At 33.6% G+C, this 144,179-nt stretch overlaps 8 protein-coding genes and 2 long non-coding RNA genes across 17 annotated transcripts; 5 read left to right on the forward strand and 5 right to left on the reverse strand.

Moving 5' to 3' along the window:
* The first annotated feature begins 23,571 nt into the window (after positions 1-23,571).
* Positions 23,572-31,636, forward strand: LOC144565562 (nucleobase-ascorbate transporter 1-like). Of its 5 annotated transcripts, none has more exons than XR_013514910.1 (14): positions 23,572-23,775; positions 26,378-26,475; positions 26,748-26,924; positions 27,146-27,246; positions 27,476-27,551; positions 28,008-28,067; positions 28,375-28,562; positions 28,775-28,871; positions 29,059-29,145; positions 29,216-29,274; positions 29,414-29,505; positions 29,677-29,754; positions 30,287-30,467; positions 31,205-31,636. XR_013514910.1 is itself a non-coding variant. In XM_078315352.1 (14 exons), exons 1-14 carry the CDS (start codon positions 23,694-23,696, stop codon positions 31,351-31,353), a joined length of 1,500 nt encoding a protein of 499 aa, XP_078171478.1. In that variant the 5' UTR covers positions 23,573-23,693; the 3' UTR covers positions 31,354-31,636. The 5 variants fall into 5 exon arrangements, 3 of the variants coding, with proteins under 3 accessions (XP_078171478.1, XP_078171476.1, XP_078171479.1); XR_013514911.1 differs by having other exon boundaries at positions 30,287-30,446; positions 31,189-31,293; XM_078315352.1 differs by having other exon boundaries at positions 23,573-23,775; positions 30,307-30,446; positions 31,189-31,636.
* Positions 31,637-32,677: 1,041 nt separating this feature from the next.
* Positions 32,678-35,619, reverse strand: PHOX2 (Octicosapeptide/Phox/Bem1p (PB1) domain-containing protein / tetratricopeptide repeat (TPR)-containing protein). The gene is made up of 2 exons (XM_078314687.1): positions 35,212-35,619; positions 32,678-35,168 (listed from the first exon to the last, which is right to left on the reverse strand). Exons 1-2 carry the CDS (start codon positions 35,321-35,323, stop codon positions 32,956-32,958), a joined length of 2,325 nt encoding a protein of 774 aa, XP_078170813.1. The 5' UTR covers positions 35,324-35,619; the 3' UTR covers positions 32,678-32,955.
* Positions 35,620-43,605: 7,986 nt separating this feature from the next.
* LOC144565770 (Calmodulin binding protein-like protein) lies at positions 43,606-49,352 on the forward strand. Its single transcript, XM_078315593.1, has 7 exons — positions 43,606-43,900; positions 44,297-44,372; positions 44,622-44,674; positions 45,540-46,051; positions 46,564-46,724; positions 47,017-47,229; positions 48,597-49,352. Exons 1-7 carry the CDS (start codon positions 43,809-43,811, stop codon positions 49,074-49,076), a joined length of 1,587 nt encoding a protein of 528 aa, XP_078171719.1. The 5' UTR covers positions 43,606-43,808; the 3' UTR covers positions 49,077-49,352.
* A 2,752-nt stretch (positions 49,353-52,104) lies between these two features.
* Positions 52,105-57,932, reverse strand: PTAC2 (plastid transcriptionally active 2). 2 transcript variants are annotated; one of them, XM_078315595.1, is made up of 6 exons: positions 57,439-57,932; positions 55,850-56,933; positions 55,085-55,497; positions 53,798-54,112; positions 53,267-53,374; positions 52,105-52,787 (listed from the first exon to the last, which is right to left on the reverse strand). In XM_078315595.1, the coding sequence occupies exons 1-6, from the start codon at positions 57,789-57,791 to the stop codon at positions 52,436-52,438; spliced, it is 2,625 nt and encodes an 874-aa protein (XP_078171721.1). In that variant the 5' UTR covers positions 57,792-57,932; the 3' UTR covers positions 52,105-52,435. The 2 variants fall into 2 exon arrangements, with proteins under 2 accessions (XP_078171721.1, XP_078171722.1); XM_078315596.1 differs by having other exon boundaries at positions 55,850-56,971; positions 57,439-57,554.
* A 3,613-nt stretch (positions 57,933-61,545) lies between these two features.
* LOC144565363 (chromosome transmission fidelity-like protein) lies at positions 61,546-63,045 on the forward strand. The gene is made up of 3 exons (XM_078315094.1): positions 61,546-61,826; positions 62,324-62,522; positions 62,730-63,045. The coding sequence occupies exons 1-3, from the start codon at positions 61,668-61,670 to the stop codon at positions 62,765-62,767; spliced, it is 396 nt and encodes a 131-aa protein (XP_078171220.1). The 5' UTR covers positions 61,546-61,667; the 3' UTR covers positions 62,768-63,045.
* A 2,201-nt stretch (positions 63,046-65,246) lies between these two features.
* LOC144565772 (Ribosomal protein S5 family protein) lies at positions 65,247-72,221 on the reverse strand. The gene is made up of 11 exons (XM_078315597.1): positions 71,668-72,221; positions 71,268-71,359; positions 70,557-70,795; positions 69,369-69,582; positions 68,644-68,738; positions 68,336-68,386; positions 67,585-67,692; positions 67,164-67,259; positions 66,851-66,949; positions 65,887-65,946; positions 65,247-65,680 (listed from the first exon to the last, which is right to left on the reverse strand). The coding sequence occupies exons 1-11, from the start codon at positions 72,204-72,206 to the stop codon at positions 65,612-65,614; spliced, it is 1,662 nt and encodes a 553-aa protein (XP_078171723.1). The 5' UTR covers positions 72,207-72,221; the 3' UTR covers positions 65,247-65,611.
* Positions 72,222-74,706: 2,485 nt separating this feature from the next.
* LOC144565857 (uncharacterized) lies at positions 74,707-76,077 on the forward strand. Its single transcript, XR_013515049.1, has 2 exons — positions 74,707-74,918; positions 75,692-76,077. It is a non-coding gene; the product is annotated as an uncharacterized LOC144565857 (long non-coding RNA).
* Positions 76,078-76,389: 312 nt separating this feature from the next.
* On the reverse strand, positions 76,390-78,308 carry LOC144565664 (uncharacterized). 2 transcript variants are annotated; one of them, XR_013514933.1, is made up of 2 exons: positions 77,267-78,308; positions 76,390-76,771 (listed from the first exon to the last, which is right to left on the reverse strand). It is a non-coding gene; the product is annotated as an uncharacterized LOC144565664 (long non-coding RNA). The 2 variants fall into 2 exon arrangements; XR_013514934.1 differs by having other exon boundaries at positions 77,106-78,308.
* A 1,122-nt stretch (positions 78,309-79,430) lies between these two features.
* PRA1.H (prenylated RAB acceptor 1.H) lies at positions 79,431-81,822 on the reverse strand. Of its 2 annotated transcripts, XM_078315642.1 has the most exons (5): positions 81,475-81,822; positions 81,133-81,247; positions 80,824-80,960; positions 80,280-80,351; positions 79,431-79,787 (listed from the first exon to the last, which is right to left on the reverse strand). In XM_078315642.1, the coding sequence occupies exons 1-5, from the start codon at positions 81,785-81,787 to the stop codon at positions 79,696-79,698; spliced, it is 729 nt and encodes a 242-aa protein (XP_078171768.1). In that variant the 5' UTR covers positions 81,788-81,822; the 3' UTR covers positions 79,431-79,695. The 2 variants fall into 2 exon arrangements, with proteins under 2 accessions (XP_078171768.1, XP_078171769.1); XM_078315643.1 differs by lacking the exon at positions 80,280-80,351 and having other exon boundaries at positions 79,556-79,787.
* A 30,454-nt stretch (positions 81,823-112,276) lies between these two features.
* On the forward strand, positions 112,277-116,205 carry EBS (PHD finger family protein / bromo-adjacent homology (BAH) domain-containing protein). The gene is made up of 5 exons (XM_078315445.1): positions 112,277-112,521; positions 113,632-113,974; positions 114,454-114,522; positions 114,842-114,971; positions 115,894-116,205. The coding sequence occupies exons 1-5, from the start codon at positions 112,449-112,451 to the stop codon at positions 115,918-115,920; spliced, it is 642 nt and encodes a 213-aa protein (XP_078171571.1). The 5' UTR covers positions 112,277-112,448; the 3' UTR covers positions 115,921-116,205.
* The last annotated feature ends 27,974 nt before the right edge of the window (positions 116,206-144,179 follow it).

Raw genomic sequence — 144,179 nt, forward strand, 5'->3', positions numbered from 1 at the left:
ATGGATTTGAATTATGGGTTTAAAGCCCAAAAATAATCAAAGCCTTAATTAAAATTAAAAGCCCAAAGTCAAAGCCCAATTTATAAAGTCTTTTACTAATCATGACACACCACCTTCCACACTCTTCTCCATGTTTCTACACCCTAAGGTGTCATGCAAGGTGGCATGGAATGAAAGGTGGCATGAAAGGTGGCATGGCATTTTGGTAAATAGGCCGAACTTGAGGGGTATTTTGGTCATTGACGAACCTCCTCAAATGCCTATAAATAGAGGGGTGAGGTGAAAGAGAAAAACTTACTAATTGACATTCATATCTGATTGTCTGATTGTCTGATCGATTCGAGTTTCTATCTTTTCTCTCTTTTACGATTTCGGTTGTTACGAGATTCGGAAATAATATATTTTTTTGAATTTCACCGTATTTCTATTTTTGCTTTTTAGCGAAACAATATAACTTTGAGTCATAAATATATTTATTTCGGTGAATAGTGTTTTTGCAGAAAACCGAGGTTTACAGTATTTCTGGCAAAATAAATAAACCACTCTCCGGTTAGTCCTGGTAGATAACCGATAGAGGTATCATTCGTTTGATACTCCGAGTCAACCATTCCTGATCGATCTTCTCGCTCAGCTACATTCCAACTGAGATTTGGAAACGAGGTATAAATATGTTATATTAATCTATTTAATTGGTAAATAGATTTAATATTTTAGAAATCAATTATGGAGTAGATATGTAAAAGAATTAAATGAGGTTTTGATGCCGAAGGAATACTGAATGTGGACCGCCTTGGAAAGTTTCCTGACATACCCCGTTTAATTCTTAGCTTAACTTAAACGTAAAATTTTTGTTTTACACACTTCCGCAGTTAAGCTAAATCAATGGGTTGAACCGTCAAAAACCCAACAGTAAATGCCCAATTATCTCGTCGTAATGAGACACTATTAGAGTGCTCCCAACACCTTTAATTGGGGTGTTGTATTAGGGTTGTAAATGCCCTATTAACAAGTCATCTCGAGAAACTACTAGAGTGCTCCAAACACCTTCAATTGGACTGTTGTATTAGGGTTGTAAATGCCCTATTATCTTGCTATATAGAGACACTTCTAGAGTGCTTGTTGTTTCACCCTTAACAAGTTGAAGATTTTTAGTAAAGTAGAAAGACTTCTATCTTCGATCAATTTATGGGAGTTGACATACAAGTTCAAGCATACACCAACGTATGAGAGATTGACTTTGGAATTCCTTTCAACACTTCGAGAAGAGGATGGAAAAGTACATTTTAATCTCAATAATTATACTTATACTCTTACTTCGGAGCAAGTCAATGATGCCTTAGGTTCGCCCTATGGGGAGCATGAGTCTCAAGGCACCAATGTCGAGAGAGAGGAATTTTGGGAAGCAAACTCTCTCTGAGATGGAAGTGGACAGAGGCGTAAACTCTCATCGTATATTTATGATATATCCTTGAGGTTCGCACACATTATCCTTACGAATTCTATATTTCCCACCAACAAGTTCAACAAGGTGGTAAGCGATTGAGATATCTTCTTCCTCACCAAAATGAGAGGGCTTCACCCCTAATGGAAACCAAATTTAGGGTTCTTCATAATGGAACACCTAAAAGAGGTGGCGTTGGAGGTAAATAGGGAACTTGATCTAACCATAGGCGCGTACATTACCCTCTTTGCCAAGTACTTGAAGGTGAACATTTATGAAGAGAAGGTAGAAGGGAACCCCAACATTGGACTCACGTACCTAATACAGCAACGCCAACTTCTCACCGCATGGTACGAGAAGAGGACGAAAGTCCATGATAGGGGTCAAATTTGTCATGATTTTCCCTATCACTTAGCCTATATTATTGTCATTTATCGAGTTACAATTGATTATTTTTTAGAGAATCAGATTTCTTTTTGTTATTTCACTTGATTTTAGAGAATTGCAGATTTTCAATGATTTTGGAGCAAAAACAGGCTTAAAATACGCAATTTTGACACCTCAGCCTCAGGTGCACGGATGCCGTCATCCGCATGCTATCCAGAAGCGCTACCACACAGATCTTAGCCAAACCGCATGCTATTCCGGAGATGCTATCGCATACGGTTATGCCACCCGTACGGATCTCAACCAAACCGCATGCTATTCCGGCATCCGCAAGCAGAAACTGCCAGAACAGCAGTTACAGATCTAACTTCTCAATCAAGACCTATTTAAACAAATGGACGCATAGGAAAGAGAGGACTCTCACTCTGGACATATCACAGAACACAATACACATCTGAGAGAACTTAGAACTAGGGTTTCACTCTAGTGGAGGCTATGCAAAATGGAAATCACTAAGGAATAGCAAAGTCTCAACTAGAAGGGAAGGAAGAAATAAGGTGTGAAGACGGCGTGCATGAGATAAGGGGCAGCATAGATGTTCTCCCTCCATCTCTCTCTATTGCTCTCCCTCTTTATTTACTTTGTTTCTTTTGTTGTTGAACCCGCTATGAGCGGCTAAGCAACCCTATTCTAGGGTGAAGACATGTAATCTTGAATTCTTATGAGTTTAATCTAGTTGTTCATTTATATTATCTTTGCACTGTGATCTGAATTCTTAGTGAGATTTTATGCCTTATGATCTTGTTTATTGTGTGCTTAAGGTGACCTCGTATGTGTGGAGTGCGCAATCCACTCATACCTAATTAGGGTAACCAATATCCGAAGAACATAAGTTATCCTAGTTACAAGTAGAATAGACTGACCCGTTGACCGCTTGTATCCGAACCACAGTCAAGGAACCTATTGGGAAGTGGTTTATCAGACGAATGTCTCATTCCATCACCGATAGTAGGGTAATCTTGATTATTGTTATTACCAAAGGTTAGAGGAAGGACCAACCAAGTGAACTTGACCCTTTTGTAATGTTAATAATTGGGACTTATCATTGATCTTAATGCTACTGAGCCTTACAAAGTACTCGACGGGTACTTGCTCAGTTAGGGTGCTGAGAGTCCGACCCAGAGATCAGCACTAGAATAGGATTAGCAACTCTCAGATCACATAGATACTAGTATAGGGCATGTGCGGTCCTAATCAAACCGTGTGTGATTCTGACTGGAGTTGAAATCAGACCTTGTACGGTTTACCCAAACGTGTGCGGATGGTGACAGAGCCGCATGCTATTGAGTAACTTTGCAACTGACAGGTATTAGCAATAGCATGCGGATTGTGACAGAACCGTGAGCCATTGTTATGACAACCAGAACCTAGATTAAACAAGTTTGAATGATAAAATGTGTGATTCCCTAGAAGCCCATCTTCTAAACACTTAAACTAAAACCACTTCTTTGTTGTAATCCAATATTACAACTAAGAAACCAACAATCAACCAACTAAACACAATCAATCAACCTAAAGGAACTAATAACCTAGACCTTAGTTTACACCTTAGATCTCTTAATACACCATCCCTGCGAATCGACACCCCAATCTATACTACACGATAGATTCATGCGCTTGTGAATCGATAGTAAGTAGAAATTAGGGTTATAAATATTATTAGCATTGATTTCCACCCTATCAGTCCACATCTACATATGAATGGCGGATGCATTGCTAGGTTTCGTGTGTTCAGAGACCATTGTGCCGACTCCAAGTGAAGCCGCCAACCCCACGGAAAGGACCCCGACAAAGGAACAAGAAGAAGCTCGCCCTCCAATCATAGAAGATGAGCCGATCAAAGAGACGGAGGAGGAGCCTCAAGCCGACCAAGTTACCACAAGAAGCACCTCTCGGGCCAATGAAGAAGACAAGGAAAGACAGTGCGACATATCCGTTTCAAATGTTAGAAGCACACCCTACGAAACACCAACCTCGGTACCAGCCATACCAAAAACAGTGTACACGGTGACCGCCCGAGACGGAGGAGAGCCTGAGGAACCAGTCCAGCCGCCACCCTATACGACCTTACTGAGGCCGCATGCGACATCCTCTACGGCGCCAGTAAAGCAGCAACCGAATAAGACCGCACGGCAGTGCCGTATATGACCCCTGGCAATGCCGCAGGACCTCCAACCATAGTCAATTAGACCATTCTTTACCAAAGGGAGCTAATCGAACATGCCACAAGCATAGGACCAGGCGCATTCCCCAGTCAAGATCACCACCACCGATGCCCGGCCGTGGAGGAACTCATCGAGATCAAGCAAAGGCTTGATAACCTTAAGTATTATAAAGCCCTAATGGATAACATGAGTGAGTTCTTTCGAATTTACTACCAAGCAGTGATTTGTGTGATTTGTTCAAATTTAATTTACTTGAATAAAATGACATTTATTTTTCTAAGATATCACCCCCAAGCTTGGAAGTTCCAAGCTTGGGCTATAGCCTCATCGGCTACATGTGTTAGTGCGATACAACTTTTTATGCAAAAATAAAATTTTGGGAGGACTTGTGAGCCCATTAACTTCCATTATTCCGTAGGAGCTTGTACTCTTTTTGCGTCCCCCTTATTCACTATTTTTTTGTTTTTTTTTTCTTTATATTGCATTCACCATGATTACACATATCTAAAAGTATTCAATCATACCTAAAGATACTGTGATACTTCTATTTTAGATCCCTTTTGTGGATAAATTTCAAATATACCCTAATTTGACCAAAAAGCATTTGTTCACCCAAAAAGTCCGTAAATTCAAATTTTTCATTTTTTTTCAATTCTCAAGCATTCCCTCTTTGAAACCCTTCATCAATTGTGCAACTATTTCTGATTTGCAAAATTCTCAAAATAAATCCAAAATTTCTGCCACGTCCTTGAAATTAAAAAATTTCACAAAATTTCACCAAAAATGCAATGCAAAAATCAAACACGACCTGAATGCAGATACAATTTTTCTTATATCCTCCCCCAAGTTTAAACAAAGCATTGTCCTCAATGCAATCAGTCTCACAAGAAATAAAAATAGAAGAAAACATGAAAACTTACAAGACATGGAAGTGGTGGTGGTGGCGAGAGAGCCTTGTATTGGGGTTGCAACCACTCTCTTCTCTTGCCATATGAAGACACTATTATTGTTCTACAAAGACCTTCAATTTATTTGCGTGTGCTAGTTGTAAAATCTTTCAAATATACAACATGTCAAGTATTTAATTAGGCAATCCCCTTAAGTAGCTAGTGGTCCCACAAATAGTTAATATCTGAAGAACATTTGAGAGATTTAATTTGGGGGATAACTAGGCGTTCCCTTTAAATTATTTTGGATCAAAATTCAAAAGTCATAAGTGGGCTTATGTGGCTCTTTTTTATATTGTCTTTAAAACGTGCATAAAATAAAGGGGGAATTTCATGTATATCCCTCAAAAGTTTCAATATTACATATTTATTCCTCCAAAATCAATAATTACATATTTATCCTTGAAAATTATAGAAACTCACATATTTGTCCAATCTAACTCTGTAACATATCAAATACCTTCAAAATAATTAAATAATATTTTTTTAAATTTTAGAATTAATTTTATAATATTAATTAATAATATGTTGACCATTATGCTTCTTCGTTTTCGTCTTTTTAGTCCGCCTGAATTTTCTTCTCTCTAAGACGTCAAACCTCCCGCCTCTCTCTCCAAACGAAGATGAAAAATTAAAGCAGCGAGGGGAGACATAAATTTATGAGAGGAGAGGCGACGAGGGAAAATAGGGAGAAATCTATGATTTGGCACGTTTTGAGAGAGGCGGGAGGTTTGACGCCTTGAAAAGGAGATTTCAGGCAAACTAAAGAGACAGAAACTAAGGGCATAATGGTCAACATATTCTTAATTAATATTGTAAAATAAATTTTAAAGTTTTAAAAATATTATTTAATTATTTTTGGAGATATTTGATATGTTATAGAGTTAGATTTGACACATATATGAGTTTATGCAATTTTCAAAGATAAATATGTAATTATTGATTTTAGAGGGGTAAATATGTAATATTAAAACTTTTGAGGGATATACATGAAATCCCCCTGAAATAAACTACTTTGATGGCATTTTTCCTAAGCGAATAAGAAAATAAGCTACTTTGTCAAAAAAAAAAAAAAAGAGAGAGAGAGAGAGATATTATGGTCATATAGACAATTTTTTATGTTAAGTAGAAATGTACAATTTACAATTTGCATGGATATTCATTGATATTGTGAGGTTCTGCAGTGGCATGAGTGGAAATTATTTTAGAATCATGGGTAAAAACTTAAAGCCAATATGGGGGTTGACATAAGGTGGCCTGAGATGCCGCCTCCTCGCTACCTCATTAATTATCCTCTGTGCTAAAAGATTTGTTCCTTTCTTGACAAATAGGAAACCTCACACCATGCCATCAAGTACACACTTGCTACGCTGCTTCAAGCCTTCAACCATCATTAGACTATAAGAATGTATTTAACATTTTATGAGACATAATAATGTAAATAAAAAAGTTAATAACATTAAATTTCAATAAAACATGATTAAAATTTTATAAATTATAAAAGTGACTAAGCACCCTTGATATGGTTATAGATCCATCACTAAGAAAATGCCTAAAACCAAATTAATTTAGCGACTCTTTATTTCTCAATATTTAAACATATTTTTCCGCTCAATTTCTTTAACAAGAATAAATAAAGGGAGCCTGATAATTGTACCTCAAACAAAATCTCCGAGCGTGTCCCCTAAGTAGTTTAACAGAAAAAAAAAATTCTAATGTTATCTAACTTTCATTTCCAGCGCTAATATTCAAACATTTAAAGCTCTGTTTATAATATTTTACAATGCTACTCGCAAGCATTTAAACCTCTATCTGCAAGCATTAAAATTCTAAATCTGTATAGTTTTAACTCCTAACTACTTTTATTTTCAAGCCAAAAACAGAAAGATTCATTTCACCCATTTTTTTTTATTTTTTCTCTGATCATTCTCATCCATTTTTTCGACGATCCGTGATGAATTTTGCGAATCTAAAAATATGAACTTTTTTTATCCAATTTTCTCTTTCAAATGAGATCCATGAAGAATAACTTTCGAATTATATTTGTGTCGTAATTTTTTTTACCACTTTAAATCTTTGTGACTTTCAGTTTTTTTTTATTTTGCTTCAAAATAATTTAGCCTCTGTTCACAAGCATATAAACCTCATTAATAACACTTTAAATCTCTAGAATAAAACATATAAATCTCATGTACAAAGAATTAAAACCTCAACAATAACATTTCAAAGCATATAAACCTCAACAATAACACTGCATTTACAAAGCATATAAACCTCATGTACAAAGCCTTGAAAATTTTAATTGTTGTAGACTGAGATTTAAAAACTTAAAAATTTAAAGTGATCATGAGTTTTACTTTAAAAAAAAACAAATGACTTTAAAATTACTCAAAAGTATTTCTTCATGGATCTTATTTGAAAGATAAAATCGAATAGAAAACGATCATATTTTTAGATTCGTAAAATTCATCACGGATAATCAAAAAAATAAATTAAAATGATCAGAGAAAAAATAAAAAAGAGTGGGTGGAAGGAATCTTTCCGTATTTGGCTTGAAGACAAAAGTAGTTAGAAGTTAAAACTATACAGATTTAGATTTTTAATGCTTTCAGACAGAGATTTACATGCTTACGAGTAGCATTGTAAAATGTTATAGACATAGTTTTAAATGTTTTGATATTAACACTAGAAATGGAAGTTAGACAACATTGGAAGTTTTTATGTTAAACAACTTGGGGGACGCGCTCGGGTATAATGGCTCGGGGTACCATAACATTTCTCTAAATAAAGGTTCGTTCTCATAATTCATTAAAAAAAGAATCAGTATGTATGTATCACAACCTAAGACTAAAAATAAGGAGCCTGATAATTGTACCCCAAACTAAATCCCCGAGCGATCCCCCACAAGTAGTTTAATAGAAAAAACTTCAAATGTTATCTAACTTCTATTTTCAACGTTAATATCCAAACATTTAAAGTTCTGTTTATAACATTTTACAATGTTACTCGCAAGTATTTAAATCTCTATCTGCAAGCATTAAAATTCTAAATCTGTATAGTTTTAACTCCTAATTATTTTTGTTTTCAAGCCAAAAACGGAAAGATTCTTTTTACATACTTTTTTTATTTGTTCTCTGATCATTCTCATCCATTTTCTCGACGATCTGTGATGAATTTTGCAAATCTAAAAATATGAACGTTTTTTAACTCGATTTTCTTTTTCAAATGAGATCTATAAATAATAACTTTCGAGTTATATTTGTGTCGTAATTTTTTTAACCACTTTAAATCTATGACTTTTAGTTTTTTTAATTTTGCTTCAAAATAATTTAAACCTTTGTTTACAAGCATATAAACCTCATTAATAACACTTTAGATCTCTAGAATACAACATATAAACTTCATGTACAAAGAATTTAAATCTCAACAATAACACTTCAAAGCATATAAACCTCAACAATAACACTGCATTTACAAAGCTCATGTACAAAACATATAAACCTCATGTACAAATCATTGTATATTGAGATTTAAAAACTTGAAAATTTAAAGTGCTCATGAGTTTTACTTTAAAAAAACAAATGATTTTAAAATTACTCAAAATTATTTATTCATTGATCTTATTTGAAAGATAAAATTGAATATAAAACATTCATATTTTTAGATTTGTAAAATTCATCACAGATCGTCGGAAAAATAAATTATAATGATCAAAGAAAAAATAAAAAAGAGTGGATGAAAAGAATCTTTTTTTTTTTACTTGAAGACAAAAGTAGTTGAGAGTTAAAACTATCTATAAATGTTTTCAGACAGAGGTTTATATACTTGCGAGTAACATTTTAAAATGTTATAAATATAGCTTTAAATGTTTGAATATTAGCGCTGGAAATGAAAGTTAGACAATATGAAAGTTTTTTCTGTTAAACTACTTGGGGGATGCGCTCGGGTATGATAGCTTGGAGATCAGAACATTTCTCTAAAAATAATAATAAAGACTGAAAATATTATTTCTATATCTTACTTTTGGATTCTTACCTAAATATTGCTGTTTGTATGCATTCAGGAATGTGAAAGGAGCAGATAATGTTAAATTAAAATTGTATTTATTTTCAATGAGATAATACTAATACAGATGGTAAATGGTTAAATGGATGTTAAAATTTAAAGTCAAATAATCTACAATTATGAATTCAAATACGGATACAAAAGGAATAATTGTCAAATAACCGAGTCATGAACTTTAAGATACTGAATAATAATTAAGAAAATTAAGCAAATTAAAAAAATCGTAAAAGAAAGAGAGAGTTTAAAATGCGTGAAAATTGAGGAAAAAAAATTAAGATACAAACTGGAGATATTATTTAAACACGGGTTTAATTGCCGGGTCCATTTGAAATTCCCTCGACCGTGAGAACTGAGAATTGTTAAAAAAAAAAAAAAACTATTTAAATTACCACGATAAGGTGGGCCCGACATCTGCCTTGTCAGAATCTCCGCTGGACCTGTGTTTTGTTCTTTCGTTATTTATTTAAATAAATGCAGCAGTTCACAGTTAAGAAGGGTCATGATCATCTCCATTTCTAACAGAGAACTGCCTGTTAGATTTTTCTTGTTTCGGAATTATGGAGATAGCCAGGGATTTCAAATCGTATGCTTCAGGAGAACGAATCCGGAGCGTCCAATCTATACTGACACAAATATTTATGTGCATTACAAGCGGAGTTGGATTGGTCCAGATTCAAATCAAATGGGTCGAAATTGATCCGGATTCGGATTAGTAGATATTTCAAATCTAAGATCTGAAGTAATACAAAGGACACATATTTGATGGCAAGAGCATCTCAACAGAAAAAGTTGTGAGAGACTGAGCATATCAGGATTATCTGTCTAAAGAGTTCAAATCGATTGAAATTTCAGTCCATATTTTAGGATCCTGAAATTCTACTTTTCTCGGTGAGATTTCAGTATCCTGCAATTCATAAATGGAATTTCAGCGGATTTCAATTTATGTCCGAAACTCCGAATAGACAGATACAAGTTATCAATAAAGGAATAGTTTTTACTTTTTACACACATTTGAATTTTATCAGGGAAGCAGCTAATAGTCCTCCAACTCTAGTCCCTCAAAAATTCCCAGACTAATTCTGTAAACATCAATACTAAATCCTGTAAACATCATTACTAAATTCTGTAAACTAATTCAATAAATCCTGTCAACATAAAACTTTTAATTATGTGTGGTCCCCAATAACTTCCACTTTAACTACCACTTTAACCACCACTTTAACCACTTTAACTACTTTGACTGGGACCAAATTTAAACCTTTGACCAAGACCACATCTAGAAGATATCTAACAGCTTTTCAAAACTAAAAACTAATCGACTACATTAAAACTTTGTAAACAAAAATATGTTAAAAAATATTTGAGTTATTTTTTCAAAACTTTATTTTTGAAATTTTTATTCGGAATTTTTATTTTCCAAAAAAAAATTTCGAAATTTTTTTCAAATTTTTTTGAAATTTTTTTTTCAAAATTTTTTTTTTTCAAAATTTTTTTTTCAAAATTTTTTTTCAAAATTTTTTTTTTCAAATTTTTCTTCAAAATTTTTGTCTCTTTCTAGATACTACTTTTAATTATTTTGAATTCTGTAAACCTTACTACATAACTCTGTAAATAGTTTCGTTTAATCCTATAAACCGGTAAAAAACAAAATTCAAATTTTATTTTTTTAAAATGTAAAAAAGAATTCGAATTTTTTTTCAAATTTTTTTTTTCCAAATCTCCTTCTAAATACACATAGTATCCTGTAAACATACACATATTATCCTGTGAACATACACATATTATCCTGTGAACATACACATAGTATCCTGTAAACGTACACATATTATCCTGTGAACATACACATAGTAACCTGTAAACATACACATATTATCCTGTAAACATACACATATTATCCTGTAAATATACACATATTATTCTGTGAACATACATATTATACTTGAAATTATGACAATTGAAAGCGCGTCAGAATTGAGCTAAAAAGGGAAGGCTTTTATACATGGAGATTTTCAGAGGAATGTAGCCCGGGGGACGTTACCTTTCAAAGATCCCCCAACTCCAGTCCTCCAAAAATCCCCCAGTTATTTTCAAAGATCCTGTAAACTAATGGAGCAAATTCAGTAAACTTTAATACTAAATCCTGTAAACTAATTCAACGAATCCTGCAAACAAAATTTTTTTCCAAATTTTTTTTTCAAAATTTTTTTTCAATTTTTTTTTAAAAAACTTTTCTTCTAAATTTTTTTTGTCAAATCTCCTTCTAGATACTACTTTTAATTATTTTAAATTCTGTAAACCTTACTACATAACTTTGTAAATAGTTTCGTTTAATCCTATAAACCGGTAAAAAAAAATTTAATTTTTAAATTTTTTCAATAATTTATTTTATTTTTAAAATGTAAAAGAGAATTCAAATTTTTTCACCAAACATAACATTTCGTACAAATCAAAGCAATAATAAAGAAGTATAACATAACACTACTTATAAAACATAAATGTTTTCAAATTTTCTCCCTCTTTAATTCTAAGATGGAGTGACCGATGAAGGTGACACAATTCCGCCCCTCTGGCATCAACACCATCACCTCCAAATAGCCATCAAGAAATTATGTAAACATAATACATGAATTATATTAAGTACATAAATATTTTTCACCAAACATAACATTTCATACAAATCAAAGCAATAATGAAGAAGTATAACATAACACTACTTATAACACAAATGTTTTCAAATTTTCTCTCTCTTTGATTCTAAGATGGAGTGACCGGTGAAGGTGACACAATTCCGCCCCTCTGGCATCAACACCATCACCTCCAAATAGCCATCAAGAAATTATGTAAACATAATACATGAATTATATTAAGTACAAGGATCTTATAAACCTAAAATGATCTCAAGTGTTCAAGTCCAAAAAGGTCCATTTTGATACAAGGTAAAAGCTCTTAGCATCTTAGCTGTTGTGTGTTTCTTTATTACTAGAAAAATTACCTTATATGTACCAGGTGTAAATCATTTCGATGATACCAGTCTAAGAAGTTTGACCCTAGAAATATTCAAAGAAAAAAGAAAAAAAACACAAAACCCCTTGCAAAGGACTGATGACGCCCCAGGAAAAAAAACCAAAAGAACCCTTGTAAATAATTGGTAATGCCATCTGTCAGTACATCCATACAATGAAAATCTACAGTGTGGATGCCTCTAAGATCTCGTTACCAGTAGCTGGAGCAAGAATCAATCTACCATTGCAACAGCTTCGATGACAGTGCCTTGTACCATAATATGTAATCCCCTTGTACCTTAATATGTACCGGTTCGGTAGCAAAATTATTCCAATAATCTTGGAAACCCGAAATGTACCTTCATATAGACCTCGCTTATGCTGATGCCCCTGATTAAACGAATTATGTAGACATAAGTCAGAATCTTGTAAATCTAATTAAAGAATTATATAGACATAATTTACCTTTTTCAATTTATTTTTTTAAATCAACATCTAGATGCTATTTCTAATGGTCCATAAACCTTATCACATTGCTCTATAAATAATTTTTTCAAAGAAAAGGAATTTGAAGAGAAGAATATTAAGTTTCCACAGCTACGTGATGATTCACGTATAATGCTATGATAATTCTAGATTTATATTGTGCTAGGTGCACCATATATAACTTGCAAGTCATCTGACATTTCTGGTATGATCTTATTTGAAAGTAATGAGCAGCATATATTTGGTTATTTCTAACATCAAACTGTCGAAAGTCAAAACAATGTTTCAAATTGGTCAGTGCCCTGACTTATTCATAATGAAGCAACTGAAATCTAGTTCACATGAACAAACCATCTCAACATCAGTTCGGCTTAATCTGAGCTTTTAGTTCCATATGTTCTTACAGAAAGACACATTAGGGTCAGATTTGCTGATATTTCTTGGAACATGCCTTTGGATTACAGAGCTTTTAGTTTCATATGTTCCATACATTGGTTATGGTTTTTACTTTTTACACTATTACAGCAAAATAAGAGAAACTTTGTACCAGCAAAGAAACTAACTTTGGATTATAGGAAATATTAAACACACTTTTGGTATACAGAGCATGTGACACGGTAGCCAATGTACCATGATTTGAACTTTGGTTGTGAAGTACTGGAAATGAAGTTGTATATTTAAGTTGACCAGCTCTACGTATCCCTAATCGTAGCTCACCATCCTCATCTCTAAAGAATGGATGAAGTACAGGATTGCGTCGATTAGATAACCCTTGAAAGTGTTCCCCAATGCGCGGCATGACAACCACAGCACGAGGCAACAATGAATGAGGGATCTGCTTCTGCACAATGCGGGGTCGGGATCCTGTTACATAATAGATATCCTCTTCAATCTCGTCAATCGTGAGCGGCACAGAGAATCGAGGCCACTGCTACTCCTTTCTTGAGGTGGGCCATGTACTGAGCCACGGCACGACCTGAGGTTCCACGGCCGTTCCTCGAGCACCTCTACCACATTAGTGACCGTCGAAGCCTTATCCGACGGAGGTGGGAACTTAGCTGGCCGGCGCTTGGAGCGAGGTTTTAGGATGGGGAAGGAGGGGAGATCGTGGCCGTTGGATGGTGGAGGGATGGGATCTGGCGGTAGAGAAGCGGTAGTTGTCTTTGTGGTGGCCACCATTGCGGGTTGTGGTTCCCGACCAAACCCGACCCGGTAAGAGGAAGGAGGTGAGGAGGTGAGGAGGGGAGGAAGGACGCGATTTGGTCGGGACGGAGGCGATCGCCGGAGAAATTGGAAACCGAGCTCGAAGAGAGTCACGAGAAAATTTTCTGAAAATGAGGAGAGATGAGAATGAGAGATTGAGGAGAATTGCGAACCGTTAAAAGCTTAACCAAACCTTATCCACAATGTGTTAAGTTCGTTACGGGGATTATCGGGGGATTGATGCTCGGGGTACAATACCTTTTCTCTTTTATAAGTACATTTATTTAATCTTTTTAAAAATATTGTTCAAAAGTTAAAATTATAGATGTGTTTTAATTTTCTTAAATAACGGGTGTATCAAATTTTGAACAGATTTTAAATCATTTAGCATTTTGTCAAGTAATTTAATATATTTTAATGATAAAATTGTTAATTTATAACTAAACTTAAATTCGATAGACATCTTGACTCAAATAATTGAGAATTTTTATACATCTGTGATTTTATTTTGAGTACAAACAATATTTTTCTAGACATTGAATGCTTATACCGTAAAAAAGTTAACATTTACGCTAGAATTATTCAATGCTGAAAAATTATGAATCTAATATTATCAAATTCAAAACAAACAAGCTAGGTTCTCTTATAGCACCACAATTTCATATTTATCACCTAAAGTATTGCTACGAAAATAATAGAACTCAATAGTTCAATCATTTTCAGCTTTTTGCATCTTGTTAGTCTATCATAATAAAACAGAGTGTTAGAAATTAAAATTGTATTTTATTTGCTGAACTAAAATTAACTGATGCAATCTTAAACTTGTTAGATTGCTTATTAGAGGTTCTTTAAGAAATATTAATCCAAGCTGCTTAGATTGCTTAATTTTTTTAAACACAGTTTAAACTATTAAATCGATTTAATACAAACTTAAACTTGTTCAAAATTTTCCACTGTTTTAGTGCAACTAGAGGTAGGTCAACAACACCTACTCAGATTTAACAGACAGATATTTTAATCATCAAATAAGCAAGAAAAATGTATATAATAAGCACAATAGTCCTAAATTTTAATATGTTGTTTGCTTCTTCTTTTTTTCAAACTTATTGAATAGTTCACTATATCACAACTTATTAAATTAGACCGTGGTAACATGTTACCGAAGAAAATATGGATATTTATTTTAATGTTATTCAAGTTTGGTTGACCTTTATAGGGGTGGCAACGAACCGAACCGAACCGAACTTACCTTAGGTTTAAGTTTGGTTTGAATTAATTTCGAACCGAACCTGGTTTGATTCGTTTCGAACCGAACCCATTTCGAACTACACATTTTTCGAATCGAACCCGAATCGAATCACGAACTAAATTATTTTTTAGCAGTCCTAGTTATACCGGTAGTTTATACATTAATTTTTTCTCGCAGGACAATTCACATGGCTTCCTTTTACCGGTATGAACTATGAAATGAGTGTTTTTAAGTTGAAAAATTGTTCATAAAAAAATACATCAGAGACGGCTTTCCTGGTATGAACTATGAGAGACGACCGAAGAGAGATAAGAGGCAGTCATCTAGGCCAGAGAGAGGAGTGACAACCGGAGAGACAGCCAGTCGCCGAGAGCGTCAGCTAGATTTTAGAGCTAGAGGGAGAGTGAGTTAGGGAGAGGTGGAGAGAGAACTAGGTTATTGAGATTTAAGAGCGAGGGAGTGTCGGCTAAGTTAAATTATGACTCTCTATCTTGGATTTTAATTTCATCAAGTAAATGGACGGCCGATGTTATTATGAGATTCGAACCATAAAAATGATCGAACCCATTTCGATCGAACCAGGCTAGGTTTGGGTTTGGTTTGAATTAATTTCGAACCGAACCTGGTTGGGTTCATTTCAATTCGAACACATTTTGAATCGAATTAAACTCGAATCAAACCCGAATCAAACCCGAATCGAATCACGAACCTCGAATTTTTTTGCCAGCCCTAGACCTTTACAGTTGAATGTGCCATTTAGTAAGGAGAAATTTCATGATATCTTTCAAAAATATTAAAATTATGTATTCTCTTAGAAAGTACATAATATCATATTTATTGTTCAAAATTTTGATAAATTTAAATTTTTACTCAATTGTCTTTTTCTATTAGAACATATCTTAAATTTATAAAAATTTCAATTTATCTTTTAAAAGACTGAATATTTTTTTCACACGAGACATACTTTTTATATCTTTTAAGAAAAAATAAAATAAGAACTTAATACATTTAAATTAGTTCTAATAGAAAAAGATAACAAATTGTGTGTAAACCTGTGCTTTTTTTTTAATTTAGAAGAATAAATACAATCGTTATGAATTTTAGAAAGACAAATACTAAATTTCGAAATTTTTATAAAGAATATAATGGAGGTGAGGAATCGTCTCCAGGAAGATAGAAACGGATGGCATCTGAACAATTTGGGATCTGATTTCTGCCATGTCAGAAACGGCTGAGTGCTCAACTGTTACCTTTTTGTACTTTGCATGAATTAATGGCGTTAAATCTGGTTGGTGTAAACTTCGTGTGCAACAGTGCAAGTGTGAATGAAGCGGCGCAGTTGCACACATTTCTTAATAATATCATATTTAGGGCGTGTTCGGATGTCACGGGATTACGGAATGGGAATAGGAATGGGAATGAGAATTCACTTTTGAAAAAGTGGGAACCCACGGGTACGAAATGCACGGGATTAATTATGAGAATACGAGAAAATGAGTGTTCATTTGTATCATGGGATTAATTGTGGGAAATCTTTATTTGTTTTAAATATGTATATTTATTTAATTGTTTTAATTTAGTTATAAATATTTTTTTATTTAATTATTGTTTTTGAATAGTATATAATTCAATAATATATTGTAAATTTAATATTTTAATGGGTTGTAAATTGTAACATTTGGTAAACATAATTTGTTTTAAAATTATATTAATAAAATTAAATAAAATTGATTAAATAATAGTATAAAAAAGATGAACCATTTCTAATAAAAATTTCTACTAGAATGGTAGAAATAAAATAAGAAAATATTTATAAATACATTAAAAAAATAAGAAAACAACAATTAAAAATATTTACAAAAAATAAACATTTAAAAACATTTACAAAAAATAAACATTTATAAACAAACAAACAAGCATTTAAAATATATAATTACAAAAATTAGAAAACAAACAAACACTAATTAAAAACTGTTTCTACTTATCTTTTATAAAAAAAATTAAAAAATGTTTTTGAAAGTAAGAAATTATGCCTAATAATCGTACAGGTAATTTGAACTCATATGTTTTAAATAGTTCATTTCAAATACAATGGTTCTGAACGCATATGAGCTTGTTATCCTCATATATATGTTTAAATGTTTGATATTATACAATTTTCTTGATCAATAAAATTATCAATAATAAAATTAAATAAATAGATTAAATAATTACAAAACATTACTTATTAATTATTATTTTATAAATACAAATATTTTATTATTAAATGAGAAGTATTTAATAATAAGAAGATGCACTCCCTTTGTATTTTTCATTATGAATAAACTCAAAGCATGATATATATATATTCAGTTACAACTAAATAACAATTAAAGAGAGATTAAAGTAGCAGCTCAAGTGTTTGGGAAAAAAAAAATGAAGTTGGACTAGATAAATTTATTCCCACCATTTTAGCTTAGATATTCCCAACAAATGAAAAACAGATGGGAATATTTTGGAAAAATTCCAGCCATCCGAACGGTGTTATAGGATTATAATTCAACTCAGCCCCAAACCCACTTGTTCCCATAAAAAAAACTGACGTCCGAACACGCCCTTAGTGGGTAATGTAAGGCTTCAGAGGCGAAATTCGGGGGAAATTCCGGTGAAAATCAAAAGATCCATGTCACATTATTATATTTTTAACTGTCTGGTTAAGTATCTTATCACTTTTAAATTAGATGTGTCTAATTGTATCATGCTTCTCAGTACTCATTTATGAGGTGTGTGTTTGATGTACCCACTGTGCAGCATAACTTTTCAAAAAATACTATCATTTTGTTTCTCGGTTGAATTACTACACGGTTGTTGTTTATCATTGTATACGTTTTCAATATATCAAAAAATATATATTTTTGTCTAGAATTTTCTCAATATATTAACTGTGTTGTTTATTATTATATATATCTTCAATATATCGAAAAAATATCAATTTTTGTCTATAATTTTTTTTTGTATCATTGATTTAATATTTCATATAAATTATTTTAATTTAAATTAGGAAGTTGATAACAATACCTGTGCTAAAGTATTTGCACTGTACCCGCAGGGGACCACCGAAAATTAAATGTGAAAAAATAACTTTTTGTGGAGATCGCAAAAACTCCACAATTCGAATTATTTTCCTAAAGTATTCATATCTATGCACGGAAGTATTTATATCTATGTACGGAAGTATTTATAGCTATGAGGTGAACAATTATTTATTGTGTGGGTACTGTAGTGCGAAGATAATAGTACTCGCATTGTACCTGCGGGGGGCCACCGAAAATTAAATGCAAAAAGATAACTTCCTGCAGGGACTGCAAAATCTCCACAACTTTAATTTTTTTCATATTATTAATATCTACGTAATTTTTTTATTTCAAATTAGATCCATGATAACGTACTTTCAGACTCGTCGTCGCACAAGTATTTATACCTCGTCGTACAAGTATTTATATCTATACTTGCAAGTATTTTTTACATATGACACTAAAAATATTAATATCTAAGTATTGAAAGTATTTATACTTATGTCCTTCAAAAAAAGAAAATATTTATACTTATACACTGAAGTATTTATACGTATGAGGTCAACTATTTTTGTTAGAGGAAGGCTGACGCGGGAATGATTGGAGAACTCGAAAAAGGATAATTATAACAAGTCACACATCAAAGTATTGATATTTTTTTAAGTGTTAATATCTTATTTTCTAAGTATTTATAACTACAAAGGTATACATATCTAAGTATTTTTTACACATGACACTAAAAGTATTAATATCTAAGTACTAAAAGTATTTATATCTATGCATTGAAGTATTTATTCCTGTGAAGTCAACTATTTTTGTTAGAGAAAAGGTTGACACGAGAACGAGTGCGGGGATTGTAAAAGGAAAACTATATAATTAGTGGGGACCATAGAGAAATGATGTTGTTGGGATTTTAGAATAATAACTAGTTGAGACTATATAATTAGTGGGAAATCATAATACATTATTCCTCTAAGTGCGGGTACTGTAGCGCGGGTACTAAAATAATTATTCTTTAAATTAAACATTTTTAATATATATATATATTTTTTCGAAGTGAACTTAAAAAATTAGCCTTAATTTTAAAGAATCTCGTACTAATAACATATGAGTACAAGTTAATTTTAAAAAAATAACCTTATTTTTTTCGAAGTGAGTACAAGTTAATTTTCTTCCACTAATAACATATGTTTGTTAGTTTCTAATAATCTAGAAGTCAATAATACGATAAGTTAATCATAAAGCTTTGTTCATGAATTGAATGTTTATTTATATATCATTTTGTTGCCTTGAGTATTATTGCATTTGTGGATCATTTCGAGTTCATGACTGAAATTGTGAAACTCCATAATATAGATAATATATACTCTTAAAAGGTCACTGACCAAGGTAATTAGCAGGAACACTAATTACCGCGATAAGGTTAGCATGTGGATTAAAAGATGGTTAAGTTTTACAAACCACCTGACACGAGATGTCATTTTAATCACATGGATACATGTTCTAGGAACATGGTATTTGACAGACCCCGAATGAAACATTAAATAGAATTGTGTTCGTGTCATTTATGTTTTCATTCAGTGTCAAAGTTCTACAGTATGAGGTATTTATCGTTCCCACTAAGAAATATATATGAGTAAGTGTTATCTAACGCTGTCCGTAAAAAGCATCCATAACGGTAGCATTTCCATATATATAACTTAGCTGAGGAAGTGATAGTCTGCCAAGAATACTACTTGTCCCTCGTATCTCTATACGAGCTATAGCATCACTGGGCCCCTTGATAGAGTTAGATTATCTGCATGCGGTATAATTACAAGAGTAATTATATTTGATAATCTACTCAAGATCAAGAAAAGATACAGTTAACAAGGATGACACATATCTACCTTAAAACTGATCTGATAGCTATGAGACAGAAGAACTGACACAAGTAAATTGTTTACTGGATCGTGATATTGTACAGTACAGCATCATCTGTGTAATTGGATGGTCATGATGTGTTGCCAGATGCCACCCATGACTAACAGAAGTTAAAACAGTTTTAACTCTGTTTACCAACATAACACAGATCCTATTGGGTCACACCATATAGGAGCTACTCGGAGAATCTTACTGATTAATTATAAATTGATTATAATTAATATTAAGATGGTTATAATTAATTATACGTGATATAATTAAATTATAAATGTCATTTAGAATGACAAGCAGAAACAACGGTTAATTTATAAACGTACACGTTACGTTGTATAAAAGTTACCGAACAATAACCGAAAAGAAATATAATTGTACATGACAATTATATATATATGATTTGGAATTTTAATTGTTAATTATGGATTTGAATTATGGGTTTAAAAGTCCAAAATAATCAAAGCCTTAATTAAAATTAAAGGCCCAAAGTCAAAGCCCAAAATCAAAGCCTTTTACTATTCATGCCTTAATGGGCCAAGGGCAAAATGGTCATTTCACACCTATGCCACCTTGCATGACACCTTAGGGGTGTAGAAGCATGGAGAAGAGTGTGGAAGGGTGTGGAAGGGGTATTTTGGTCTTTTCACATATTAAAGGATGAGGTGTCAAGGGTTTTTGGTAAATAGATTTGTTTTGAGGGGTATTTTGGTCTTTTGCGAACCTCCTCAAAACACTATAAATAGAGGGGTGAGGGTAGAGAGAAAATTTGCCAATTCACGTGTTAATCTGATTACTTTGTTAATCGGTTTTTCTCTCTTCCTTGATTTCGGTTATTTCGAGATTAGGAAATAATATATTTTGTGTAATCCTGCGGTTTAGCTTTTAAGCAAAACCGAGTTACTTCGGGACACAAATATATTTATTTCATTATTTTCTCGATGAATAGTGTTTCTGCAGAATTCCGCGGTTTACGGTATTTCTGGCAGAAGAAGTAAATCGCTCTCCGGTTAGTCCTGGTGGATAACCAATAGAGGTATCACACGTGTGATACTGCGAGTCGATTCCATCCCTGGTGAGGCTCTACTCGCTCAGTCTGCATTCCAACTGAGATTTGGAATCAAGGTATAAATTGTTATATTAATCTATTTAATTTGTAAATAGATTTAATGCTTTAGGAAATCAATTATGGAGTAGATCTGTAAATAGGATTAAACGAATCTTCTTGATTCATTTAATCCGTAGCTTAAGTTAGATGTAAAAATTTTTGTTTTACTCTTTCCGCAGCTTAAGCTAATTAAATGGTTTTGAACCGTTCCACAAAACCCAACAATGTTAAGGTCGAAAAGAATCCCATACTCAATTATAAAAGTATGAAAGCATGTAAGATATTGTTGTCTCTTGTTATTAGACAGTTCGGAATATATAAATTTAATTATTCGAGTACGCATTCAAATTATTATATACATTTCGTCTTAACATATATATCATATGACTATAATTTATATTATATAAAGGAATTGGATACTTTCCTTTTGAATTAAAAAATATTAATGTATTCGTCAACTCACCGTATTAAGAGATGAAAAATATAGTTTATATATAATCCCGAATCTAAACTTAATTTGATCTATTGTTGGCAAATATTTATCTGTCATTTAAAAATAAGTAAATCTAAATTTAAGCTAAGATTTAATGTACATAAAATTTTAATTGCAGAATAGACCATCCACATAAATTATGACTCGTCCTTATTATCTTGATATATAATATAGCAACGTACTTAGCAGAAGAGAAATTAATATTAAGCAACTTTCCTCAAGAAGAAAATATAAGAACAATGACAATTAATCCGTCCTTATTATCTTTGATTAGTGGCAAAGACACTTAGACACATGTCATATCTAATGTGAAAAGTTATAGAAATATAGATTGAGAAAATTCTTTGTTGTAATAACAAAAGTTAAAAAAAAGTGTTGGATGGCTTGATGATTCCAACCTTCTCATTCAAAAAAAAATATTATATGTTGGTTGCTTGAAATGACTTAGAGGGTAGTGTTCGAGTAAATGGCATGGTTGCTAATACATTTATTGATGAATGGCAAAATAATTAAATTTAATAACATATCTTCTGCTTTACATTAAAAAATAATCCATTTCAGGAGAATGCAAAATTAATATATACTAGAGTTTGATGATTTACTGTTATATCTACTATTGAGTTTGCTAACTAATATTGGCTATTTCTCTAGAATATATTTAGATGAGAGTTAGAATAGCGAAATTTAAAATTAGTAGATGAGAATAGAGAAAAAAAATAGTGATTTTCATATTATAACGAGAATGATGCTATTTAGATTAATAAAAAAATTGTTTGGAATGTACATTTGGAATAGTAAATAACTATAATTAATAAACAATAGTGTTAACAAGATGCTAATTAAGAGAAAAGATAGATAAGTGAGACCTCAAATAAATTGTCACAACGTGGAGATAGCAGAAGTAGCGTCAACTTTGTCATTTTGGGATTATATTGGTGGAAATCTGAGTAGGAAATATTTTTTTCTTTATTCACACTTCTGAAAAGTAGTTATTCCAATATTTACGAGGAATAGAGAATAACAGTTATTCTAGCTATTCTAAATAGTAAAAATATTATTTATGTAAAAATATTTATTGTTTGGATGAAGACTTAGGTTAGTGAGAATAGTGAGCTAATCCAACTTTTAGAGTTAGTAGCATGCTAACCCACAAAAGACAAACAAAAAATAGTCTATTTTTGCTAACCCAACACATCCAAACGTAAAATAGTAGTTCAGAATAGTAGCTAACCAGAATTAGTACTATTCTTTGCCTCATCCAAACGCACCCGAATAGTCTCTATTCTTATTAGTACAATATGCAATCATCCATTAGATTTTGTCTTTGACCAAACAAAAAAGAATTATTTTTACCATTCCCCGATCAAGTTTTTAGTTTAAAAAAAAAAAAATAGCTTAAAATCCACAATGGAACTTTTCATAAGATTTCAAAGGACGTTACATGGCATCCGTATCCTCCCAGGTACCTGACTCAAGCAAATTAAAACAAATGGTCCAGATTTACTCTCAGCCAAAGCAAATTGAAATGAACGGTCTAGATTTACTCTCAGCCAATGCCTATTCGGAGATAGCGCATGGATAGTATTATTGTGCTTTGAGATTCATACCAAGTTAAAAAAAAAAAAAACAATTATGGACCGTCCGTTTCAATAGTCAGATAACCTGAGGGGATGTTAATTTCGCTACAAGCACGTCTACTATATTTAGGAATTTATATTTTGAAACAATCGGGGGAAAAGTACAAAAAGTACTAATTAAAAATGAAAAGAGGGCTTGAAAGAAAAAACGCCCTATGGGCTGGAAACCGTCAGAGTCTCAGAGACGAAGTGAGAGCGTGGATGGTAGTTTCGATATTGTTCTCCATGCCCAAAACCGTCAGCGACTCAGCATCAGACAAAAGAACCCGTTTTTATTTTGAAGTTGATGGTTCCGATTTCCAATACAGAAAAGAAAATTTCAAACAGAACCAAAAAAAAGGTCTAAAAAGCGGGTTCCCCCACTTCTCTGATTCTCTCTATCTCACTTCACACTCCAACTAGAGATAAAGAGTCTTCAGACTGACACTATATACAGTTACTACTCTTTCTCTTTCTCTTTCTCTGCATCTCTCCTTTTCTCTCATGGCGGATATTAGCATCATTAACCCTCCCATGGAGCAGCTCCAGGATTTGGAGTACTGTATAGATTCCAACCCACCATGGCGTAAGCTCTCTCTCTCTCTTCCTCCCCCTTCCCACCAACACCGACACCCCAAACCCTCCTCATTTGATCTTCGTCGTGTATTTTGAGGGGAACCTTTATGGGTTTTTTGTGTCCTTCCCTAAAACTGGAGTCTTCACACTGAAAAGAAAAAAAAGTTATAAGCCTACTAAGAAATATGAGAAAAAAAAGGGTTGAACGGTGAAATTTATAGCAATTGCTTGTATAGGCCATTCAACTTGTCGTTGTTATTCCCCCAAAAAAGAACTTCTCGTCGTTATGCTAGCTTGGTTTAACATAGTGGTTTGCTAACGGGTTACCCGTGACCCGTTCCGGGTAACCCGTTAGGGGTAACGGGTAGGGCGGGTAGACGGGTAGGACGGGTACGGGTACAACCCGCAACGGGTAGACGGGTAGTTTTCCCAAAACCTCTACCCTACCCGTTTATTACCCGTACCCGTTGCGGGTTGACGGGTACGGGTACCCCGGGTACGGGCGGGTTTTTTTTTTTTTTTTTTTTCTTTTCTGTTTTTTTCTGAATTTTTATGCTTTGAGATTCGTGCCAAGTTAAAGGACATGGATGGATGGAGTTTAGATATAGGGGTCCGTTTTGAGATTCATGCCAAATTAAAATTGATGCCTCAGATCTCATTCTACTAAGTCAGGTATTGCACTGGATCTGAATTCTATAGGGGTGCCGCCAAAAAAATTTTGAAATTCAAATTTTGTAACGGGTACGGGTAGACGGGTACGGGTAGGCGGGTATAGGGGTACGGGTAGGCGGGTACGGGTTGGCGGGTAGACGGGTACGGGTACAATGGGTTTTTTTCAAAATAGGGGTGTCCGGTCCGTTTATTACCCGTACCCGTCTACCCGTCTGTACCCGGGCAACGGGTACGGGTACCACGGGTAACGGGTACGGGTCGGGCAAAACGGGCTCAACCCGTTAGGGGTTTAGCAAACCTCTACTTTAACATATATTGGACATATATGCTCTCTCATCCACATGCCTCTTTGTACTTGCGTATTCTGAGAAAAAGAAATATATTGTTTCTCCTTTGGTCTTTATATCCTCGAAATTGATGTTCAATTCAAGCTCCGAAAAGACAAAGTTTTCATTTTAATATATACATTTCCAGTATTAGCCGGAAAAAAAAAATTCCTTTTGATTTGAATATAAAAAAAAATATAATATGTATCTATAGTAGATATTGGTCCTCATTTTCATGTCGAGCCGATCCACGATGGATTAGATTGGACCAACTGAACAAGAGAGGCCCTTTTTTCATAGTAAGAGTAAAGACCCGGTATCGGCAGAAAAGGTCCTCCTTTCATAGTATGTGTAAGGACCCGGTATCTGCCTGCTACATAAAACATGCCTTCGAAAAGAGAAAACTATCAATTTGTTAGTTCTAATTAACAATGTGGCCATTGAAGTTTCATGACCATCTTGTAACTACATACTGGATTTTATGCTTTTGGTTGGTCTTAGGACCTCCTTTCAGGGCCTAAAAGAAAATCAATAAGTTTATATGTAATGTGAGTTCTTTATTCTGAAAAATTCTACAATGCTCAAGAGCACACATAATATGGAACGTGAAGAGTAGAATCTTATTAAGACTATAAACATGCCTATAATGCTTCTTGTGCTTTTCAATTTTACTGAAAGTTTGTCAAACAATAAAGAAAAAGGAAGAAACCCAGAGTTGATGTCAGGTCAAAAGTTGGGCAAAGAAATAGCGGTTGTATTATTTTTGTTCTTGAACTCATCCGTAATTGTGAAATTATGGAAGAAAAGTTATTACAAGAATAGAGAAAAGAAACATTGTGATTTAAGTACCTGCATGTGGTACTTTGAATTCATTAACGTTTGGTGTCAATAAGAAGGCAGTGAGGAGACACCTCACTATGTTAAAAAAAAACAAGAATAGAGAAACGGCTTTGTGTTGATCCCTTTATAATTTCTTTTCATGTGAAGACGAGCCATTTATTATTGTCATTGAACAACAGGAATCTTTAATTTGAGTACAGTAGATGAATGAGCTGGTGGTAATTTTTTATCTTGTTGAATAGATGTGGTTTCATACCTTTTATGGGTAGGCATGACCAACAAAACAATTAATTTACTATTCTAATATACTTTGATTCGAGAGGAAATTTTTTTGACTCATGGTCTCTTTCTTAAATGCAAATTGACAGTATAAATGGTACCAGATATGCTTGATCTTTTTTATACATCAGAATCACTGAAAATAAAAGGTACTTGATGTAATAATTGTGGTGTGATCTTTTATTAGTAAAAAAGTATTTAAGTATAAGACAATTAAAATTTTGTTGTGCAGCCAATGGCAACAGTAGGTTGTAAATATAAATAATATACATCTAAAAGATTTTTGTCAAATTCCCTAAATTTCTTGAGAAAAAAAATATAGAGGAAGTCTCTATAATATATTTTAAAAAATTATGTCAGAGACGCCTAGAGAATGTACTTGCCTAATTTACCATAATATCTGAACAGATTATAATATAGGTTTAACATCTCATAATTCCCAATTATTTCTCAACAGTACGGTATTTCTCATTGTGAACTTCTAACTTTTTTCAGCTGAAACTATTTTGTTGGGATTTCAGAATTACCTTCTTATGCTCGGTACCACTGTCATGATTCCTACCTTGCTCGTGCCTTTAATGGGAGGGACTGATGTAAGACTTCTGCTTACCACACATGTTACCTATTAAACCAATTAGTTTGTAACTTTCAAGTACATGTTCCATCAAGCAGATGCCAGTACCAGTACTATGCTTTCTATTCCTATTTATAAAACCAAAATATGAGCACACGTGAAACAAAGAAAAGGATCAACCAATATTTCATTGTACAGATTGGTATGGCTGGCAGCAACTGGTATGCACTGTATGGACCTTGCACAATCTTTCTTTGCCTATTTTGTCTCAATTAATATACTCTAGTACAGGGAGAAAAGATACGCGTTATTCAAACACTACAATTTGTATCGGGCTTAAATACCCTCCTACAAGCATTATTCGGTACCAGACTACCAACTGTTATTGGAGGCTCTTTTGCTTATGTCATACCAATCCTTTACATCATTGATGATTCATCCCTTCAAAAGATTGCCAACCCACATGATGTAAGTTTTCATCTGTTTTGCTTTGTATTATAGCAAACCCAGAATCCAGTCAGCTCTCAACTTTAAATTAAAGGACCCCAAGTGATGTAAGTTTTTCATCTGTTTTGCATGATAGCAAACCCAGGTTACAGTCATCTGTCAAATTTAAAGGTACTGTACCTGTTATGTGTTGTACTGCTCTGGTGATATATGACAGTAATAAATTGTCTTTTCTCTTATAGAGATTTATACATACAATGCAAGCAATTCAAGGAGCAGTAATCATAGCCGCAAGCATACAAATAGTACTTGGTTTCAGCCAGCTTTGGGGTGTCTTTTCTAGGTATCTATAATTCTATTATCAATGATATTTTCATGAAGAAACCTTCTAAATTAAGAAAAATAAAGCAACCATGTAAAAAGAGAAGGGTTATGACAGAATTACCCGTTACCCTCGGTTAATCCCTGCATGGACAGGAAGAAAAGAAAACAGCATGTGAAATTATAAAGAAATTAGGGAAGGAGTGCATTATTGTAGCATTAAAGAGTAAAGTATGTGTGGTTAATTTCAGGTTTTTCAGCCCGCTAGGATTGGCTCCTGTTATTGGCCTAGTTGGTCTGGGTCTCTTTCAGCGTGGATTTCCATCGGTATAAAACTATTTGATATTTTGCTTCTTTGGTTTGAGTAATTCTGTAACAAATCTGGAACTCTCTAGAGCCTGTTTAATTCCATAAGCTGGAAGGCTTAAGTTATAGTTCAGGGGACCCCTTTGGTTATTTAATTCTGGAACAAATATGGAATTACAGTACACAGAACCTCTTTGGTTGGGAATCAGGAAAATCTAGATGCAGCGAAATCTTCAGGAACAAATGGGAAATTTGGCTGGGGTCATTATTTACATAATCGTTGTATGTGTCTGTGCGTCTGTAACCAAGTACTATTTGAAACAAAATGATCTGAGATTGCGTGGAGATAGGAATTCCAATGCTTATAATAGAATTGCGTGGAGAAGAAATGTTTAACATAGAAGTTCTTGTTTACTATTTGAAACGAAATGCTATACAAAAGAAGAAAAGAAAAATAATACTGCTCTACTTTGTCAGGTTGGAGATTGCGTGGAGATAGGAATTCCAATGCTTATACTTCTTATTGGACTGTCCCAGGTACTATGCCTACTCAAAATTTCTTATACAAACAAATTCTACAAAATTCAACAAACACTGGTGTGGCCACTCTTTTTTATGTCCAATCTCAAATGAAAACCTCCACCCCTTGTTAATCAATTTAGCTAGTTGATTTTTCATTATTTTCATAGATATGGTATTATGAACTTTCAGTAGAGTTGATAATTTTTCCCCTGTGTTTTCTAGTAGCACAAGGATATCCACACCAATGTCATGCTGCATTGAATACTTGTTCAAGACAGCTCTTTTCCTGAATAATGGGCTCCACTACCTTGTACTTGTGCAGTATGCGAAGAATTACCGGCCATTTAAGGATATACCAATTTTCGAGCGGTTCCCAGTTGTGATATCGGTGCTAGCGATTTGGGTTTTTGCGACTATTCTAACAGGTGCAGGTGCTTACAACCACCGACCAGCTAGAACCCAAAGCAACTGCCGTACTGACCGAGCCAACCTCATTTCTTCTGCCCCTTGGTAATTACTTTCTCCATGGATTTTAAAAACTGTGAATGAAAACAGTACACTTTCAATGAATCTAGTAAAAAGTACTAGTACCAGGTATGGCTGACATGGACTAATTCTTGTACCCGTCACTCAATAATTGATTTACATTTAGCTCAACTCTTTTCATAGAAACCGAGATCTTAAACATACAAGAATATAAAAGGACTGGTTATTTATATTAGGATCAAGTTCCCATATCCTTTGCAATGGGGCGCACCGACTTTTAATGCTGGACATGCAGTTGCTATGATGGCAGGAGTGCTTGTTTCTCTTGCAGAGGTAGCCATTAATTATGTATTCCCTCTACTTTTACATCAGTTTGTTAATCTGATATGTTCCCCTTGAAAGTGTTGAGTATTAGCAATATCTCTAATAGGCATAAGATTTCTGGATTTAAAGCATACAAGAACTCAATAAATTTCTCAACTCCGCGAGGATATATTCAGTTTACATTTTTCTATTTCAGTCAACTGGTGGCTACGTGGCAGCCTCACGACTAGCTATTGCCACGCCACCTCCAGCTAATGTTCTGAGCCGAGGCATCGGTTGGCAAGTAAGACATATTAAATGTTTGTTTGTTTATCCTTTTGTATGTTTAGTTAGTAACAAAACTACATGTGTAGGGAGTAGGAATTCTTTTGGACGGCCTTTATGGAACATTGACCGGCTCAACTGTCTCCGTGTAAGAATTTTTATTGGTCAATCTTTTTTCCTATCTTCACATGAAGAGAACAAAATCCCTACCAACTACCAAATAGATTTTGCTATGTTTGGAAGTCGCATGAGTTAGTCTAACTGAAAGATATATGAACAAATTGAAGGGAGAATGTGGGGCTTCTTGGATTTACCCGAGTAGGCAGCCGAAGAGTTGTGCAAATATCTGCTGCTTTCATGATATTCTTCTCAATCTTAGGTATTCTTCTACACTAAACTTCTTTAACTTTGGAAAATGTTTGAAGTCTTCTGCACGTCCTATGTTCACATCTGAGAGGACAAAAATAGAATTACACAATGGAGATTTGATGAGAACCAAAACATTTCTTAGCTTTCAAAAGTGCAATGGTTGATTATTATGTCATTTCAGGAAAATTCGGGGCTGTATTTGCATCAATACCATTCCCGATTTTTGCAGCATTGTACTGTGTTCTTTTCGGCCTAGTCGGTAAGTTTTTTATATTCCTAGATTATTTAAGCAATGTCTTATACCATAGGCATAAACAACAAATTGCACCACAGGCCTCAAAAACTTCTCTACATTTTACTTCACTGACTTTCAAGATTCTATACATTAAAACTTGATTCTTTCTTATTAAAAATATAAACCTACCCATGCCATGTAAACTTTTATTTTATATAAAAAACATAAAATAAATAAATTAGTCTGTCAATTGCAAAAATCAGTTAAGTTTTTCTGGCTCTAGTGTAACTGTTCTATTTGTGTTCTAATCAGAGGAATTGGCCACCAAAATAAGCATAAAAAAAGCTGCTTACAATATATATGTTTACAAAACCTTTTGACATACCTATATCCCTTGACAGCCACTGTCAAGTTTCTCAAAAACAAAAACAAAAATGACTGGTGACATACCATATGCCTTTTCTGATCACTTATACTACAAATATACCTTCTTCAACACGTGTGGATTTTAGGTTATGCTTCGGTGAGTTGCTTAAATCCATAATTAACATAGAAGTTCTTGTTTGCATTGTGCAGCATCTGTGGGGATATCATTCTTACAATTTACCAATATGAATTCGATACGAAATTTGATGATCGTTGGCCTTTCATTATTTCTTGGCATATCAGTCCCACAATACTTTGACAACACTTTGGCGACTTCTGGCAGAGGACCTGTTCGTTCAAATGCTGGATGGGTTAGATTCTTTATTTTTAGTTGTTAAACAGCCTCACATTTTAGAATTTAAAGTGTATTCCTAATATACCCTGCTAGCAGAATACGAAATATCCAAGTATTTGTACGCCCCACCTTTAGTTGGGCTACCCTGGATTTGTATAGCATTGGACGTATTTTTCTTTTCCTTTCTTTGCTTGTTGTACAACGGTTCAGAGTAAGGTTATAGAAATATTTCAGCAAAGTTATTTTGGTTGAAGAGTTTTGTAATCCTAAATAGATTCCCAAAACAGGAATCTATTGATTTTCAAAATTTTGTACTACAAAATTATCAGGTTTAAACCACAGTGATTAACAATCCTAGAGATGAGAGATCACATACAGGGAAGACCATTTGGACCTGTCTTCCAAAAATTTCCCCATGCTACTACATATGGTTAACTTTTTTAACTATTGACTTTCACGATTAAAGTAACACTTACCTTATAGTCCACAAAATTGCAATCTATTTTCATCATAAACAGTCTCTTTTGTGGAGGAGCTTCAAAACTAGTGTCCAACAAAAATTTGCAACTGTCCTACTCATGTTTGCTATTTTTCAAATTTTAAATTTGGAGGAAGTAGAACTAGGTTGTTAAGGAGTTGCTTGTCCAACCCCTCCACAAACAATCATTATGATTGATTAGGATCAGTCTTTGGTATAACATAACTTTTTTGTTCATCTAGCATACTGATTTTCTGAGTTTCTTTGTTGTGCAGTTCAATGCATTTCTCAATACAATATTCATGTCGCCACCATTGGTTGGAATGATTGTGAGTGTAATTCTGGACAACACCGTAGATGTGGTGAAGGCCAAAAAGGACCGAGGCATGCCTTGGTGGGTCAAATTTCGCACCTTTCGAGGTGACAGCCGAAATGAGGAGTTTTATACCCTTCCCTTTAATCTCAACCGGTTCTTCCCACCGACATAACAGGCTAAATTAATGAAAGAAAATTCAACTCTAACAGCTTACTTTAGTGTGGTCTTGAATTTAAGAGGCCAAAGTTTTTGGTGTGTTAGAGGTTAGCTGTGAGATGACATTGTTATCTATAGATTATCTGATGTTAAACCATGTTTTGAAAATCTTTTCATTGGCAAATGGGAAGTTATAGATTTTTCTATTAATATAATAGAATGCCTAATGGCATGAGATATTGAGATAATATATTATGTAACATTGATATAACATAATGATGACTTCCTCAAAAGAAAAATATATATATATATATAATGATGATGACACAATATGATGGCTGATGACCAATTTATTAGGCAATAGTAACAACCTACTCAATATTTATCTAAATAAAAAAAAATAAGATTGCATATTCTCCAAATTTGAATATTATACCAAGTCTGGTGCCGTTTCATTTCTAAATTTCACCAAATTTCATGGTCTATCTAAATGATAAAGAAATGAGTAACCGATATATATATTTTTTTAGATTTTGACGTATTCTGATGTTTGTCATTATTGATTGCCAATTTATCAATTCCTATTAACGAGAATTAAAATCATAATAATGAATAGGGAAAAAAATAATACTAACAATCATCATAATCATAGTTATAATTATAATAATCATAATATGTATAAATTTATGAGTATGAAACACCCCTTCATTTGTAATACGGTTTACATAATATGTAGCTGAATATCATGTTACAAAAAATTATGTTTACAGCAATAATGTCATGAGAGCACCTACATCTCTGAAACTCTCTTAGAGTTTCTAAATAACTATTAACTAATTTTTAAAAAATTTACATATGAAAATTTTTAAACTCTCACATCCCTAACTAAAATCTAAAATTAGAGTTTCTTATTTGCCATGTCACCCCCTCCCTGCGATATTTTTTTCTGACGCGATTTTTTTATTTTTGTTTCCTTCCGCGCCTCCCTCCCTTTTTTTTAAACGAAATCATTGAGATGGTCAACTCTTGAAAGAATTCATTTTGATGGCCAACAGTTAAATCACTAAACAGAATTAACTTGATTCCAGTAAAATGATTTTAATAATTAAGAAAACGTGAAACAAAGCTGATGAATTCCAAAATTAATTTCAAAATTAAGCAAAATGATTTTAGTAATTAAGAAAACCTGAAACCATACATTAATTACGTTGGATTGAGAATATGTCAAAAGATAATGTCATAACTCTTTATAATGAAATACTATGCCACCATAATTACGTTGAACAATCATAATTAATCTCTTATTTATCAAGGAAAGAAAGATACAACTAATTTCCACTAAAAACATAATAAATCAAGTTTTTGAGGCAAAATTTGCGTGCATTCTAACACTAAAAGGAGTTGATTACCAACACTTTTCAAGTCTTCAAGAATACCAAAACCATACATCTCTGTTGTTTCATGTCCAGAACCAGAGCCCTGATTCAAACCACCACACATCTTGCAGTACTTCCAACCCCAATTTGCACCCAGAATCCTCACAAGGACTAAACCCTAGCTCTCCACCACATGCTTGTCTTCATCATTCGCACCAGCCTCATTCGAACCCGGTATCCCCAGAGTCTTTTCCTCTGACTCCACAGCATCCACATCAGCATTTGAACCATGATTCTTCAAAACCACATTAATATCCTCTTCTGATGCTCCAGCCATCTTAAACCTCTCCACTGCTGAGTCAAGATTCCTCTTCCACCCATCAAACCCTAATTTATACTCCACCTGAGATCTCTCAAACAACAAATTTCCCCAAAACAAATGAATCTGTTGCTGCATCACAGCCGCTTGTTCGGCTGCCTCTTCTGCTGTCACCTCCATCCCTTCTCTCTTTTTCTTCAATACCTCCTCCTTTTTACTTATAAGTGGGTCTTTAATCTCTTGCATCCTCTTCTCTTCGGCTTTCTCCCACATTTCAGTTGCCTCACGCATCTTCTTTTCAGCGCTATCAAACAAATCAATAGTTTCTGAACTATCCCAACTTGCTAAATCAACCTTGTCAGCAACAGCAAATGACCAATGGAGCTTTGCCATTTCAAAATTCTGTTGCCCCAGGGCAAGCAACCCTTCATAAAAATCAGGCTTAATGTTCAATGCTGCCTCATACTTTGACCCAGCAAGTGCAAACCGCTCCCGTACCCAGTCATACGCAGTACGAAGTTGGGTTGACATGGCCTCCTTTGGGGCATTTTCATCAAGTGGGATTCTTTTCCTCGCAGCACACATGTGCACATTGCCCCAGTTGAAAAGTGCTAGCGCTGCAACCTCTTGGAACTTGGCTGCAGCCATTTCAAACAAGGCTTGTGCCTCTTCGCTAGTTACCGTGTTTTCAAGAGCCTCAGAGCATAGCTCCATGCCGAGCTCATGCAAGTCCACATGAGCATCCGGGTCAATGCCAACTTGCGTGCGAAATAGCTCAGCAAATTGGAGGAGCCAGTCATCCATCTCGACTTCTTTGCACTCGGCATGGCCGCATCCCTTCTTTCCATCCTTAACCAAAGCCTTTTCTTTTTCATTGGTCGTTAGCTCTTCTAAACTCCCAATTTTCTGGAATGGCTCTCCTTTCTCCTCCGGTTCTTCCTCTTTCTCCACTTCCTCTTCTTCCTCTTCTTCTTCTTCGGCGTGATCTTCCTCTATGATTGTAGGCTCTTGCTCAGGATTGACTTCTACAATATGTAGTCTCATCAAGGAAAGTCCCATTTCTGTTTTCTCAGCCTCCATCTGTACAGGCTGGTCGAGATATGATTCTGCCAGCCGCAGCTCCTGTGTATCAGTAACGGTAACCAGATCCCCATCAGAATCCTTGTACTTGATCAGCACAGATTTTGATGAAGGAAACCTCTTCGCCACAATATCTCTCAACACCTTGAAGCTACATTTTTCTGGCATCTGAGCCAGCCGTATATCATGGTCGTACACCAGCTTCAGCGGCCTCTGACGAACTGGCCCTACATTATCCACCTTCATCTTCTTCTTCTTTCCACTTGGTTCCACTGGCTTCAAAGTCTCCCGAGTAGGTAAAATCTCCTTTGTTGGTGCTGCAACATTAGAAGCAATCGGTTTGGGCTGAGAATTAGTGATCAAAGGAGAAACTGAGCCAACAGCAGCAGCAGCAGCACCGCCGCCACCACCAACACTGATGCTAGATTTATTAGCATTTGCAGCAGCTTGTTTCTTTGGTATTGGTCTAGAGGGAAGTGAAGGACCGAGTCCAGCCACAACAGCTGAGGCCCCAAGAGCAGCAGGAGAAGGCCGGCTGGTGCCATGGTCAACAACACCACCGGTTGCAGGCGCAACAGCTGTACGCAATCTGCGTGCCAGCTCTAGCGCATCCTTATTCTCCGAATCAATAGTTAGAAGCATTTGCACATCCTTCAGTGCAAGGTCATACCTTTTGAGAGACTCAAGGGCTCGGGCCCGACGGAGGAGGGCCCGCGGGAAGTGGGGCTGAGCTTCGAGGGCAAGGGAGCACTCGGTGGCGACAAGTTCATGGTCTACAGGGCGGATCTGCATGAGGCAGGCGGCTCGGTTGGAGTGGAATACGGCGCGGTCGGGGTGGTGGCGTGGAGTGAGTTTCAAAGCGAGGTCGTAGTGGTGGAGAGCAGCAGTGTAATCCTTGGATTGGAAGAGACGGTTACCTTGTTCTTTGAGCTCGTGAGCGCGGCGGAGGAGAAGAGAGGAGTCGAGGGAGCCGTTAGCGTGGGGAGGGGAGGCGGAGGTGGTTTGGCTCGGGGCGGGGGAGGGGGCGGAGGTGGGGCGGGGGGGAGGGGGAGGGAGTGGAGGTGGGGAGGGGGGAAGAGGAGGGAGTGGACGCTACGGCGGCGGGGGCGGAGTGGTTTTTCTTCTTTCGGCCGCCGGATTTTCCCATTGTTGAAGGAGGTAGCGTGGGGATCGAATGGGAATTAACAGGAGGTTTAAGGCGATCGATGCAATGCGCGAAGAGAAAGCGTGGAGGCGGATGAGGAACCCTAATACACGTCAGATTGTGCTATGCCCGTTAGATGATGAGATGGAAGAGTCTAGAACGTCCGATCAACGGCTCCAGGTATCGGTGGACATATCGGGTTCGGGTCGGTCTGAACTCTGGAGCTATGTAACATTCGTTGTTCCTGCTGCTCTGAGGCGTTGTACTTGTACCTGAATGTCTGGTGACTGGTGGCCAATTTGTCATCGTTCCAGCAATTTGATGTCATGGTATATCACGGGTTCGGTGCGTCCATAATCAGGGATTATTATTGTTATTATATTATCAATGTTGCGGATAACCATCACCAAGTTGCTTGCAAAAAGTAACGCACCAGGACTTAGTTTGTCTGGGAAGTTAAAAAGTTTAATTTGTTATTGAATTTAGAAGTCTATATTGTGGTATTTTGTCCATAATTAGAGATCGTTTGTTTATTTTGTTTACAGTTTTCTTCTAGGCATCTCTTTGGCAACAATAGGTCAATAGCTAACACATTTTTTTATCCTTCACTGTTTAAATAAATGCAATTTGAAATTGCAGCAGTCTGAAACCATTCCAATCCAACCTTTTCAGTTAGTAGCCTTGGAGTGTTGTCTTAATTACAAATCGTTCTTAGCATAACCATTTGCTCCAATAATCAGTGGTTTGGTGAAGTTAATCGGTTAATGAGGAAAAAATTTGGTAAGCTACCAAATATATATGCAACTGGCCAGTACCAACCACAAAAACAACTGTACAGAAGCTGTATCCAACATTAACAGAAACTGCAACCAAAATTGTATAAGAAAAAATTTCTACAAAGCATCATAGCAAATGGAAGAAAGATGGGATAATATCGCTATAATGGTTCTGATCAAATTATTTCATAGCTAGGCAAATTCAACAGGTAATCGAATAGCTTCCTAGCTTCTCATTCTTCTGGATTTTCTTTCTCCAACTTCTGGCATTAAATAAGGAAAATCAGAACACATTAGTTACAAACTTGCAATATGGAGATATTTCAGAAAGTACACAAACATATAACATCCACATGTAATTTCATGTTACAAAGAGAGCATTATGATTATGTAGCTAAAGCACCAATAACATTTTATACCAGTACCACCAGACAATAAAAAAAAAAAACTCACAACAGCACCTACTGTGCCACCAATCAAGTCTTAGTTGAAATTTATTTTAAAACATAGTTGAAACACATGAGATGGACACCCACACGCTAATGTGAAGCTGAAGATAGATAAAATTGTTGCGAACAGAAAGATTAGCCGAATTAAAAGAACTTATCACTAAAATGATTGGAAAATAAAAAAGAAAATGATCAGATTTACTATTTTAACCGCAATCCTGAAAGACTGAACTCATATATCGAGTCACTTGGTGGTGGCGAAATCTGACCCAATTAACAACCACCCCCCCCCCCCCCCCCCCCCCCCCCCGCCCCCCCCAACCCCAACAACAATATCAGATTTTTATAAAATCTGACCTGTGCTGACTGGATACAACGACCAGTACTAAACAAAATCCGACTGGACCCAAGTTGGAGTTAGCAGACCGAGCTGACCAGTCAGCCCACCTAACCCACCGATTACCCCTAAACACACTCAACCCAACGTAGGTCCTGATGTGACCCATGAAAAGTTTAAGCAGAATGCAATGATATATTTTGTTAAGAGTCAGATCATAAAACCCAAATTGACATAAATCCCTGACCCAAATGACCCAAGACACGTACCTTCCCAACCCAAAACCCCCTCAATGAAAAGGAGCAACAGGAATTTGACTGAACCTACCCACTGGTGTCTCTGGAGTCACATACTGATATCCTGTCTACCTAGGTTAACTTTTAGTCTCTTTTTCCTTTTGTTTTCTTTGAAATAATTAGTTTTCACGGTTTTTTTATTAAAGAACAAAACCACTACATTTTTCAACTCCTTTTAAAGATCCCAAACATCCTTACATCACATAAATCCTAACAAACACCTTTAATACAGATTTTTTTTTTTTTCAATAAACTAAAAAAATAAGAAAAATGAACAATGATAAAGCCTGGTGAAAGTATTAAATGATACATAAAACCCCACTTAACAGAAAAATGAACAATGATAAATTATATTGAAATATGTAATACTGGTTAAAAGTCCAAATCTAATATTAAAAAAAGAGAGATGAGTTTGAGAAATTACGGATTGAGCTGAGTGCCAGGTGAATCCACGATAGACATTAACGGAGAAGGTAACTGTTAGATAGATCGTCGCAACCCCCAGCCCCGCCGTCAATGCCTTGAATGCCACGTCAAGTACTCTCCCCGCCATGTTTTCCCCGCCGTCTAAACCTCTCTTTTCTCTGTGCGAAGTAAATGTCGCTGATCGTGAGAAACCGGGCCTGTTACAACTTCTTTTAATCATCTCTCTGTTTCTAGTTTAAGCCCGTGGGCCGATAACGGATAGGAAGAGGATCCATACTCGCTGCCGACGGTATCTTTTAAAAATATACTTATCTACATGAAGAGGGAGGCAATAAAATATAGGGAAAATTTCTGATGTACCCATCTAAATTTTTGAAATAGTCAATATCCCCATGAAAAGATCATAATAGCCAATATCTCCATAAAAATTTAACATCCTTACTTCTATTCCCATTTAATTATTTTAAAAACTGCACTGACCAAAATGCCCTTAATTTTTAACTGGAGCGTCCATTACTTCACTAGATTCTTCTTTCCCGTGAAAACAAGTAAATTTGATATCTCGGAGACACCTTAGTCATGCCAAATTGCAACCGTTTCAGACCCATTAATCAAGTGCGGCATGACATTTTTATCACTTTGCGGTGCTTCTCTAAACATAATGGTCATCTTTCTCCACCTCTTTGTAGAGCCAGCTTCCTTTACTGATTCAGTCATTTGTACAGACGAATCAAACTCGATTTTGGTTTAATTTAATCTTTCACCACTTCTAAACCTTCAGTTTCACAGATATTTGGCTCTCTAGCCTTTTTCTTCCTTGGAGAAGTGCCTGTACGGACTTCTTTTGGAGAAGTGCCTGCATGAACTCCTTGGAGAAATACCCAACTGGGGCTCTATTTCCTCTATATCAAAAATGATTGTTATATCTGTTGCTAGCATGACTCCAGAAAATATTAACGCACTCGATAAGATAACTAAAAAGTTAGATGATCAGGAAGAGTAGAGAATATCGAGCATGACGTACTTTCTAAAATCATCTACTCAGCACATCTTTAGAGACTATTATCTCGATGATGTTTCACAAGTTCTCTTTCAAAAGAAAATTAACAAAACAAATAAGAATTGTGCAAGAACCGCTTTGCTAAAAAGATACTGGTAATTTAAAAAAAAAAATAGAAAATTTCAACTTCCTATATATTGATAAAAATAATTACCTTTAGCCATTGACCAATTTTCAACTCAAGGAGTCAAGGTCTGATAATTTCTTGGGCATTGGTCCGCATTCTTAATAGTGCATCCATGCCGTCATACAGTTAGTGCTAATCAGAAATTGTGGATAAATTGAGCTAATAAAGACTAGATGTTTCGAAATAAATCTATAATTTCAAAATTATGGTTACAGCATTGCGATCACAGTTGTTTTTCCTTTAAAATTTTATTGAACATCCTTTACATGGAAGATAAAGAGAGAGACAAGTAGAGGAAATGGAGATGCCGCTCGAGACAGAAAGAGAGAGAGACTAAGCAGTAGAGGGAGGAATGAGAAGTAGGAAATATTTGGTTTGCAAATTCTTATAAAAGGATTGATCGATAGTGTTTCTGGCAAGATGCCAAGATATCAACTTGACTTGTTTGAGTTGTTTCCACGAGAAAGAAGAGTCTAGTGAAGTAATGGACGCTCCAGTTAAAAATTAAGGACATTTTGGTCAGTGCAGTTTTTAAAATAATTAAATGGGGATAAGAGTAAGGATGTTAAATTTTTATGGGGATATTAGCTATTATGATCTTTTCATGGGGATATTGGCTATTTCAGAATTTTAGATGGGTATACCAGAAATTTTCCCTAAAATATACTTACCTTCCTGTAGAGTGTAGAGAGACAATATCATTTTTGCTATGCTTATTATAATGTTACGTTACATGATTAAAATAATAAAAGATAGTCACAAAACATCACATGTGGTTACAATATAATGAATCACACTTAGACCTGCTTCACGTTTAATATTTTTTTATATATATTATAAATCAGTCCATCGAAAAAATAAGAGAAAATGCCACAAAATGTATAAAAAAGTGCGAAGAGTTATAACCAAACAATGTTGAAAAATCTGAACCTTCTAAACATACAATATAGCATAGTTGTTGTGCTGTGATATTTCTTTGTCAAGACAAATCTATGTGTTTATACGTGATGTAACGTGATCAGATCAGTTTGTGTAATTTGACGCAATGTGTCATTTTCAAGAAAAATATGTCGTGTTAATAGACACGTCATTTGACACGCAGGTCACTTCTCATGACCAACATACGTAATGTAAAGATGTTGCTGCTCTTGAGATGGCCGGTGGTACCAGGGATCCATTGGTACCGCTGTTGCTTGCCAATTAGCACTATGGATGCTTGGTTCCATTGTTTTGGTTTTTTTTTTTTTTTTCCTAGTTACTGCTTGCTTTTGTTTGTCTGTAATAAGCATGGCGTGTGCTTTCCTGCAAAGTTTATTATCTCTGGTACAAATTGTTAGTACTGCTCTCTTCTTTTGATGTTCTGATTCATGGTTGTAGTGCCTTGTTGCTTTTCTGTGTAAGACATTTTATATAATGGAATGGCTTTTTAGCCTATTTTTCAAAAAAAAAAACGTAATGTAAAGTGTCATGACAAATCCGATAACGACATGATTATTTTTTTCACCATGACCATAATTCTTTCTTTCTTAAATAATGGGGTCGAAACTATCCGCTGCTTTGGTATATATGTTTAATTCATTTATAGATATATTTTTTATTGTTGCGAAATTAAGATAATGTGTAATAGAGTTTTGTAACGAACGACGTCCTCGTTGAGTAGAAGCAATTTGTCGAAGAAAGTTCTAATTCATCCCAAGTTCTCAACTTATAATCTTGATTAATATATAATCTAACTATTTTCCCTATAAACAAACTAAGTTGACTTTCCCTAAAAACTAAAGCAATACAACCATACAAATCATTTTATGGAAAACTTAATTATCAATTACTCAAATGGAAAATGAAATCAGTTAGTTGGTGGTTGTTCCATTAAAAATTAAAATATTTGTATGGCTTGTCCGAAAAGACAAGATTTTGACTAAGACTAACTTAGTAAATAAAGGTTGGCAAGGCGATACAAAATGTGTATTATGTGACCAAATAGAAAGTACAAAACATCTTTTTGTTCAATGTTCTTACATTAGCTTAATATGAAACTGGATAGCCGAGCATAATAACTTTAGTTATAATTGTTATACTTTAGAAGATTTATGGTTGATAGATGCTTCTATTCCTTTTAAGAATAGATTATTAGTTGAATTATTAAGAGGGACTGTCCTATGGATAATTTGGTTAGAACGAAATAGATTATGTTTTAATGATAGTACCCCTTGTTCTATTAAGGTTATAGGTAATAAGATTATTTCTTTAACTCAATTTTGGTGTAAATCTAGAGGTGATGATTTTTTTCTTAAATTAAATTTTATAATGCCTTTTGATATTAAGGATCTCCTAGATCTCTTTCTGTTGGAAGTGGACAGAAGTCCAGAACCGACCCAAGCTTTGGACCTTCTAGTGCAGGGTTCTGGGGATGGCAACCCCCCATCTCCAATGTATGGCGACAAAGATGATGAAGACTTATTAGATCTGCAGTACTTAGTTTTATGCATATTATGATGTTTTTGTGTTTTCCTATGATTGTTGTCTTTTTGTGTTGTGGACATGGAAGTTTTTTTTTTTTTTTTTCTATTATTTTTTCTTATGTTTTGAACAGATGTACAGACTTTGTCGTATTTGATTTGGTACCAATTTTAAGTACTAGGTCAAATATGCTATGGTTCTTGATTTCAATGAAATCAGTGGTAAAATACCACTATTTTTCAAAAAAAAAAAGTTTGTTTGGTTGTTTATGTACTTAGAGGTTCTAAAAACGATTGAAAATTATTACAAAAAAAAAATATATGTTGTGAGAAAATATAAACACAAAGTTGTACTATGAACAATAGCTACTGTGGAGGAGGACATTTACCTTTGAAGGAAATAGTTGTTAGTGATTTCTACTCTATTATGTTCACATTCCCTTTTTTATAATTTTATTCTGTTTAGTTGTTTCGAATTCTAATAAAAAATTAACGACATTGATTGTAAATAATATTATTTGCAGGAATACTTATTTTCAAATCAAAATGTTATCTGTAAATAATTTGTGAATGATATTCTTGAGTCAAATTTTAATCGCAATTGATATAGTTTAGACATGTTTTGTTATACTATGAATTATTATTTCATAAAACATTTTTTTGTACTAATTAAGTTTGATTTAATCTAAATGGAAGTGATCTCTTGATAATAAATTATCTCGATATTTCTGACATACAGGAAAATAAGATAAACGTTAAATTTAACATTATAAATATAATATATATAATAAATTTATCATCATACCTATAAAAATCATAAGACATTGTTCATATCTTGTACTAAGCAACTAAATATTTTCATAATTACTATTGTATCACCAATTATACTCAATAGTCTTCAATTATTAGAGAATTTAATCAGTGACAAAACAAATTAGGCAAATAATTAAACATCTAATTTGAAAAATTATCTGTTTTAAAAGTATATATATTTTTTTATTTCTACCCTCTGAACTAAAAGCATGTTTATAATAAAAAAAAAAATTTGAGCCGTCTGCGGTGAAAATGACATCTTTGCGTTCCTTAAATTTTCCGGAATTTTTAATTTTTTTGTTTCTCTAAAGCTACAAATAAAAAAATCTGCTGACGATAAACGGACGGATGCTAATAGCATCATTCTATTGTACGGTCGGGATTTGGAATATGCGATACGCGGCTTGGACGCGCTTCCCTGGGCCCCACACTAGTTCGTCAGACAGCACGTCAGAATCATGTCCGTTGAATCTGAGGAGAAGAAATCACAGATGAACAAATTTTTTTAATTTATATGCTGAACTAGGTCTAACTTTTTCGGTACACCGGAAACCCTCCGTATAAACAGGTCAATGTTCCAGATGGATCCAAAATCCAGATTGACCTAAATTAACAAATCAGCCCTTAAAGAGGTTCTTCGTCTCGGGAGATGACAACAAGACGGACAATATTCAATCCGTATTCAAAATTAATTTTATGGACATTCAAAAATTAATTATCATGGACATTCGAATATATGTGCATAAATATGAATATGGTTTTAAGTTTTAAGTTTTAATTATTTATATGCGAATAATAGATATATATAATATAATTTAATATATATTTATGAAAAAAATATGTTATTCATCATTATAATGAGATTGATTAAGAACTTAAGATCAAAATGATATGATCAAAATCTTAATACTTTCAAATTGGTTTTTGTAATTTTTAAAATTCAAATAGTCGATCTGAAGCGCTCAACATGTTATCCATAATAAAATGTATTTGAAGACCAAATTTTACATTTTCTTTTAAATTTTTTATGAATTTTTAAAAATCAGTATTTTCATAATAGTAAAATTGTTTTTCAAAGTTATTTTTATTTTGTTATTATAAAAATAGTGATTTTTAGAAATTCATAAAAATAGTAAAGAAAAATTCAGAAAAATATAAAAATTGGTCTCCATGTATATTTTAATACAGAGAATACGTTAAGCACTTCAAACTATTTGACTTTAAAATCACAAAAACAAATTGATAACACTTTAATCTTAACTAACCTTTTATTATAATTAGATAAATATAATAAAATTTTTAATATTTTTTTAGTAAATATTTGATCCGCGTAATATATGATTCATATTTGTGCGCGAAAAATAAAAACGGATGCGGATATAGTTCTAATATCCGATCCGTTTTCAGCCCTTTAATCTTCGTGCAAATCGGCGTAGAACAAACGTGCCTAGACAAAAAGATGAACCAATTCGGTCCCACATGGAAGTTGGTCGGTCTGTACTTGTGCAGTGTGACGGCTGTACCGACTAGTTTCTCTTGATCTCGAAATTCTCGATTGAAGTATGCCAAAAGGAAAGAAGAGCAGAATTTTACTTCGATGTCTGCAGAGAACGAGCCGTTGTTACCGTATAGCAGCTCGATCCAATACTAACTTGTCCTGTTATGCTCACATCTAGTTTCTCCTTTCAATAGCTTTATTTAGTTCTTAAATTCTCAGTCTACATCCCTTTCCGGGAGGAAGAGAGATGTCACAGAAGAGACTGCCAGACGAGGGGAAGGAGAGATCAGATGAGGTCTTTCAAGAGGAGAAGCGCCAAAAGCCTCCAGCTTTTAAGCGGTTGGTGATATCTTCGGTTTTCTACCTTCTTTTTTAGTCGATGATGTTACTTTTATTCAGAAACTTAGAGAATAATCTACACAATAACGTTATTGTGAATGAATTGGATCACCGTACCAGATTTTTATTACCGTGCTGATTTGGGTCATTCTCCGCATTTTACCAACTTGTGCCCAACTGTAACGGAATCTTACTGTCTCTTCTGTTAAACCCTAGTTTTGTCATAGAAACCAAATTGAGCTGAATGGAAAAAACAGCCCAACTATGCAATTCCAATACTTAAGGCTGCATAGGACTTACTGGCATGACTGCTGAATAGAACAACTGCTGGTGTAGTAATTTAATTGTTGTTATTTATGTTGCTAATATCATCCTAAAATTATGCGTGATCTTCAGGGTTGTACGTGATGTTATTAGAGCTGAAAATATCAATAAGTTTCAGCTTGCTTTGGAACCACTACTTCGAAGAGTAGTAAGTCTCATTACATCCTATGTGTATTTACCATTATAGCATATGTTATTAGTTTGTTACAGTTTCAAGAGTACCTCCAAAGGCTACACACATTCAGAAATGGTAAAATCAGTTCAAAAAGTCAAAATTTATTACTAAAAAACCAACAAACTGAGTCAGCTTTTTTTTCTTTTGTCTTTCTAATTGATCAATGCTTGCAACTTTGATGTCTGTTAGGCAGAATTTATTTCATTTGAATTTTCCTGTTAGGTGAAGGAAGAGGTTGAACAGGCCCTTGCAAATCACTTCACTGCAGTTGCCAGGTAGGATTCTATCCTTGTTATGTAGAATGTAAAATATCCTAGCCTTTTTAAGGGACCTTCTAATTGCATGAAAATGCTAGGATGAAAATAGAGTTGCACGCAGAGATCCTTACAATCTTGTAGATTTACCATCCTTTCGGTTATAGATACAAGCAAATTGGAATTTATCATTCCTTTGGTTATAGATACATGCAAATCAGTTTTAGATCCTTACAATACTTTTGGTAGCTGATGCGTGCAAAGTGAAATTTTTATGTGAGTATGAATATAATAAATATTTAATACACATATAAAATGAAGGTGTAACTGTAGTTATGTTATCTTATCCGAAGGTCACACATAGCAGTGGGGAGTGTTGCTTCCTCTTCTGTAAGAAACCTAGATTGATTGCCATGGACACATATTTCTTTCTCTAGTCCTTTCCTTGAAAGCAATAATGGGACATAGTAGAGTTGATGGTCAAGGCTTTTGAGGAATAATTTGGATTTCCGGGATTAAATGTCAGCTGTATTTTGCATCCTCATTCATGAACATGTATCTCACATCTATGTCATTGTGGATACTCAAATTTATACCTGTATGGTTGTATGTGGATTTTAAAGTAAGTTGCATGCACAAGGATAAAGGTTGCATCAGATATATATGATTCTTAAGCAACCCTACTGATACAGAATCACACAGAACTGTGCCAATATAGGTTTATTAATCCTGTTTGTTGATAGTATCTTATATGTTGGTTGACTATGGTTCCTTATGGCCTGGTTGTTTTTTAAAAAAGGGAAAAATGACCCGTACTGGTAGCATCTGCTGGTGCTCTTCTTATTGGATACATTTTACAATACGTTTATTTTATTTTATTTCCCAGACAAAGTGAAAGAGATATATGTCCATCACCATCCCCTTGTCCATCTCCATCCCAATTTCTTCAGCTCCGATTCACAACCAAGCTTTCCCTCCCTATTTTTACTGGTGCAAAAATCGAGGCTGAGAAATCCTCCCCTCTCACTATCAGCCTAGTCGACAGCTCTACCGGCATAAGGTCATGTAACCTTGAATCATCCTTGAAGGTCGAGATTGTGGTTTTGGAAGGAGATTTCGACCTTAATGATAAGGACTCGAACTGGACACTAGAAGAATTTAGGAGTTATGTAGTGAGAGAAAGGGAAGGGAGACGGCCGTTGCTGAGTGGAGATGTTTTTGTCGAACTGATGCAGGGGTTGGGATCTGTAGGCGAGTTGTCTTTTACTGATAACTCGAGCTGGACACGGAGTAGGAGATTTAGGCTAGGTGCACTGGCTGAAGATGGATACTTAAGTGGGCTTCGTATTAAGGAGGCAGTAACGGAGCCTTTTGTGGTCAAGGACCACCGCGGTGAATGTGAGTGTTTGGTACTTTTAACAATTAAAATGTTGTTTGTTAATAATTTTTAAAAAAAATTGTCTACATTTGGAAACAGGATTATTAACATAACAGATTTGGTACCATTGTGAGGCCCTGGCCAATATGCTGTCATGCACTGACCATTATGCTGTCAGTGTTGGCTTGGGCCTTTTGATTCTTTTTTGCATGATTCCATATTCTTGGGTTTAAGATAAGGCAAAAAAGAATTAAATTGAGATTTACTTGAGGCAAAACTTGGATTTATGCTTGCTTATGTATCTTAGGTGGGTTTGTATAGTTTTTATTTTTTATTTTAAAAAAAAGATAGTTATTGCAGTTCAAGCTTTAACTGGTAACATATGAGTATGGCATTAGGTCGTTACATGCAAGTCTCACTTTAATCTTCGTTTTTAAGTAACTGATCAATCAGAAAAAGAGCTATAGTTACAGAGGTCATTTAGATTAATACATACCATAATCGTGAGAAATAAACATAATGTCTTGTGCAGTGTACAAAAAGCATCATCCCCCAGTACTTGATGATGAGGTTTGGCGGCTGGAGAAGATAGGGAAGGAGGGCGCATTCCACAAGCGCTTGAACAAACAAAACATAAAAACTGTAAAAGATTTTCTTATTTTATTGAATCGTGACCCTGCAAGGCTCAGAAAGGTGTCTCTCCTTTAACTTTTGCTCTCATTTTTTTTTTAATATATATCAACATTGTAGTAGTGTTTCAGAGTGCATGAAAATAAAATAGAAACTATCAACGAATCATACTATGGATGAAAGAAGAATGTTAAAGAACACTAGGTAATACCTTGTGAATGTGTTTTCATTTGGAAAAAACATCCAAGAAGATACCAAAACCTCTAGAACTGGTAATCCGCAGGAAGTAACATGGATTATGTTATACTCCCTGGGAAGCATTAATCCAGTAAATTTAATTGTGTAAGTTACTCAGATACTCGGCAATGGCATGTCAACAAAGATGTGGGAGGCCGTGCTAGAGCACGCACACACGTGTGTCCTGGCAAACCAGATGTGCGTGTACCGCCACCCTGATGGGTCCCAGAAACAACAAGCTGTTGTGTTTAATGTGGTAGGAGAGTTGAAAGGAGTTATCTCTGAGCAAGGGCAGTTTGTCTCTATTGATGATCTCTCAGAAAAGGAAACTGTATGCTTTTTTCCCTTCCTTCGGTTGTTACACAAATATTATGTACATGTTTATGCAATATACCAGGTTATTTCAAACGGATCTGTGCCAATTTCAAGTGTCTATTGTAGATAATCATATATGCAAAAGCTATCATTATCGCCTTCTTGAACTCCCCTGCATTTGCAAATGGTACCTAGTATTTCAGCATTTGCGAATTACTTTGATCACATTTGGGGTACATGTTGCATGAACTAATTAAATGAATGTTCAGTCAAGTAACAAATGACAAGTTAACTCATTTGTTCTTTTCTATTTTGCCCATCAATGGAGCCCTATGTTGCATGGTATGGATACGAGCATCGTATTGTTTGTGATACAGATACAACAATATGGTATTTTTTTCAAAATCTAAGGATACAATATTTTTTTATATATACTTTTTATTTTTTATTTTTTTGATACGTACTATAATATAAGAGTAGGGTTAATATGCACCGTTGGTTTTGTGCTCCAATCATGCTCCACATCCTCATCTCCGTTTCCAAAGTCCGAATAGTCGATCCGAACTGCTCAACATGATCTTCATATTAAATGTGCTTAGAGACCAAATTTTATATATATATTTTTTAGATAGGTACAAAATCACTGTTTTGGATCTATCTGAAAAAATAGTAAAAATATTCCAAAAAATATGAAATTTGGTCTCCAAGCACATTTTAATATGAAGATCATGTTCAGCGGTTCGGATTGACTGTTCGGACTTTGAAAATAGAGAAGGATGTGGAGCATTATTACAAAACTAATGGTGCATTTTAACCCTACTCATAATATAAATATGTTATTTAAAATTATGAACATAAAGAGTTTTAGTTTTCAGTGAATAAGAATATACTAATGTAATATACAAACTGAAAATACATAACACATATTACGTATTGAAAAAACAATGACAAAATGTTGGAGGGAAAATAGAATTTATAAAGCCAAAAAAAAAAAAGAATACAACAGCAAAACAAAATAATTACAGAATTGTACAACTGTTAAAAATTCAGGGGAAAAAAAATATTTACAGAACTGGGCACTTGGATGACTTATCTGGGTACAAAGACTACTGGGAGAGCAGTGTCTATAACTTGTGAGAGTAGGGGCCAAAATTGACACCTAATGATGCTATATCTTTTTTGAAGAACTTTCAATTATGAACTACAAGATGTAATTGCGTCACTTATGGAAGTGCTAAAAATTTGGGTGCAAGTTGGATTTTGTTTGGAGTGCAGTATATAGTAAAATAAAGCTGCAGTTTGCAAAACCGTATATGTGATATATGGTCTTTTATGAACACCCTTGAATTGAATTGTTTACTACTATACTTTGTGGTTTTGCAGGCTGAAGCACATACCACTGCAGAAGTGGCCTATAAAAATTGGGAAAATCTTGCAATATGCGACATGTCCACACTTTTAGGCAACAAATCCTTGGTAAGCAATCCCTACAACCCCATGTCACCGCCGTACAATAATTCCACTATGCTATTAAACTCTGACCGATTTGACCCAATCCACTCGAACATTCCGTCACCTGACATGTTTGCCCTTGGAGTCACTAAAGAACCGTGTGTTATAGATACTCCATTGTATGACGAATGTAACAGTAATGCATATTATCATGAGAGCTGTCTGCCTTACATGGATGACACGTCTGATTTGGGGGTTGCGCTGAGGGGCTTTTGGGGGTCACCGGTAGAAATAAGCCACACGACGGCATACAAAGGCAGGTGGCGCAGATTATCCTCTGTGTTGGGGTGGATATTTTATATCAAGAGGGTTATTGCCAGGAGGAAAAAGGGAAAAGAGAGATTGTGTTGAATTATAGAAGAAAAATGGTGTTTTTTGTCTGCTGTTATATCTCCACTCCCAAAGGAGTTTTGCCTTTACTCTTAGTGGTCATTCTGTAAATTTTCCAAGCTGGATTGTACCCTTGTGGACTAGTATCCTTGCAGATGGTGCTATAGGAGTTTGCAAGTGTTTTCTTTTCTTTTTCGATGTATATAATGTCGCTATTATGCAGCGTTTTCAGTTTGTTTTGGATGTAGGCAAATTTGTTAAAGGGTAAATATAAAATAGAATAGAGTGTTGGTGTCATTTTTTGTTGTCAAAGGACCAATCGGAATATTTTCCTAAGATGGTCCTGACTCCAATTTATCTCCAAATTAGTTCTGAAAATATGAAAATTTTATTTGACTTGAAATAAAGTGTGTTAAAAAAATTACCAATATAAATTTTGTAGTATAATTACAAACTTCTGTATTTCTAAAAGTAGAATTAATCTATTTGTAGTTTTATAAATACATATAAATAATTAAGTAATATTCTATTAATTAAGAAAGCTAGTTAATTATAAAATCACATGAGTAATTATACATGTTTCCTTCCATTTTAGTATATTTTATATTTCTTAAAAGTTTGTAATTATAAAAAAAATATATTAAGATGCCATGTTTTATATCTAAAGCGAAATAATTTAGTGCAAACTAGCTAATTATTAATTAGGTAAGAAGAGAAATAGGTGAATATCTTTTATATAAAATAATTTGCATAAAGGTACACGTGTCCAACCATTTTGTTCTCCCATCTAACTTCACTAAAAATGATACTCATTGGCACTTAATTATTTCTGTAAGCTTTAGTTTAAAAAAATATATTAATTCCTTCCTATTCGGTGCATTATTTGATTTCCGGGAGGAGACACAAAAAAAGAACAGAATTGAGATATCGAAAGAAACAAAAACAGAGATGGAGATCACCGGTAAATAATCGGGGAGAAATTAAAGGGAAGAAGAACAACAAAACTGAAAAGAAGGAAATAGTGAGAAAGAAGAGATGTCGGTAGTTCAAAGGTGGCCGAGACATGAGTAAGGCAGAGAAGGAAACTTGCTTGGTTGATTTTTTTCCTGGGGCTGTCCTCAAGTGAATCGATCGTCCTGATTTTGAACGGTGGACCAGCTTCGAGTTCTATCGTTCCCAACGTTAAAGAAGGTACAAAACGCAAGATAAGAAAATATGATGTCGAACATGAAGACTGCGGGACTTGCCACAAATAAAAGTAAGTTATGCTATTGGTAATGTATATGTATATATATGATTTAGTAAGATGATAAGTTAGAAATTGTCTTGCACTGACAAGTGCAGCGGGTTGTCAACTCTATTGTCAGGGTGTGACAGAATGGAATGTACCTAAATAGTTGGCTTCAGATTGGAGCACATGGAAGTTAGTGATCCACGTATCAGAACACGACTTAGGAGATATTATTTAGAGGTAGTGTCATAGACCTTAGGTCATAGGGTTGGTGATTCGGGATCAAGAACATAGAACTTAGGACTTCGGCCCCTACAATCTACACTAGCGTAATATGGTTAGCATTATTAGTAGTATTATTGTTATTAGAGTAGGGTTTCAATACCTCATCATATTTCATATTTTATATCTTCGTTTTCAAAGTCTATACCATCGATTCGAACTGCTCAACATGATATCCATACTAAAATATACTAAAACATACCGTTCAAAATAATAATTTTGTACCTATCTTAAAAAATAGTAAATAAATTCCAAAAATTATAAAATTTCATCTCTAGGTATATTTTAATATGGATATCATGCTGAGAGGTTCGAATTAATAGTTTGAACATTGCAAATAAAATTATAAAATATGAGGTATGATGAGATATGAAAGGAATGAGACACTGAAATCTCCTCATTAAAGCAAAGGTTTTAATTCTCATATTACAATAGTCCAACTCTAGAAACTTTTAGGTTTAGATAACCCATAAAAAATTCAAATTAAATATTTACCAAATTGGCATATTATTTCTTAAATATTTAATTAAAAAAATATGAAAGACAAGTTTGTCCTTCCAATCAAAATTAATGATGTTTTTTCCTCTGTCAACTCAAAACTAAACAAGGGTCTTAAGACCATTTCCACTTTGTTGCAAAGAAGTTGTACATTTTCAATAGTAGAGATATCGAGTAATTTTTAATCAAGTAATTTTATCCAATTAGCAATAATTTAAAGTGTTACATCATCATTTGTAATTGCCTGCAAGTGTTAGTTTCTTAAAAAAAAAACCCCCGTAAAGATATAAACAAAATATTAAAAAAAAAAAATTTAACATGTCTTGCAAATTGAAATTAAAATGTAATTGTGGAGACACAGATGGTTTGAAAATGATCAAGGAATACTTTTTAAAATTACTGATTTGGCAGAAATAAAATTTATTTTTGTACAATTGTAAGAGCTACCGTCTTCGCTTTCCTTTTCTATTACATTGAAGGGGTAACGGTAAGAGAGAATATTTTTAGATTTTGTTGCACGCTACTTGAGAATTTAATTAGTTGATGGGTTTAAAAAAAAATAATCGAGTCAAATATAATACTAACAAAATACTTGGGAATTAGAAACTTTAATGAAAATTAAAGAGCTCGTTGAAACTTCATTCTATTCTTAAATAAAATTTATTTTTAGGGCAAAATTAATTAATGGTTGACATGGTTTGCTTGGTAAAGAGGCGATCAATGCTTACTTGGTAAAAATTTAGAATTGTAGGGGAAGTTAAATTTTAAATTTAGTGAATTCTTCCGACGAATCAATTGTAAAATCACACTGTCACACAACAGATGAGACTTGTAAAGACAATATTCGAAATCTGAATAGAATCCCTTTGACAGTTGAGTGGCTTAACTTTCAGCTTTTATTTAATAAAAAAAAAAAAATGAGAGAGAGAGAACAGATGGGACTCTTTTAGTTAATTTCCTCTGCCGTGTACGAGATGAGATAAATTTGGTGGTTTTCTTTTATTACTATACAGTCTAAGAGAGTTACCCGAATAGGCCGAATTCAAGCTGGCAAATATTATAATGCTAAGAGAAGAGCAACAGCAAAATTTAAAAAAACTTGCATATTCCTTTATCACGACCGGACAAAATTTTTTAAAAGTATTCTTCCAATGACAAAAGGTCACACAATGCATGCTTTGCGATTTACATTCTTCCTTACATTGCATAATATTTTTTGAAGTGCCACCGTAACCAGGAGTTGAATCAGGCATGAAACAGCAGGTTTCCCCCATGCCTGTTTTTTTTCTCTTGAGAGAGAGAGAGGTGGACCTAACGTTTCAGATTTTTCATTTCCTCATGATTGATCTTGATCACCTCTTCAACCAAGTCACGAAGGAAGAAGCTCAGCCTCCTTTTTAATGCTTGGGTTGTCGCCACTTCCATCATCAGTCCAAATCTTTTTCCTGTGGGTACTGAAAGGTATAGGGATGTCCGTCAAGGAAATTAGGCTATCCGTGGTACTAGCTGTCGCATCTGACAACTTGTCAGATGATGATTCAGGGTCAGCGACCAGCATGGCAGGTCGGATCTTCTTTAACTGGGAACGCTGGCACACAATGCGTCCCTTATTCCATACTGGAAATTCAAAGGATGAGGAAATACTTTCTTTGAGATATGTGTACGCTGCTTTTGGGAGGGATAGCACTTTTGTGGCATTGCTCTCCTCCATCACCCCTCGCCTGAATTAAAAAATAATTATTGGTGAAAAAGATCCAAGTGAAATATTATAGAACAAAGAGTGAAAATTCAAGTATCATCCATCAGCATGATGTCCAAGTTCCTACATAAATTATTCTTCTAACTTTTGTAGTTGCCTTTATACAGTCCTAACTCCTAACCAACTAATCCTTTTGATATGTATTTCCAATTCGAATTTTACTCGCAAATCCTTCTCTTAGTTGATTATGAGCATGAATATAACCTTTTCTGCTATCCTTGTGCATTACCTCTCTCTTGCATATGTCTGTTACAATTCACTTGCTTGTTCCATCCTTCATCTAAACTACCTACGTGTCTGTTTTACTCAATTTCCCATACAAAGACAAAATAACCTGTAGTTTGGGGGAAGGACTACCAAAATCTTTTAACCCAAACTCCTTATTCCAAAGATAACTGCAAAAGAAGGGGAAAAAGAATGAAAAAGAAAAGGGGATCTTACGCAACCACAACAGAAGCAAGTTGAGGAGGATGCTTCTCTGTTTTCAATCTGTCATGGATGTCATTCAGCCACGCTGATACTGCCGTGAGGGCTGCACCTATTGACATCCTGACAATTTCAATGAGAGTTCAGGTCAAGAACATACCAAAATGATACACATAAAAAATAACTTCTGGTTATGTAGGAGAATTGCAAGGTTATACTTATACATGCAACAACCAAAAAAGGCATTTGCTTTGCCTGTTTGCATCAACTGATAGACTGGACAATTATATCAAATTTGAGGGCATTAATGTCAAAAAAGGACTACAGTAGTACATTTAGAGGACCTTAACAAAGAAATCAGACACTCGCAAAAGGGATTTAGAAAAAAAAAAAAGCCAAAATTGAAAAAAAAAAAAAAATCAGGGAAATACATCTGGATGACATTTAGTACAAACAGTATACCTTACACATAATATGTGGTATAAACAAACAATGTGTACATATAGTTGAGAACTCTATAGCTGCATATATGCAAAAGTTTCTTACCTATGTACATCAACAGACCAGACAAGCTTACTCTGGCGAAACAGCTCAGGGTAAAGCCCCCTTTTCCGGGCCTCGGTCAAAACTCTGGCAGCTCTCGCTCTCTGGTTCAGCCACCAAAGTGCATCCAAGAGTGCATTGTAGAACCTCAGCCCATAATCGCACCCACCTAAGCCACACTTGTCAAACACATATTCAACCATCTGCCAATTGGACCCGCTATCGTACTCTCCATTTATCATGCATGCAATGATGTTATGGGTACTTGATGTTCGGTTTTCCTTCATCTCCTCCAAGATCTCATTTGCATCTTGCCACCTAACATTATGGACAAGAATAGCACATGGTAAATCCATTTTACTAGACAACAAAAACAAACATGCCAAAAAGTACAACCTGTCTGTGAAGAAATATTAAAAAATAACAATGACAAGCCTTCTAGAGGAGAAAGGGGAGGTAGCACAGTTGGCTAGGAAGAAAGTCCTAGGATTGTTGGTTACCCAAGGTCGAGAGTTTGATTCCCCCTCACGACTTCGCAGTTTATGTGAAGGTTTTCAAAAAAAGACGAGCCTTCTAGAGCCAATCTTCTTGTTCCATGAGTTGCCACCACCTTTCTTTTGCATTGACATTTCAATATCTAAAATTCAAACGGCAGATCCAAATTGTCGATCTTGTTTGTCTTTGCAAATGGTGTGCCCCATAAAATTTAATAACTTTCGAATTTGCTTCCCATAAGATCAAGACACATAAACAGAATGGATCAAGTTAACTGCATTGGTTAATTTTAATGCATTCATCTTTTGGTGTCTCAATCTTGTACAAAACAAACTCAAAAATTACAACAAAACTTAATGTGAAAGCATTGCCATGAAGAAAAAAAAAATCAATAGCTTGGTTTCATCATTTGAATTTTGGATTTTGAAACATCAATGCAAAAGTGAGGTTGTAGCAACTTGTGAAATCCAAAAGCTATGGCACTAGAATCCTCCTCAATGTTTATAGCTCATACTAGCTTTACTCAAACACACATCACTGTTTCTTCCAATAAGTGGAAACAACATAAGAGGAACAAAATCAACATTCTACTTCAGTAACTTCAGGTGTGCACATGCACACACATGCATGCATGCTTGTTAACTCGGATAGGTTGTGTGCTTATTTTGTTTGTTATTTTCTCTGTGCATCAGGATGTGCACTTGAGTAGGTTCTTTCGTGTTCATGTATGAAAGGGTGGACCAGCACACACACTCCATATATCATACAATAGAGAGATAAAACAAAAAATGATACCTATCTAGCTTTGCATAAAGAGAGAGCATCATGCAATAGGCCGTAATACTTGGCGCACCTCTAGCTGACCTAATCTCCTCGAACTGTTCTCTGCTCTCATCCACCAACTCAGCCATGCAATAAGCACGCAAAATTGCCTCAAGCGTTCTCTCACTGGGGCTGCACCTTGACTTCTGCATCTCAACATACGCCTTGACCGCATCGTCATATTTACCTCCCTGGCAGTACGCCTCAACCAGGCCTGTGAATGAGTGTGTATCTCTCTCCATCCATGCAGCATTCATGCGTAGCACTACTGCTTCAGCTTCTTTGATGAGGCCACCTCGGCCGTATCCATATATCAAAGAATTGTAGGTTTCTATGTTTGGGGTGCTCTCTATCTCATGCATGGTGTTGAATGCCACAAATGCCTCCTGTACATGAGAAGATTTTTTTCAACTATAGGAAAAGAAACTGTTGCACTCCTTAATATTGGTAAAAACTACCAGTTAAGAATGATAGGTCCAGAGGACACCAGAATTTTTCCTCATTCAATATACTTTCTTTAGTACCTAATTTGTTATTAGTTGACATGCTATGGTGGTCTAAGGGTCTTATTGATGTTAGTGACTGTAATGTCCAGTTCAAACCATATTCTGCTAATGTTTTCTTTTCCACACGTGCTTAAATAGAAATCTAGCACCAGTATGTACGAGATTGCATGTTCAAGCAGTAGCACGTTGGGCGGCCCTCAAAAGTACATTTTGCAAAATAGAAGTTACTTACCTCGTAGAACGCGACCAGACCACATGCCTCCACAAACCCAGTGTAAGCCCTGGTGCTCGGTACCAACCCCTCGCTCTTCATCCTCATCACAGCATACTTCGCATCATCATAAAGTCCCCCTTTCCCACAGGCAAATAGCAAAACCTCATAAGTCTCCATGTTAGGCACCACATTCTCATCCAACATGTCACGAAATAACGTGACAACCTCCCTAAAATAACCCCCTTCACCAAAGGTCCTCAGCAAAATGTTATAAGTTTCCACATCAGGTGCTGTGTTCCCCACCTTCATTTCTAAAAACAAGTCCCTGACATCATCATACCGCCCTTTCTGCCCATACACATCCAATACAATACTATATGTTGCTGATGTGGGTACACACCCAGCTGATTGCATCTGGCGCAGAACTGACATGGCCTCACAGGCCCGGCCCTCCTTGGCAAATGCTTCAATTAATATATTATAGGCACTCGCATCAGGCAAATGCCCTCCTTTGGCCATCTCATCAAGTAGCTCTGGGACACGTTCAAGTCGCCCCAACTTCACAAACATGTCAACTAAATACTTATGTGTTGTTAAGTCAGGCAAAACCCCTGATTCAAGCATAGTCTTCAAAACAATCTCTGCTTCCTCAGCCAATCCCCTGGCTCCAGCGGCAGCCAACAAGGTGTTGTAAGTAACTATATCTGGGTGGATCCCGTCGTGACGCATCTCCGCAAAGAGTCCCAGTAATACGTCCCAGGGAATGTCAGCACGTGCAAAAGAATTGATGATGGTGTTGTAGGTTAGCACAGTAGGAGGGATGCGCTCAGATTTCATCTGGTTGAGGAGGGAACGAGCAGTGTCATGGTCGCCATTGCGGGCATAGGAATTGATGAGAGAGGTATAGGAGAGAGCAGTGCGCGGGATGGAATAAGTAGGCATGTCGAGGAACACATCCTGGGCCTTAGCGAGGAGGCCATGGCGGCCCAGAACTCCAATCAAAATAGCATAAATGTGCTCATCAGGACGACACCAGGTGTGCCGCTGCATGTACTTGAAGAGACGCAGTGACCGCTGCCAGTCCCCTCGTCGCGCAAACTCCCTGCCACAAAGAATCCCCAGTTTTGGTAATCCCAATGACTGTAAATGCACATGTTGTTGTATTTCTGCTGTTCGGTATGGTACTGTTAGGTAAACTAAGCAATAGCTGCAGCAGTGGTGTCAGCTTAACTTGTGTTTTTACTCTATTATTTGTTTAGTAGTTGTAGTTCTTTTTCTTACTATCTTGTTTTGGTAGTTGCAGATTTGAGGACATTGATAAAAAAAATACATATTAATTGAAGCCAACTCTCTAGTTAGGGGCTATTCCAATAATAGGAGCCGATAGGCCTGATACCGTGCTGGTCCAATGCCATTGGCCCGTACCAGATTGAGTTTCTTTTAATTGTTTAACCAAGCAATTGTCCCTTTTAAGTTGAAAAATCAGATGGAACTAGATTTGATTAGGTCCAATTGGTAGATACTGGCAAAAATTTCAGGCTATACACAGGTATCCCTGAACCTGGGGACAAAAATAAGGGATAAAGATGTCCCGCGAGATCATCTACCTGTACACAAGGGCAAAGTCGGAAATTGAAAGCTTATTTTTGCATGTCTCGAGACACTTGGCAATGCTGCCACGTGGTGGGAGCTGGCTGATTCGGTCTATTAAAGATTTCACCTGATAGCTATACTTCCCTTTCTCCAAGGATTCCGGCTGAACCCGCAGTGGTGGCAGCCTGTCTTGCTGAGTTTGCGGCTTCGAATTAGTGGTTAGTGTGGCGAGTGGTCTCGGACCTCGGTGACGGACCCGGATGGTTCTAGAAGGCTCGCTGGTGAACAAAAATAATAAATTGGTAGTGTGGAATGAGGTGGAGGGTAAAGAGCAACAGACTGAGGAGGAAGAAGAGAGGAGAGCCATCCCAAAGCACGCAGAGAGAAGAGAGAGAGAGACGGAGATAATGAGGGGTTCTTTTACGCCATGCTCTTGTAGCTGGTAGGGGGGTGAAGAAGAAGAACAAGGAGCCGCTGTGTGAAAGACAGAGGGAAGAGGGTTTTAGGATTGACAGAGGTAGAAGAAAGAGGAGAATGGAGTGTGAGAAAGGTTAGATTGGGTTAGACTGTTCGGTTCATCTTATCTCCAATTCTTATAATTTGAGAGATATCTTCTGATGATTAAATCCAGTCCCTAGTATCTTTGACTAACAGTCGAGATTGATTCCCCAATTTTCTTCAAATGGAATAGGTTTAATTTATAGAATAGCCTCGCGGCTGGAGATGTACTCAAGTCTCATGTGAATGTAGAATTTTTTTTTTTTATAAACCATAATTCAAAAATAAAAAATTATGAAACCAACATAATTTTTTTTTTTTAACAAAAACCATAAAAATCATTTTGGTCTGAACTTTTTTTTCTTTTTCCGAATCAAAATAGCAATTCAGTTCGAAGTGGTTTTACAGGTTTTCATACTAGCAACTATAAAAAATTTGAAAATCTCTCCGGACCAAAATGTCATTTCAGTCCCACTATTTTTTTTTTTTTAATCCGAAACAACCTCTTCTTTCTCATTTCTAAGCAAAATTGTTTTATGACCTTTCTAAACAATTCATAAGCAAGCTTTTCTAAACAATTCATAAGCAAATCCTAAAAAAAAAAAAAAAATTGTTTGGACTGAAACATTCCAGTCCGGGCTATAAAAACATTGGACCAGAATGACATTTCGGCCCATGGGTGTTACACCGAAGACTATACATGTTTTTTCTGAAAAGCTATGAAACCACCTCGGGCTAAGTTGCCATTTTAGTCTCCAAAAAAAAAAAATCCAGACCGAAATGGCATTTCAATTCTTATGATTTTTTTAAAAAAATAATCACGTTGGTTTCATAAAATTCTTATTTTTAATTATGGTTTATAAAAAAAGTTCGTACATGCAGGGGTCTCAATGGCACCTTTTTATCTGTTTATCCAATCTGTATTGTATTTGAAAATACAAGTAAAGGTAAGATTTTTTTTTTCGTTAGCTTATCGGGTACATGTAAGAATAACAAAAAATTTCATTATCTTACCTATTATCATAATTTTAAAAATAAAATTATATATATATATATATATAATTTGTATGAAGATGATACATGATACAATAAAGTTTGAGATGGGCTACGGTGAGTTGCGAAGTAAAACGCGTTTCTACTTCACACCGTATTTTTATTTTGAAAGTCCAAATGACCGATCCAAATCGTTAGATGTTTAATCCATATTGAAATGTGCTTGGAGACCAAATTTTACATTTTTTGGAATTTTTTTACTATTTATTAAGCATTTTTGAAAATTGCTGTTTTGCTGTGAACAGTAAAAAACAGTAAAATTTTCTGGACCATCAGATCAGTGACCTTCAAAATTGCTTAATAAATAGTAAACAAATTCCAAAAAATGTAAAATTTGGTCTCCAAGCACATTTCAATATGGAGAACAAGATGAATGGTTCGGATCGACGTTTTGAACTTTAAAATCGCAAAATATTAGCGTGAAGTAAAATAATCGCTTTACTTCGCAACTCACCGTAGCCCATCTCATAAAGTTTTGCATTTTATTAAATTTTCATAATACAAATTAGTTGTATTCATTATTATTATTTTCTTTTTTTCTCATTTTGAAAAATATTATGTCAAAAACACAAATCAAAATATCAATGTCATTTTTTTTTATCTATTTATCCAATCCGTACCATATTTGAAAAAATAGATAAAAGTAAAGATTTATTTTTGTTATCATAACGGATACGGATATGAAAATACCTCCCAACCCGTATCATACCCGTTGACACCCCAAGTTGTACATGGATGTGGTTACTATCCGTGTTTTTCGGATGGACTTATAACTGTAAAATAGGTATTTTTGCAAATCAAGCCGCTATTAGGACATGTACTTATTTGGGACAAGTTCTTTGGTCATCAAAATTTTGTCCAGAAATTTATCAATGAATTTTGATTTGCTCCTTAAAATACGATATGGAGATCCTTTGCCAATATAATTTTTTTTTTATTAATATTGATTTATTGACATTTATTTTTTTGAATGTCACACGTTGAAATTCGTACTATTCAAATCATGAATAATAGTATCTAAATGTACTTTTCAACAGTTCCCAACCTTTTCTTAACTTAAAAAAAAAGGAACAATTTTAGGTATATCCCCTAAAACTAGAAAAATATGCATTTTTTCTTCTTACATCTACAAACTACAATAACATAATTATCTTTCTAAATTACAATAACACACATATTAACCAGTACATTTTTAAATATATATCTAATATATACCAAAAACTCAGGTTAATCATTTTTAGTATTCCAACAATTATAATTAATCACTTAGTTAATAAAAAAAAATTAACTCCAAACTGTGCATAGAGCTGGAAATTTACTTAACATGCCATGGAATGTAGCATAATTAATTCAAAACTATACAGAAGGCTGAAAATTTCCAAACATACCCTGAATTTAAAAGAATGATGGATTGAGAGTTAATTGAAAATACCACATATAATTTATCTTTGCTTGAAAATCTAATCCAGTTACAATTGTTAAGAATATGCTACAAACTAAAAAGATAGATAATTAAGTTCTTTACTCTCAGTAATCTAAGTTGAGTTATATCATATACTAGCTAATTTGAAATTTCAAATACAATAAGTGTAAGTATAATTTTACAAATAATAAGACATTAAGGAGTTGTTACGACATTTTCTGATAAATAGGAATTGGTTTATCATTTCTAATAACATCTATTATTCTGTCGCAAATTAGGGACATTTATGTAATTTTTCATTGTTTCTTACAATTTTTTGTTAATTTAGCTACATCCTAGTTCCCGTTCAATAAATTTCCACCTTTTTTCACAACTACAGTGTTTTATTGAAAATTTTGGAAGATAAAATACTTACTTTTATAATTATTGAAGGATATACATGAATTTCCCAGTAAAAAAAAGTCGAATAGTAAGTATTATTGTGTAATAACCAAATGTGGATTAATCAATAGTTAAGTGTGTATTTTAGGAAACTCGAAAAAGTATAGAAGTTCAATACGGTTGTCAAGAAACAATTGAATCTTAACTTTAATAAACAAACATACATGAACACAACCAATAAGTATGATCGATGATTCTAAATTGAGGGGAAAAAATATAAAAATATATATGTAGGGGGTAAGTGTATTATTACATCTGCAATTTATGAATCTATACGATTGTCAAGTGTTTTACAGGTCAACATTAATTGTAGTTAACTATGCATAATATTACTTTTAAAAAGTGAAGTTTACAACAACAACAAAAAAGTCTAATTAAAAACATAAACTAACATATAGAAGTTTACAGGGACCGGTTCGTAAATTTTGGACATACAAGTCAAAATTCTTCTTCTTCTTTTTTTGGTGAGAATTCACTCAGGAGTCGGACTGGTTCCTAAATTTTCTATAAAAAAAAATAGATTCACTTGGAGGTCTCAACACAATTGAAACGGACGGCTCAGATTTACTCTCAGCCGGTGCCTATTCGGGATGGCGCGGGGCAGTATTATTTTTGCTTTGAGATTCGTGCCAAGTTAAAAGAACAATCCTGGACCTTCCATTTTCAATTGTACTCGGTCAGGTAACCTGAGAGGATGTGAATTCCATTCGCGCCTACTCACCCTTGCGAGCGCGGGATCCTACCTCTTTTTCTCCCCGCTCTCCCTCTGTCCCCCTCAGTGCGAAAAGGAAAGGTACTAGAGATCCGAAACTTATTTTCGTAGTAGCAATGGAGATCAAGGTGAAGTGTAACTGCGGTGTGGAGCAATGCCCTGAATGGGCAATTCTTGAGCTCCAGGGCGTGGTCGAATCTCAGCCGTCCATCGCCAATCAGATCCAAGGCTTAGAGATCGGGAGACTTTGCTGCTCCTCTTCCGCTTCTTCACTGGTATTGATTTTGTTATCGATTTATTTTTTAATTGGTGAGTTCTATAAAATATTTTAAACAAAATATCACTCCTTCAAATTTATTAACAAAATGGACTTTATAAAATTTCTCGTTTTTAATTTAAAGACATGCCATGTCTTTTCGTAAAAATATTAAAGTTTTGCACTGCAAATTAGAACTACATGATGTAATTGTTCCCGATTTTTGCCTTTTGCATGCTAGTTTAAAGTTTGAAATTATCTGGAAAAAGCAAGATTGTTCTATTTTTTTTTCATTCTTTCATTTTTCTAGTTCACTTTGCTAATTTAGGTTTTTTATGCTCTGTCCAGCTTAACTGTATTAGCCTATTAGGGTTCTGATAAAAATTTAGTCCTTCAATAGGGTGGATTCTGTACAATATTCAATACTTCTATGGGTTGTAGCTAAGAATACTACTGTTGATGCTATCTAAGTTTCACTGATATTCAATACATTCTTTGTTGCTTTCCTTCATTTAGGTTAACTACACATTCACCGTGGGGTATCACGAGCTCTCTGGTACAAAATTGTCTCTGAAAAAGCCCCTCCTTGTTTTGAAGAAAAAAAAAGTAGTCCAACAAGAGGGCTCTGATTCTAATGATGTTCTAGAATTTGAGGTTATTGGAGTAATTCGACATAAAATATTGTTCAAGAGCAGGCCAAAAGCCCTTATTTCGAGTAAGTTTGCCCCTTTAATCCACTGTTGATACAATGTTCTTCATTCTTCTTATCATTCCTTTGTAGCAAGATTAATTAAGGCTCTTTTTTAAATCAACTCAAATGATCACTTGCAAATCCATGTGAAGTGGCCGTACCAAAACCCTTTTAACGGAATGTATTCCCTTTATATGTAGTAAAACTAACAGCACTGTATTGTTTTGTCAGAACCACAAGTGAAGGACAAGAAAGCATCAGATAAGTAAAAATGCAGAAAGAGGTAAATAAAAGCCAGTGATTTATTGCTAAACAAGGGGACAAAACTTCGGCACACCTCAAGTCTTTAAGTCTTAGAAGTTTTTGTCAAGTGGAAATTGGACTTCTCTTTCTAACCATGTTTTCAAAACTGAATCTATTTTCTTAATAATAAATTTGACCTGCTTTTCAGAGATTTTATTGCGGTGTCAAGTAGAAGAAATAGTCGTATCAACATGGTATTTGTATTCTCAGACCCTCAAGCTAAATCCAGTTTTTATATGCGCTAGATTGGTAGTCTAAATTTCCTTTTTTTGGTGGAAGCCTTGCTTCTTTTTAACTATGTTTAGGAACTTAAAAGAAAATATTAAGTGTTACAATTGTTAATATTATAACTAATGATGTGTTTGATGTTAATGGATGCAATCTGTATAGGAGCAGTTCAATAGGGGTGGTACCAGCTATTTATTACCAAGTCCCTGGATATATTATTATAACGGTTTAAGTTTAATGAAATTGGTGAAAATTACCCACTTTTAAAAAAGGGCTTAATTTTCTGTGTGCCCTCCAACTCTTACTAATTTTCTTATTTACCCCTTAAAGTCTTCAATATATTTTATTTACCTTTCAACTCTTCCAATTCTTTCTTATTTACCCTTATAGTTAATTCACACATTTTAATTTTTATATTTCCAATTATACCCTCTTGTGTTATCTTTCTTCTTCACTTCGTCCATATATCAACCCTTTTATATTATTGCTTAGAAACCCGCCATTGAACAAATCAGAAGTACAAAAAAATTGTGCGTACCGGTATTCTTCATAGTCTAAACTACCCATTTAATTGTTACCCCCTTAAAACGAAATTTTATACCTTCTGTATTCTGAACATGGGACAAGTGTTTCCTGTATAACTCCACCCATTTGATAGACCATTATTTGCCAAGTAATCATAAAAACATTTTAACTTTTTACCAGGAAGAGTTCATTGATGCATATGTACTATACATTCAATGCTCTTGCTTGGGCAATTGCCTGTTCCATCCTCCCCATCTTCTTTGCTATGGAAGAAGGTAGGTCGCCATCTACAATAGACTCACCGAGAAGCTTTTCATTCTCTTGAATGCACTGCTTCAATCCCGAGCAAGTGCCTCCTTCCTTTGAAGTTTAGCAGTGTTCGAGTAATAAGATCTAGACACAGAGTTGGTCTTTCAGCCTTTTCACAATCGCGTCATTCATGAATTTTCTTCATTCAATCGCCCATAGACAGAGACAGTAGTTGTCAAATTCGATCTGGCATGCCCTATCAAGCTCTTCACTGAATCTGAAATGTTTTCCCCTGTCATCCGTGTGATTCACTAATAACTGGCCTTTGCTCCTCACATAATTCTAATTATTACTTCCTCTTCTTTTCAAAGTCACAACTATAAGGTCGGGTCTTCTGTTTGTTTCTTCACTGGGACAGCCCGGTTGAGCTCCTAGGGAAATTTCTGTATAGATTTAACTAATACGAAACTCAGTTATAATAAAAGAGTCGAGAAAGGAAAAGGGTAAAATAGGAAAAAATAGATTTCTGATAATAATATTTATGAATAAATAGAAAAGAGATAAAAAAAAAAATATAATAGATATAATAAAGAATGTAAGGGTAAATAGAAAACTAAAAGGGTTTTGGAGGGCAAATAGAAAATTAACCCTTAAAAATAATATATAGATATATTATAATTAATGATCAAACATTAGAGATAAATATTTAAAAGGATGTTTCAGACATAATAACGAAACATTAATTAAATTCAGCATGTTTTAGTTGAGTAATTCCTTCGCTGGGTGCTGGCTTGCATGTAAAGGTGCCTTTAATTGCTACCATTTCCTTGCGATTTTTTTTTGTACTGACTGCGAATTCTTTTTCCAACTCAATATCATGGTTCCTTCAGAAATCTTGTTCTTTTTTATTTCTATCTGTTTTCACCATCTAGTACACTGGAAATATGAAAACAAAAAGAACCGTGACAATACGACAACAGTTCCCTTGGAAAGAGAGAGCGGGGGAGAGTTAAATGGATCCTAAAAAACCGTACCATAATATTTTTTAGTTTTATCGAATCTTCAATAGGCAAGGTGGGGAACTAAATGAAAACTAAAAAACGCAGCAATTCTGCAGTGCCTAATAGTGCATAAGAAAATATTACAATTGTACCCTTTATCAAAAAATGATTGTTTTGAATTTACCAAAAACACAAAAGCTGATTTCATTGACAGCAGATCTTAGAAAATAGAAAAAAAAAAAAAAAAAACTTTTATTAAATGCATATAGGTTCAACAAATATTGGCTAAAAAACCGAGACATTTAAGGATTCAGGGTTATTCTAGACTGCAAGTACTGCAAAATAGCCATTTTTCTGCAAATCATTTCTTTCATCTCAATTTTCTCAACTTCTTTCCTAGGAAATTATAAAATATAATGAATCCATACGCTTTACCTAAAGCTTTTTAAACTCATGTAGTACATTAGCATAAAGTATCTAACAAAAAAATTATTTCTTTATTTTATGGTTCCAACCTAGACATTTTTTTAAAAAGAGAAAAAAAAACATACAACACTTAAATAAAAAGAATGATAAACCAAAGGAATGTAACACATTTTGGCTTAGGGTTAATACAAGCTAAGAGAAAGTTTTGCTCCTTTTCATCCCTCTTGCACAGGTTTGCAGCCTAGAAAGAAATGAAGAGGGGGGGGGGGGGGGGGGGGGGGGGTCCTAAAGATCCCCTCAAAAAAAAAAAAAAAACAAGGAAAAGAAGAATTAAGGAGAAAAAATAGGAAACAAGAAAATGTAGTTCAAATAAAGTCAGAACTAATGCAGCAAATATGATTCCACAACAGTTCTTCCAAATTTCTCTTGCACGTCTTTTGGAGTTTCGATCTGTACAAACATATTGTATACATCAGTGAAGAACAATAACAATGCTGTCAATAGTAAAATCGAAAGGCTAACTACCTGTTTCTATTAGAAAAGAAAACAATGTCTGAAGGAATCAAGATACCACATTACAGGTCCAAGACCAAACCCGTACATCCCAGCAGGTATGGTAATCAATAACCGAAGTCAGATCATTAAAATAAACTTACAGCATTTAAGGCCTTGAAGAGAGCTTTGATTACATTGAGATGATTTCTGGAGCCAACAATCTGCACAGAGATCAAATAATAAACTATAAGAATATAAAAGCCAAGTAGATTAATAAACACATAAACTAATCCATTTGCATATATCCCCTATAGTAATTCACATTTTTCATTTTCTGAGGTAGCTATAGAATTCACATTTTCAAAATCAAAACCCAATTAAAAAAACTTTTCTAATATACAGTAATAGATTGTGATTGGGTTTCATTTCTAGCCTATCCCAACTTGTTTGGGACTAAAGGCTTGGTTGTTGTTGTAATCTACAGTAATAGAAGATCGAACTCATGGGTTAGAAGGCTCTGATCTGTCTGACTACCTAAGAGATAGAGCTGAAATGGATGCTATTAATGCTCTACTAATGGGTGATACTGGTGTTATTGTTCCTGTTTCTTCTACCCTACTGAGGCTAGTTCTTCCTTTGATAGTTCTGCTGCTGCTGTTTGAATCCTCTTGTTTAGATGCTTTTGTGTTGCTCTATTTTGTTGGCTGTAATACTCTGTCTAACCTTGCAAGCTTGACTATGGCTGTTTAGATATCCCCTAAAGGCTTTCCCTTAAGTGTGATTTTTATGATTTAGCTTTTCAGTAATATTTTGTGATGTGAGAACTATGTTGTTTCGTAATGAAACAGGTGGGCACTCCCCACTCTATTAATACACACACACACACACAGTAATAGAAGCATAAAATATATTTGGTTAAGATCTGGCTTGATTCAATTGCAGTTGCATACCATTTCGTGATTTTCATTCAGCATATACTTTTACTAAAATATTCACGTCTTCTCTTAAGGGATCAATTAGAGTTAATGGTAACCCTTGGTATCTACATTGCATTCACTTTGTAAAATTTAAGGATAAAGTAAAAGCAGAAATGTATAAAATAGAGGAAAGAGAATAAAAAAATACCTTTGATTTGACATTGCTGAAACCGGCTAGATAAAGCACAGTCTCAACTGTTCGGCCAGCTGCCATCCCACTTCTCAATGGTCCCGGCCACAGGTAAATCTAGGATTTCAGAGTTAAAAAGGCTGACATCAATAATAGCAGAATTTAGGAGGGGGGGGGGAGGGGGTGTGGTGGTGCCATAGTTAGCACATTTGGGATTTCCATTTTGTCAGTGATTTCATTAATATACAAACAGTAAATTACCACTGCACACACACACAAAAAAAAGGCCAGAAGAAATAAAACAAATAAATAAAATAACTGGGAGATATACCTTAGTCTTTTCATATTGGGCCTGGATTGCATGTGCAATTGTGTGTTCCTCATATCTCTCCATGTAGTGAAGGTTCTGGAAACATTTCTCATAAGCCTGTGTACATAAGAAGGGACATAAAAAGAAAAATGTGAAACTTAGTTTAAAATTATGATCTTCCTATTTACTGATAGTTTCTTCCATGTCATTCTTTTACAAATGATTCTCAACACTAGATTCAAGTTACCATTTGGGAAGTGTCATGTCAAGCATGCACTTTTTCTTTTTTTTTCTGGATAAATTTGCATCATGCTGGAGTTCAACTTCTATAAATTGAATAATTCTATCTACAGTTCATAGAAGCTGAATTCAACAATCTGGGTACAAGTATGTCAACATGAACTTTCATAACAATGATTTTTTAAAATAAAAATGCACTTACACGTTGAATTGCAATTTTAGCTGTTGGGCCCTTAGCTCTAGCAAATCCCACTACACCATGGTAATTTCCAGTAGCCAATATAGCCGAATATTTTGCTATTTGACCACCCTTAGAAAAGTAAAAGATAAGAGGGTTATACAAAAGAGTTCCTAAAATGCAATATAGCAAAAAGACCCTAGTTTCTAATAAATCCCAATTGTATCACTCACAGCCCCACAGACAATTGAGCAAATTAAATATGATATTCAGGTTGGGTCCTTAAACTTTTATCAAAAAAGAAAAAACAAATTGGTCTGTACTTTTGTTTGCACCAAATTGGTCCTAGATTTACACCTTGTGCCTAATCGGTCCTTGAACTTCCCCAGAAAAAACTACTTGGTCCATGAACTCTCTTAAAATAACCCAAGTTACCCATATTAACCTTTTGAGGACAAATCTGGTTATGCTGAGAGAAATTTACGTACTAAGTTCTTCTTCAAAAGTCCAATAGCAATTTGGTGCAAATAAAAGTTCAGCTGCTCAGGTACCAAGTTTGTCCTTTTCCAAAGTTCAAAAACTAAAATTCAAGGATCAATTTCGTGCAAATGAAAATCCAAGAACTAAAATGATTACTTTGGGAAGTTCAAGCGCCAAAACCTTAATTTTTCCCTTAAAAAAGCTTGTAATTTTAATAGCCGGTCTTTTCCAAATTAACTAGATAGACTAGAAAGGCACAGCATAAACCAGAAGCTTGTATGAATGAAATTATCACCTTAGTAACTTTGCATGTTCGGTTGACATCTATGACCTTCACATCAAAGCCCTGGACAAGAGAAGAAAAAAAAACCAAAGCAATGAACAATTGCATGCATAACGGAACCAACCAGCTTTGCAGAATAGAGGAACCAAAGAAAATAAACTAGATCTTGTTGGACTTTTGAGCTTTTAATATAGCGAGAACTAGATTTTGAAAGCCCCATCAATTCCTGTTCAAGACATATATCCCAGAAGAAGAAAAAAAGGAAAAAAAATAAGGTCTGAAATGACAAAGTGCAATTTATATAACAAAATAGGACTCACTTTACGGTAGAGTGGTCTCTTCTTCCTCTCAGCCAGTAAATTCCTTTCCTCCACTAACTCCTTTACCTCTGCTTCTAACACCCTCCCCTTCTTACCTGTTATAAAACAATAAACAATAAACATTACCACCTTTGTCTTTCTTTCTTTTGCTGTAGATAAAAAAAAATCTCAATAAACATTATGAAATTGCTGTTGAACTTGGTCAACTTACCTTTGACTTCCTTTCATTGCATTAAGCTTTTTTTTTTGCTACAATTTTTTTAAAATTGGTATATTGGGGTAGGATTTCCTGTGTACTAACTGGTGCGGGGCACCGTTACCTGGGTGGAGGGGATACCTTATCTGGGAAGAAGGCATTTATCCCCTTGAGCACTTGAGTTCCATGCCAAAAATGAAAATTACAAAAAGGGCAAACAATATCCTCAATTACATTGCTAAAGATATGGTCAAACCTGGTCCATTTCTTCACCTAAATTGAGTATCTTTTCTCTTTATTGCTAATTCTCTTATTTCTCAGACCAGGAGCATAGTTTGAAGGGCAAAAGAGGAAAAAAAAATTATTAATCCACACTACCAAAGTGTCATCAAGCTTGGTTATGTCATCTTTAATTTTCTTTTTTGAACTCTATCTTCATGTTTTGACAAACTAGTTCCAACCCTATAGCTTCCATCTAAAAAATAACATTTTACAAAGAGGACAACATCAGTTTCTTGATGAACATTACCGAAGGTGTGATCAAGCTGAGTTAATTTTTCCTCAATTTTCTTCTCAATGGCACTTAATTTCTCCTTTAGTTCATCATCCTCCTCCTTGGTCTCATCGAATGAATCATCGTCTCCTTGGCCTTTTACTTTTCCTTTTCCTTCTCCTTTCCCTCGGAGCATTTGCTTCTGCTTCTCAAAGTCAGCATTGTCAACTATATCCTCTGGTGACTCCACCTGTCAGGGTTAGGCTGAGCTATCAGTTGTCCAATTAAGCCTAAATAAACCCTCACCTGTGAGGTTAAGCTTCATTTAATCCAAATTAGTGTTCATTTGTCCTAGTTGTATAATTAAGCACAATTTGCGCAATTATGCGAAATATCACATTGTCTACACTATGCCTATGCAAATAAGTGTCAATTTACTCTCACCTGTGTTAAGCCTAAATTAAATCTAGACAGTGAGATTAAGCTTTATATAAACCAGATTAGTGTTAATTTACTCTCAATTGTATAATTAAGCACAGTTAGCACAATTAAGCCAAGTAAATATCCATATCCCATTTGTTTGCTGACTCACCACTGGGTTGGTATTAGTCAATCAACCCTCAAGGCCTCAACTAATCTCAAATGCTTTGATTTCACAACAAAGCTCTAATAAAACCTTCAATTATGTGTTTATTACGATTAGCCCATCGATCAAAGTTTAATTTGAGGTTTGGTAAAGGTTCGATAAGTTATCATCAATTGTTTGGGTGTTTGATTAATGAATCAATTTAACAACTCTTTCCGCTGGCCTAAATTTGTATTTCTGAATATATAAGCCTCAAAGTTAAGCCAGCATAAGACAGTTTACCATCAAATTGTGCAATTGAGTACCAAAAGTGCCCAAAAGAAAAAAGAGGGGAGGGGAGAGATGGGCATGCTGCACAGGATCCAAACTTGCTAACAAATAATGATGCACACTAATGCATGCCTAAATGAATCAACAGAACAATAGTTCAATATTTTCATTGCATATGTTTCCAGCCTGACAGGCACCAGAAGTAGGACGGACAAAATCAGTCAACGTAGCCCTTACCAAACTAGACCCATAATAATACACTCAAGCTCGACCCCAGTATGTACCACTCAGCAATGACAAATACAGGTATAGTAGTTGTTGCCTTATAAGCAAAAAAAAGGCAGAAAAAGAGAGAAAGAAGATTAAACCAGCTGGTGTTGGATAATTCCAAAATTGGCTGGGTTGTTTGGGTCGTAAGCCTCCTTGACTTCCATCATCCTCAAAGCTCGATTTAATTTTTGGAGAAGAACAAAACGGTCTTTTCCAGTAGATTCCTTGAGACAATTCATCAAATCACCAATGACTCTGTACTCCAGAGGAAGCTTAAAATGCTTCTCCTCAAATTTCTCAATCTTCATCATCAAATTGTGGGCTTCATCTAGGGTCTCTACACAAAAAAATCAGAAAATTTGACATATTGTTTTATAGGTCATTTCCTATGTTGATGCACCTTCCTTACCAGAAGTGACCTATTAATGAAGATTATGAAAGAACCAAACTCATATGGATGCATTGTACTGGTAGCAGAGCTGACTGGTATGATGCCAAATCAGCATACCACTAGTTCCAGTGACTAGGCTAACTTGAACCTTGTTGTGTTTAAAATAAGCCTAACTTCACCCAGTTTTGTCAAAAAATTTAAACCAATTTTACTTCTACCAATCCCTTCAATTTTGAACCGGAGCAGACAAAAATAAAGGGTCAAATAAGTGGTCAAATTGGTATTTACTATTTAGCAAACAACATAACACCAGCTGAACTCCATTTTACTCCACACCACATGCCATGAAACCTAGGTCATAAAGTTCCCAATTTTGTATCATTGGTATATTCTATTTTTTTTTAAATAATGCATATACCAGCATCCGCAAAGCTTTTGAGCAACTCTTCATGGCGCTTGCTCTTCCTTTCAAACTCATCTGCTTGCCTCTGGAGCTCCTCTTCTGAGAACCTATAGTGTTCCCATTTCAGTCCAGTGATATGCATAGGTACTGAGTCTACTGACTGATATGAAACAACAATGCACTTGTAACTTAATAACAAGCATTAAATAAGCACAGACAAAAAAAGGGATAAAAAAGTTCGTTACTTGCTGGTACGGTCTGGTGTCAAAACAAACATGTAGGTACATGCTGCTAACTGTCCAATCAAAACTAACGTTAACCATATATTCTACTGAACATGTTCCAAAAATAAAAACAATGCAAGTAAGAACAGCCACGACCACCTTACAGGTAGCGCCTGGTAACGATACAGTACCTCTCATCATCCTCATCACTCTCAGAATCTGTCGGCTCCCAAAACTCTGGCGAGTCTTGCCGACCGTCGTAGTCGTCGTCATCCACCACCTCGTCGTCATCCACCTCCTCCGTATCAAGTTCCTCAATTGATGGTTTCACCCCGCTGTAATCCTTCCCCGCCTCATATCCTTCCAACACATTTACCATATCCTCATCTTCTTCCTCCTCCTCTTCTACCTCAATCCCAGCAGCAATAGCTTCACGGCGCTCCTCTCTCCTAATCTCGGCGCCAAGCGCTAGTGCCACGCGAATCTCCTCCAGCGGGAGTTTCGAAATATCCGTCTGGCGTGTCGAATCATCTGGCTGGCGTGTTGAAGCATCCGGCTGGCGTGTCGAAGCATCGTCGGAGAAATGGCGATGATCGAGGCGAGGTAGGGAAGAAGGTGGGTTTAGGTGGGTAGGAAAGGGAGGGAAACGAGGGGAGAGGAGGGGAGGAGAACGGAGGGAGAGAAGACGGCTCCAAGCGGAGAGGGATCGGGTGAAGGCTGTGGCTGCCATCAGAGAGGAGGGGGGAGGGGAAGTAAGACTGCAAGAAGGGTTTTGTTGTGGTTTTCTATTATTCCTCCGTTTCGTTTCTGTGCTAATTCTATGTCCAATACTCTCTCTCATTTCGTGTAGCGACTCCCTAGTACTCTCTCATCAACTTGCCTTACAATGTACCTTGACCGCATCCGCACCGCTAAATTGGAGAAAGTTTTAAAATTTTCTGTTTTTTTTTTATTTTCAAACAAAAATATCTCATTTCTAAACTTATTAACAAGGGGGAATTTCACGTGTACGGTATAACCCTCAAAAACTTCAAAATTACGTATTCCCCCCTCTAAACTTCAAAAACTGACAACTTAACCCATTTTATTGTATTTTATATTAAAACTCATTCTAAAATTTTAAAATATCCATTTTACCATTTATTAAAATCATATAAAACCCATCAAACTCAAATTCAAATCTAAAGGGTTCCTCTACCGTTCGATCCCCGTTCATTGCATTAAGATATGTGCATAGTGCTTCAATATTTGTGCTGATCTAGCATGCACCGATCTTAAAGCAATATTGATTCGTGCGTATCGCAATAAGATGTATGCACGTCGCTTCAATATACGTGCGTGTTTGCATCAAGATTCGTGCTGATCTTGTGCACGCATATTTAAAAGCAGTTTGGACGGTAGAAAAAATATTCATATTCAAATTTGAATTAGATGGACTTTATATGCTTTTAGTAAATGGTCAAATAGGTATTTTATAAATTTAGAATGAGTTTTAATATAAAAGACAATAAAATGGATAAATTTGTGAGTTTTTGAAGTTTAGAGGGAGAAATATGTAATTTCAAACTTTAGAAGGAGAAATATGTAATTTTAAAGTTTTCGAGAGATACACGTGAAATTCCCCCTATTAACAAAATAATCTTATAAACCATTATCTCTCTCCCTCATCTTCCCTCCCCACCTTGTGTTTATTTTTCTTTCTTAAATCTAGCCTCTTGCTTTATTTAAAACTCAAATAAGTATTTTTTTTTTTTTTCAAATTTTATGATAAGTATGTTTCAATTCTTTTTTAGCTAATACAACAAAAGAAGAAGAAAAAGTGTAGGGATGAGACTACAAAGAGAACCTAAAGAACAACAATATTTGAAAGAATAATTCGTTTCGCACCCAAATGTTTCATAAGATGTTGTTGTACTTGTTAAATTTTGAAAATTTCTCTAGTTTTCAGATTAATGCATTCTATGATTTTTAGTCTGAACTTTGTTACCTGATTATTCTTTCTCCTATAACTTAGAATAGAATGTTTTTACACAGGTTTCTTACTAAATTATATATGTGTATTGAAGTTGAAACAATAAAAACGATAATGAATCAAGGTTTAGATTTTAATCATAATTTTTGACATATAAACAAGTTACTGCGTCTCAGACAAACATAACAATTTTTAGTTTCAAACAACACATTTACACATAATTGATTTCTAAAAAAAAAGTGCACATCCACATTATTTATTAATAACTCAAATCATATAAATTACATGATTTAAAATCAAATATTATTGGATGAGAACTTACAAGACTTAATATATATATATATATATAAAAAAAAAGTTTTTAAACATTTGTATAATCCGTACTACATAAGGCACTAGTAAACTGATTGAGAGATTTGGCTCAAAAATATGAATATATCTCATGAATACATCTCTTGCAGTGAGTTAATCAACTCCATTAAATTTAAACTCGCTTAAAGGAAAACACCAACATCATGAGCTTAATCCTCTAACGCAGTACTAATTAAAACACCACGTTAATTTGAGGCCAACGCGGGGTATCATATTGCAATATTTCTCTAAGGAAAAAATATATATATATATAGAGAGAGATGGGCTACGGTCGAAGTAAAGCGACTATTTTACTTCACGCTCATATTTTGCGATTTTTAAGTTCAAAATGTCGATCCAAACCGTTCATCTTGTTCTCCATATTGAAATGTGCTTGGAGACCAAATTTTACATTTTTTGGAATTTTTTTACTATTTATTAAGCAATTTTGAAAGTCGCTGATCTGATGGTCCAGAAAATCTTACTGTTTTTACTGTTCACAGCAAAACAGCAATTTTCAAAAATGCTTAATAAATAGTAAAAAAATTTCAAAAAATGTAAAATTTGGTCTCCAAGCACATTTCAATATGGATTAAACATCTAACGGTTCGGATCGCTCGTTTGGACTTTCAAAATAAAAATACGGCGTGAAGTAGAAACGCGTTTTACTTCGCAACTCACCGTAGCCCACCTCTATATATATATATATATATATATATATGAGGAGGGTTCTACTGCCTCAATTTTTCATGCCTCCATTGAACCTCCAAATATAAACCGTCTATTAGTAATTTGATCAACGGACTGGATTAACTCTCAACAGCTAACAAATTATCTCAATTCGCCTCCAGTACTGCCTCTCTCCCTATCTCTGTTATCCCCCTCCCCCCCCCCCCACCCTGTGAATCCCTCCGTCTGGCCCTCGACCTCATCTCCGTACTCTACCCTCCCCCCTACGCGCGCCCCCGCCTCCACCCTCCTCCCTCCGCGCACACTGCCCCCACCGATCTCCTCCTCTCCAAAGCCTATCTTTCGCTGTCTAACTCCTCTCATCCCTCCCCTTTGCGAATGAGAAATAAGGATGGGACGATAAGTTACAACTCCTCCTCTTGAATTTAGGTCCGTACAAGCTATTTGTTTGTTGATTTCTTTTTCCATTTTTTGCTATTTTTTTTTTCCTGTGAATGCATAAATAAGTTGCAAAGTTTTCAATTTTGTTTGCTATTGACGTATGGTAAGACCATAGTGTGCAAATAAGGCTCCTACTGGTATCATGGGACATTGAAAAAAATGGGACTGAATTGATTTTGTAATTTTGTCTAATTTGCTTTATTTTATCTTATAGTTGGTGAAAAAATGGATATATCTTAGAATGGTATTTTTGTAAATTTGAAATTTATTCAAGATGATATAACTTTATACAATATCATGTTAAATGTGATTTTTTTTGTAAAATATAATGAACTGGAGCCATACTGGTAATGTAGATGAAATTGATACATGTTATGTATTCTCATATCTTATCAGATAGAACAGGCACAACTTGTTAGAAAACCAGCAACAATAAAGGAGTTACAGGGATTTATATTTAAGATTGCTGATTTAGATGTTGTTTCATCATTATTCTATGAAAAGTTTAATGTTCTAGTGTATATAGGAAAAATCAAGAAATCCGTTGTCATTTTAATAACAGTTACTTGTTCACTAATTAGGTGTTTTCCTTTCAAGAATTTTCTATTGCGTGATGAAACTATTCTTATTTTGTGCCAGTCCATGAAATAGTCCTATAAGAACTAGCTATTTTGTAATATTTGCTTTCTCCAAGGATGTAGTCATCTAGTTATATCTTTTTATTTGTTTGTTTATGAGTTTTGTTGTTGTTTTTTTTGTAGCTTAATTTGACAGCGATGGGGCAAAAGACAATGCAAAAGGAAGACACCTGATTTGGATACTCGTATTGAGCTCATCAAGTTGCTTCCATGTCGATTAGCAGATAGAATTGAACTGGATGCACAACTATCGGAAAAATATTGCTAATAGGGTTTGAATTGTCAAACTTGAGTTTATGTGTGCTGGTCTGATAAAAATAGGGATAGTATGTATGAGATGTAATTTTTGTGTTGTGATGTAGGATTACTAAGCTAGATGTGCAGTCTTGTTGCTTTGTATATAATTAAGTAATTAATGGAACAAAGCTTTGCATCTTTTTTGTTTGTGTACCATGATTCCAACTGGTATGGAAGCATATGGTATATATAATATGCCATTATTTTTGTCATGACAGTGTATGCTCAAACATGTATTGTATAATTTGTCTCCATTATTGCCCTTAGCAAGTGCCATACACTGGTACAATATTTCTGTCTTTAGAAAAACAGAAAAGTTAGCATTCAAATACACAAGTTCAATCACAATTGTGAGTCAGAAATTTAATTTACAATTATAACTAGAATCACAAGTGACACAGATATACATTTCTATCATCTGAATCACAAAGTTACAGCAACCTTTTAATTTAAATCCATTTCTATCATCTGAATCACGCTTAACAACTCAATCTTACAATTACAAATTAAAACACACAAGTAGCTTTATAGATACCTATCTCAACAATCATTAAATAATAATAGAATCAAAATCATACAAATATACACATTTGTTCTCACTTTTTCAAAATAGAAACAAAAAAAAGCAAGAAAAAAATGAACTTCTCACTTGCATCCCCAAATTTGTGACATACTACCAATACAACCCTTATATGCTCTTTAAAGGGTGGCAGAGGTGTACCACTCTACACCTTAAGTAAGATTGTGACACCTAACAAATATGTGCTAGTATCAGTAGAATAAACAAAAAACAAAGAAAAATTGAACAAAGACCACGATGAAGAACAAGCATCCACTATTGATTCTTCAATTTCTCCATTGAACAAGCTCTGTCTCGCTCATGTCACTGCCCATATCTTCTTTTAGCTATTTAATTAGAAAAAATAGCAAGATATTAGCCTCTACATAATGAAACAAGGAGAAGAAAATGGGGAATTAGATAATTTAGCAGTGTACTTCTTGTCATACTAAAAGCAATAATCACGGTAATAATGCATATAATTCAAGAGCAAAGGCACTTCAATTCACAAGAGAAAGACTGCAGAACAAGGGAATACAACACCAACAACACCTTACACCCATCGGAGTTCCGACTGGTACAGTACAGGTAGATGGGTCATGGGACATTTCAGAAATTGCGGGGCTTGGAGCGGAAATTTTTGATGAACAAGGTAATTTGGTGAGAATACAGTATAGTTACCTAAAGGCAAAGGATGCGCTAGAAGTAGAGGCAATAGGGATTAATTCAATGGTTGAGAAGATTGTTGAGAAGGGATGTTAATGGATCCACCGAATATCGGATCTATACAGACTCCAATATTCTGACAAAGGCTTTTGAAGGAAAGAGCATAGAAGACTTACATTCCTGGCAAGCAGCTCAAATCATAGCAAGGACAATGCGAGTGACAACAGATGGGGGATAGAATTAAGATAATCTTTGCTAAAGGGGAATATCTCAAAACAGCACACGACTTAACCAACTGGGCTCAAAGGATGAAACAAACCTTCAGTGGACACCCAAGTGAGAATTTCTGCAAAAGAATGGGAATAGAGTCAAGAGTTACTCAGGCAATGTTTTCATATGGGATGTAGCAATTGCGCTTCAATACCATGCAGCTTCCTACAGGAACAAGCAAAACACATCTAGGATAACTTATAGTCCTAGACTTTTATTTTTTTTGTTCTTTACATAATCAGCTTTTTATTTTTTAACTTGTTCTCCATCTCAGTAACAGTAGGAATAGAGTTTATATTCAGTTTTTATCTTGATGTAATGAAACTATGTATGAAATTAATGCACGCCTACGGGCTTTCTCTAAAGAAAAAAAAATGTAAATTTCAGCTAATTTTAAGCAAATTCCACAAAATTAAAGTAATTTTGAAGAACATCGAGTGTAACAGTCAAAATCTCATACTTGTACTGTATGGTTTTACCGGTCAAATTAAACTATTTGGAGCAAAAACATCGAGTTGAACAGATCATACTAGTATAAGACTTCTTTGTACTGTATGGTCTGGAGACCTAAATCCAAGGGAACAAGGGGTATGTAGAGAGAGAAGCCTTCCTGATTTATGTTCGCAGGGGGGAGGGATTGCTTCTTCTTCGACCGATCTGATGATGAGCCTTTCGGAATCTAGGGTTTCATCAGGTGGTGAGCAAGAAGGGTCAAGGAGAGGCTGTGTGTGAGAGAGAGGGAGTTAGGTGGCGCGGAGGTGTGCGAATGGCGGTGGCGGAGGGGTGCGAAGTGTGGTGGCGAAGAGGTTCACGTTATAGAGAGGAACAAAGAAAGAGAAGGAAACTGGAGGCGAAGGATATAAACTAGAAGCGAACTGGAGGGATTTTTTTCGCTAAGGAGTTTTTAATCTAGTCCGTTGACGAATATGGTTGATCTACGGTTTAAAATTGGAGGTTCGGTGGAGGCATGGAAAATTGAGGCAGTGGAACCCTCCACTATATATATATAGAGAGAGAGGAGGGTTCAAATGCCTCCATGTTTTTGTACCTTCATTATGCCTCCATCTCTCTCCATCATTTTCAAAGTTCAAACAGTTGATCTGAACCGCTCAACCTAACCTCCATACTAAAATATGTTTGGAGACCAAATTTTATATTTTTAGGAATTTTTTTACTATTTTTTTAGATAGGTACAAAATCAGTAAATCTGAACCATCTAAAAACAATATTTTTGTACCTATCTAAAAAAATAGTAAAAAAATTCCTAAAAATATAAAATTTGGTCTCCAAACATATTTTAGTATGGAGGTTAAGTTGAGCGGTTCGGATCGACTGTTTGAACTTTGAAAATGATGGAGAAAGATGGAGGCGTGATGGAGGCACAAAAACATGAAGGCATTTGAACCCTCCTCATATATATATATATATATATATATATATATTTTGTACGTACAAAATTAAACTAACTCATGACACATCACCTCTATGTCTGTCTTTACTTTTGCATAGAATCATATATATAGTTTTTGTTTTTATTTTCTACAGTTGAAGTTTCGCTCAAAGTGAAACCTCTTTTTCTCAATTGTTTTCTTACTACATCAAAACAAGCATCCCATTGAGTTCAATAAAATAGGTTTAGAAAAAAAAACAGTTTGCAGTAGATGAACAACAAGCACCTATCTTACCAGGGAGACTAAATGCACGCATTTCTCTTGTTAGTTAAGAGATAAAAAGAAAATGCCCAGGCATTCATTTAATAACAGTACATAGACAAACACATTAAAACCACAGAAATGAAAACAGAACAGTACAGGAGAGAAGGAAAATACAGAAAAAAGAGAGAAAATTGAAAAGATCCAGATGCCTTTTGAATTTAACATTAGCCCAAGCGGACAGAAAAGGCCACTGAGATAGATCAAAATCCTGCAAATTATGCGATACAACATTGCGAAGTTTGATATTTCCAACATCTTCTGCTCTTGTTTGAATACAATTATTTCAATTTCATAATGTTGTGAAAGTTGATATTCAATAGAACCCAGGTGTTTTGGATAAAACATAAGGTCAGAATTATATAATAATTTATATTTGCCTTCAGGAGCAATTTTGTATTTGTAACATTAAGGACAAGTGTACTAGCTGCTCCGACCTGCTATTGTGAAGAACAGTTATCAAAACTTCTCACCAAGCAAAACTTATGTAAAAGCTATGAACAGTTTCTTGAATATTTCATAAGCATGCATTAAATGGATTTGTGAGGTACAACAAGAAACAAAAAGCGCAAAAAAAAAAACTATATGTATGTTGACCCATTTGTTCTACATCACAGGTAGCATCATTTTGGAGAAAGCTGAACACTCCTTTTCTGAACTTTCTTTGGCTTATTTAAGGGAGTCAACTTGCGAAGAGAAGCATGGATAAGCATTGCTGGCAGGAAAAGAAAATTATACAAAAGGAAATATATTATCATCTGATTCAGAAAATTGTGAAATTCAGTTTACAAGAGCAAGGGGTGACCATCCTTGAGAAATTGGTGAGGTGATAAAAATTATGGAAGTGAATACAAATGCAAGTTAAAGCAAACAGAAACTGAATTTAACAAACCAAAAAAGACCCAACAGATACCGCAATCAAAAAGCTTTACACTTATCTCGGACCAAAACATGACAAGAGTTCAAACAAGATTAAGAACTAGAGAAAGTTTCTTCTTTTTCTTTCAGCTCTGAACTATCGCATTTGGTAAGCCACTTAGCTTGTAAATCAGTTAAATTAACTATTTAAGTGTCAACTGGAGGAAGGACTGTATTGTACCAAGTGCAATAGTTCAACAGGACAGTTGAACTAAATAGAAGTTCAGGAACCAATCAGGAGACTTTTCTCTTAAGAAAAATAAGATGTTTAAATCAGATTTCATCAAACCTGCATAACTAAGGCCGATGGCATAGACAAGTGAAAAATGGAGATTGCACAGGTAAAGCACCACTGCTGTAACTATATAATTGAAGGTAGGTAAAGGAAGTACTTGTTAGTTGGAGCTATAATCAAAGGCAGATTTTACAACTGAGAAATAAAGCTTGTGCAGCCGGTACAAAATTTTCACCTCATACATCATACTATAGGAAAATGCAATACAAATAATGCATGATTTAGCTTCAACTGGCAAACTATTATGGCTGATAAAGACAGAGTAAGGTATAGCACCATTACTGTACTAATCTTCCCGTAACTTTGAAATGCCAACTTAAACCAAATCAGCTCGTTTAATTGCAATCAGTTCTAAATAACCTCTAACCAATTAAGTTCGGATTTTCCCAGATTTAATCGATATCCTCAGCAATTTAAAAGCAAGACACGCCAAGACAAAAGAGAAAAGGAAAGCTTTTCTGGTAAGGCATACATGCACCATGCTGATCCCCCACCCCAATAAATAAAAAAAAAATGTATACTTCATAAATTCACTTACTGAACAGAGAAAACTTCACCATGACTTGCTGCAAAACAGGATACTTCTCCATTTCCCAACTTTTGATGGATAACCTTACACCTTCCCAAATGCCCAAACATGCCAGCAATCCCAAGAGAGAGATTGGCATTTGATACCTGTCAGTGGTCCAAATATAAAGACATAAAATAAATAAATAAATAAACCGAAAGGTCAAAGTTTGTGAATCACAACTATAGTTCCTTCTACTTTCAAAATTTGAAATAAATTTCACGTGTGAGAATCTCAAACAAAAGAAATTCTAGGTAGTTATATCAAGAGGGCACTAACAAGCAACAGGTGAAGAACAGAAGCGAGAGAAACATATAATTCCTTGCATAGTGGCGCACATTCTCTTGCACTCGCATTCGAGCTTGAGAGGCCTCCGCAGGCCACGAGTATTCTCCTATTAAAAAATAAGCATAATAACACAGACAACTATTGATTAGTAGCTAAGTGGCTGTAGCGAATTCTCAAAAAATTATTTTGCACATTATAATAGCAGGAAGATAAAGGTCAGACGAAGTAATTCAAAAGTAGGATCAATTACAGCTGCCTGACTATTTTTTAGTTAGAATTTAATAATTATTAATATTACATGAAACAGGATAAGAAGGAAAACGAAATTCTAACCTGGACCTCCGATGAAGTCCCGGGTCCAAGAAGGGGTGGGGGCCGAGAGGTCAGAGGCTTCGAGTTTGGCGAGTGGGTTGATGGAGATAAGAGTTGCAAGGGTACGGAGGGAGGAGAGGAAGGAGGAGAGACAGGATGGGGAGGCGGAGATGGGTTTACTAGGAGAAAAGGAGACAGAAGCGGAGGCGGAGGGAGCGGAGGAGGAGGAGGAAGGGAGAGTGTCGAGGGTGTATAGATGGCCGGAGTCGCGCAGCCATGACTCGAACGCCGGGTCGGGGACTGTTAACGAGATAGGATTTGGGACGAACGACATGGCTCTCTGGGCTCCGCCTGTTGGGCACTTGGGCACTTGGGCCTGATATTTTTATTCACAGGAAATTAATTAAGTAAATATTAATAATAGCGAACGAAATTGAATTTTTTTCAAGATATAAAAAAGGCACTGTCAGATTAGTCACGAATTAATTATTTTCTATTATAACTAAACCAAGCAAAAAAAAAAAATGACCGTCATACTCTATCACGGTTAGACTTGAGCGGAAAAAAAAAAGTCAAACAAAATGGCTTTGGAGGATTTAATTTTTTTAAGAGAAAATGTAATGTCTCTCGGGCTACCGTCCTCCAAAAATCTCTGTGTATAAAAGCCTTCCCTTTTTAGCTTAGTTCTGACGCGTTTTTAACTGCCACAACTGCCATAATTTCAACTGCTATAATTTCAAGTACAATATGTATGTTTACAGAATTATATGTGTATGTTTATAGGATAATATATATATGCTTACAGGATAATATGTGTATGTTTACAGGATATTATGTGTATGTTCACAAAAGGTGGTCCCAACAGCTGTCACGCGTTTTCAACAGCTTTCACGCGTTTTTAACAGTTTTCACGCGTTTTTATGTTTACAGGATTTGTTGAATTAGTTTACAGGATTTAATATTGTTGTTTACAGGATTTAGTATTGTTGTTTACAGAATTAGTTGAAAATATTCGGAGATTTTTGAGAGACTGGAGTTGGAGGACTGTTAGCTGCTTCCTTTTTTTAATGGGGTCCCTGCTACTGGATTAGTTAGATTAATTTAATTTAATTTGTATATTACGTTATAGACTATTATGTTTTTCCTATGTGTCGAAAAAACTCAATTTCACTCTCTATTATTGATAGTTATTTAATTAATTTTCTATTAATAAAAATTTCGACACTTGGACTACTCAAGAAAAGTTCTAGTACAAATTGACTGCCACGTGCCCACGTGTTACTGGAAAGGAATAATTTCTTAAATATCTATTTGAAATTGTGATTTTTTTCAAGAGTAAAACTAGGAACAATCAAACCAGGATTAAGCCTCTTTCTGAGTTCAATTTTAAAATCTATTATATTAACTTAAAGCTTCTTATCTGAATCGTTGAAACCTGTCTATCTTACGAGTAATACGTCTAGATGCAAAAAAAAATTAAACTTTTGAATTACTTCAGCATAAAGTCTTGCAGTAAAAATTAGAAAGTTTATAAATTAATTTTAATGCATTCATTTTTTGAACGCCTTTTGACCACTTAACTCTATATAAAATTAATTTGAAAGTTCAAATTTTTGTATATAGACGCATCACTCATAAGGTAGACAGGTTCTAATAGTTCAAATTTGTTATTTAAAATCAATCTGATAGATTTTAGAATTTAGTTCACAAAAAAACTTAGTGAACTTAGAAACCCCTTAGTTCTACTCAATTTTTAATATCAATTTTGATATTAATAAAAGAGTGAGTATATATAATATCAATGTAACTGGATGTAGACATTCTATAATAATTAAAATTATAATTATAATTTGGATCAATAGATATTGAAACTCTAATATTTAAAAAATATACATTCAAGAACCACAAATTTAGTGCAGTAATACGAGTCCCGTCTCTTTACGGCGTTCAATTTTTGAAAATACATTCAAAATATATTGAGATGTACCGGAATTAATTTCACTTCAAAATTCAAATTAAAATCTACGCAAATTGGGAAAAAAAAAGTATAAAACACAATTTGGAGAAATCGGACATGATTTGATACTGCATTGGTTGTTTGAAAAAAAAATGCTTAGATTTAAGATCCGTTTAAGTGGTTTTGTACCTATTTATAAAAATAATAAACATTTCAAAAAAAAAAAAAATTTGGTATCTAAATACATTTTAATATAGATGTCACATTGAGCTGATTGATAGTTGGAATTTTAAAACTAAAAATAAAAAAATATGATGAAGTATAAAAGATATGAGATTTTTAAATCCTCCTCTTTAAAATTTATTGGTGCACTGAATATCAATTGACGGGATCTTGAGTTGTTGGACAACTCATTATTTTAACAAGTATTCCATATTAAGATTCCTTTTAGAAAAAGATTAAAGATCAAGCTCTCAATATTAAAGAAAAAAAAAACAACTTTATTTGAATTTCAAAATTTTAACTTTTATAAGAGGATTAAATGCTGGGTTTTCCGTATTAAAATTGTTATTAAACACAAGGGTAAAGATACGGTGCTATGGGTTGCATAGAGGGCTATGGTGCTACCGCTCAATATTCGAGTTTTTAAAATCTTAACGGTCGATCCGAACCGTTCATCTTGTTCTTCGTATTAATATGTGTTTGGAGACCAAATTTTACATTTTTTTTGAAATTTTTTACTATTTTTTTAGATAGGTAGAAAATCAATTGATCTAAAAAATTCTGCATCATTCAGATATTTGATTTTCTACCTATCTAAATTTTTTTTCAGAAAATGTAAAATTTGGTCTCCAAACACATATTAATATGGAGAACAAGATGAACGGTTCGGATCGACCGTTAGGGTTTTGAAAACTCGAATATTGAGCCGTAGCATCATAGCCCTCTATGTAACCCATGGCACCGTAGCCTTACCCTAAACACAATAATCTATTATTTAGAAGAGTAGAATGTAGTAGTAGAGTAATACCTTTTCTTTTTTTGCTATTTTTAGTAAACGTTGAAATAGTAAAAGTGAAAAGAGTTGGGATTGTATTCATAGATGGAGTCAGATTTTCGACTTATGAGAATAAAACGCAAATATAGACTAATAATATAACAAAATTTATATTGTGAATGAAGTCAATCATATAAAATTTTCATACTGCGAAATGAAGATCAATTTTACAACTATCATAGCATTTTAATCTAAACTATACCGAAAATCCATTATAAGTACATAAATTTTAAAATAAATTAGAATAAATTGATCTCATACACTAATTGTATTATTATATTGAATATATAAGATGGTCCTAAAGACATATATACATATATGGCCACAGTACTTGATTATTAAGGAAGGTAAAATCAAAATAAAATTTTGCATATCCTAAAAATAATGCAATATTTTATAACATCGCCTCAAACTAAAAGATGATTCATCGTGTAAAGTTTCTACATGACCGGATGACTCAAACAAAATTGGTGGAAGAAGAAATTAATGCCACCGGAATGCTCGACATCATGCTACTGGAAGACTCAAGCGGATTGATGCACACGATATAACTGCCACTATAATTTGGTGCGGACTCAATATAATTAAATTGAAAGCTGATGACAGTATTCACACTAAATTAAAAGCTGAGAAACTGTAAAAATTCTAGTACTAAATTTTTTATCTTCTAAAATACTAATATTCATGTAAGAAACTATTTATATGTAAATAATTATCTCTCAAACTAAATTTTCTAAAGATGTTTGCACCATAAATATCTGCGGGGGACCATACACATTTTTAGAGGTGGGTTTTTTTTTTCTGTTCAATATTGTCTATATTTCTAATGATCTGTGAGGAATTTGTGTATCTAAAGGTTGATGCGAGAACGAGTGCAGGAATTATAAAAGGGAAACTATATAATTAGTAGGGACCATAGAGAAATGATACAGCTGGAATTTTAAAATAATAATTAGTTGAGACTATATAATTAATGGGGACCATAATACATTATTTATCTAAGTGCGGATACTGTAGCGCGGGTACTAAAATAATTATTCTTTCTATCATGATCAAAATTTTCAAGTTCCGCCGAGATTAAGAAACGAATAATTGTAATTTTTTCCTTTGTTAACAATTAACATCGATCCGCCAAGAAATAAAGTGTAATTGGAGAGTAAAACTAGGGTGCTCTTAAGCTCACCAAAATTTAGGTGAGCTTAACTCTAAAACTCATCAAATTGATTTCAAATGACGAATCCGAACCGTTGAAACCCGCCTATCTTACGTGTGATGCATCTACATGTGAAATTTTTAAAGATTCGAATTAATTTAGTATAAAGTCAAGCGGTCAAAAACGTTCAAAAAATGAATGCACTAAAATTAATTTATTAACCTTCTAATTTTGATTGCTTGACTTTATACTAAATTAATTCGAATATTTAAAAATTTCACATGTAGATGCATCACACGTAAGGTAGGCGGGTTTCAACGGTTCGGATTCATCATTTGAAATCGATTTGATGAGTTTTAGAGTTAAGCTCACCAAAATTTTGATGAGCTTAAGAGCACCCTAGTTCTACTCTGTAATTGGATATCATAAAATTTGCAGGGGTAATTTTGTCTTAGAGCGCGGACGGACTTTTTTTAAGAAAGAAACAAAGGTCATGTCTTTGTTTGTATTAGATTGAAAAGGGTACATGAGATGACTTCAGTGGATTCCACTTTTTTAAAATAACAGACTCCATTCTCTGTTTTTTTTTTTGAGAAAAACTCCATTCTCTGTTGCTTTTGAAGAGAGATAGAGAGAAAAGGGGAAGAGGAGGATGAACAGATTTGGATCCCACGAACACCAGTTTTCAAAAATCAAATATATCGTTTTGCCTAGTCATCTTCATACGTGAGCATCGAGCAAGTCGGTTCTTATAAATTTTTGAAAGAATTGTTGGTGTACTCTTTGAAATATTCTAAATTGGCTATTTTTTTCATCAACACATTCTCAATCAAATGTTTTTCATTTGCAAGAAAATCATATATAATTACATGAATTAAGAAAACAAATCTAGAAAAATAACTGATGCCAAATACTAGCACAAGAACCAGAAATTAGTATCCCAAATAACTGATAACTAAGCATATTAACCAAAACTTTTAGCTATCTTGCATCTATATACCATCAAACAAAGATAACCGTATAACTAGAATAATATCATAAATTAAGCCGCTTCAACCTTAAAAAAAAAAAAAAATCATAAAATAAGCTCAAGTCCCGTCGAGCAAGGAAGCAGCACATAATTATTTGTTGTCTCATTTGTATTTCCCGTACCCTACAGAATTAGGCATGTTATATTTCTTAGTAGACTTACAAGAAAATATATATAATACCACCCAATAAACCGAAGTTTGCATTTTTGTTAAGAATTGCTAACAATTATAACAGGCTTAAATAACAAGTTAACAACCCTCCGAATAACAAACCAAAATTCCCAGATTAACAGTTCCAGAAGCTTAAAAAAATAATAGGTACTGTTTTGTTAATTAATTTGTTCATCTCTGTGTTGGATTTAATTTTCTTCCATTTGTCATAACTAATTAAATAATCACAGTCATATCTATATGTCCTCTCAGGTAAAGCTTTTTGACTATACTCTGCTAAATTGGAAAAATAAAATTAAAAGAAATAAGGAAATAATTCTTACCAAAGTAATATTCTTTTGGATCTTCTGGCTCATCTGGCTCATCTGGCTCATACGTTCCAAAAATAGACGGTGAGGATGTCAGAGAGCCATCTGTTGCCAAGTGGCCAGAAGGATCGTAATGCACCCCTTCAAAGTCTATAAATTAACAAAACAAAAGGAAAAGGAAAAGAAAAATATACAATATAAAAAAAGTACGTTATGGTCTCACAAAAATAAGTAATTTTTCTATTTTTCTGAGACAAGGGTTATGATAATTTTGATTTTGATTTTTCTCTTGCAGAAAATAAGTCAATTTGTCTATGGATCATTACTGTTTTATGCTGGTTATTATACACATTAAGCCCCTGTTTGACAGCCCAATAAGAAATAAAAATGAGAATAGGAATCAAAAGTTTTGAACAGTTTTTTACTGTTTATGTGAGAGAGAAAAAATTCAGTCTAAGTGAATTTTTTTTCCCCACATAAACAATAACTTTCTTTTTACTGTCGAAAAGGGCCTAATAAAAAAAAACTATATATAAAAGAAGAGAGAATATACAATCTAGTAGATACCAGTTCCGATCGTCACCTTCCGCCGCGGTGCGTATACAATTCATAAGCATATATAATGCAAAAACTGGTAGTATAACCGCCCATATGCACGCGGCCATGGTGGTGAAATAATAATAATATTTTTTTTGTGGTGCTCTGTATATTCTTCCTAGGTTTTCAGCATACAGATGCAACATATATATAGGTGTTTAAATAGAGAGATCATTAATGGTAAATTACAGTACATGTACTGCAATAATTAAAAATGTGATAATCAAAATATTCAACAAAATCTTTTGAAAATCCCAAGCATTTATCACGATATATATTATGATAATCATAAGATTGAAAAAAATATATTTTCAAATCTCACGATATGTATTATATATATACAATAAGTCTGGAAAATCCGTATCACTCCAGGAACCTGAGGTACAAGTAATAAATCTGAACCGTTCTTTTCATGTGGCACAAATCTCAAAGCAGACCCCCACAGTCCCAACCGGTCTGGATTGAGTTTAGCCCAACTGGGATTAATCTGGGCTGTTCGTTCGTTTAAATTGTACCTCAGGTACCTGGGCGGATACGCACGCAAGTCTGGATCCGTTGTTATTCACCAGTGGAATTGTAAGCCAATCGAAAAAGGGAAACATATCAGTCTAATATGTAAATAGATATTATATATTGAGAAGAATACAAAAATATACTAATTGATACTTGCGAAGCATATTACAAGATAAGAAAAACACGATATTTACATCAAATGGTAAAAATATTCCATATGGATCTCTTGGTGTGTATATATATATATATATAGATGTTGGCTAAGATCAAAGTGGTAGTTTCCGAGCTTTGGTGCTACCAATTCAATTTTCAAAGTTCAAAACGTCGATCCGAACCATTCAAGTTGTTCTCCATATTAAATTGTTCTTGGAGACCAAATTTTACATTTTTCTGAATTTTTTTACTATTTATTAAGCCACTTTGAAAATTGCTGATCCAACGGTCGCTTAACAAAACAGTAAAATCAGAAGCCACCGTTGGATCAGCTGTTTTCAAAGTGGCTTAATAAATAATAAAAAAAATCAGAAAAATATAAAATTTGGTCTCCAAGCACAAATTAATATGGAGAACAACTTGAACGGTTCGGATTGACGTTTTGAACTTTAAAAATTAAAAAATCGAATTGGTAGCACCAAAGCTCAGGAACTACCACTTTGATATTAGCCAACCTCTCTCTCTCTATATATATAGATATGCACATAATGTTCAAGCAAATTCAAATAAAATTCGGATAGCATCAAAAATAAAAAATAAATTAAGTAATAGAATGCTCTGAAGTGCGCTTTGCCGCTTTCCATCTTCGGAATAAAATATAGAAATGAGAAATTGAGAAAATTATTTGATCTCAATTATGTGGATAATTATATTTTTATCAAGAGGAGGGTTCAAATGCCTCCATGTTTTTGTGTCTCCATCATGCCTCCATCTCTCTCCATCATTTTCAAAGTTCAAACAGTCGATCCGAACCGCTCAATCTAACCTCCATACTAAAATATGTTTGGAGACCAAATTTTATATTTTTAGGAATTTTTTTACTATTTTTTTAGATAGGTACAAAATCAGTAAATCTGAACCATCTAAAAATAGTATTTTTGTACCTATCTAAAAAAATAGTAAAAAAATTCCTAAAAATATAAAATTTGGTCTCCAAACATATTTTAGTATGGAGGTTAGGTTGAGCGGTTCGGATCGACTGTTTGAACTTTGAAAATAATGGAGAGAGATGGAGGCACAAAAACATGGAGGCATTTGAACCCTCCTCTTCTATTAATTAGATTAGATAAAGGACGTATAATTAAATGAGTAAAGCTAGGGTGTGATGTGCTCACCAAGAGGGTTTGGTGAGCACAACTCCAAAAGTATATCGATCGGATCAACTTCAAATGTCAAATCCAAACCGTTGAAATTATTGTACTTCATGAGTGATGCATGTACATATAAAGTTTTGAAAGTTTCGAGTTTATTTGTTATACGGTCAAGCGGTCAAAGAAATGAACTTTTTATAACTTAATTTATAAGTTGTTTTATATATTCAATTTTTATCATTTCTTTGACCGCTTGACCGTGTAGCAAATAAACTCAAAACTTTTAAAATTTTATATATACATGCATCACTCATGAAGTACAAGGATTTCAACGGTTTGAATTTGACGTTTGAAGTCGATCCGATATACTTTTGGAGTTGTGCTCACCAAACTCTCTTGGTGAGCACATCACACCCTAGCTTTACTCTAATTAAATCACTAGTAACGCATGCATTTATCAACAGCTCATGCTTTGATTTACTAAATGCTTCTCATAATATCGATTTATTTAATAAATTACAAGAATAACTTCTTAAACTGCTAGTTGACCATAACAATATTTATGCATTATTTTATAAAGTATGCACATGATTAAATACCATGTTTCAATATATATCGTTTTCTATCAACAGAAATGAAAATCGAAATACAAATATACCATTGCAAGATGAGATTATATGTAAATATATATGATAGAAATTTTTTGAAATTTTCTTATAATATTCTGTTTCAACAATTCGTTAAAATATATTAAATATAATTCTGTCAAAATAATAACCGTATAAAAGTAATTTTATAACATATCCGTATCAATGTTCCCGATTTTTTTATTTTTACCCAAAAATATCATTATTTTAATTAAAATACCCAGCTTTTCGCTGGAATTTTAAAAATACCCAGCCCGTGGAAAATTTCCACGGGCCGAATTTCCCCTCCCCCCGTGGATAAATTCCACGGGCGGGACCTTTTTTTTTTTTTTTTTTTTGCGCTTTTTCATTATAAATAGAGAGAGAGAGAGGCAGAGAGCTTATTCTGAAAGAGAGAAAGGGAGAAAGAGAGGAAGGAGGAAGAGAATTGTTCGACTGCTAAATCAGGTTTTTTTACGCATTGTTCGACTGCTAAATCAGGTTTTTTTACGGCCAAGACTAAGGCCAAGACTAAGGCCAAGACCAAGGCTAGCACGTCGTCTGTTGTTACTGATCCGAATTTGTCAACCTCTGACGATGACTTTGTTCCATGTACGTTCAAGCCATATTGTAAGAAATAGTATGTTGTTAAGTTTGTTTGGAATTGAGATTAGTTTGAATTTTTTAGTTTGAGGTTTGTACTAACTGAAAACTACACTGAACTACAAAACACAAAATAAAACGAGAGAACTATAAAAAAGAACATAATAAAACATAATAAAACATAACTGAAAACTACACTGAACTACAAAAAACAAAATAAAAAACAAAAAACAAAATGAAACTCTCTATCATCGGTACGTCGAAGGGGTGAATCGGTCGGCTGGTCTACCCCTGTTCTCCCTACTAAAATTTCGTTCATGCCAGTTATTCCATTGTAGCTCCCCGTCTGGTGCTGTACGAGCTGGTGTAATCAGCTCCTCGGGTTCGGCCTCTATGCTCGTCGCGAGTGCACTATTCCATGGATCCTCGGCCGCGTGTGTAGCTTCTGGTGGGGGTGGGGTATGAAATAGGGAATCCACGAACTGAGACGCATAGTCAGGCTGAGTACCGCTACCAGATGCCTCCCAATCATGCGCCATGGGTGGATACGGCTGATGCGGGGATGCATAGTCAGTGGCCTCAAATGGATCCACCGATGGATCAATGCTGATCTGGATATCCGGGGACTCATGCATAGGCTGCGGGTCTGGAGAATCATGCGGCTCAGCCGGTGGAGGCATGTAGGCAGGACCCTGCATGGATAGCAATTAGTTTAAAGAGAATGAAATTTTAACTAAATTAATTCAACTAACTTGACATAAAATTAAAAATGCCATACCGGGGGAAGAACTGGACGTCCATACTGGTCACGGAAGGCATGCCAACCGGTCATGCTCAAAACATAACGATGGTAGTCCCACCCTTGATGATCTGAGGGCTCCGGTGGCATCTCAGAAGCCAAAACAGGTGGCGCATCGGGCTCGTGCGCTTGTACTCTGCGCCAATCAATTTCCTCTCCAGCGTCTCTCAGCATGGTGATTAGCTTTGCCTCGTGCCCGTGGCTCTCAATACAGGGGGCAGCCAAGTTCAGCATCGCATGCCCAAAAGCTCTGAAACCACGTGTTCCAAGACAAACGACTGCTCGCCCGGCACCTTTAAGCGCCACTAGCAGCTACAAAAAAAACAAAGTTACATAACAACCAAAAAAACAAAGTTAGATAACAAAAAAAGATATAGAAAAAATGTGTTGTTTTAGGTACATTACAGTTGTACTTACATCGCGAGCACCTTTCCGGCCAGTGGGAGTAAAGCCATCTTCTGCGAAGATCTTTGAGTGAAGAAAATTCCCGTAATCTCCCTCGAGATATACTGATGCCATGCCGACCCGCACAAACCAAGCCTCATATCTCAAGTCAGGAGGTCCCTGGAACTGTATCCCATCATCCGACATCTGCCACAAGTGATCACTCATATTCGCTGCCTTTGCATAGTGTGCTTCATGATGCACGGTCCAATCTCGGCCGGGGTGATTACCGTGGGTCGTCCTGTAATTAACGTGTCAGATGCAATTTACAGCTAAGAACTAATGTTAATTACAAAATTCTAAAATAAAATAACTCACCCATGAAGACTCCTAATCACAGATCTCGGGACATCTGGATCTGCAGGGATGAGTGGAGGATCTCCAAACTGACGGAGCACACGGTCTGGATAGTGGTGCTCCACTATCCAGAAGCATACCAGCGGACCCCGGTAGAACCACATCTGCTGATCATCCACTACGGTCTGCGGTAGCAGCTCCTGAGTGTATAGATCTTCGTACGGAGTCCATATCACCTGTGTGTCACCCAGACTCTGGATCTGACCTCGAACCAGCCTGATACCTATTGGCTTCCCATGAGGCTGGTTGGTGTACTCGTGATGTCCATACCATTTCTTGCCAAATGCCGGGCAATTTGCACCATCCGGTTGTCCCCAATCGGGCGACACATTCGGCTCAGGTATCCCCATCGGTAGTCGTGACCATGACCAATGCTGCAATAGAAGTACCGGCCCGTACATATTCTTACTTTTCGGCTGTAATTTGAAGAATATTAGCCGTCAGGGACAAGTTATATAATTAAAATAAGACCATAGGTGCATGACAATAGCATACTAACCTTGCAACTCTGGCACAAGTTGTAGTAAAGATGCGCGAGGACTGCCCCACCCCAGTTGTACTTTTTTGACCCTTCAAGGTCTCGCAACAGCTCTAGATAGCACATCGGAATGCTATCACCATTTGAATCAGCGAACATGACAGAACCAAACAAGTCCATCACGAAGCCTCGTGTGTATCTGTAATGTCAAAATTACAAAACAACTTATTTTTTGTCATAAAATATAGTGCAAAATAAATATATCTACAGTATTTTGTATGAATACCTCTCAATCTCGAGCTGCGTCGAACCCCAATGCAGACCTCCCTGAAACAGAGTTCGGAGCTTTGTCCTCTTCAAAGCGTATCTGGACTTTCCACCATTATCCCGTATACTTGACTGCGCTCCCAACAACTCTGCGAGCCGGGCATTAATCGTCCTCTCCTCAACTTCTGTGGGGTCAGATATGCCACCAACGGGCACACCCTGGATGGGCAAACCCCATAGGGCACTGACGTCCTGGAGAGTCACTGTCATCTCTCCGAAAGGTAAGTGAAACGTGTGCGTCTCGGGACGCCATCGCTCCACTAGTCCTGCAATAAGGGACGCATTGATGGCCTTAGTCTCTGACTCCATGATATCGACCAAATGGTGCAACCCCAAATTTCGTAGATACGGGTCCATCAGCGAGTAGTACTGCATACCATAGTACCGACTCCTGGCATCTAAAATGTCCTCACTCTGCGTTGAAAAAAAGTAAACAACATAAGAACTTCAAAATACGAGAACTTGGCACAATTTAAATTTAAAAGTAAAAATAATCACATACCTCTCGGGATGCCATGCAGACTCGGTGCTCCGTGTGACTCATCCATAATAATGGACTGAAATGCTCTGTGCTGTCCGCGGGAATGGGCTCATCAACAGGGTCCCCTGGTGGTGGTCTCCTAGGCCGTCCCCTGGCCATCCTATGTTTAAAAACAAAATAAACGTGCTACAATTAGTTTAAATGAGGCTAATATGAAAAAAATATACTAAAAAAACATACTATCAATTCATCATCTAAATATATAGGCTATATATAACAAATTTGTGCCACTTGCTATCACTATACTGATACTAAAAAAATGATACTCGTCCGTGAAGTCTTTCGGTTCAATTTGGATAACTTGGTATGCCGACATTTTTATTTTAACCCCATTAAAAAATTATTTTAATACTAATAACCAAAGTTTAGTAATAATTTCAAAATTACTCCACCCGTGGAATTTTAATTCCAATTTTCGTGGTTTTATAATTTAGCAATTTGTTTATATTTTATATTTTTTTTGTATTGAACTATTGGAAATATTGTATATATTTATTTGAAAATAGATGAAATACAATATGATTTGATTTATTAGAAAGATTGTAACAAATTATATTGTATTACATCTATTTTCAAATAAATATATCCAACATTTTCAATATTTCAATACAAAAAATAATAAATATAAATAAATTTCAAAATTATAAAACCAAGAAAATTGGAATTAAAATTCCACGGGTGGGGTATTTTTAAAATTATTACTAAACTTTGGTTATTAGTATTAAAATAATTTTTCAATGGAGTTAAAATAAAAATGTCGGAAAATTTCCTGTGTACCCATCTAAATATTTGAAATAACCAATTTATCCATCAAAATACTATAATATCCAATATCCCCATACAAATTTTAAATTCTTTCTCCTATCCCCATTTATTTATTTTCCTTTCTATTTAATTATTTTAAAATTTAAAATAACCATTTTACCCCTCTAATTGTAAATGGATATGTTCATGCACAAATTAAATTCTGGTACTGATTTAATCTCACCGGTACAAGGTTGGTATTAACAACCGAAATTGATTCTTCAAATCAATAATTTATAGTAAATTTCCAAATTTAGACAAGTAACGTAGTCAACACAGGTCCAGCCGGGAAAATCAACAACCCGCGCTAGACAAATTATAAATCCCCAAATCAACCCATAAAACCCGATAACAATGGAATCCAAGATGCGGTCAACGCGATACAACTAATCAAATGAATCAATGAATTTCTAAGGTGCTCACTTACCCGATTAGCAACGAAATCCAAGAGCCGGCTTTGATAGAACGACCGGTACCGAGTCTCTACACCTCGCCGCTCGGAGTAGTGCAGGGAGTGGCGCAGGGAGGCTTCACTGCTTCTGTGTTGGCTTCACCCAGACAGAACGAGAACAGAGAGAGAGAGACCACGGAGAGAATGAGAACAGAGAGAGAGAGAGATCACGGAGAGACAGAAACGATTTGAATTAAAGGGGTCGGCCCGTGGATATTTTCCACGGGGGGGAACTTCAATCCAGACCGTGGATAAATTCCACGGGGGGAGGTTTAAATCGGGCCGTGGAAAATTTCCACGGAATGGGTATTTTTAAAAATCCACCGCAAAAGTGGATATAAATATTAAAAATAATATGGTTTTGGGTAAAAATAAAAAAATCGGTCAATGTTCTATTCATTTTTTTACGTAGTCCAATCACACCTCATCTTTTTGGACTTGGTCCAATGTATAACTCATTGTCAAAGCATAACTTTTTAATTTACTTTATTTATTATTTTCAAACGCTATCAATGAAAATTTGGCTCTATCTATGTTCCATCTCTGTCTGGATTACTGGTTGACAAAATAAATGATGAAACCAGTTGTAGTCGAGCGACCTGACCCCCCATTTGGGGTCATGTTAGCAGTTTTCATTGTGTTATTAGGAGGTGTCTCTAACTTGTCAATTAATTAATAGGGAGATTGATATTGACAGGTTTTTCGGCTGTGTTTTCGATCTGTTTGTTGGATATATATATGACAAATGATATTGAATTTGGAGATGTACTACTGAAGTTTCTTTTTTAAACATCCAAAAATAGTTGTTTCCGACCAGGGGTTTTTCTTCGACTGTTGTTCTCTGATTTGGGTACTTATTTGTTTCTTAATCTCGCTCATTTTTTACGTAAATAGAGATCTCCATCTGATCCATCTTCACCGCAATCCCATCACCTATGAACTTGAAGCCATTATTACCGATTTTTTTATATATATCCAAAAATTAAATCAAATTACAAAAAATAACCGAAGCACCGTTGAATTTCAATTAGTACCCGATCCGGTTATCCAATAACCGGATTTGATATAAATGTCCGGTTACCCACTCTCCGGACTCAAAATGCACAAATCCGGTTAATCGTTAACCGGATTTATGCATTTTGCCTTTTTTTTTTTTGTGAAAACAGAATTTTTATTTTATTTTTTATATTAAAATATTAGAAATAACTCAGAATTTTTTTTTTATAAATTAAATGTACTAGAAAGGTCACAATATTTTCTGGATTACCTAGAAGTGACTTTTGAACCGGGATTAATAACTCAGAATCTAATTATTTTTATTTTTTTCCAATAACACATAAAGAAATATATTAATTTTTCTTACAGCCGCGAAAAATCCGATTTGAAAAATATTGATCCGGGTTATTTGTTGCAGTCTTTCTAATAAATCAAATTATATTGTATTCTATCTATTTTCAAAGAAATATATTCAATATTTCTAATATTTTAATACAAAAAAAAATTAAAAATTCCTGTTTAAAAAAAAAAAAAAAAAAAAAAAGCAAAATGCACAAATCCGATTAACAATTAACCGGATTTGTGCATTTTGAGTCCGGGGAGTGGGTAACCGAACATTTCTATAAAATCTGGTTATTGGATAACCGGATTGGGTAATAATCGAAATTCAACGGTGCTTCGGTTATTTTTTGTAATTTGATTTAATTTTTGGATATATATAAAAAAATCGGCCATTATTATCTAGTGGATCTCATTTTACGTTTTCTTTTCAGTTTTTGCCCTTTTTATTTTACAATTCACAAGTCTTATGTGCATTCTTATATTCTATATATTCTAAATTTAAAAAAAAAAAGAGTTGTATAGAAAGTGGTTATAAGGGTATAATACTGTGATTTGACTGGGTCCCTTCTATGTGCCTGTTATCAGGCTTTTCTTTGAGGATTCAACTACTAAGTCCCAAATTACTGGTAATATTTAGTTCTTTTTGTTTTCTTTTGTTCACTGTATCCTCTATTGGCGACTATTATATGTCACAGTCGATCGGGCTGGTTTACAAGCAACACTGTTTTGCAAATTTTGAGTATTTTACGAGGCATTTGTGATCAGGAATCGTTGTTTATCCATTTAATTAGTTAGTGGCCATTTTTATAGCTATATTATATCTGTTAAGACCAACTTGAAGTAGGATCAAACAGAACTATCTACCTATTTGGTTTAAAATTTGTTTGAACTTTGAACTTGAATAAATAGATTGTTTAAGTAGGTTTTAAACTTTAATGGTTTGTTTGAACTACTCTACGTATCCTTGGTTTCAAAAGGTTGGTTATTATTTGCGAATAATTAATCCAAGAGTTGGTCCGCTGTATAGCCTGTAATAATGAGAAATAATATGTTTCTGATATGGTTAAATTATTGTTGTAATCAACTAATTAAATGAAACTGGTACTTGAACCGAAGAGCTTAATTAATTAATATCAATTTCTGGCAAGTGTGTGCCAATGTGTGTATGCGCGAGCGAGAAAGACTTTAACTGATTTGTATGTTTACTTTTTGTTTTGGTGATAATTATCTCTTCTTCTTTTTTCCTGATATTAGGTTCATGATTTTGTGGTAGAAGATAAGCCATTCATTTTAAGAAGTTGCATGGAAATGTATAACAAAGGTATCGATGCTTTTCAAAGATTCCTTTTAATGCTCAAAAAATGCTTTTCAACATTTCTTCCTTTTCTAGCAATGAAGAATTAAAGGGGAAAAAAATATTGCAGTGGATATTATTAAAATTAACTTTATTTGGAAAATGATTTCCATTATATAATCAGGGCGGAATCACATGGTTCGGGGGATGGGGGCAGCTGCTCCTTCTGGATTTTGAGTTTTCGTAGAGATCAGAACATTCTAATTGACTTTGGTGCCCCTGAATTTTTCTTTCCCCTCTATATGTTTGATTTGTAATTATGATTAAATTTAGAGTTAAAATTAAAATAAATTTGTTGAATTATGATTGGTAATTAGAATTATAAGTTGAAGAACTAGAAATTAGAAGTCATAATATAGGAAAGTATAAGTTAAAGTATTATTTTTTATCGAGTATGTTAATAGATTTAAATCTGATTCAATATTTTTTACCCATTCAATATTCTGAGTCCCCTAGTTATAATTACTTTGTACGGAGCTGAACCTGGTAACAGTACCGTAACACCCATGTAGGTTTCTTTCGGAATAGGGATACAGAGGAGCAGACGAGCAGTGAGTGGATCGATGGAGCATTTTCTGCATGATTTTAAAATTAGCCTTTTTTGAAGGTCAGAGAGGCAGCAGTGGATGGAGCTGCTGTGACTGTGAGTTTGAGGAATACGGATATAGACTGTAGAGGAGCTTTTTCTTCTAATTACTCAGTTATTATTAGTGGTGTTGTATATATATATATATATATTACTTAATTTGATGGCTACTGGTTAGCTATAGCGTTGTACATATTTTTTTTATTTCTTAATACAAATCGTCAAGAGCTTCTAGCTCACTGACCTTAAAAAATGAAAGTTTCTTTCGAAACATATAGTTTTGACTGATATATATCATCACTGGTCTATGTACTTTAAATCATTCTTATTACTTGATCTATTGTTATTCCTACTGTTTTCATATTTTGGGTTATTGAGTTTAAAGCCTATGGGAACTCAAATCCATCCCAATCATATCCTTATACATGTATGTGTATCACATGTGTATGTGTAGAATGCGTATCCTCTGGATTAACTCAAAAATGAATATTTTGAGTTAATGAATCTCAACCGTATGATTTTAAACAGAGCTAATTCGGTCTCTGCTTATGATATAGGGACTCTTTAATATTAGTGTTGATCTAGGCTGCACAAATCTTAAAACAAATCAGATAATTAGGAGGAATCTTTTGAGTTAATGTAGAGGATACGAATTCGTATGTGTATGTGCTGACTTGCATTATCTGTTAGCAGATTAACAAACTTTTATTTCATATTTCTATATTTTTAGTCAGAGCGGCGCGGTTCTACGGCTTAATTGAAGCTCACGCTCATACCATATCAAATACATTATATCTAGCTAGATCTCTCGTTAGTATTTTGGACAGAAAAGTACATAGTAACTTGATTTGAACAAATGACAAAGTTGAGTGGATAAAAAATAATAAATTAAACTTGAGTGACCAATTTGTGACAAATGACAAAGTTTAGTGACCTCTAGCAAAATTTTACCTTAAATATAATATCAAATTAAATTAATATTACATAAAATGTTAGATTAAATATAATATAATAATAATTTAAAATTTTAATGTAATATAATATTAGTGTAAATGTGTAACATTACGCAAAATACATATATGAGATTAATATATGAAAATAAAGTACAAAATGTCTGGATATATTTTTCAGTCAAATATGTTACATTCAAAGAACAAGTGGCATTTCTTTTTAATATATTAATGAGATAATTAAGTTGCTTTGAAATTTGTTACTATCAATCTGATTATTTAGAATTTTGTTTGATTAATAAAATATGTTTATTGGTTTCAATTTGTAAAATATTTACAAGTAAATATTGAAACGTCATAAATAGAAATTTTATAAGGTACAAGATATTTAAAATTTTGTAATGTGATTAGGTATATCTCTTTCTTTTCTTTTAAGTCTTTTTGGACTGATTTTTCGTAGTGTGAAAAGTGAAAGGTTAAAATTGTAAAAGGTGAAAAAAAAATCTCAATGTTAAATTGATAAAATAGGAAGGTGGACCCACATGTCAATTCAAATTGATTTTGTATAAGTTTTCATTCAATTTCTTTCTATATATGGATCAAAATATTTTTATCTCTATTGTGTGGCAAAGCCATATTGCTCCAGCAGCTACTATATATTTTTAACCCCACTTAACTTGTTATCTCCTTGTTATGTTTCTTATTAGTTTTGTTTATCTTGTCTCCTCTTCGAAATATAGCAGAGAGATTCTCTCTCTCTCTGTGGTTTGACTTGATCAAATCATTGGCCGGTACTATCTTTTAGAAAGCTTCATGGTTATTGGTAATCTCCTATATTTTTCTATTGAATGTGAATTTCTATCTCAACTGATATATAAGGGTTAGATAATTTATGAAGTAGGAAGCAAACCATATAATTTTATTGTGAATTAAAATTGAAAGAAATCTTGTTTAAATGTGTAGTGGTGATAATCTTTACAAATGAACTTATATATTTGAAACTACGACATGGTCATTCCTTTTTCTTAAGGAATATGATTTTGATATATATGTGGTGGGATTGTTAAATGAATACAAATTTTGATGTTGGGTATTCCGAAATTAGTACAAACAAATACCAGTCTTATTTTGGGTATTGGTATGCTATTTTATATTTTAATTAAGGACTTGATAGGAAAAGAAATATAAAAAGGAAGGTATAAATTGCAAAGTTCAAATATATTGGTGAATATGGATCAAACGGATTTAAATATATAAGCTTAATGTTGTGACAGTTTAATTGAAACTTGATAAAATAATGTGTGCTCATGGATTTGCCCGAGACCTCTATTTTTTTTATGTGCTATTTTAATTGAATGTGAACCTGATAATTATGGTTGTGCATTTCTTATTTCTGTCAGTTTTAGGTTTCAGATACCTAGACAATATCCAAGTTACATGGGTGATCTAATTCTCAGATTTTTAGATTATAACTTAACCCTACTTGTACCTTTTTTGTACCGAAGTCCATTTGCTTTGTACCAGTGGTTTAATTGTTTTCTATTGCTTTGATAAAGGGGTTTGCAGGGTATTTGGTATGATATGAGAATTGGTACCTATCCGTATCAGTTTTAATTTGGTTATTGGTATACTCATCTAAGCTTACAAGGAAGGTGGAATTTGCAAAGGTACAATGAATTGGTAAATTAAACTTGTCGGAGGGGTCTCGGTGCAAAGTTACATGTTTACTAACAATGTCGGTTGGAATTTAAAGAATGAATTTAAGGAGAATAGCATATATCTCATTTACACTAGACTGTACCCGAAAATGAACAATGAGAATAAATTGAACTTGGACATTGACTTTGTTTGAACACTTGAAGTATTGATCAGGATATATATATTATTATGATATAGGCAAATTAAGTAAGAGATTGATGAGACGTAATGTGCAAGAAGAATAGAATATTAGCATAGCTCACTTGTTGCCCTATGATATCAGGTGCGAGGTTATTGGATTAGTATGAGATTCATAACTAGGAATTAAATCGTAACTCGCTGTGCATTTTGAATATTTGATTGACTGCATTGATTGAACTGTTGCATCATATGCATAGCCCAATACAACTGAAATTGAATTATAGGTAAGTTTGTTGACTGTCATGTTGATATTGTTTATCGATTGCTTGATTCTTATTGTAAATGATTGATTGAGACCACAGTGATTGAACTGAATGAATATGAAATACTGTAATCCTTGAACCTCCATATAGTGGAGAAAAAGGATTAATATATCGTAAAGTCTAGCTAGCTACTAGACTTTACTCCAGGACTCTTATGCGCATATGGTGAATGGCCTCAACTGAATCCAGTACCGGTTGGATAGGAGATATTGAATAAATGTGAATTGTGACTGTAAGACTAATGAACTGTGGTAACTATCTTATCATTGATTTTATTTCCGATAATGACAGTATTGTGATATTGATTCCATATTGTTTCCATTAATCAGATGTCGGGATAGTTAGAACGGTATAAGCCCTGACACGACAGATACATGTTATAGTATCTATCAGTGTGACCGGACTAGAAATTGTAAAGTTAAGAAACAAAACGTTACCAGACTTAGTGGTTATAAAGATTAGGTCCCAAACGTTACCATACTTAAAGTATTAAGAGATTTTGACCCAAATCATTTATTCTGATAAGATTCTTAGAGTTCTGATTTAATTATGAAATATTTGTTGTTCAATTGGATACTGTTATTGAGCATTTGCATTCGTCATTATAGAACTGAACTGATAATTTCTCGTGCAGTGATTTCATTCTGAATATGGATTTCCTTCGAATCCAATAATTTGAGTGGCAATCAGCACTGAGAAATAATTTATTATTTCTCACTCATTTCCCCTTGTGGGTTACAGGTTTATTATACGAAGATAAAAAGCGCTTCCGGGTAATTGACAGCAGGGCCACCTAAAGGTATGGGATTTGGGTTTATTATATCTGACAAGGTGCAGAGAATATATCTCTAACATCATCCACTATAAAATGTCAGATAATTGTTGTAAATAAATTGGGATGTGGGAATAATAATGGATGCTATTGGCAATGCATAAAAAGATCCATGCCTTATGTTACATATATTAATTGGTAAATAGACACAGCTGGAACTGTCGCGCCTCCGGATCGGGGGTGTGACAAAATGTTAAGTGTCGAATGTAATATAACATAAGTTTAAATATTAAATTAGTATTAAATAAATATAATATAATATCATATTAGATTGGATTAGGTTAATATTAAATATAATATAATATTATTTAAATATTAAATGTAATATAATATTACTTTAAAAAATTAGATTAGTATTTAGTAAAATATTAGATTAATATAATATAATATTAGTTTAAATATTAAATACAATATAATATTAATTTAAATATTAAATATAATATAATATTACTTTAAAATTTAGATTAGTATTAATTAAAATATTAGATTAATTATAATATAATATTAGTTTAAATATTGAATGTAATATAATATTAGTTTAAATGTTAAATGTAATATAATATTAGATTAGTATTAAATAAAATATTATATTAGTTTTTATTTTGTTCATTCTATCTATTGTTATTTTAAATATATAATTCAAACAATATTTTTATTAATCTGAATAATTCAAAGTTAGTATTATTTTCAAATTACTCGAATTAGTATTATTCTCGACTACTAATTTAAAAATTAATATTTTTGTACTATTTTTTACACGACCCAAACCCACCCTATATATATATTGCAAACTTATATATTTGGATGGCCAAAACCAATTAACATTTTTTTTGTTCCACGTGGTATTTCTAACTATTAATTTAACATAAATTACTCAAAAAAAATTGTCCTCCCTGTTGACATGCAGCTCTTCTGAATCCACGAGGACCATTATCTTTAATCTAGCAGTCCCATTTAGGATATGTTTTGATGAAATGAGAATAGCTAGAATAGAGGATTATTTCATAATAGGGGCTATTCGGAATAGTAATGTACATCCAAACAACATTTTTGCTACTCGGAATAGTTAGAATAGCTGCTATTCTCTATTCCTTGCAAATATTAAAATAACTACTATTCGAAAGTGTGAAGAGAGAGAAAAAAATGCTTACTTCTCGGATTTTTGCTAACACAGTCCCGAAATTATAAAATTGACACCACTTCTGTTATCTCCACGTCGTGACAATTCATTTGAGACCCCACTTGCCTATCTTTCATCTTAATTAGCACCTTATTGACACTATTATTTATCAATTACAACTATTCACTATTTCAAATTTATAATTCAAATAACATTTTTACTAATCCGAATAGCATCATTTTTATACTAATCTGAAAATCACTATTTATTTTATATTCTCATTTGTTATTCTTAAATTTCACTATTCACTATCTCCCGCCAATTGATGTTCTCCCCAGCATCGCGCAGCATGCCAACGAGACGGCCTTCAAAACCGCCTTTCTCCACGATTGGTGCAGTGTGCTCGAGCATCTGGCATCCTATATATCGCCAAGCATCCTTCGCCATGCACACCAAGCTGTGTTCAACTCCTCTCATAGAGGTCAACAGCTGCACACAACATGATTATGCCAACATTAAGTAATTAAAATTTGCAATTTTAAATTAAAGTATGTTTCGGTTGTACTTACCGCACGAGCATTGATTGGACCCCAAGGCATATAATTGCTGGATGAATCCATCAGTCTACGTCGAAGGGTCTCGCCATAATGGCCTGTCAGGTAGACTGACGGCATGCCCCATCTCTGGTACCATATGGCATATCTCAGATTCCCGGGACCAGCACCCAATGATGCAGTAGATGGCGGGCTCCATAAGTCCTGCTCCGGATGTCGAGCCCAGTTGTACTGCATGACGAAATGCTGGCTCCAGTCGACTTTAGACTTAGTGTGCGTTGTATTGCAAGTACAATTAATTAGAAAGGAGAGAAACAATGGCAATATTAAAGTGATAATGAAATTAACTAGATGGTACTTACTTGTGGAACTTGTCGGTTTCATCCTTGCTCATCAGCAGAAGCTCCGGGATGAAAGCATCCAAGCCAAACTGTCGAGATACCCGATCGGGGTAGTGATACTCCACTATCCAGAAACAGACGATCGGTCCCTGATAATACCATAGCCGTGTCTGCTCTAATGTCAGCGAGCTCAGCCATCTACGTTGATACCATGCACGATACGGAAACCAATCGATATTCCCATCTCGGAGCATCTGGAGCTGACCCCGGACATAAGAAATCCCCTTGCCCTTCTCTTCATGATCGTGATGACTGCCCCATATGGCGGTGTACGCGGGGCATCTGTCTGGGTCAGGACCTCCCCATTGGGGATGTGGCAATGGTATAACTGGCCGATTTATGGGCAGATGTGACCACGACCAATGCTGGAGCAGAAGAAGTGGTCCAAAAATCTGTTTATTCTTGACCTAAAAATTTAACTTAAAATAAAAACTGGGTGCTTCTCATCCAACCTTCAATAACAACGTATATTAATACAGACTTACCAGACAAGCATGACACAGGCCTCTGTATAAGTGGGCGAGGACAGCTCCACCCTAGTTCCATCTCGATTCTTTCTCCAGGTCCCTCAGTAGGGAGAAATACATCATCGGAACCGCGTCACCGCTGGAATCCTCGAACATGACAACACTGCACAAATCCAGCACATACGCCCTAGTATACCTGAAATATAAAATAATCAATATAAATAATTGAGATTGTTGATGAACTACTAAGTTGATTTAAAGAGTGTAATAGTACCTCCTGACCGCCTCAATGTCAGCAGTCTCAGGAAATATCTGATTCTGGAAGAAGTGAGACCGGAGTGCCTTTAGAGAAATACAGTGCCCGGAATAGCAGAACTCCTCCTCCTCCCCCTTCTTCTTCTTATATTTCTTCTGCAGAGTCTTCGGATCACACCCTAACAACTCTGGTATCATCCTCTGCAGCTCTGGATGGTCTGAGATGCCACCTATGGGGTCACCATCGATACGTAAACCCCATAAGGCGCTCACATCACCAAGGGTGACTGTCATTTCCCCGACCGGGAGATGAAATGTATGTGTCTCAGGTCGCCATCTCTCCGCTAGACCATGCATCAGAGACACATCGATCTTACTCTGTGGCATGGTGGCAAGCTGATACAACCCGAGGTTCAAGATGTATCGCTGCATTTCTTTATGGGGAACGAACGGAATCTCAGACCTGCGGTGCCTCACCGTAAGCATGACATCATCCTGTATTTATTATCAATTTGTCAGACTCAAATCGTGCCATCTTTTTAGTTACTCAACATATGCCATTTTTTAAGTATAAAAATCACGTACCTCAACAGATGTCAATGAGACGCGGTGCTTAACATGATGGGTCCATAGAAGAGGACTAAATGTGTCAAGATCATGCACACCATTTGGAAAACCGGCCTGAGACGACGGATCCGCTCCAGTCGGATCCTCAAAACCCCTGCCAGTCGTATTATCATATGACGACGGGCCCTCTCCAGTCGGATCCACCGAGGACGTGCCGGCTCCAGTCGGATCCACAGCATCTGCACTCGCTGCAGGCTCAGCTCTTACTCCCCACCGTCTAACTCTAGGCATACTACATTTACCAAAAAATATTAATCAAAACATACAATTTATATAATATTTTTTAATAAGAATTTAATATATTCAGAATATATAATTATTTAATTAGAGTGAGTCTATGGTACTATGCATATCACGGGTTGGTCCGTGCTACGGCTCGATATTCGAGTTTTCAAAATCCGTGATATGCATAGTACCATAGACTCACTCTATTAATTATATAATTAATATAAAAATCATTGTTAAATTTTTACTTTTTAAAATAAAAATTATTTTGAAAGTCGACAAACAAATAAACTTTACAAAAAACAAAATTATTTTTTAAACAAAAAAATGCATATTTTTAAACCATAAACTCTAACCCTAAATTTTAATATGTGTTTGGAGACCAATTTTTACATTTTTTGAAATTTTTTTACTATTTTTTTAGATTTATTGAAAATCACTGTTTTTGCATGGTCCACAATTTTGATATACATGCAATTCTTTGAAATTTTAAACTGCACAAAATATTTGCAATCCTAAATTTTAAAATAAAAAAAATTAGATATACATGCAATTTACTTACAATAAAAAATATATATGTAATTTTTAAACAAATATTGATATACTTCAAAATAATTAGCTTTACTTCAAATTATTTTGTATTGATATATACATGTTTTTCATGAACTATCACAAAAATAATTTTCAAAAAATAAATATCAATATTTTTAAATCATAAACCCAAAAACTAAATTCTTAAACAGTTCAACCATTTGAACCATAAATTCTAACCCTAAATTGAACCATATGACATTGAAGCAATTTTATCATAAATCATAATCCTAAATTCGAGCAATTGAACCAATTCAAGCAATTCAAGCATCCAATTCAAGCAATGATGTAGATTTTATTACAATACAAGTAATAAATCCTAGTTGATACTCAATTCGGTTGCAAGTGTACAACCTTGTCAAGTAGTACTTAGGGATCGTCTCCACAGGGACAAGTTGGAATATTAACTCTAACCTAACAATTTAATTTAGTAAAAGCGAAATAAAAAGGTTTTGTGTTTGTTCAAGTGGTTTGGTTTCGATTAAAATGAATTAAACTAAAGTCTTTAAAGCAAAATTAGGTTTTTAACAAGAATGAGAAATTAGGGTTTCTTAGGGTTCCTATCCACTAGTGTTACGACTAATTGGTTTATTAAATTTGTTCTTTTAGTTATGAAGGCACAGTTGGGTGTTGTAGGTACAAAGGGATATCTTTATATTAATACCATCTTTAAATTAGAATAAACGTCACCTCTCGGTACTTGGCTACCCTAATCTAAAGTCATTAAGTTCTTACTGTCCCAATAAATCTAGAAAACTATCTTTCACCTCTCGGTACTTGGCACAATTTTCTAAACTATTGGGTGAAGCCCGTATAAGACAAGCGTCACCTCTCGGTACTTAGCCTATCCAATACTCTATTCCTTATGGTCTGGACCTAATATTCAATTTCTCAATTGCAAATACCAAATCCTAGGGTTTCATGTGATTTCGATTAAGTCCTCACAATCAATAAAAATAAATAATAGATCATAGCAAAGAACAAGAATATATAAAATAAAACCAACTAAATCATAACAAAAGTTTCAAGTACAACCCTAATCAACCCTAGAAAAGCCCTTAGCCGGTCATGGCTAAGATACAAATCAAATCAAAAGAATAAAAGAGTTCCAAAGGACAGAAAATAATAAAACCGATTGATCAATGATCTCTTCTTCCTTCTTCTCTCTTCTAGCTTTTCCTTGCTTTTCCTTGTTGAAACCCTAGAAATTCTGCCTAAAAAACGTCCTCAATCTGTTCTACAGGTCCGTATTTATACCCAACTCAAAAACCTAGAAATAACCAATCAAAAATAGCAAATTCGGGCTCTGAACCGACCTAATTGCGGGCCGCAACCAACCCATTACGGGCCGCAATGCATGGTGGAAGTTAACAAACTGCGCAGAAAAAAACTGAAGAGTCATTGCGGGCCGCAATAAGAGTCCTTGCGGGCCGCAATAAGAGTCCTGTGGGCCGCAATAAAGGTGCAGAAATGAAAACTCTGACTTGTTTGGTTGCGGGCCGCAATGGATCCATTCCGGGCCGCAATGAATGTTGGCAGAAGCTCCAATCTTCGTGCTAACTCACCTGTTTTGCTTCGTTAAGCTCCAAACACTTAATTACCTGTAGAACAAACATAACTAGGGCAGTAACTTGAACTTTTGGACATTTCTAACCTAATTAAACCTAATTTAATCAAAACTTGGCTTAATTTACATAACAAACCCTAGGTTTCAATAGATACAATTTCATCTTATCAAGCAATCAAGCAATTCAACCATCTAATTCAAGCATCCAATCGAACCAATTCGACCAATTCAATCAATTCAAGTAATTACTCACATTTAACCCTAAACATTGAATCGAACCAAACCGAATCACATTTAACCCAAACCCTAAACCCTAATCGAATAAAAAAAAAGAGAACTTACTTGTTTGATCGAGAGAGAAGCGAATCGAGGCGCGAGGCAGTGACGAGCGTTGTGCGAGGCAGAGAGGGGTCGGCCGACAGGGCTTCCTTCTTTTTTTTTTTCTTTTTTTTTATGGTTTGGATGAAGGCAGAGGAGGGGGAAGAAGGCTGCTCACGGGTTTATGAACATGGGTAGTGGGGCGCTTCACTCACCATTTGGGCCGCCACAACCCGTGGCGCCTCACTTGCCATATGGATCGCCACAATCCGGGGCGCTTGATATATTGTATGGGCCGCTCGTCCTGCTGGCGCCTCATTTGGGTTTTTGGGCCGCCCAAAGCCCAGGCGGTCAGGGCAGAAATAAAAAAAAAAATGGTACACATGGTTATTTTTAAAATTAATTTTTTTAAGGGATATTAATAAAAATGGCCGTATATTATATATACATACACATATATTATAAAAAAAATAAATCAAACTATGGATATTTTCTTTCTCCAAATTCTGAAAAAAGAAAAAAAAATCCGGGCCGCGGAAAAAATTCGCGCTCGGAATAAAAAAATCTAAAAAAAAAATTCGGGGCGCAAATTTTTTCCGCGGCCCGGAATAAAAATTCCGGAGCGCGGAAAAAATCTGCAGCCTGAGTATTCCTAATTATTTTTAATAAAATAAATTTTTTTTTGGATAATTTTTAAAAAATCGGCAAACTTACCCTTAAATGGGTGTTAGTATGCGCGGATTCAGATTCGGTATCCTACCGAGAAATCTGTACCATCCGTTTACGAATATCAAATAATCGACACGAGTCTCATAGACTCCGCGCTACCATTGGTTCAAAAAAAATATTGCTTGGTTAGAATTGTGTACAATCAATCAATGATTGATATTCTAGAAGATAAGTATTCTAATATGCGCAGTTTTGACTTTTGAGAGATAGGACAATATCTTAATAAAAATATGAGAATCATTTTTTAATTTAACGTAAAGACAATATTAGATTGCTGGTTTAAAATTTGAATAAAATTATTTTCTATAAATATTAAATAGTTGAGTAGTTTGATTTCTAATTTTTCTTCAAAAAAAATATGTTGATGAAAATGCATGCAATGAGAAAAATGAACACATATTAAAAATATAATGTTTTCAAAGTTACACACATGAGTAGAATAATGAACACATATTAATTATGCTGGGTTCGAAATGCACAGAAAAAGTTAACTAATGAAGTCAAATATTGATGCGCAGAATTATAATGTTTTTAAACTTGTATTTTTTTTTAGTTTAATTCTTATACTTATTGAATTGAGTAAATTTAAATATTGAACTAGTTAATTTATTATAGGTTTATTTTTCTCTGTTTTTCTTTTTTAGCAACAATGAGTAAGGTTCTTGAATCGCTTGGTTAATTTGTCCTTAACAAATGGCTATGGTTAAAGGTTATAAACTTATAATTATCCAAGGCACATTAAACTCATTTGTTTTAGACATAATATATTGTAATAAAATAGCTAATATCCTGGACCCATCATATAAAAATGAATAAAAGTAACACTTTTAAACCGTTCCATGAAGGAAATCGATATTAAAAGCTGTATAGAATAGGTATTTATCTATGAAGAGACTTCAAATGCCTTCATTTTTTGTGCCTCCATCATACCTTCATTTTTAAAAGGAAAAATTGTGAGATTGCCACTACAAAATCTTGAAATTGTGAGATTGCCACTACAAACTTCAAAATTGTGAGAATGCCACTATAAAATGTCCATAATTGTGAAAATGCCATTAACAGTGTATTCTTATAATATTTTTATCAAAAATTAATTTGAAGAGGCGATATCAACTGGAGTGTTACTGTTTTTGTATGAAGGGTATAATCAGAAATACAGAATTATGTATATCAAAACAGTATTTTTCAGTTAATTTTTGATAAAAATATTATAAGAATACACTGTTAATGACATTTTCACAATTATGGACGTTTTATAGTGGCATTCTCACAATTTTGAAGTTTGTAGTGGCAATCTCACAATTTCAAGATTTTGTAGTGGCATTCTCACAATTTTCCCTTTTTAAAAATTTAAATAACTCAAAGTTTAAAACTTAAATGTCAAAATAAAACCGTTAGATGTGATCTATGTTATTTGCGCCCATAAAAAATTATAACATTTTGGTTTTGCTTGTGAATCAACAAGTTAAAAAATCAACGTCTAGAAATTATCCACATTAGTATATATTTTTACAAACTCAAGATGACAACCAAAAGAAAGTTGAAATGCCATAATTTTTTATACGTGCATAGATAAAATGATGTAGTTCATATCCATATTTTATTTTGAATTTTAAAATTTAAATTTTGAATTATTAAAGTTTTCAAAAATAAAGACATAATGAAGACACAAAAAATAGAGACATTTGAACCCTCCTCTTTAACTATATATCTAATCTTTGATTCTAGTAATTAAAAAAAAAATCTTTGATTCCGATGTACTGTTCATCTACAGCTCAGTCTACAGTATCGCTGACAATTAGGTTCCATCTGTCAGCGATATCATTTTCAGCTAGTGTTTTCTATTTTTTTGGACTTAATTACATATATAGTTTATGATTTCAAATTTTTATAATAATTAAAACAAAAACTTATTATCTTTACACGAAACTACAAGTTTATTATCTCTACAGTCTCAAGTACAGTGGCAAAAAAGCTCGTACCTCGTGGCTTGATCGTAACTCGCACTTGACTTGTTCGCTAACAGCTTGTTTGTTACTGGACTAAGCTGTTAACAAGCCAGTTTGTCACTAGCTCGGTCTAGAATTAACGAGTTCAAGTTGGCACGTAGCTCGCGAGCTAGTTTGACTAGGCATCGATTTGTAAATTTGTGTGTATTTTATAATGTTCAGGCGTTCAGCTCAGTTTAAAAAGTTTACAAATATTTTTTTTTTAAAAACAAGATTAGCAAGATCCAATCAGACTCAGTTCGTAAGCTCGCGAGCTAATTTGACTTAGCTCATGATAATCTCAAGCTGAGATTTCAACTCGGACCTCTAAAATCAACTCACTCGTAATTTAAATGAACCATATTGTAACAATTTCAAGCTGAACTCACTCATGACGAGCCAGCTGGTTGCCACCTAGGCATTTGCTAAACCCGGAACGGGTAGAACCCGTTTTGCCCGGCCCGTACCTGTTACCCGTGGTACCCGTACCCGTTGCCCGGGTACAAACGGGTAGACGGGTACGGGTAATAAACGGACCGGACAACCTAATTTGAAAAAAACCTCGTTATACCCGTACCCGCCTACCCGTACCCATCTACCCGCATACCCGTACCCGTTACCCGTACCCATCTACCCGCATACCCGTACCCGTTACCCGTACCCATCTACCCGCATACCCGTACCCGTTACCCGTACCCGACCCGTTTCACTTCAAAAAAATTTGAATTTTTTTGAAAAAAACAGAAAAAAAAAAAAAACCGGGCCGACCGGACCCGTACCCGTCAACCCGCAACGGGTACGGGTAATAAACGGACCGGATAGAGGTTTTGGAAAAATTACCCGTCTACCCGTTACGAGTTTTACCCGTACCCGACCTACCCCTTTATCCGTCCTACCCATTACCCGTAACGGGTAACCCGGAACGGGTCACGGGTAACCCGTTAGCAAATGTCTATTGCCACCCTCGGCACTCTCAAGTTGCACCCGTATTGTTATCATAATACGCGATACTTTTATGTTCGTATTTCAAACAAAATATAATCTATAGTTCTATACCTTCTCAAGTTTCATATCCGTTCCATTCGTTATTATGTTCGACTTTATGTGACCATTTCCATGCTACATTTATAGCAACCGATAGTCAAAGAGTCAACTTACCAGTTCTGTTTGAAATGGAGAGGATACATCTATGTTCTACGCCTCCACTGTCGAGGCCATTAAATCGGAATACCACTGACCCATAGTAGGGTTTCTTTCTCTCTCTACCTTCTCTCTATTGTCCATCTTCCAAACCTATCTCTATTGCATTACACACAAAATAGAGACTTCTAGAGACCCATTTTTGGGTTCCCCTCGCAGATCTCTTTGAAGCAGTAGGAGAAGACAGAGAAAGAGGAGCAGCTCCGATCAATGGCGAAAACCAAGCCCGGAAAGAAAGACCTGGATTCATACAGCATCAAGGGTACTAACAAAGTGGTTCGAGGTAAAATCAAAGCTACTTTCTTTCTTTTTTTTGTTTCTCTTGGGTGCTATGCTGAGGGGAGATTACTAAAGAGTGGGAAACTGGTGGGAAAAGAAACCAAGAAATTAGTCGCTGTTATTGACAGGTAGGTAAAAGAGAGAGAGAAGAAAGGGGATTTTTGAACTGTCAACAATGCTGGTTGATGGAGATTGGATTCGAAAGCGTTTGATTCATTTTCTTGTTTTCCTTTTGTGAGGGGAGGAATTAGGGGTTTAACCCACTTCTTTGGTTGATATCTATTTCTTTCCCTTTTTATCTGTCTAACATGTTTACAGATAATATGTTGTCATTTATGTTTGAGCTGCGACACCCTCAAAGAAATTTTCTTTGGAGAGGATAGCTAAGAAATTTGTAATCTCTTTGGACAAGAAAATAAGAGGAACATCAACAGCACTTACTCAGAGAGCCTTTTTGGGATAATATTTTTTTCTTGGCACAAACTCATATGCGCCCTTGTAACATTCTCAAGTTATCCTATATTTCCTCAATAACAATAAAATGCTTGTTCCATAAAGGAAATACCGCATGAACTTGTAAAAAGGGTTTAATGTACAGTTGCTGTGCTTGTTATTGTTATCAAGGAAAGTAAGAAAACAACTGCTAATTTATTTATTTTTTGAATATTTTAGGAGAGGGTGGCTTGACTGATAATTCTCATTTTTTATTGGGCATTAAGGGAACTTACTGTTTATAAACAGTAAAACTGTACATTAAACCCTTTTTTACAAGTTCATGTGGTATTTCCTTTATGGAACAAGCACAGCAACTATACATTAACCCTTTTTACAAGTTCATGCGGTATTTCCTTTATGGAACAAAAAACGATCTGAGGTTCTGTAAGGTTTAGTAAACGATCTGAGGTTCACGTATACCCTATCTCTATTTCCTTTCTGGGCAATGGTTTAGTAAATGATTTTTTTAGCAACCATTATTAGGTCTCAATTATTTTATGTGCGTGACAGAATGCTGATGCGAAATTGTCATCGACGGAATGCCCACTATAATTCTTTACTTCCATTTATTGTTAATAAGCAATCTTACATATCATTTATTTTATAATTATATGTGCAGTGGGGGACACTGTACTGATGCGGCCATCAGACTCAGACAAACCACCGTATGTTGCACGGATAGAGAAGATTGAGGCGGACCACCGCAACAATGTGAAAGTGCGGGTACGTTGGTATTACCGGCCGGAGGAATCAATTGGTGGTCGGCGGCAGTTCCATGGTGCCAAGGAGCTCTTCCTCTCAGATCACTATGATGTGCAAAGTGCTCACACCATCGAGGGCACATGCACTGTGCACACATTCAAGAACTACACCAAGCTCGAGAATGTTGGTGCGGATGATTATTTCTGCAGGTTTGAGTACAAGGCGTCCACTGGAGGTTTCACCCCAGATCGTGTTGCCGTGTATGTTATTTTTATTTAATTCTTTGTTATATGAGAACCATTGTCCGCATTATTGCAAAACATAGATAATGTCGTGTATGTGCTGCTGAGTCCAAACTTAATTGGTCTGTATGATGGTTATCATTTTGTTGATGTACTAGTTATTCACTTACCTGTTGTATTAGTTGTGCATTTCTCCATATGACAATGAGAAAAGAAATGGCTGGGCAGTTTCTTGAAAATTTTGCAGGAATATAGGTGACATTTCATGTTTTGTGGGGTACATAAGTCTTGTAATTTTTTGCAAGGGTAGACATTCATATTTGAGAAAAGCTAGAGCACAAGTAAAGTTTCCCTTTTGTTTTGTTTCTAAATTGGAAACCTCATTGGTACTTAAAAACACACACTATTTCTGTGGACCTGAGGTGGGAACAGCAGTTGTTCCAAAACGCATAAGCTGATATTTCAAGGTGATTTTATTAATTTTATACTCCTGACAGGTATTGCAAGTGTGAGATGCCATATAACCCTGATGACCTCATGGTGCAGTGTGAAGAGTGCAAGGACTGGTACTTAATTAAGATTTCCTTTCTTTACATAATTTCATTCGTATGTGCTGTTATTTATGAATCACAAAACACGGGGCTTAAGTTTCTGTTCCCAGTCACATTTCACATTTTTTTCTGAACAGCCTTCTAATATCATTTATGTGTCCATTAATTTTATTTACACAAGCTGAAATTCACTGACCTTACCATACTTGTGACAGTTAGAATCTTGGTTCCAGGATTTTATTTGCTCCTCCTTGTATGGTGTTCGGTTGAGGTTTTATTCATGTAAATGCCCATTTACTTTATTTAAACATGTATTAATTTTGATTGAATGCAGGTTCCATCCATCATGCATGAATATGACAATAGAGCAAGCAAAGAAATTGGATAACTTTGTCTGCGCAGATTGCGCCCCTGACAATGATCCCAAAAGAGCCAATTCCTATCATGGCTCTACCGGGCCTAAGGTTAGAGACTAAGACACAGAAAAAGTAGTTACATTTCTTTTGCCCATTTTCTAAGTATGGTTTACACTAGCAGAATTTACCGGTGAAAGATACCAGCCTACTCTGGTGCTTAAATTCTTCTGTCTGTTTTTGTCTTTCATTTTCACTCTGACCAGTATCAATTAGTGTATTCATGTTTTAGTTTTTTTTATTAATTATGTTCATTTGATTTGTGGTAAATCTGAGATCAACCCCTGATTATTACATTTGGTTCAGTTAAGACCTTTTTGTTCAATCAGCACCTGGGTCTGCCACAGTTTCTGGCCCCTTGATTTCTTCTCCAGCTAGCTTCTATGGCCTTTTGTACTGACCCAATTGGGCCTTCCATTAGTAAATACTTTTCTTGTGAAGTGGTAGGTAATTAGATAATAATAGTTTCATAATATAAACACAATTGTTACAAATTTTTGGCGCATTAGTTAATACTTGCTAATTACACTTGAAAATAATGTAGCAACCTCATTTTCCTTTCAAAAGCGATCAGTTGGAACATTTCTATATGTGCTAATTGATAGAAGAATCTAGCAAAGTTCTGAATATGATCTGAATATGCATCCTATTATCTTTCTTCAAAGTGAGAATATTTGCGAGATTTCAGAACTGATCGATCCATGCAAAGTTCAAAGTCCTGATAAAACCACTTGTAACATTACAAGATGGCTGATTGAACAGAAAAAGGTTTAGAGGTTTGATTGAACCAAGTGCAATCTCAGTTGGCTATATAACCCTGATAAAAACAGTAAAGAAAAATGAACTCATGCATAGGTAAATACCTGACTTGTATGTTGCCAAACTATGGTTTCATAGCAGAACGGATAAAACAAAGGTCGAGTCAAACTGGTGCATAGACAAATTTTAAAACAAAAGAGTTTTGAATCTGTAGGTAGAGTCAAAGAGGCGGAAAAGGTGAACATAGATGCGCCATGTGAGCAAAGCATTGGTGATATATTATTCGTCGTGTTGTTGTTCCTTTATGTGGGGACTTGTACAGTCGTAGAATTCAATATGGTTATTCCCTAAAGACCGCAATTTGTTGAAGTATTTAGGCTGTGGGTTTTGTGGGAATTTTCCTCTTGATGAATGTAAAACCAGGGATTTTTGTCCTTTTTTTTTCGATTGATTAGTTTGAGACTGCTGTTTAGGGAAATTAGTGTTGCAATTGTGACTTGAATGAGAAAATTGTCTTGTTCGAAAACCAGTTTTTCCATCCTGTTGTGTGGCTGGCTGGGTGTAAACGGATTGGATATTATCTGATTTCGTCCGGATCCAAATCCAGAAAATTACTTACATTATCCGATCTGTATCCGTATCTGAGACTATTCGTATCTGAGACCATCCGTATCCATATCCGACTGTTTACGCTCCTAAATCACAACAAATGTACTATTTGTTCTTAAATTAATTTATTCAATTGCATATTCATAATAATAATTTATTAAGTTGCATATACATATGTATTTTGATGAACAATATAACATTATGATATGATTAGTGATTAATGTGTTAATAATATAATATATACTTTATAACTAACAAACTTATTATCAAAAATATTAGATCTAATTTATGAACGAGAAATTATATTTAGATGTTATTTTTTACTATAATATACATTAGTAATTTATCTTTAATTATTTGAATTATATTCATATTCTATCCGTATCCATCCGATATCTGATCTGTATTTGTATTTGAGACTATCTGTATTTATATCCAAAAAATTATAATAGATAAGAATACGGTTTGACTACTATCTGATTTATATCCAACCATTTACACCCCTAGGTTGGCTACATCTTTGGTTCTACTTTTATTTTTTATAATAGACCAAAGCTTTCAGCTTGTCTATATTGTGGGAAAGATTTCAGACCACAATATTCTAGTAAGCTATCTTCTAGTGATGATTTTATAAGCAGAAACTGGTCACTGGTTTTAGATATCAATTGAAAAGTATCCTTTTTCTGGTAAATTAGAAGTTGTAATAAAAAAATACAAAAAAAAGGTAAATTTTGTAGAGATCACTAAACTTTGTTATTTGTTATGAATTGGTCACTTAAATTTGATTCATTCCCATGTAGTCATTGAACTTGTCATTTGTTGCAATCAAGTTCCTTTATAATTTTTTTTATCAAAAAACTAATAAAATATAAAGTGATATGGAGATGGATGAATATATTATATTAGTATTTTGAATGAAATGAGCATGAATGAACATATCTTGTTAGTTTTTTAATAAAAAAAAGTTACATAGTGATTTGATTGAGATAAATAAAAAGTTATGTGGCTACATAGAGATAAATCATGGCTACAGAGAGACAAATCAAACTTAAGTGATCAATTTGAGGCAAATCACAGGCTTCTATTGACTTTTGGTGAAATTTACTCGTAAAAATAAGGATCAAAATCTACTGTTATTCTCTCGTGCATGAACAATGTTTCTGCTATCCTTGCTTTTTCAAATTCAATAATTGAATTGTTTTGAGATGCATGCACAGAAAAGTTTTGAAAAAAGTTGCTTTGAGATTCGTTTCTGAAAAAAATTGAACGGTTGGATTCGAAAAAGCAGAGATAACAGGGTTACTGTTCACGGAAAGAGAATAGCAGCGAATTTCATTCCTAAAAATAAGATGTCAATTTAAACACAGGCCCCATCAACCTGACATCATGTATTGGGCCATGAAACAGTCCGAAAACTATGAAATGGCCCGAAGCCACATTTGTCAGAACGTTTTTGCCCCTCTTTCTTTGCTATTTTTTTAATAAAAATATTTAAGACTAAATACTTATTTTCAGAAGGAAGAGGAAAGTTCCTTTGTTTCAAAATTTCAATAATGCTGTTAAAGTTGTGAGGAAAAACGGTCCCAAATATGGAGGAATTTTCTCCTTCAGTAAATATTGGTTGCTCCAAACTTCCTAGGAAAAATTACTCCAAAAGAAGTTCCTACACGATTGCATTGCGTCTAAGCTCCGTATTTTTGCCTTGCGTTTCCAACCAATCAACTAAATGGCATAGTTTAGGTACATAAATTTGGCAGATAGCCAAAGAAACAAGAAATTGTCGTATGATCTAACTATTTATTTTCTTAAATTATAAGTGATTCAGTTTACAGTTTAACCCATCCGTAGAAATTATTTGTAATTAGCAGCCATAACATGCGTGATTGCTTGTTAATACGGTCCCGGATTCATTTGACATTTTCTACTATATTCATTAAAGAATGCAATGGAGATTCGTTCCATTATAGTAAAATATAGATTTTATTTTGTTCTAACTCGTGGAATTTTCATGTAAGCTGACGTATTGACAATTTGACATGCATAATGCATTGATTATTGTAGACTACAGAGACGTAAACCTAAATTTTGAATTCGTATTCGTATCAACATAAACATATTCTACGCACGCACAAAAGGTTAGTGCGAATGACCGACTTAATATTAAAGGTCATGTTTTGTTGTGGAGTAAAGTTAAATCGGATTAAATTTTTTACTTCAAGCTAAATCAGAGTAAGTTAATCATGTTTGGTGGAGTAAGCTAAACCACCTCTCTAGGTGGTGTAAGTTACTCCGGTTTAGCTCAAATCTTACTCCATCTTAAACCGCCTATGTTACTCCACCTCTTACTCCACAACCAAATATGGCCAAAAATCATTAATTTTAATCTACCTGATAAATTAAATATTTGTATCTTAAAATGTCTAATTAGAGTTCATTTTTTATAATATCAAAATTTCAAAACTTAATCATTTTTATGCATACGCATGCAATTTTTTTGAATTCTTAATTGTTAGACGCTTCAAAAATTAAAATCCTAAATTATAGAACTTTGCTTGTCTAGTAGCCAAAATATAATTGGTTTGAATTTGTTGTTAGAAACCAATTCGACATTTTTGTTAAATTAAACTTGCATATTTCTTATTGAACTTAAAACTCGTATACAACTTTACCCAATCTTTAGTTGAACATAGAACAAGCAAATCCTGAGAAAACATAAAAATAATCAGTGTCAATTTACATTTAAAATACAACAAATAATTGTAAAAATATTTAACATACTTATTAACTTGGTAATATGAAGTGTTAATTTATGAAGTTGGGTAATATTTAACGTACTTTTGAATGGTCCAGAATCTTTAGATGAAGTGATTTTCTACGTATTTACAAAAATAATAATTAAAAAAAATAAATATAAAAATTTGATTTGCCGGTACATTTTTATATAAAATCATATTGAACATATCAAATATTAATAATTTTTAAATATTAATTTGTAACATGGACCAATATATTGACACTTTCTTCAATATATATGAAATATATTCACCTTTTTTGTTGTTAGTAGTGCTGTAGCAGCGCCAGCGTCATGCTACGTAAGCAGTAGCGAGGCAGTCAAACTGGGCAACGCATAGTCGCATAGCATAAATAACTGGATACATACACGTATGGATAGAAAAAGCTTTGACTCTAAAATCTAATTAATTAAGAAATAGCCAGACAAAAAGACATTATTGCTAGAACCAATAATTGGTTTATATTTTGGAGAATGAGAAAACAAATAATAATAAGAGGAATACAGTCTGACTTTGAAGGCTCCTCCAGCTAATTAAGATAGGTTATTCATTATTCATTCATTTATTTATTTATTTATTTATTTGTCTCTCTAAAATTGACTTCCCAGCCACACGGTCATTTGACTCCTTTTTAACAATTTAATTTTGGTCGTCAATTATAGTTGTTATTTTGGCTGCAATTATTACAGAATAAATGCATAATTATTATTATTTCTTTTTTTTTTAAAGTTTAGCAGTGGCTGCTAAAACATACTAAATGCATAATTATTAACACCTTGTTTGGATGGAGAGTAGAGAGGGAATGGAAAGAAAAGAAAACTTTCCGTTGAATCGTGTTTGGTTGACAAAATTATATCGGAGGTGAAGGATACAGGAGGTGAAAGGTTTAACCTTGTATCATTGTAATTAATAGAATCGGTTTCCCTTTCAATTTGGGGTGTAACGGATGGAAAGAAATTTTGTTGCAAATATTTTTAGAAAAAATAACACAGATGTCGAACTCTCTATATCTTATCAATATAATTTTCATACAAGTTTTTTATCACAAACCTACAACAGCCATTAAATTTCTCATTAACCTTCTAAATTTTAATCAACCAAACAAAAAATGAGACGGAAATGAAAGTTAATTTTATTTTCTCTCATTAATCATCCAAACACTTAAATATGTTAATCTTCCTTTCTATTCCATTTCATTCCCTTCTATTCTTCACCTCCCCTTCCTCTACTCTCCCTTAAAGCACTGAAATTGAACGGTTTAGATGAAGTTTACATCATCCGGGATATCTCATAAAATGTACAATATTCGAACTATTCGTTATAATTTTCAACTTGATCGAATCCAAAAATATTTGAACAATCAACTATTTGAAGTTTTTAATTGAATGGTTGGCGATGAACTGGGGTATTATTGGGTGTGGAAACCTAACTACCTAAACTGCTCCTAACTTGTGGAAAAATTTCCAATGATTTAGAAAAATATAAATGCAACTTCATATTTAATTACTTGGAGATCAGAATGCGATGATTTGAATTTCGTAACGACTTGGAATCAAGTCGGATTACACGAATTAATATTAAAGACATGGAATCGGCATTCATATATATATCACCTAATTCATTATTACAGGGTTGACCAGCAATACTTGAGCCCCTCAATAGTTCAAAATTCGTAACGATTGTAATTGTTAGAGCTCATATGCTAAATTAAAAAATAGTATTAGAATACTACTATTTAACTAGTAAAAGTACACTAGTACAGAAAACGAGATCGTACACACTCCAAAAAGCTAATGTCATACGGTAACACAACTGTGTCAATGAGCGTTGTGTATGAATAGAGAATATTTTTGTATACGGTTATCGAACCGTGTTTATATAGATTTAATATACACGGTTAATAAAACTCAACCATGTCAGATCTAAAAAAAAGACACTGAAAGCTAGTGATGGTTTCTACACGGTCAAAATAACCGTATACAATAATTAGATTTATATATACAGTTTCTAAAATATAACATTTAGTATTTAAATATACTTTCATATAAAAATCATTTTAAAAGATTTAAATCAATTACTTTGACTTTCAAACGAAAATATTGATCTGCCGTGTACATACTACCATAGCCTCACTTAGAATAATAATATAAATAATAGTAATCATGATATCGTTTCAAAAATAATAATTATGACTATAGTAACAGTAACGGTAGTAATAATAATAACGGTAGTAAAACAATAATATTAATAATAAATTAATAATTATGACAATGATCAGTGATAACAATAATTATAATAAAATTTAATAATAGATATTCCTGGCACCACTAATTCACTAATTAGTCTATCTATTGGTATTTCGAAAATTTTAATATGTGTTTGACAAACATTTTGAACAGGAATATATAGTGCGTTCTTCTGTTATAAATTGTGTGACTTCTTTTTATATATCAAGATATTTTCTCCAACAACAATTTAATTATTACGAAAAATAGTGACAAATGAACTTTCTAGTTGATTTTGAATGGTTAAGAATGACTTTTAAAATTTACATATATACAGTGATAGAGCCATATTAAATCAAATTATCTAACTAATTTTAAAAATCAAATATAAGCCTATGTATAATTGAGATATTATCTATTCATGTAAGAGTAAATTAGTTAATTCAGGACAGCCACAACTCGTTAGTTACAACATTTTTTTATCCATCGCTGTAGATGGACTAAATATAAATTTCTAAATTTTTTTTTGCTTATACTTCGACAAAATTGAAATAGAAGAAGGACAAAAATTAAAATACTCATATAAAAAAACATTTAATTTAATGAAGCGTATGCTTATGTCAAAACTTGCTCCCACCTAAAGCAACTGCGATGGATAACCTAGCTTGTCTATGTTCTTATAATAATTTCCGCTTACATATGGAGCTTTTGTTACACCAACTCAATAAAAGAAAGCTGGAGTATCACCACCAAACATATTTTTAAATCTCGATTGCTTTGAAATTGGGATTGAAGAGTCACGCCTTCAGGGTATATTACTGTATAACCTTGGGACTAGAACAGTTGACCAAACAGTCAACGCGGAATGTAGATGTATAGTTGAAGAATGGGTTGTCTCATCTCTCATGTAATAAAATAGACTAGATTAATGACCTCGGGTTGATAACGGTTTAACATTTAGAGAGGTGCATGCATGGTGCTGGTATCTGGTTTCTTATGGATATGGTTCAGAAGATGAGAGAGAAGAGGCGACTGAGTTGTTCAAGCAAGTCTACTTACTTCACAAATTAAAATTTTAAAACAGAACCAAAACACAAAAATAAATAGAGTTCTCTTCTAATCTTTACTCTTGATTTGGATAGTAGCTTCATCCCCTCCTTACTCCTTCCATACCATTTGCTCCTCTTTCCTTCTCAATGGAACATGTACTACTTTTAAAAAAAAAAAAAAAATGAATTTTAGTTTATATTTGTAATTGTGTAAGACTGTTTTTCAAAATTAAAAAATAACTTGTGTATAAGTTTTCAACTCATAGCTATAGCTATAAGGACATTACTTGTTAAATTTCAGGAACCATAATCACATCATTATATATAATTTTATGTAAAGCATTTTGATACACATAAAATAGAAATTGGGGAAGTCCTAAAGACATAATAATCTAAAAATTAGAGAAATTTGCGATACAATTATTTGGAAGAGAACTGTAGTAATGTTTTCTTCTGTGCCTTTTTTATGTCTTTATTTTTTAAATATTTAATTATTTAAAATTTAAAAGTCAAATATTAAAATAAAATCATTATATTTTATTTATGTTATTTTCCATATGCACTTACAAAAGATCACAATATTTTCACTTTATTTTGATCAGTATCAAGAGCTTACAAAAATACATTGATAGGGATAAATTTGAAATGCTGATTTTTCAACTTATTGATTCACATGAAAACAAAATAAAAAAGTAATATTTTTCTATATACATATACATATAAATATAATAATATTTATCATATTTAACAATTTTATTTTAACATATAAATTTTAACTTATTTTTAATATAAAATTAAAAAGTGGAGGCACGATGAAACTCTCCTTTGTTTGGAAACTATTTGATCCGAAATGTTTCCCAGCGCAACATCTGCAAATGTAGAGAGCTCGTTTCTTCAACCTCATAATTTTCATTTTCAACAATTTTTTAGATTCAATTATTATAATTGCACACATAATTAATATTATACTCGTTTATTAAAAATAAAACATTTTGGTATTTAAGTATAGAAATATAGAACCGGATTTTGTTCCCTTTTTTGTTTTTTTTATACTCTAAAGCACATATAAATTTAAATAATTGAAAATATCATACGGACTTCTAGTCAAGAGAAATTCATTGAATTTAATGCTCAATGCTATTGCTTTATTGGGAAATGCCATATTACTATATTAGTAAGTGAAATGAAAGGACAGGATCTGTGATTAATAAGTACAGCAAGGTGTGCATAATGTGGAAATCGAGACCGATTAACTAGAGTCTAGAGTATTACATGTAGAAATCGAGACCGATTACAGTATCTGTTCACTGATTTGTTACTTACGGATCTTCAGCCATAAGTCTTTATTTTCATTCGATGGCAGCAGATCAGAGGAGTTTCTCAATAAAGAGCATGAGCGTTTAGAGTGTATATTCTGCAAACCGATCTCTGTAAACCATCGTGTGTCCTTCACGTATCCAGGAATATATACGTGGAATCAGGGGCGGACGCAGGATTTTTATCAGGAAAGGACAGGAATCGAATTACAAATAACTTATATGGTTCAAATCCATTAACTATCGGATAGTAGATAAAAAACAATCAACATAATAAAAAATAATATAAATAACATACTCTTACATAATATAAACAACAAAATAATATCATTTACATATTAAAAAACAACAAAGTTAGTTCGGATCCATAAATTTCTATAAAATTTCTATAAAAACAAAACAATTTTTCATTAACAATGTTTTTGAACTGGTCTGGTGAGATTTTCAGTTCTAGGGATGGGCAAAAGAATTTCTAGGAAGGGGCAAAGTGGTACCGAATTTGTATTTTTCCACTTAATTTCAAAATCCAGAGGGAGACAGCTGCCCCCCTCTGGCTCAAGGTGGGTCGGCCCTGTGTGGAACTACTGGTGAATTTAGAATTTCTGTCAAAGTAGAATAAGAGTAACCAGATTAAAATAACTAATCGGATCAAACTCATTAGTTAATGTAATTCTAATTGATTTCAAAGTTCTAACTTCTAGGTACTAACGTATTCTATTACAATCAGTTATTCTAAAATAAAAACAAAAACAAAAATTGAATTTTCGCAGTCCAGCAGAGAGGTGAGCGTTTCAGCGCGTCACCAAAAAAAATGTAGTCGTCTGATGGAGAAATGCGGTACAGTGCGGGAGAGCCGGTAGTGTGTGTGCGGCCTTAAACATTTTGGAACGGCAACATCACCTTCTGAGTTGTATCATTTGTCAAATAAAGTAAGAGCTCGATAGAACTTACATTTTTTTTAGGATACAGTAAAAGCTCGATAGAACTTACATTTTTTTTTAGGATACAGTAAAAGCTCGATAGAATTTACATTTTTTTTTTAGGATAGAGTAAAAGCTCAATAACCTATATTTTTATTTCAAGATAGAAATTAAACTCAACGGGATATGATAAGTTCTTTTTTTCATAATAGAGTAAAAATCCAATAACTTCTTCAAAACTAATTTTCATAATACATGATAGGGTAGTTATCTACTTCTGAACCTATATAGGTACCCCTCCGTGGAACTATGAACATATACGGGGAGACCGAATCGTCTTCCCCTCTGGGGACAGGAAATTCCTGTCTCCAGAGTCACTGTTAGTAGATCCCCAGTTCAAAAATGAACAGTGACCGGCTGTCTTTAACAGTGACCGGTCCCAGTTGCAGAGATAGAGGAGGCAGGATTTTCCTGCATCCGGGGGGCAGACGATTTGAGTTCATATACGGGTGATCCCGTTCTACTAAAGTCGCTAGTTATCGCTTACGTGTCACACACCTACAGGTCAGACCATCAGAGCCTACGCCATCGAGCTTTACCACGGGACCTGACGCCGTTACCTCATATTTCTAGCGAGTTTTTTAGGCCGGCCGATCAATCGTCCTAAAAAATTACTAATTTTTATATTGTAAGATGAACTAACACTGATTTGTCATTTTAAACTTAAAGTGTAATAGAAATTATTCTTGCATCTCATATTATTATGCACTTTCTATCTGACTTTTAAAAGTGCTTATACTTAAAAATATAAAATGTTTAAATATGAGCTCACGAGTATTTATATCCAAAGTATCCATTAATATTATTTTCTTACTGGATCATAAAGGTTACGTTTGAATGAAATAAAGAATAGAGCTAATTTTAAGTTTGAGAATAGTAGCTAACTCAATATTTGGTTGGATTAGTAGAATAGTGAGCTAATCCATATAAGACGAACAAAGAATAGTGGGTTAGTGCTACTCTTGCTCCATCCAAATATCGAATAGCTCAAAATCTCAGATTAGTGCTATTCTTGCTCCATCCAAAGAAATTTATGTTGAACGCTTTGTTTGATGAAGTAAAAAAAAAAATACAACTTTTATAGTGTTTATTTCTAATAACATAAGATATAATATAAGTAAAAATATATTTTGTCAGCTTTATTTTTAGCAAAGTTCAAAGTTATTATTACTAATCATAGTATGTGATTTTTTATTTGAGTTTTTTTATTATAACATATTGCTTAAGTTTTTATATCAAGTGTTCCTTTAAAAAAAAAAAAAAAAACTCTAAAAACACAGCAAAAACATGAGAAACGAGATCCCAATAGGCATCAAACTAAGTTCGGACTGATGTTCGGTGAAAGTTATTAAATCCGCTTTAAAGTTCATACAAGCAAATCTTAATCAAATACTATCAAAACTTTCTTAGACTGAATTTTAAAATCCATCCGTAATCTAATTACAAACCGCACAAAATTTAAAGTGTATCCAACAATTATAACCAAACATCATATCAAATTTGATCCGATACTTATTGAAAGTTTGAAACCACCCCCTACCTCCCTTGCAAAACATAACCTCATAATAGAGCTTTCCCACTTAAATTATGTCTTATTCTCAATTTGATTTATCATGATGAGTTCTTAACCAAACACTATCTAAACTTCTTTGGACCTATGTACCAAGAACAATATGTTGGTTAGTTAAGTGAGAAGTCCCCATTGGAAAAGTCGCACTGTATTGTTGAAAATTGTTGTGTTATTAATCAACTAATTACATGATGATCAATTAAAACGAGTTCATTTTTTTGCTGTCACTCTTAGACAGGGACCTCTTTGTTTGGCATAAATTTTTGGCTTTAACTACTTTATTGTCAATGACGACAGGGGCGGATCTAAGGATTAGTCAAAGGTGGCTAAACCACCTCTATGATTTAAATTTTTTAATTATTCATATAAGAATTTAATTGATTTTTATCAATTTTTAAACTTTCTATATAATCTAGCCACCCTCAATAATAACAAATGTTTAGTTATAGCCTAATTGTTAAAGCTCTAATTTGTGTTTGAGAGATCTTAGATTCAAATCTCACTAACCACAATTGTGTACTTTAATTTTCAGCCACTCCTATTAAGATTTTATAGTTCCGCCCCTAAATGGCGGAACTATATTTTTGAATGAAATATATTTATGATTTAATTAAATAAAAACTTCATTTAACAGGGAGGGGTTCTAAATTTTATTAAAATTAGCAAAAATTATCAAAGGTTTAAATAACGTTTATCGCATCATAGCGAACTAATTAAAAAAACAGCGCTATGTCCAAATAGCTCCGTTATACCTTGGAATAGCGCTGATAGCGCCATAGCTTTTATGATCTGAAAACGCTATAGCGGCACTATAGCGCTATTTAAAACCTTGAAAATTATACATGAAGTTTATAAATTTCTTAAACCATAAGGGAAACTTAACCACCCCGGGTCCCCTTTAAATTCGCCTCTCTACCATCCATCCTTTTATATGCTTTTATGTCAAACACCACCATTTCTTTCCCAAATAATAAAAGACTATACTTTTATTAATCATATCGTATCTGAGTATCTAACATTAGTTCACATAATCTTCTGATTTAGTGATTTGAAAACCGTTTACAATGAAGTCCCAAAAAGAAAGTTGCATATATATTTTGTGTTCGTTTTCTTCCATTTAGAAAAATTATATTATTATACAGTTGCCTCTGAAATAATAAATATATTTAATTCATGAAATAGATATGCTTCATTGTAGACATCTCTTGCTAATTTGCTATTTCTTACTAAATTTGGCCCATTATAATAAATTTCTGATTCCGTCTCTACTATGTTTTGAAATAATTAATCTATTGGCCGAAAGATTCTGTAAATATCTCCTTTATTTCTTAATTAGCACATATCAAATCAGGAATAATTTGGTAGACCTTAAGATTTCCACCAAACAATTTAAATTTTTTATTAGTGGAGTCATTATGACTTTATAATGTTTTGTCATCCACTCTGTAAGTAATTAAGAACGTATTTATATTGTTTAAATTTTAAATAATATTTTACAATATAACAAATGAATGTATCGCAAAAATTAAATATACATACGCTACAATTATACCTAAGAGGAGGGTTCAAATGCACAATGATTTTGGACTCCAATATGCTTCACATTTTTTATCTCCGATTTCAAAATCCGAACAATCGATCCGAATCACTTAACATGTTCTTCATAATAAAATATTCTTGAAGACCAAATTTTATATTTTTTAGAACCTTTTTACTATTTTTTTACATAGGTACATACAATATCATTTTTTTGGATGATCCAGAATCTTCTTAAAACAATGATTTTGTACTTCTAAAAAAATTGTAAAAAAATTATAAAAAAATATAAAATTTGGTCTCCAAACATATTTTAATATGAAGATCGTATTGAAGTTCGGATCGACTTTTGGACTTTGAAAACAAAAATATAAGATGTGGAACATATTGGAGCACAAAATTACGCTGCATTTGAATCCTCCTCTTATACCTAATGATAATTTAAATGATTACTTCTACCTATCTAATTATACGAGTGCGACAGTGAAATTAAGTCCATTGTGGTCTAATTTCCCTTTATTTCAACTTTTTTAGTACACAACCTCTTATCTAAACATTGGTTTGAGATATCTATTTGGTCACTACTCAAATTTACTATTAAAATTGACAGTTAACGCTAATCATGTGAACCTTGACAATGATCAAGGGATGCATAGACTACGCTCTGGTGCTTGTACTGTCCATTTTTTTTTTATGAAAGGATATGTCTCTCTTCCAAAGATTGACATTCATGATTATATAAAAGAATCATTTTGGATCATGATTGATATGGAATATATTAGTTCCCGTACTGAGCCAATGAGAGCAGCGGAGCAGGTGCGATCTGATCAGCATGAAACCAAATTTATAGGAGTGATAAGCGGATCGATGTAAAGAAATCCGATTAAATTATGTTAATGCAACGTCAGAACCGTACGATCAGCATTAAGATTTGTGAGCACTTGATTCACACAAATCTTAATACGGATTGAACGGCTCGTACTGGACAGTATAGTATTTGGCTTGAACCAATCAGACCGCCTCCAATTCCGAGCTAATTCTTTTTTTTTAGAATTTATTTTTTTGTTTCTTTATTGTATCGAATCATTCCCGAATTATATTCAAATCACAAACTTTTGACCCTACTGAATCGAATATGAACTATTCATTTGTCCCTGTGACTATGATGGTGAATGTTTCCTCTTTTTTTCCTGTTTAATCCTAACAAACTATGAATATTTTAGTATTTCTACAATGCATGAGATTGAGAGGCGAAATAATAATAATTATAATAAAGTATGAGCGAAGGGGATTGATTGTGTGGACTAGGTGCTGGTGAGGTAGCGAGTAGCGACTTTGCTGAAAAGGCGACCTATTACAATCAGACAAAATTGTGTTATTTTCTTTTTGCATATATACCCTCCAAAATAAAATTCATAGTTTAGGCTTAAAAAATAACAGTTTTGCATGTGAAACTGTCGATATTGTTGCTTCACGTGTTATTAAAATGGTTCAATAAGGATGCGACAACCATGCGCATGTGTGTGACATCATTAATCTACAAACAGTAAAATAATTAAATTTATTTAAATTTTATATAAATTAATATACATTATTTATAGTTTAGATTTTAAATTCATCTCCATATTTCACTAAAAGAAGCACTAAAAGGGCTCCTGTTTTATGAAACAACACGTAAATATAGTGGAGAGTATGCTTACATTTGTTACGAGGACACGATTTTTTATTTAATAAAATTTAAATAAAAGATATATCTCTAGAAAAATAACAAAAATGAATTTTGAGATATAGTAATGATGAATTTAAATTTTTTGTCTCTATAATTATTTTTAACACAAGTAAAATATGGAACAGAAGATACTAACGCATCTGAGAATTGAAAACGGATAGGATTTTTTGTCTCCAATTTTTCTCTGAATGGTCATGGGAGAAACAGAAAAGGTGTCATCCTCCTCCCCTGTGTTTTATCTATGTTATTATTTGTGTCAAAAAAATTGTAAGGCGGAAAAAGAAAATCTATCATTCACTTAAAGACATCAACCTTAATAAAATTAAATTAAAATTAGAATATAAATAATTTAATTTAATTTCAAATGAGTACCAATTTTGATTGTTTTTAACATTTATAAATTGAAAAAAAAAAAAATGTCTCATACATCTTAAAATTAATTTATGAGATGGATGATCGATTTGGAATTATTATATTTGCCAACATGATGTTTTGAAAGTAATTTATATACAAAAATCTTTCTATTTATGAAATTATCACGTACCCTTGAAATTGTCATCTAAAAAGCTTCCGAAACAGGACTACTTTAGAATTATTGAAATAATAAAGCGCGTCTTTACAAAATGTCCTATTTCCAAATGACGCAACATATACGCAAGCAATCCAAAAAGCTAACATGAAAAATATGTGAAAACCAATAAAAGTAAGTAGGAACATCATATTAAAAGTCTTCAAGTGTTAGACTTGAAAAGAGAGACAATGATTTGTGAGATGTGAAAATGTATAGCGTAACTAACTCCATAATTTCCCCCAATTTGTTTACAAAATTCTTTGTTTTCTTTGACAAAAAGCACCACGCTACCACTTCTAAGAGCCTCACTTTCACTTTCTTTTTATTTATTTAATGTTGATGAAAGGGACAACAATGTTAAAAACTTCTAATAATGGCAATAAAATTTTCCAAATCTGTCAAAACAGATTAAAATATCATTAGATGTAAAATATAGCTGTCAGGTGCTTAATTATTGTCAACCAATTAAAGTAAAAAAATCAGCTAACTTACAATAATTTGGTGTCAAGTTAGAAATCAATTAACCTAAACAGGGTCTATTGTCAGCCAAATTTTGTAGCGTAAATATAAAATAATTAGTGTTACACGGTATGATACGATAGGATATATTCAATATTTTTTTTAAACATGAATGTCGAAATCATGTCAATTATGAATATGATGTATGCCGGATATAAAATTGCCACAATTTTAAAAGAATTCATTAAGTACACTATAGACTATTATTGATGTCTCAAGTGACACTCAACTGATGTACTCCTTTTTTTTTATTGGCTACTAGAGTAGTTTTACAGACTTTGCTTAAGAAATAATAAGAAAAAAGTTTGCATAATTATAAGACTATTAGTGTTAGAGACTTTTTTTATTGGCTACTAGACCATTAAATACACTATAGACTATTAGTGTTACACACTACACAACCTAAATAGGGGGGATTTCATGTATGCCCCTCAAAAACTTTGAAATTACGTATGTCTCCCCCTAAATTTCAAAATTATGTATTCTCTGTCTAAACTTCCAAAACTCACAAATTTACCTTTTTTTGTTTTTTATATTAAAACTCATTTAAAATTTATAAAATGCCCATTTTACTCTTCATTAAAAGCATACAAAAATTATAGCTTGTTAAGAAAAATGCCACTGTTATAAGAGACCTATGCATTATACCCTTTACCCTTTATGGAATACTCATGTTGCTCTTGAAAACCGGATACCCATTATGCCCTTTACCCTTCATAAAATATGCATTTTGTCCTAAAAAACAATCAAATATAAGATTGACATTTTTCTTAAACAAGCTACAATTTTTGTATGTTTTTAATAAAGGGTAAAATATGTATTCTATAAATTTTAAATGAGTTTTAATATAAAAGATAACAAAATGGATAAATTTGTGAGGTTTGGAAGTTTAGAGGGGAAATACGCAATTTTGAAATTTGGAGGAGGGAATAAGTAATTTTGAAGTTTTTGAGGGGTATACGTCAAATTCCCCTTTTTTTTATATTTTAAGCATATCAACTACATTCTATTTAAAAATGAAAGAAATATTAAAGCACATGAATAACAAGAAAAAAATAAGATTGGACAACTAATGATATAATTGATGTGTAATGATTATAAATGGTAATTAAGTCTATTGTATTCGCTTGGCCCAGAGTGTTTATTATTTACAATATAGCTTAGCCAACAACCCTTTCAAAAGACATGAGCATTATATACAAAGAAAAAAATAAAATACATAAATCAGGGACTCTGAAATGAGCGACTCAGGATGCTTTAAGATTCTGCTAATACATTATCAATGAACCGGATTCAAAGTCACCGTTTGAGGTACCTTACAAGAGATGAATTCCTCATTTCCTTTTTTGAAAGAAAGTCGCATTGCCCAACGGCTTTTCATCAAAAACAAAAAAAAGGATCCCACTTCAGAGCTTTTCTTGGCCTTGCAATCATCGAGTTCAGATTCAAAGCTGACTTCATTCAGTGTGAACTTCTTCATATTTTCTTCATGTATTCAATTCAGTTCAGTTCGTTTAAGAAGATAAGGAATATGAAATCATGAAATTTTCATTTATTTGTTTTTAGCCAAAGCAACAGAATATTTTCACAGTCAATATTTGAAATAAAAGTGTATTTGGTTAAGTCCTTCTGTCGGTTGCACCGTTGCAGTGGTCAATTTTAACTATTGTTAGGTATTCAGAGCAGATGTGGCACATTACCTCATTAAAAAGTATAAACCATCATTATAAGAAAAGGGGATACATTTGTAAAGATATGAAACGGTGAAAATGAAAGCACACCCAATTAATGAAAGACAACTTAATTAGAACAGAATTTTTGGGGGTAGGTGGATGAATCTTGCTCTTTTATATCAACTTCTAATCCACAAGTTGCATGATCCCAAGTTACTTTGTAATTAGCGAGATTTTAGAGAGAGAAAAAACAATAAAGAGGATAAGTCATATGTCTCCATGTTGGTCCCCAATCTCTTTAAAAGAATAAAATTGCAATAGTGATAATAATAATAATAATAATAATAATAATAATAATAATAATAATAATAATAATAATAATAATAATAATAAGAGAAAAGGTAACGTCCCCCGAGTTACAGTCCCCCGAAAATCCCCATGTATAAAAGTCTTCCCTTTTTAGCTTAGTTCTGACGCGCTTTCAACTGCCATAATTTCAAGTACAATATGTATGTTTACAGGATAATATGTGTATGTTCACAGGATACTATGTGTATATTCACAGAAGGTGGTCCCCAACAGCTGTCATGCGTTTTCAACAGTTGCCGCGCGTTTTTAACAGTTGTCATGCGTTTTTAACAGCTTTCACGCGTTTTTATGTTGACAGGATTTGTTGAATTAGTTTACAAGATTTAGTATTGATGTTTACAAAATTAGTTGAAAATATCCGGAAATTTTTGGGGGACTGGAGTTGGGGGACTGTTAGCTGCTTCCTAATAATAATAATAATAATAATAATAATAATAATAATTAATGATGATGATGATGATGATTATGATTATGATAAAATTATTATTATTATTATTATTATTATTATTATTATTATTATTATTATTATTATTATTATTGTTATTATTATGTAAGAACCCCATTTGTGATATGTCAAATTATAAAACTTCTCTCAATTCTCGGAGTTATTTAATTTCCAAAGTAATTTAATGATTTTGATTTCAATTTACGTCATTTAATTAATGAATGAAATGCGTGTGATAGAACTGTCAGTGTTCTGTTGCTCTCCTCCTCTACTTTTTCTTTATATAATACTCATGTCAATTGAAAGGGTTGTTGGCTAACGCATATCGTAAATAATAATTATTTTGGTGAATAAAGATAATAAAATATTTTTATGTTATATTAACTTCGACTCCAAATGCTGCAAGTTGCCAAATTACTTGCAATCAGAGAGATATAAATGAAAAGAAAAGAGGATATAATTCATGTCTTTACTTTTTGTGTCTCATTATGTCTTAATTTTAGAATTAATAAAAAAACTTAAATGGTACAAAATAATTAGATATGATCTATTTCATTTTCTTATGCACAACTAAAATATCATAATATTTTAATTTTGTTTTAATTAGTATCAAGCACTTGAAAAATACATTGATGTGCATAAGACATTGATTTTCAACATATTAATCCTATAAAACTAAAATCAAAATCTGATATATTTTTTTGTATGTAGAAAAAATAATATAGAACATATTTAAGTGATTTTATTTTAACAAATAAATTATCAAAAAAAATTATTAAGAAATTTAAAAAAATGATGGTATTTGATTCCTCTTCAAGAGAAAAACTCGTATGTTGGATGCTAAACTCTTAATTAAAAAGAGTAAGTTATACATGTACAACAGATCATCATTTATGACATCTGTAAATTTGTAAATTTGAGGGTTTAAACTGAAAATTCTCATATCTAACTATTTTTTTTTTCAGTTTCTTTATGGTAATTTTCATCGATAAAGGAAAATTAATTGGGCTTTATGAGGTGTCCTCTCTCTTTTATATTCCGAGAAAGAATGAAATTAATAAAATAAAACCTGTTCTTAATTCACTGAGACAAGTGAATTAGTGATATCTCTTTTTCACTCTTTGTTTGTATCCGAGAAAAGAAAAAAAAAATGATTTAATTTTTCTTGATTCTCACGCACAATATATTCTATTTTGTTTTAATCTGATTAAATGAATGATTCAACTGTTGAATATTATAGAGTTATCATTAGGGGCGGACTCAAGTGAGTATGTGATCAAATGCCTTTCTGAATTTTGAAATTTTATACAAACTCACAAAATTTTGCCCCTTTCTCTTTTCTCCCCTGGATTTAGAGTATTGAAAATAAAAATCATTAGAACAATGAAAATTAGAAGTTAGAATATTATTTTTTATCTCATACTCAATTAGCTAATGAATTTGAATCCGATTAACTATTTTTTGCTTTCTTTGATAAAAATTCTGAATTTGTCTCTGGATATCGCCTGTCACTTCTATGTTGTAGCTAAAGAAGTGACAATTTCATATTATTTTGGGGGTGATTCCACAAGTCTCACCCGATAGAGGCAAAATATGCTTAAAAACAGTTGCATTAACGATCCGGGTAATTCAATTTAAATTTGATATTATTTTGATTAATTTTGTTGGATTAAAATTCCGAGTAATGGAGTGTATTTATTATCTTCTGCGTAGAGAATGGATCGAACAGCTCGAAAACAGATCAAATCGCACCCAAAACAGACAAGACATGACTAAACTAAGAATCGTGGAAGCATAACAGGGGAGAACCTGTCATCATGCTTCCATGTTGTACATGATCCCAGAACCTCCCGTGCTACTGGGATTGAGTGCGTATCCTCTGGAATTTTTTTCATAAACCATAATTAATAAATTGAAAATTAGGAAACCAATATGATTATTTTTTTTTTTTGAAAAACCATAAGGACCGTATGGTCCCTACGGTCTCCAAAATTGCATTTCTTCAGACCGTAGGGACCATACGGTATTACCGTTTTTTTTTTTATAAAACAAAAATTTTAAAAAAAAAATTTGTATTAAAATATTAGAAATATTGAATATATTTCTTTTAAAATAGATGAAATATAATATAATTTGATTTATTAGAAAGACTGCAACAAATAATCCGGATCAATATTTTTCAGGTCGGATTTTTCGCAGCTGTAAGAAAAATTAATATATTTCTTTATGTGTTATTGGAAAAAAATAAAAATGCTTAGATTCGGAGTTATTGATCCCGGTTCAAAAGTCACTTCTAGGTAATTCAGAAAATATTGTGATCCTTCTAGTACATTTAATTTATGAAAAGTTGTATCTATTTTTGAAAAAAAACAAAAACTTTAAGTTATTTAATGATTGTTATTCAAAAAAATTCTCAAAATAGATATAATTTTTTATAAATTAAATGTCCTAGAAGAATCACAATATTTTATGGATTACCTAGAAGTTACTTTTGAACTGGGATCAATAACTCAGAATCTAAGCATTTTTATTTTTTTTCAATAACACATAAAGAAATATATTAATTTTTCTTACAGTTGCGAAAAATCCGACCTGAAAAATATTGATCCGGGTTATTTGTTGCAGTCTTCTAATAAATAAAATTATATTATATTTCATCTATTTTCAAAGAAATATATTCAATATTTCTAATATTTTAATACAAAAAATTAAAAAATTTATGTTTTATAAAAAAAAAAAATGGTAAGACCGTATGGTCCCTACGGTCTGGAGAAATGCAATTTTGGAGACCGTAAAGACCATACGGTCCTTATGGTTTTAAAAAAAAAATCATATTGATTTTCTAATTTTCGATTTATTAATTATGATTTATGAAAAAAAATTCTATCCTATGAGATATCTCAACTTTTACATGACCGACGTGTCCGGTGCCTATTCGGGGTGATGTGAGATATCTCAACTTTTGAGTGACCGACGTGTCCGGTGCCTATTCGGGGTGATGTAGGGATTCAGTATTATGTGTGCTTTGAGATTCGTGCAGAACATATATAAATGGTTGATTTTTCATAAAGTCACGCAAAGTTTGAGATATCTCAGAGGATACGAATTATAGTGGGATTATGGTCTTAACTGCTACTTGTGCAATTTTATGTCAGTATGTATGTTTTACATATCAAATGGACCGTTGAAACTTGAAATTATGAAAAGATGTAGGTTTTATATTTTATGTTAATAAATATATTCTTGTATGTTATAAATTTAATATTGTAATTTTTACTTATTAAATCTTAATTTTTTCACTCTCGAAAATTAACTCCACAGTGAGAAACTCAGAAGCATTTGACATCTAGATTATGGAATAGAGAGATAGGTTCAACAAACCGTAATCTATCTCCAGACGATAATCTAAAAGAGATGTGTTTTGAGTTAATGGGCGTGTAGATTCAAAAATCGTTTTGATACAAGAAACTTTTGATATAAAATATATATATATATGCTATGGGTTGCATAGAGGCCTCCCATGCTACAGCTCAATATTTGAGTTTTCAAAATCCTAACGGTCGATCCGAACCGTTCATCTTGTTCTCCATATTAATATGTGCTTGGAGACCAAATTTTACATTTTTTGGAAAATTTTTACTATTTTTTTCGATTTATTGAATATCGCTGTTTTTTATGGTCCAGATTTGTCTGAAAAACAACGATTTTCAATAAATCTAAAAAAATAGTAAAAAATTTCCAAAAAATGTAAAATTTGATCTCCAAACACATATTAATACAAAGAACAAGATGAACAGTTCGGATCGACCGTTAGGATTTTGAAAACTCAAATATTGAGCCGTAGCACGGGAGGCATCTATGCAACCCATAGCACCGTAGCCAAGTCCTATATATATATATATATATATATAACGTTACTTTCTATTTATGATTCAAATCAACCAACAATTTTTTTTGCTATATATCCGATCTTTGTATATTTTTGCCAACATTTTCTTATTTTCTCTCTCTCACTATTATATTTATTTTTATTATGCAATTTTAGTATTGTTGTTTGAACCCGGTTGATGTTGAATTTTACAACGACTTGGTACTTTTGTTTTGTATTTTATCAAACAAAGACTAGTTTGGATTGAAGCATCTCTTCCCTTTTCTATAAGGCGCCAATTAGAACCATAAGCGTAAGGTACAAGGGACAAATGACCAAGTTTGTCTTTGACCGATCTAAACTCTCACGCGGAACTTAAGAGCATCTCCAACAGTGATTGCTTGTGGATTGCTTATGCTGATGTGTCAATTGTTTTTGTAATTGCTGGGTTGTATGGCTATTGCTTATTTAGCAATTGTTGAAAATAATTGCTAAATAAGAAATCTTTTTTTAAAGATGAGTTGGCCAAATGTTTAATTCTTATTGGTCAAAAGTTTAATTCTCAATTCTTTGGTTGATTGCACCAAAGAGTGGATTGCTTAATTTTTAAAACTTTCATAATTGCTAATTTAGCAATTAATTTCAATTGCTGAATTGGAGATGCTCTAATAAATTAACGTAATGGAAAGGTTAATTCATAAAGGGGCTGAAATGTATAGTATAAATTATGATTAGGCTTTAGATCCGTACGTCTTGTCTAAATCAGTGTTGTAAATAATAATATGATGTCGTCAGACGGACGGAGACCGCTAAGCGATTAATCGAAATTATACCGACAATTTAACGTTTTTATTAAATTTATGTATATATATATTATAATTTATTTAACTCATTAAACTTATCAAATAAACTTAATTTAATTTAGTTTTATTATTATAACATGATACTACACTTATTTCTTCTTAACATGATACTTAGTTTTAATGAAAAAATAAATCTAAGAATTAAGTTTTTTCAAATGTAACATATTATTTGAAAGAAATGAAATATTCCAACATAAAATCACTAAATTTAATTAATGATAACAATTTAATTTCATAAATTAACACGTCTTACTAATTGAAAAAATTACATCACTAAGTAAGAAAAATATATGGTATATAAATAATAAAATAATTTCTCAATTTCATAGTAAGAAAGAAGAAAAACATATATACAAAATATTGGATGTATCTTCAAGCACAAATAAAACTACAATATAATATTTATAAATCTTATTATCATACACTATCACACACAAAAAAAACAATGTGAAAATAAATATTCATTGGAATAAACGGGAATAAACGGACGATTAAATGGTAAAACAGCCGATTAATTGTTTTCATCTACAAACAGACATTCGTTAAGTGTATTTGTAACAGTTTGATCAATATTAATAATTAAACAGCCGTTTAATCAGCCGTTAAGGACCGTTTTTTTACAAAATTGATCTAAACTAGCCGAGTCACTACATAGTGATGATCGGTTATTGAAATTTATATATATACCTACTGCTATGAAATTAGTCTTATATATAATAGTATCATTTTGGGTAAAGATTGAGGTTTTTATGGTATTGAGGATATATGGTTAAAATAATATATTGGTCAGAAAGTAGAAATGAGAGCATGATTAGAGATTAGAGTAGAACTAGGGTGTTCTTAAGTTTATTAAGTTTCTTGGTGAACTCAAGTTTAAATCTCGTCAAATTGGTTTCAAATGATGAATCTGAACTGTTGAAATCCATTTAACTTACGAGTGATGTGTCTACATGTGAAAATTTTAAACATTCGAATTAATTTAGTTTAAAGTCAAGCAGTCAAAATTAAAAAGTTAATAAATTAATTTTAACCACTTGATTCTATGCAAAATAAATTTTAAAATTAAATATTTTTATATATAGACACATCACTCGTAAAATATGTGGGTTTCAACAATTTAGATTTATCGTTTAAAGCCGATTCGATGAGTTTTAAACTTGAATTTATCAAGAGACTTGATAAACTTAAGAACACTCATAGTTCTAAATTATTGGGTAAATTTCACTGTAGGTCACTAAACTTTGTTATTTGTCACAAATTGGTCACTCAAGTTTGATTTGTCCCTTTTGAATCACTCAACTTTGTTATTTGTCCCAATCAAGTCCCTCTATACTTTTCCATCCAAAATTTTAACGGAATATACTCATTCCATCCAAAATATTAATGGAATGAACATATTTCATCCAAAATACTAACGGAATTAGTATATTCCGTTAAAATTTTGGATGGAAAAAATAGAGGGATTTAATTGGAACAAATAACAAAGTTGAGTGACTCAAAAGAGACAAATCAAATTTGAGTGATCAATTCGTGACAAATAATAAAATTTAGTGACCTAGAGCGAAATTTACCCTAGATTATTCAAATGTAGTAAGAAATATTATTTTCAGCATTCTTGACTTTTTGTCCGATAATTGTCTTTGATTCAGGCTAGCTGACACGTTGCACGGGTGAAGGGGTCCACAGATGTCCCAAGACCCAAGGCGAGTTTTGTGGGCCCGCTCGAGGTTGTAAGGACCGTAGTAACGCAACTTTAACTGAAAAGTTAGATATCTATGTAATGCAATTTTTTTATTTTTAGAAATTAACAAATCAAATTATCAAAAACAAGACGAGGTGAAGAAGGGTGAAATATATTTCTGTTTTAGAAGAAGGATAAAGTGGTCATTTAAATTTCAAAATAAAAGTTTAATCAATACATAGAGAAATGAGAAAGAATTTCAACTTAGAATAAAGAAATAAAATATTTTAATATTTTAATGGGAAAATTGACTATTCTGAAAGTTTGGCACACCAGAAATTTTCTCCTAAATAAAATCTATCTTATTTTCAGCTAGTGGCAGAACTAAGACTAAACCAAATAGGACTAAGCCATCTCTATGAATTAATTTCTTTTTTTTCTTTCAATTAAAAAATAATTACTATTAACCTTTCTCATAAAAAAAAATTACATGACATCTATTTATTTAACCTCTTTATCTCAATTTTCTAGTTCGACTCATTTTTTCTATATTATTTAAATTTCTAAAAAAAATGTCTATAATGTAATAAAAATTTACATAGCACCCGCATCATATATCAAGAAAACCAGGTTTGTCAAGCTCTGTTGCAATGTGCCGGTATGCCCATGCTGCTTTGGCAAAAATCAAAATATAATATTGAAAAAGCTACATCATGAATAAAAATTTTGGATGCAATACATCATCAACCTTCTTATTTAATAATATTTCTAGAACGATGGCATTTATAATTTCAGTTAAATGGATATTATATGGATAAGAGTTCAAATGGACTGGATTGGTTAGATTTTATTGAGGTGGTCAATCTAGTTTACTATACTCCGATTACAAAATTTTCAACAAGTGACTAATCAATTAATATATATAAAATTATTCAATCCAAGCTTTATGTTAGGCAGTCAAGTTTTACGATTCAACAAATTTCATCTAAAAAAATCCAAAAAACTTAAGAAATGATAAGTTATAATTAAAATAAATACAAATGAAAAATAACATACTCTAACGAACTAACTTTCAGAAAGTTTTAATTAAAAATGAAAATTTATAGTATCCGCATTTCTATAATAATATTTGAGTGAGGCTATGGTACTATGCATATTATATATTGGTCCGTACTACGGACAAGCCTGGCCCTGATCCACAATAGTCAGGGCGACGGCTCCGGACTCCAAAATCCAACGGGGCATAAAAAAAAATTGTATATGTTAAAAATCATAGAAGGAAAAATCGGTTCAAACTGGCTTAATCAAGTGATTATTCACCGATTCTTGACATTTGGAGCCAGTTTGGAGATGATTCTCACGATTTGAAGCAATTCTTGAGGAGAAGCGAAGTGTTACGACTTACCACCCACGTCCGATTTGGGGGAAAAATTTGCAATTTTGACTGGGTTAAAATGCTGATTGGAGAAGAAGGGTTCTCGGGCTGTTCGGTCAAGTGCGGGGCAGAAAAACATTAAAAGAATGACGCTGTAGGTGGGCCCAAATTATATGCGATCTACATCGCAGTATTAGAGAAATTATCAATACATAAGAAATGGAGACAATCCACGTTATATTTGAAGAGGTCGCTAGCCAACTTAGACGAAATGGAGACAAGCTTACTGTCTCGTTAATTTTTATTAAAAAAAAAGGAGACAATCCATGATGTGAAGTTTGTCATTTTTATTAAAATTGGTTTGAAATTAATTTTAACTTATTGAACACTAAGAGAAAAAAAATAATTTCAGCAATAATGTCTCATGTTAATTATCTATTTGGCTTAACATAATTTTAAAAAAAATAATTTTTATATTATTTTACTGAAAAACAAGTTTCTACCAATAAAATCTGAGTTTTCGATCTGATTCGGCCGATTAGAGATTTGCTTGTTGATAATGGTCCTACCTATTAGAGATTCTAATATTATTTTTTTTCTAAAGATAAATACAATAGGGGTTCTCCATATATTATTTTGATAAAAAAATGTACATATAAGATCCAAAATTTTGTCCCGCCCCAGGCCTCAAAATCTTCAGGACCGGCTCTAACTACAGATAAATCTTTTTGTTTTTAAAATTTAATTAATTGATATGAACCGTTAAACATGATTTTCATATGAAAATGTACATGTAAACTAAACTTTATAGTTTTTTATATATTTTTTTTACTTTTTTTAGATAGGTTGAAAATCACTATTTTTGAATGTTGTAGAATTTTTATATCAAGTGATTTTCTGCATATTATTTTAAGCAATCTGCTGTTTTATTTGATTAATTTGCAAAACATATAAACATTGAATTTTACTGTTTCTTTATTTGAGGTGTGTACATATTAAATTGCTATATCAATCTGATTGTCAAAGAAAAATTAACAAAAAACATCACAACATGATACATGATGATAATTATATGAAATAATTGGATACGTGATGGAATGATCGGGTATATGATTCACATGAGCTAAATAGAATAGTCTGATACTAATTGAATGTTGAATCATGAAGATCATGAAGATAATAAAGATTATGATGATCACGAAGATCATATACTATTTTAATTTTATCAATTTTAATTTATCTTCAAAAGTATGGTAAAGTAGGCCTGAGGTTGCAACTACTTGAATCAAGTCGTTAATCTTCAAAATTAAAATTATTCAGGCAAGTCAATAATGTAAACAAAGCACAAGCAAAACTGACAAACCCTAATTCTTCGGATTTTGAGATCTGCCCCAGCCGTTGTGACGGTTATTTGACTATCACAACGGGTGTTGATAAAACCCTATATTTGTTTCCATTTTATGAGATTCTCTGAAATCTCATTATAAATAGAGGGTTCGGTTGTTTCACTCTAAGCACATAATTGCACAACCCTGTTACTGCCTTTGAGCCGCCACTTTAGAATCGTTTGAGATGTTCGCCAATCCATTATTGCTTGTACTTAAACTTCAATATCCTTACAACATTAAATTCTAAATTCATAATTTCTTGAGTTGAATTGGATGGATTAATTGAATTAGACTTACACCTCTAATATCGCGTTTGTAATTTGTAATTTGTGTTATAAGTTCGTGTCTTATTTTTTTGTAATTTTTATTTAGTGTTAATGATAATGTTACCAGGGTAGCAAGAAATGATAATGCTAAACTAATAAACGATATAAATTAAAATCATTTCTTACGAGGAAATAATAAAATTAGAAAAAAAAAATCATCAACGCAACAAGTTCTACATATATGACATACAGGTTCTGCATTGCCGGATCGGCTGGTTAGAGATCCATCAACGGCTCAGATCTCCTATTCATCAACAAGGACTTCTGGCTCAAATAAGATGGTCAACAGAGGGATCTCCCTGTACCCGTACCTTCATATTTTCTTGGGTAGGCCCGGTGCACAATATACTATCAACTATCAAGCACGAAATTATTGTGAGATTTCTATTAAATAATGGAAGTTGATTTCTTTTATCTTTTTCCTTCTTTATGTACAATCAATCACATTTAATCATAAGGTTCTCGAAATTCACTATTTTTAGTAGAATTATTGTGCATATTTTTACTTTATTTCTTTTTTAAGTACTGCAATAATTTTAGTAATTTATTATATGTGAAAGTTCATTCAAAAAATTGCTGAATTGAATTTCAGCAAACTCACTATTTTTAGTAGGTTATTCACATATTTATTATTTGTAAGTACTACAATAATTATATTCATTTATTATATGTGAAATCTTATTCAAAAGATTATCAGTAACATTAAAACAATTATAGTCATTTATTAGTGATATTATGATTGACTCAAATTACTTTGAATCTATTTTGACAAAAAGAATTAAGAGTGACGAAAGAAATAATATTTTATTATCGTCGAACATATAAATATTTTATGGCCAATAAAGCAATAGGTTATTTTTCTCACCTTGCTTTGAAAATTCATATCTTTATATCTTTTAAAGTAGCTAATTTTTTTAAGTTTAGATCTGGACCGTCAGATATGTAAAGTATGTAAGGTTTTTGTTTTGTCAACATTAATATTTTATATCACAAATTCATGTAAAAGATAGCGTGAGAATAGTCCACTTTTTATAAATAAAGATGTCATTGATTTACAAACTTAAATATACAACATATTATTTTCCACAAAATATATGTTTCCCGCTGGATTAAAAGGCAATGGCATCTTTTATATAATTTACCAAGGTTCTGTGGGTATTCGTCTAATTTTATTCTTTTCATTATTTTATACTATTAACTATTTTGTTCTTCTTTTTCCGCATTGAAATACAAAATGTTTGACACGTTGTTTTAAAAATATTGAAGTACAATTTTAACAACTACTCATATAATATATTTTGCGTTTTAAAAAATATAGCAAACTTAAAAGTTAAAATAACATGTTCTCACTTAATATGCTAGATCACAAACAAAAAAATAATAACAAAAATCCAACAACCATATATCATATTCACCAATGAAAGCACAAATTATATCAACAAAAAAAAAGGTTGCACCGTGTGCAGCCAAAACTTCTCCCCACCAAAACCTGAAAAGAGAGAGAGAGACAGACAGAGATGAAAAAAGAAAAATAAGAAAAAGAAAGATTAAAACATTTCCTTCCCGTAGTGTTCAAGTTGGAACCATCCGGACTAGGTGAAGAATGGCCACATTTT

This window comes from Carex rostrata, chromosome 14 (genome assembly GCF_964058835.1).
Source record: "Carex rostrata chromosome 14, lpCarRost1.2, whole genome shotgun sequence".
NCBI lineage: Eukaryota > Viridiplantae > Streptophyta > Magnoliopsida > Poales > Cyperaceae > Carex > Carex rostrata.

Coding starts and splice junctions, on each gene's coding strand:
- LOC144565562 (XM_078315350.1), top strand. CDS start 23,694: ATGGCGGATATTAGCATCATTAACCCTCCCATGGAGCAGCTCCAGGAT. Junction 28,068..28,374: donor TTCTTATTGGACTGTCCCAG/GTACTATGCCTA, acceptor GTACTTGTGCAG/TATGCGAAGAATTACCGGCC. Junction 29,275..29,413: donor ACCGGCTCAACTGTCTCCGT/GTAAGAATTTTT, acceptor AACAAATTGAAG/GGAGAATGTGGGGCTTCTTG.
- PHOX2 (XM_078314687.1), bottom strand. CDS start 35,323: ATGGGAAAATCCGGCGGCCGAAAGAAGAAAAACCACTCCGCCCCCGCC. Junction 35,169..35,211: donor TCCCTCCCCCTCCCCCCCGC/CCCACCTCCGCC, acceptor AAACCACCTCCG/CCTCCCCTCCCCACGCTAAC.
- LOC144565770 (XM_078315593.1), top strand. CDS start 43,809: ATGTCACAGAAGAGACTGCCAGACGAGGGGAAGGAGAGATCAGATGAG. Junction 44,373..44,621: donor AACCACTACTTCGAAGAGTA/GTAAGTCTCATT, acceptor TTTTCCTGTTAG/GTGAAGGAAGAGGTTGAACA. Junction 47,230..48,596: donor ATCTCTCAGAAAAGGAAACT/GTATGCTTTTTT, acceptor GTGGTTTTGCAG/GCTGAAGCACATACCACTGC.
- PTAC2 (XM_078315595.1), bottom strand. CDS start 57,791: ATGGCTCTCCTCTCTTCTTCCTCCTCAGTCTGTTGCTCTTTACCCTCC. Junction 54,113..55,084: donor CTTTATGCAAAGCTAGATAG/GTATCATTTTTT, acceptor CCATAATGTTAG/GTGGCAAGATGCAAATGAGA. Junction 53,375..53,797: donor TGGTCTGTTGATGTACATAG/GTAAGAAACTTT, acceptor TGAAATTGTCAG/GATGTCAATAGGTGCAGCCC.
- LOC144565363 (XM_078315094.1), top strand. CDS start 61,668: ATGGAGATCAAGGTGAAGTGTAACTGCGGTGTGGAGCAATGCCCTGAA. Junction 61,827..62,323: donor CCTCTTCCGCTTCTTCACTG/GTATTGATTTTG, acceptor TCCTTCATTTAG/GTTAACTACACATTCACCGT. Junction 62,523..62,729: donor GCCAAAAGCCCTTATTTCGA/GTAAGTTTGCCC, acceptor TTGTTTTGTCAG/AACCACAAGTGAAGGACAAG.
- LOC144565772 (XM_078315597.1), bottom strand. CDS start 72,206: ATGGCAGCCACAGCCTTCACCCGATCCCTCTCCGCTTGGAGCCGTCTT. Junction 71,360..71,667: donor AGTGATGAGGATGATGAGAG/GTACTGTATCGT, acceptor GGAACACTATAG/GTTCTCAGAAGAGGAGCTCC. Junction 65,947..66,850: donor TCAGCAATGTCAAATCAAAG/GTATTTTTTTAT, acceptor ATCTCTGTGCAG/ATTGTTGGCTCCAGAAATCA.
- PRA1.H (XM_078315642.1), bottom strand. CDS start 81,787: ATGTCGTTCGTCCCAAATCCTATCTCGTTAACAGTCCCCGACCCGGCG. Junction 81,248..81,474: donor GGACTTCATCGGAGGTCCAG/GTTAGAATTTCG, acceptor ATTTTTTAATAG/GAGAATACTCGTGGCCTGCG. Junction 79,788..80,279: donor CATCGGCCTTAGTTATGCAG/GTTTGATGAAAT, acceptor TTTTCCTGCCAG/CAATGCTTATCCATGCTTCT.
- EBS (XM_078315445.1), top strand. CDS start 112,449: ATGGCGAAAACCAAGCCCGGAAAGAAAGACCTGGATTCATACAGCATC. Junction 112,522..113,631: donor TACTAACAAAGTGGTTCGAG/GTAAAATCAAAG, acceptor TTATATGTGCAG/TGGGGGACACTGTACTGATG. Junction 114,523..114,841: donor TGTGAAGAGTGCAAGGACTG/GTACTTAATTAA, acceptor GATTGAATGCAG/GTTCCATCCATCATGCATGA.